The following is a 121,896-nucleotide window of genomic DNA, read 5'->3' on the forward strand; positions in this document are numbered from 1 at the left end:
TCACACCATGATGCATTTTGTTCTTTTTGCTTTTTTCTAAGCTGAAAAGTGTTAGTCATTCAGTCATGTCCGACTCTTTGTGACCCCATGGACTGTAACCCACTAGGCTTCACTGTCTATGGAATTCTCCAAGCAGGAATACTGGAGTGGGTTGCCATTTCCTTCTCCAGGGGATCTTCCTGATCCAGGGGTTGAACCTGAATCTCCCACATTGAAGGCAGACGCTTTACCGACTGAGCCACCAGGGAAGACCCATCTAAGCTGAAGAAGCTGACAAAGATTCTTTCCTTTGTGAAACTCTAGCCAGGCTCCTCAGAGCCCTTTTCTCAACTTTGGCCTCAACCTTGACCTGTAAAGACTTGAACAAGTACTAACATAGTTCTAACTGCTCAAAACTGCCTCCCTAAGATGACACCAACACTGCCCCAGACTGCTTGCCTGAGAAAACTCAAGGCTGCCAAAGATTTTTATTGTCTGTTCCAGCCAGCCCCTGAGGACAGGGCCTCTGTCTTCCGATCTCCATGGGACAATTGAATTCTAACTTCAGTAATATCAGCTAGCAGATGCTATTGGCCTAGTTGAATTTACACTTGACCTTTGGTAATTTTTCACTTCTCTGACTCTGCTGAGCACTACCCCCCCCCCCCCCCGCCTTGCCTCCCTCCCTTCTCCTTCATTTTCACTTTAAAATACCCAGCTATTTCTGTGCAGATTAAAGCAGAGTTCAGTTCATGCTGATCTCTTTTCCTTATTGCAATAGTTACTATTGATTAAAGTCTCTCTTTACCACTTCAGCTAGCATCCAGGTTTGTTTACCTTTGACCATGCCTTTGAAGTTCTAGGACATTTGTTTCCTTGAATTATGCATGGGAGGATTTGAGGCTGTGCATAGACATTTCTTACTCTATTGGTTCTGTTTGTTTTCAGGGTTCACTTTTTCTTCATTGCAACCTTTATTGAAAATGACATTGGTTTTTGAGTCACAGAAAGCAATGTGAAGTTTCCTTTTAATTTGTTTTTTTATTTAGGTTAAACATGTAGATAAATATGTAAGGTAAGTAATATTGATGGCATCACTGACTCGATGGACGTGAGTCTGGGTGAACTCCGGGAGTTGGTGATGGACAGGGGGGCCTGGCGTGCTGCGATTCATGGGGTCTCGAAGAGCCGGACACGACTAAGTGACTGAACTGAACTGAACTGAAGTATGTGATAGTGCAGGTGGCAGAAGAAGAAAGCAAGAATTGTGGTACTTGGAAACGAGGGAAATGCCGATCCAATTCCACCCCCGTCACTTTGCAGCTGAGGAGACTTCTAGATGAAGAGGCAAAACTAAAAGGCATAGATTGGGCATTTTCCCTGACTTCCAGTATCAGAGTCCCCTTGTGACCCAGGGTGGAAGGAGAGTCAAAGCAGGCAGAGAAGTAGCTCTCACCAAAGCTGCCTGGAACAGGTTCTCCATGGAGTCAGCTGAAGTGGGAAAGTCACCCATGAATGGGGAAGGGGTCTGGAAGGACTTCTGGGGGAGGGTCTGAGCCTTAGACCAGGGACTGAGAGCTGCCCGGCACAGAGGTGGGAGGGAGGGGTTCGTGCTGAAGGGACAGTAGAATAAAGGCAGAGGGCACAGTGCTGGCCCGGATGAAGGCTTCTGATTTGGGAGAGAAGTGGAGACAGGTGCCGTCGAGCCCTGAGTGCCTCGGGGAGCAGTTTGTGAGTTTGTTCCTCTTCTGATAGCTCCTTGGGAGCCACTGAAGGTTTCGGAGCAGGAGCAGCCTTCTGGGAGGAATAAGCAGTAGCCGTCACCAGGGGCTGGGAGAGGTCTGAGTTGGACATGCAGATTGAGAGTCCCCTTTACGGAGTTGACAAAGGCTGGCCTAGAGAGAGAATGTGTAGAGGGAGGAAGATAGTGTCAAGGGGAAGCCGTGAGGAATACCTGCCTTTAGGAAGTGGGAGGAGGAAGAACAGCCATCAGAGAGCAAAAGGAGCAACCTGAGTGTGGAACAGAGCTGAAGCCATGAGAGCAGGGTGATGAAAGGAGCAGAGGGCCACTGCCCAGGTGGCACCCAGGCCAGGAACCATGAAGCTGGTGCTTGGCGTGGGGAAAGGGGCAGGGGGTCACAGGGTTTCTCCAATGGGAGGATGTTAATTTGTTGGCCCCTAAACAGTGTCAGATTTTATTTTGGGGGGCTCCAAAATAACTGCAGATGGTGATTGCAGCCATGAAATTAAAAGACGCTTACTCCTTGGAAGGAAAGTTATGACCAACCTAGATAGTATATTGAAAAGCAGAGATATTACTTTGCCAACAAAGGTTCGTCTAGTCAAGGCTATGGTTTTTCCAGTGGTCATGTATGGATGGGAGAGTTGGACTGTGAAGAAAGCTGAGTGCTGAAGAATTGATGCTTTTGAACTGTGGTGTTGTAGAAGACTCTTGAGAGTCCCTTGGACTGCAAGGAGATCCAACCAGTCCGTCCTAAAGGAGATCAGTCCTGGGTGTTCATTGGAAGGACTGATGCTGAAGCTGAAACTCCAGTACTTTGGCCACCTCATGCGAAGAATTGACTCATTGGAAAATACCCTGATGCTGGGAGGGATTGGGGGCAGGAGGAGAAGGTGACAACAGAGGATGAGATGGCTGGATGGCCTCACCGACTCGATGGACACGAGTTTGAGTGAACTCCGGGAGTTGGTGATGGACAGGGAGGCCTGGTGTGCTGTGGTTCATGGGGTCGCAAAGAATCAGACCCGACTGAGCGACTGAACTGAACTGAAACTAGCAGTTGTCACTCCAGGCCATTGTTTGACTATCCCTAGGGACTTTGCTTGGAGAGGCTCGGCCTCTCACTGGGTGTGTGCCTTTGGGCAAATTACCTCTCTCTGAACTTCAGTTCCCTCCTCTGTAAAATGAGGGTAAGAACACCGACTTCATGGGTTTATTGTAAAGGGTCATAGGGACAAGTATATATGAAGTACTTAATGTGTTCCTGGCAGAGAGCCAGTGCTCTCAAGATGGAATTTTTTGGTTGCACCAAAACAGATGGTTGATGTGCACGCGCTGTGTGTCTAGCTCTGTGCTGGGCACCAGCAGTACAGCGCTGGACGCAGGCCGGGTCTGCCCTGGAGGAGCTCACAGACTGGCCAGGCCTGAGCACCTGAACCCAAGCACTCTGGGTGACCCTCAGCATGGGCCCGTTTTGCCAGCGCTCCTAGAGAGTTTTTCTAAGAACTCATATTGAGATAGGTATCTGCTACCATCGTGCTTTAACAAACAAAACCCAAGCTCCTGTGACATTTGTGTTTGAGGGCATGGTCTCCGAGAGCCCACTTCCTCTGGAACTCAGCCTGCACACAGAGCAACTGCGAGGTCAGGGCCGCCTCCCATCGTGGGGGAGAAAGAACTAAGAAAGTGAGGGAGTGGTCAGCCTGCCCTGTATTTATACTTTCCAGTGTTCCCACCAGGGCGCCCCATCTCGTGTGGTCGCAGAGCCCGGAGAGGAGATGTATCCATGCTTTCATGTTTCAGGACAGTACATTCTGCCTCCCAGCACTGGGGAGGAGTGCGAGAAAATCCAAGAAGAGACTCAGAGCCCACACGGGCCGGTGGGGAGGTAAACCTCCATGTCCGAGTTGTGATGAGAGCCATGAAGGAGGAGTATTCTCTTACTGAGTGATCATGGAGGTCGCGCACGCGCACGTGTGTGTGTGTGTGTGTGTGTGGTGTGATGTTCATGTTGAGACCTAGAGGTTGAGAAGGAGACTGCCCTGCAGTGCCAGTGGTAAAGAGTTCCAGGCATAGACAACGGCCCAGGTGAAGGCTTCAAAGTGTGTAAGAATTTGACCGTTTGAAATAATCAGTGTTTCTGGAACAGAGATGGAGTGGGGTGTGGACCAGTGGGCAGAGTTGGATTTTCAGAGTTAAAGCACCCACAGGGCTTTAAGTGGTGTACTTTAAGAAACTGCTGTATATTTATTCCATCATATTTATTGTTTTCCTTTACTTCAACAAAATTGCTATGTTGTTATAAACAGCCTCACTGCATACTTTGTGTTCTATTTTCAGGTATGCCAGATGACAAAACATCTCAAGTCATTGTGGCTCCAAGTTTTAATTTGGAGACACTTTGCTCTTCTGAGCAAAGCAGCGCTTAGATTCAGAAGTGAATCACAAATTTTATGCATCATACTCGAACATTGCAGTGGGGTCACAAGAGTTCCTGTAGAAATTACAAATATTTTAATTTCATCATACAGTTATCAGTTTTTTAAAGCAGCTTTATTGAGGTGTAATTGACATACAATGACTGGCGCGTAGTAAAGTGTACCATTTATAAGGTTTGATATATGTATATATCGATGAAACTATCAACCTTAAGGTCTTGAACATTCATCATGGTCCACCGTCATGAGGGCATACACTTAAAAGATGACGTGCCCCACCTTGCACTAGTCAGCTGCTGAGCTGGGCCCAGAAGCCTATTCTGCTGTGTCCTAATTTTGTTCTTTTCAGAAAATAAACCCATTAGCCCCGTTGGGTGTGATTCTCGCTCTGCCATTCTCTAGCTGTGTGACCTTGGGCAAGTTACTTAACTTGACTGCCTCAGTTTCTCATCTGTGAAAGATGGTCTGTGAGGCATATATAAAATTATATATATGATGATACATGCACATATATAAATTATCCAAATGAAAAGCCCTTAAGACAGTACTTGGCACAGAATGCAATAAATATTGGCCCTTGCTGTTTGATGCAGAGAGCTGTGTAAATGCATTTGCCTAGAAGTATCACATTGGGGAATACAGAAAGCCTAGTAGGATGGAAAGCTGAAATCTCTCTCCCTTCTCCATGGGAATTGAACTGAGACACTCACCAAATGATGATGCTATTGTCGGACACCCTGGGTGTCTAGTTAATGCCACTCTTAATAGTTTCTTCAGATCTGTGCATGTCCTGCACTGGTCTCATCTCATGTTAAGTATGGTTCCTAGCAAATTACAGACTCTCCCAGACCAGGAGGGAGGAGCTGGCGTCTCCCTTAGACACTCAGGCTGTCATCAATTCCTCTCTCTCTCTCTCCTTCCCCATTACCAGAGGCTGTGGCTACTGCTCAGAGAAGTCTCCCAGCTCTGTCCTCTGGCTTAAGGCAAGCCCTGTCCTCCTTGCCTTGCCCTCTCTAAGCATTCTCCTTCCTTGCCAGCTACTTAAAAATGATGAAATTCCAGAAGCCCCTTCTGTTCCAGTCACAGCCTAGCTCTAAAGCGTCTGATGGATCCCTGAACGGGATAATCAAATCCAAATCCTTTCCCTTGGCATTGAAGTTTCTCCATGGTCTTAACCCAGCTCACCCTTCTTGGCTCCACAACCCACTCAGAGCCCTTATTTGTACTGTCAGAACAGCGCAGTGCTGTTCCCCAGCTCAGGACTTGGGAGAACAAGCCTGGAATTTGTTCAGAAGCAGAGAGACGCTGCAGTTCTATTATGATGACGGGGACATAACATTTAAAGAAACATGAACATCTCAGTACCTGGCTTTGAGCTGTTCTCAGAATGGAAACCATATGAAAAAAATATGTTAGGAAACACATTAGAGAGGAGTTTGAGATTTTCTGGGCAGGGCCTTCAAAGACGATGGGAAATCACCTGGCGTGACACACAGGATGACTTTTTACATCCTGAGGAAGGAGTGTGGAGAAGAGAAGAGGGCAGAGAGCTGATAAGATCAAGAGTGGCTTGAATGATGGGGGCTGTCAGCACCTCTGTCTCCTCACCTCCTCCTCACTCACCCATCTTTAGTCTGCTAAACTCTCAAACTTTGGAGGGGGGGGGGTGGTTGTGAGTGAGTATACATGCATGCATGTGTGCAAGGGTGTGTGTGTGTGTGTGTGTGTGTGTAGGGTAGATCTGGAAGAAGGGGTTGAGCATATTATACAGGGACCCTTACTTAGCCTCTGGAAAGCATAAAAATTTTCGGGAGAGCTCTAGAATGCTACAGGCTGTCCAGTTTGGGGGATTTGAACCTATTTTACCTGCTTTAATGATCATTTAGTTTCATTTATAATTGTTATTTTTGTCATTACCAAAAAAATACCCTCTAAAAACGTCCTGGGAGAAACACAGAAGAAAAAACAGAATTTTGCTGCAAAAAAGAGATCCTTTAGAAATGCTTGCTTGTCAGAAATATATTTTTCTTTTCTGGTTAGCTGACAAGTGGTTTGTGGAAGAGGGCCCTAGAAAACATGAGGCTCTGAACAAAAAAACGAAAATGGCCAGTAACCATCCTTCAGAAGTTCAGCCTCACCGCTCATCAAAGAAATGGAAGTTTAACCAGCAGCAAGGCATATTGTTTGCCAGCAAGGGCCAGGAGAGGCTGAATCTCTGCAGAAACCTCTGTTGCTGTGCAGTGGAGAGAGAAAGTGCCATGAGGCCAGGTGACGGGTGTCCCAAACTTGGGTCCACGTCCCACTCGCAGCATTCACAAGAAGCACATCCCGCTGCACACCCAGAGCCAGGGGGCAGAGCTCAGAAAATCCCCCTGTTAACCTGAGAGGGACCACCGTAACCCCCCAAAAGGCCAAAATTTATCATATTAAGAGTTTTGTGTACTTCATTAAAATATACATTATACATAGTAAAATTCACAGTCGACTGATCAGTGACTTTACACGTGTATACCGTGTGACCACCACCCAGATGGAGAGAGAAAATTTTCATCGCCCTAGAAGGTTTCCTCATTACAGTAGTCACGCTTTACCCATGGTTTCACTTTCCACCATTTCAGTTAACCTATGGTCAATTATTTAATGTCCAAAAATTCCAAAAATAACTCAAAAATTTTAAAGTGCATGCCATTTTGAGTAGCATAATGAATTCTCACACCATCCTGTGTATCCCACCAGCTAGTCACTTAGTAACCATGTCTGTTATCAGATCAATTGCCATAGTGTCGCAATGCTTGTGTATAGGTAACCCCTATTTTACTTAATGGCCTCAAAGCCCAAGAGTTCAGTTCAGTCACTCAGTCATGTCTGACTCTGCGACCCCATGAACCGCAGCAAACCAGGCCTCCCTGTCCATCACCAACTCCCAGAGTTTACCCAAACTCATGTCCATCGAGTCGGTGATGCCACCCAACCATCTCATCCTCTGTCGTCCCCTTCTCCTGCCCTCAATCTTACCCAGCATCAGGGTCTTTTCCAATGAGTCAGCTCTTTGGAACAGGTGGCCAAAGTATAGTGATGCTGACAATTAAGATAACACCAAAGAGAAGCCATAAAGTGCCTCCTGAAAGGGAAAAGGTAAAGGTCTCAATCAGGAAAGAAAAAAAAATTGTATGCTGAGGTTGCTAAGATCTAAGGTAAGAATGAATCTTCTGTCAGTGAAATTGTGAAGAAGGAAAAAGAAATTTGAGCTAGATTTGCCATCACCCCTCACACTGCAAGAGTTATGGCTGAGATTTCCCTGGTGGTCCAGTGGTTAAGGCTCTGAGCTCCCACTGCAAGGGGCACAGCTTTGATCCCTCATCTGGGAACTAAGATCCCACATGCATTGCAGCATGGTCAATAAAATAAAATAATGTATTAATAATAATAATATCCTTTTAAAATAATTATAAAAAAAGAAAAAAAAAGACTTAATGGCCACAGTACATGACAAGTCTTGGTGCAGGTGGAAAAGGCATGAAATTTGTACAATAAGGAATTTTGAGAGAGAGAGGACGTTCACAAAAATTTTACTATAGTGTATTGTAGCCATTTCCTTCTCCAGGGGATCTTCCTGACCCAGGGATCAAACCCAGGTCTCGTGCACGGCAGGTGGATTCTTTACCGTCTGAACCACTGAGGAAGCCTTAAACATGTTTCCATCCAGTTTCAAACTGGGGACATTTTGCTTGTGAGACAAACGATAACTACTACACTATGGAAATGCTCACCTTAATTGTATTTTATTATTACTTTTATCAATCTCTTCATGTGCCTAGTTTATAAATTAAAGTATCACAGTTATATATGCATGGGAAAAAATAGTATATGTGTGGCTCAGTATTGTCTATGGTCTCAGGCATCCACTGGGGATCTTAGAACGAACATACCTGCAGGTAAGAGGCAACCACTGGATCCTGAGCTGTCACCGCAGATTGAGTCGGCTTACTGTTGAACTCCACATCCATGGGGCCATATAGTATGTATATTTTTTGGTCTGGTTACTTTTGCTCATTGTATATTTCTTTGAGATTTATCCATGGCTATATATGTATCAGTAGTTCATCTGCATTGATGAGAAGTATTCTGTTGTTCGGATAGAACACAGTTTGTTTATCCATTATTCTGATGATGGACTTTTGCACTGTTTCCTGTTGTAGTCTGTCATGAATACAGCTGCTGTACAAATCTTTGTTTAAACATATGTCTTCATTTCAGGACCTCGCAGGTGGCGCTAGTGTTAAAAGAAGCCAACTGCCACTGCAGGAGACACAGACTCAGGTTCAATCCCTGGGTCGCGAAGATTCCCTGGAGGAGGGAATGGCCACAAAACACTGTAGTAAAATTTATGTGAATGTCGTCTCTCTTAAAATCCCTTACTGTACAAATTGCATGCCTTTTTCACTTTCACTAAGCGCTCCAGTATTCTTGCCTGGAGAATCCTTGTGGACAGAGGAGCGTGGCAGGCTACCATCCATAGCGTCACCAAGAGTCAGACATGACTGAAGTGACTTAGCGCGCACACACGCATGCACATGACTTCATTTCTGATCAGCAAATACCCAGGAGTGGGCTTACTCGATCATAGCATAGGTGTATGTTTAATTGCTAAACAGTTTTTCCTAGTTACTCCTTTGTGGGGCTTCTCTGTTGTCTCAGCAGTAAAGAATTCTGCCAATGCAGGAGACAAGGGTTCAGTTCCTGGGTTGGGAAGATTCCCTTGGAGAAGAAAATGGCAATCCACTCCAATATTCTTGCCTGGGAAATCCTTTGGACAAAGGAGCCTGGTGGGCTATACAGTCCATGGGGTTGCAAAGAGTTGTACACGACTGAGTGAGTAAACAACAGCAACCCCCGTTATATATGCCCACCAGCAAAGTGTATGAGTTCCAGTTGCCTGTGTCTTTGGCAGCACTAAGTTTTGTCAATGTTTTTAACTTTAATCCTTTTTGGTGAATGTGTAGTCATACATCACGGTTTTAATCTTCATTTCCCTGAGAACCAAAAATGCTGAGCAACTTTTTACGTACTTATTGTTTCAAAATTTACTGGGGTGGATCAAGGACCCAGAAAATAATGGAGTGAGATCCCCTGAGGGCAAAACACCTCCAAATTGAGGAGTGGATTTTCTTTTCTATCCCTTTTGTTTCTATGCAGTGATCCCAGGAGCCAAGGGAGGACTGGAGGCAATTCTTGGCAGCCGTGGTAGGGGTGACAGTGGCCAGCCTGCCTGGCTGTGAAGTAGTCAGCAAATCTATTGCTCCCTGCTTCTTTGCTCCCTGGAGCATCTTGAAAAACCTCCTTCTCAAGGCTGGGGCCCTCCATCCTGTCAGTTCTGTAAGTCCGTCTATAGCCTTCCTGTTGAGTGGGGCAACATTACTGATTCCTGGCTAATGGAAAGTGAAGGGAAGGTACAGACACAACTTCAGGCCCACAAAATCCTCCTGTGTAATCCCCTACTCTCTTTCTCTGTCTGCAGGCTGCTTATTGACCGCTGACCTCCTCGGAAGCCACGTGTGGAATGGTGGAGCTACCTTAGGCCTGGACATCTATACTGCTGTATGAAGCAGAGTTCCCCTCCCCGCCGCCCCCCGCCCCTGCCCCCGACACACATACCCATACCTCTCAGGAACAGCCATTTGAGGCTTTATATGTACAATAAGTAAATCTATGCTATGTAAGACGACTGAAATTTGGGGATTTTCCTAATACAGCAGCTAACTATATCCTAACTGATAGAGACCACCAGAGCCAATTTCTGTTGCCTGCCATCAAAAACTCTGACTGATAAAACGTATCTGGCCAGGAACTTCAGAGAGCCCATTGGATTAGCAAAAGTCATGACCCTAGGCTCTAGAGTCTCCCCTGAGCTACGCTGCCCCCACCCCAGCAGTTCCTTTGGCTGTCCCTCATATGTCAAGATCCTTCCCTGCCCCGCAGGACCCTTCCTCAGAGTTCTGTTTGTCAACAGCCACTCAGAGCAGGGCCCAGAGCTGAACACATTGTGAAAGGCTGGACCTCCTGGCACCTGTGGTTAGCACATCTACGAGGCACTGGGAAGTCCACAAACGCAGGCCCCAGGACACTGGCCTGTGCCCCTCCCTCTGCTCTGATCCCTGTCCAAGCCCCAGCCTCCGAAGGCCTCATGGGCAGGTCCCTGGGTAGAAGGACCCCAGGACACAGTCTCTGCACCACCCATAAAGGAGGGCTCATGGCTCCCTGTCCATTTTACATATGCTTTGTTTAGTTTGGATCAGCAAAGTGTCTGAATGGTCAGATAGACATCTTCTTTGGCCTGGTCCCAGCAGGACACCTAGCTAACCCAGGGACTTCATGGGGTACAGGAAAAGCAGATACGCCTACTAAGGGCTGGGTACTTTTTTTTTTGGCTGTACTATAGGGCATATGGAATTTTAGTTCCCCAACCAGGGATTGAACTCGTGTCCCATGCAGTGGAAGCGTGGTCCTAACCACCGGACCACCAGGGAAGTCCCTGGGCACTTTTTACTTAACCTTTGTACCTGCCCAGAAGAGAGGGGACACTCACTTCATTTCACCAGTGAGGAAACTGAGACTCAGAGAGTTTCAGTAGCTTGTCCAAGCTCACACACAACTAAGACAGGAACACTGCCAGAACTCTAACCCAGACTAAATGATCCCAGAGCCCACCATGTTCTTTCCAGGCCACCTCACCCCTGCTTCTGTGGCCAAGGTCAGATAGCTGGGCCGTAAGTAACAGAGCCAAATCTTCACATGACGACTGTAACAAGGGAGCAGAAAAACAGCTCCAGCTCTGACCAAATCTTAGACTCTTTTCTTTCTTTTTTTTAATAAGGAGTCAGGTTAACCATAGTTCAAGCATTTTGCTGAGTTTCTGGAAAAATTATATAATTCACATACATTTCTAATTTTGAAATAAGGAGCTGAGACCTGAAAGGAGGCCATAGCCTGCAGGCTCACACACCATCTTCGTTCAGGAAGGCGAAGTCTAGAACCTGAGCCTTGTAATTCCCAGCCACCAAAATACCCTAATTACTATAGTATGCTCATGAATAATCTAAAAAACAAACTTCTCATTGCAATATAATACATCCCTGCTGCTGCTATTTATTGCTCAGTCGTGTCTGACTCTTTGCAAACCCATGGACTGTAGCCTACCAGGCTCCTCTGTCCATGGGATTTCCCAGGCAAGAATACTGGAGTGGGTTGCCATTTCCTTCTCCAGAAGATCTTCCCAACCCAGGGATTGAACTCCCATCTCCTGCTTGGCAAGCAGATTCTTTACCACTGTGAGCACCTGGGAAACCCCATAATATACCAATAGAAAATACAAAAGTCCCAGGTGTGCAGTCCAGTGAATTATCACAAAGTGAGCACTTGTTTTTTTACCCCTGTCTAGAATTGGAACATTGCCAGCTCTCCAGAAGCACCCTGTGGTGCCTCTCAATCACAATGCACTCCCACTCCCCCAACCCCCAGGGGAACGAACCACTATTTAGACTTCTGAAACAGATCCGTTTTGCCTCTTTGTAAGCCCTGTATCAACAGAGCCAGGTAATAGGTATTCTTCTGTGCCTTGCTTCTTTTGCTCAATTTTAAGTTGGTGAGAATTATCAGTGTTGCTGGTTTAACAGGAGTTTATTCATTCTCACTGCCATCCAGTGTGTGGTCCATTCTACCATAGTAGCCATCTGCTCTACTATTGATGGACATTTGGGGCACCAGAGGTCATTGCCGTACTGCCATGAGCATTCTGGTGTATAAGTTTTGGTGCATGTATGTTCATACTTGTGTTAGGTACACCCCTAGGAGTGAAATTGCTAGTGGGCTGGGGGTGGCTTGCTCCTCTTGCCTTCCCCCTGCACATCGCCCCCACCCCGCTGCCGCCCCCCCCCCCCGCCACACACACACAATAGAGACTCCTACTTGTTGCTTTGAGAAATCCCCTGTGGGCCTTGCCCACACACGTCCCCCGTTGCCCATGAGACCCTCAGGCTGCACTGTGGAGACTTGGGCACAAATCTGCTGCGATGCAGCCGTACCTTTTCTATCTCTCACACCTTTGTTCCTAGAATTCTCACACCCCCAACCCCCTGGCTGGGTATGGCACATCTGCTGAGAAGTGCTCTCCTCAGAGCTCTTCAGATAACTCCTTTTAAACAAAGGCCCTGCAATTGCCAGTCGGGAACCAGTTCAGCCTGCCAGTTAGTGATAACTGCAGCTCATCTTACACCAGCCTCTACCCTGATATGGAGCAACTGTAGCTCCTCCCAGGGCAGGGACTGCAGAGTTCCTCTTGCCATTATCTCCCTGCGGCTCATCATGGTATGTGGGAGGTGCTCATAAACTTTTGTGGAATTGGATCCAGCTTTCTAAAATGACAGTGGGGTGATGCTGCTGAAAGTCCTGTGACCTGTGCTGTGCTTGGCCTCACTCTGTGTCTGTCTGCTACAGCTGCTGTAACAAATTGCCACAGATTGAGTGGCTTCAAACAACAGGTATTTATTCTCTTCCAGTTATGGAGGTCAGAAACCTCCGGTTTTGCTGAACTAAATCGAGATATTGGCAGGACTGCATCCTCCTAGAGGCTCTAGGGGAAGGATCCATTTCTTCATCTTTTCCAGTTTCTAGAAACCGCCTGCATTGGCTCATGACCCACTCCTCCATCTTCAAAGGCAGCAGCACAGCGTCTTCAAATCTCTCTCCGTCTTCTTCCATCATCACATCCCCTCCTCTCATTCTGGCCTTCCTGTCTCCCTCTTATAAGGACCCTTGTGATTAGAGTGGGCTTTCCTGCATAATCCAGGATAAACTTCCTGTCACAAAACCCTTCACTTACTCACATCTGCAAAGTGCCTTTAACATGTAACATATTTTCAGATTTGGGGTATTAGGACATGGACATCTTCAACAGCCATGATACTGCCAGCCACAAGCCCCAAACCCTTAGCCTGCCAGTCAGGGCCGCAGACCTATGCACTTGCATTTCCTTCTGGTCAGGCCACACCCACACCCTCTTCTCCTGGCCCACACGCCCCTCCTTGGTCACTCTCCACACGTGACACTTTTCTACCCCCCACACTTGTGTTCCTAGAATTCTCACACCCCAAAGCCCAGTGCCTCTCATCCAGTCTCTCCTTCAAGCCCCCACTGAAAATTCAGCTTCCCAGTAAGCCATTCCTGATCCCCCAGATGAGAGTGGCCTCCTCTCCTGGGTCACACACGGGCGATGGCTCTGACAGGTGGCATTGCTCAGGTTCAAAGCCTGGCTCTCTCATTTGCTGCCTGTGTGACCTCAGGCAAGTTAACGTCTGTGTGTTTTAGTGTTTCTTCATCTATAACATCTATAATTTAGAAAAAAATTTAATGAATAATAGTGGTGCTTTTATTAGATTGTATAAGGGTTAAATGAGACAATGTACATAAGATGCTTCAGCACAGAGCCTGGTATGTAGTAAAAACTTGATTTAAAAAATAGTCCTGGGGACTTCCCTGGCTGTCCAGTGGTTAAGACTCTGCACTTGCACTGCAGGGGATGTGGGTTCATTCCCTGGTTGGGGAATGAAGATCCCGCATACTGCACAGTGCAGCCAAAATATAATAAAAATTAATTTTAAAAAAAACTTGCATTATTTAAAAGGAAAAAAGGAAGTCCTATTTCCATTGTTACTGGTGTGCAAGGCTGTAACTCATAAGTAGACCAGTGTTACTCATCCCTGTGACCCCAAGGGGCCCCCTGGCACAGTCACAAATGCTGGCTGATCTGCATGAGAGGGATGGAGGGATGGATGCGTGGCCGCATTTATTTGCCATTATCCAGCTGAGTGTGTGATCAGAGCCTTGGAGCCAGCAGGAGAAAGAAGTAGGCTTCTATGGCCCCAGGCTGAGCAGAAGTGGCAGTTTAGCTGTGAGTGGCAGACGGGTGTCTCTATGAAATGTATCAAAGAAAGCTGGAGAATGTAGGGGTATCTGGAAAGCTTCCCAGAGAAGGTGAGTGTGGGAAGCTTGGAGTGAAGCGAGGCAAGGGGCCAGCTGGCTTCTCTTCCTGGGCCCTCTCCGTCTGTCTGCCGTTTTATATCACCTTCTCTGGCCTCCCAGGCCCTGCAGTGCGAATGTTCTTTCAAACAGTGGCAAAGCCCAAGAGAAGTCGGTTTATAGGTGCTGAGAGGGTCCCTGGGGTTGAGATAGCTTTTTTGTGACTAGGGGTCCACAGAAGGCTGATCAAGGCTGTTTCCGCTCAGCCAGGGTTGGGGGCTGTTTGCTCCAGGCCTACTTGGTGGCAGGGGGGAGAGCCAAGGTTTGTCAGGGCTCTGACTCAGAAAGACCCCCATAAAGAAAAGAGCTCTGAAAATTCTACCAGGGCAAGAGTGGTCTATTGGGGTGACCAGATTCCTATTTGGGAAAAGAAAAAAAAAATCATTTTCTAGACACTTGGGCAACATTACAGAAAAGAGGCCCCATTCACTCACCTGAGACTGGGCCCTGCACTGTGAGTGCCTCTGGGCTTCCAGAGAACAAGCAGGGAAGACCCCGTTCCTGGGTCACCGCACCTGCTCACCATGCTGTGGCCGCAGAGGCCTCCTCTGGGATCCCACCACAGCCCGGCTGGCCCTCAGCACTGGAGACCAAGGCCTGGATTGAAGGCCACACTGCCTGGGTTCTGATCCCACGTCCGTGAGAGCTAGCTGTGGGGCCTCGACATGTTCCACCCCTCAGAGGTTACCCCTCCACCCCTGGAGGACGGGTAATAATGCCTCCGGGCAGGGCTGTCATGAGGCATGCGTAACCCTTGGATGAGGATGCTTGGCATGGCTCTGGGTACACACAGCACCTTGTTTCAGAAGGCTGGAGCTCCCAGCATCATTAGAGAGCCATCACTCACACCTGACTGTGAACTTCTCTGGGCACAGCTCGGGCCCTCTGGACATCAAGGAGCAGGTCCTGGGAGAGAAAAGGGTCACCCTAACCCTGACAGGAGAGGGGACTTCCCTGGCTCAGTCAAAGACTCTTCATCCTCCACAAAGGGCTCTTCACCCCCCACAGCCTGGCCTTGGAGGTTTGTCGTTAAGCAGGACACTGGGTCTGAGCCGGGAGCAGATTCTCCACGCTCGGGTGTTCAGCCCTCCTGGGGAGCAGCGCCGACTGTCCCAGCCTGCCTGGGCCTGACTCCTGGCTGCCCAGGCCGCTCGCCAGGATGCTGAGGCCTTGGCCGCTTGTCTGTTGTTCCCACTCCTGGCCATCCCCTGGGGAGGTCACAGACACAGCCAGCCCAGGCAGACGCTGGCGATGTCCCAAGCTCAGAGGAGACCCCACTGCCAGCTCCCTGATGTTGGGGTGTGTCCCAGAAGAGGGTCTTCCCAGGCCAGCATTCGGGCTCAGAGAGGAGGACCTGTGTGCCCCTCCCCCAAGGGCACCCCTCTGTCCCTGTCCAGCGCCACAGCCCCTCTCCCTTATGTCAGCCAGGTTATTTCTCCTCTCTGGACCTCAATTTCCTCATCTGCAAAATGGAGGCAGAAGGCTGGAAGACGTCGACCCCTGGCCTTTCAGGTCTGAAGTTACGGACCTCACCTGAGTGCTCACTGGGTTTCTGGGTTGAACTTTTGGAGCACCCTTGGCTCCTGCCCAGGGGAGGAGCCTCAGAAACAGCTGTGTATAAGTTATAGTCACTGTCAGGTGAGGAAACGGACGTTCTGAGACGCGACGGCCGTGTCCAGGGTCGCACAGGCTGAAATCAAGTCATGCTAGCTCTCAGCCCCTTGCCCATCGCGGCCCACTCTCCCACCCTCAGGGGCACCAGCCCAGGCAGCAACGAGCACCCTCAGCCCTGAGGTTGTAACTGATGAGAGACCCTGAAGAAAGCTGTCCAAACCTCTGTTTTTCTTATGATGGCCTGCCTCCATCCCAAGTTACAGAGTTTCCCCGGGCTTTAGGGTAACAAAAAAATAAACATTCGTTCTTACTGAAAGCTTCCACTCTGTTGTAGGTGCTTTCTGTGTACTAACTCAGTATGACCCTAAGAGTTAGGAATTATTGTGACTCCATTTTACAGATAAGAACACTGAACCATGGGCTTCCCAGGTGGCACTAGTGGTAAAGAATCTGCCTGCCAATGCTAGGAAACGTAAAATACCTGGATTTGATCCCTGGATAGGGAAGGTCCCCTGGAGGAGGGCGTGGCAACCCACTCCTGTATTCTTGCCTGAAGAATTCCATGGACAGAGAAGCCTGGAGGCTTATGCAGGCTTGGAGGGTCACAAAGAGTCGGACACAACTGAAGTTACTTGGTGTGCATTCACACTGAAGCACAGAGAGGTTAAGTAATGTGCCTGAGTCACACAGCTTGTAAGCATCCCCATGTTCCCTAGAGAACAGAGCCTAAGGCAAAGCTTATGCTCTACGGCTTTGCTGGGAGTGCATCGTAGGGCACAAAAGTAAGGAGAGGGGAAAGAAGGAAGGAAGAAAAGGGAGGAAAGCAAATACAAGATAGTAAGGGCATTTCTGAGCTGGACACCATCCCACAGGAGAACACAGCTCTTTGCTACATTGTGGAGGACATCTGGACAGGCCCTGTGCTCTGCTCCTGGGAACACTTCGTTGAGGGGAGGAAGGGAAGGGACTCACTGCAAACTTTCTCCTGTGTGTCCACAAGAAGGAGCCCATGCAGAGTGAGGAGTGTGGTGCCCAGGAAGGAGAAAGGACGGGAGAGGTGAGGGCCAGCCATCCACGTGACAGACCGGATCCGGGTCCCAGCCGGCACCTGCACCCTCCCGTGTTCAATTGTTAGCCTTGTCTTGGATTGTATGGGTCATTTTGCTGTCCTTTTTGCTTCAGCTGGTTTCATTTAGGGTTTCTGGCCCCTGGCAACCAAGAGTCCCCATTTTACAGATGAGCAGACTGAGACTCTGAGTGGTAAGGTGACTCGGCCTGGGTCACATAGCTAATCCAGAAGCCAGTGTGCTCAAACTCGGCCTGTCCCATCCAGACCCTGAGCGTGAGGGTCACGCGGCCCACCATCCAGGCCTCTCTAGGTGAGGGAAGATCAGGGTAAGGGGAGAAAGTGTGTCCTCTGCAGACGTGGGGCAGGCGTCTAGGTCTGCTCCCTTCCTTCCTTTCTGCCCTAACTTCTTCCAACAAAGGACTTGGTCCTAGGTGGCCCCGTCACCCTTTACAGTCTTCCCCCACTAGTTATCTGTAGAGTCGTCTGTGCTCCCATCTTCCTCTGCCCCTGCTCTCAGCAAACTTCTACCCTGGTGGCCTGAGTCTCTGAGAAGCTGAGTCCCTGGAGAGGAGACTGAACCTCAGAAATCCCTGTCTTCTATCTGCAGCTGGAGAAAACTCAGCTCTGATTCCAGGACCGAACTCTGCACCGCACCCACCACCGCCACCGCCCCCCCCCCACCCCTATTCATCACAGACAGGGACCCCCACAAGAGGACACGGCTGCAGCCCGGGGCCACAGCGCTCTTCGGTGTGCAGGGGTCTCACAGCTGAGGCCTTGGGGCCCGATGTCCAGGGCACACTGCGGCGGCTGACACAGGTATCCCGTGGGGGATGGAGGAAGACAGTTTCTGTGGGTGGGGGTGGGGGTGGGGGTGGGGGTGGCAAGATCCATGTATCTTGAGAAAAGAGGTGGGAGGCACTGTGGCCAGCAGGGGTCAGCAGAGGCCCAAAGTGCTCCTGCCCTTCCAAGCCCTGGGGCCAGGATGCAGCATTTCAAAAAAAAAAAAATTACATATGTAATACATATGCTGCTGCTGCTGCTGCTAAGTAGCTTCAGTCATTTCCGACTCTGTGCGACCCCATAGACGGCAGCCCACCAGGCTCCCCCGTCCCTGGGATTCTCCAGGCAAGAACACTGGAGTGGGTTGCCATTTCCTTCTCCAGTGCATGAAAATGAAAAGTGAAAGGGAAGTTGCTCAGTTGTGTCCGACTCTTAGCGACCCCATGTACTACAGCGTACCAGGCTCCTCCATCCATGGGATTTTCCAGGCAAGAGTACTGGAGTGGGGTGCCATTGCCTTCTCCGATGTGACACATATACATGGTAACAAAAAAGTAGCCCAGAGGAACTGATACAGAAAATATACACCATGCTCCCCCTGCCCAAGCCCAGAGGCACCTGGCAGGTTGGGTGTGGGAGGTGTCTTACCAGGCTCCTCCCGTGAGATTTCCCAGGCAAGAGTACTGGAGTGAGGTGCCATTTCCTTCTCCAGAGGATCATCCCCACCCGATCAAACCCGATTCTCCCACATTGTAGGCAGACACTTTACCATCTGAGCCACCAGGGAATTCATTCATTTATTTTTATTGAAGTATGTTGATTAAGGCAGTGGCACCCCACTCCAGTACTCCTGCCTGGAAAATCCTGTGGATGGAGGAGCCTGGTAGGCTGCAGTCCATGGGGTCGCTGAGGGTCGGGCAGGACTTGAGCGACTTCACTTTCACTTTTCACTTTCATGCACTGGAGAAGGAAATGGCAACCCACTCCAGTGTTCTTGCCTGGAGAATCCCAGGGACGGGGGAGCCTGGTGGGCTGCTGTCTAAGGGGTCGCACAGAGTCAGACACGACTGAAGCGACTTAGCAGCAGCAGCAGATACTGTATGATATCTCTCATATGTGGAATCTAAAAAATAATACAAATGAATGTATACACAAAATGGTAACAGACTCACAAACAAATTTATGTTTGCCAAAGGAGATTGGGAGTGAGGAGAAACAAGTTAGAGGCATGGGATTAGCAGAGACAAACCATTTGGGGTTTTTTAAAACTGTTTTTATTCTTTTTTTTTAGCTGTTTCTTTAAATTTTTTTTAAGCTTTTTAAAAAGTTGAATTGTAGTTGATTTACAATGTTGTGTTAGTTCTTTGAGGTATACAGCATAATGATTCAGTTATATATAATTCTTTTTCAGATTCTTTTCCATTATATGTTATTACAAGTTATTAAATATAGCTATAAATACAAAATAGAGACAGCAGCCCACCAGGCTCTGCCGTCCCTGGGATTCTCCAGGCAAGAACACTGGAGTGGGTTGCCATTTCCTTCTCCAATGCATGAAAGTGAAAAGTGAAAATGAAGTCGCTCAGTCGTGTCCGACTCTTCTCGACCTCATGGACCGCAGCCTACCAGGCTCCTCCGTCCATGGGATTTTCCGGGCAAGAGTACTGGAGTGGGGTGCCATCGCCTTCTCTGAAATAACCCTGTACTATACAGTAAATCCTTGTTGCTTACCTATAAAGATTTCTAGGTTTAGGGCTTCCTGGTGGTTCGGATGGTAAAGAATCAGCTTGCAATGCAGAAGACCTGAGTTTGATCCCTGGGTTGGAAAGATCCCCTGGAGAAGGGAATGGGAACTCACTTCAGTATTCTTGCCTGGAGAATTACATGGACAGAGGAGCCTGGCAGACTACAGTCCATGGTGTCGCAAAAAGTTGAACATGACAGTGACACTCACTCACTCATTTCTATGTTTATCTATAACCTATCTCTTGCGAGGGCTCTACTGGTTTCAAGCATGTGCTTATCTCTCTAGACTGTGATTTGTTACCGCAAAGGACACCTGTGAACAATGATTGCACTCATATACTTAGCTCCCCTCCGCACTTCCTTCCAGTGCTTGATCACTTCAATTTTTGGTTCTACTATTCATTTCTGTAGCTCTAAACAGCATCTTATCTATCTCTTGTTCCATCCACTTGGCACAGTATCTCAAAACCCTCAGTGTAAGATGAAAGTCTGAGAGAACCCTACTCCCATCTATCCTGTGACTTCTGTCAACTGGCCCTTAACTCTGACTTTGTTCAGATGAATAACATTTACATTCTTTAATGAAAACAAAATTCAAATTTCCAAGCTTTTCTATAGCAGTTTCCAAAAGTATCCTATGATCAAATATTATATATGTACATATAATATTATATATATCCTATATATCAAATAGTATAAATAATCGAAACTGTGCTCCCTGCATTGTGAGCACGGTGGTACATGGACAAATACTTTACAAAATGGTTTTGTATTTATTTTAATATGCATTATGTATGCATGTATATAATGAGTCCTTCAGTATGTGTTTTCACAAATCTAATTGCTTAGGATGAAGCTAGAGTCGATTCCTAAATGTTAAAACTGAGTTAAGGCGAAGAAAAATATTAAATGATGGTAAACACCCAAGGCATGCAGATGTAGGAAAAATCATGAAAGGGCTAAGAGATTGATTGGAAAACTGGTTTTGATTCTCAAATTCAAAAACTATTAATAGCAAGCACAGCAATTGCTTTGCTATGACAGTACTTCTCCTCCTCTGCTGAGCCCAGCAGCAAAGTGCAATGATGTTTCCATCTGTAACCAGGTGTTCCAGAGCCTAGGTTTCTCAAGAAGCAGCGTGCCAGCACTGAGAACACTGTATGCTCAGGCCATTCAAGATGGCTGTTCTCTTGCTTTCTGTACATCCCCTGCTAGACTCGTTCCTGCTTCATTCACGTGACTATCCAATCCTCTAATTATAGGCCTTACTTAGTCCCTGGTAACTAATGAGCCCAGCTGATGTCTGTTCCCCCTATAAATGGTAGCCTCTTCTCCCCAGTGTAACAAAGATGGCTGCCACTTCCTGCTTGCCAGGTGCTGCCCACAGAGTGAAGTTGTCCCAGGACTCTTTGAGACATATAGGATCCCTTGCCTAATAGACCATTGATGTCTCTGCCACAATCTTCAGGCTTTCTTCAGTCTCAAGGCTGGGCAACTACCCGTCTTGCAGACCTGCAGGACGCAGCCCAACCCACGTATCAACTCTGTCTTCTTCCACTTAATTGTTTCCAAGTGTTTCACGTTTGTTGTTGCACCACCATTCATTTCTGCAAGTTGTTTCTCTTGGTGTCCCTAATCACCCTTCTTTTTTTTTTTTGTCTCAATCAAACAGCACATCTTCAGGTTTAATCATTGTCTCAGTCATCCCACTGGTTACATGGAGGGGCCCTTTTACCTGGAGAAGAACTGTTAATCACCCAAGAACTGTTGATTATGTTGTAATGGTTAGAGTCCATATCTATACTCACAGGTCAGAAGTCATTCAGTTGATCTGCCACCCCCACACCCCCCGCCACAAGCCTCCTCCAGCTTGTGGAAGCCTGTGCCCCAGCTGGCCTGTGTGGGCATGTGTGCTTCAGGATGGAACACTTGCAGAGGTGGGGCAGACACAGTGGGTCCAGGCACCTACCTCAAGGTCTCGGAGGGCCTCCTAGGCAGGCAGGGGTTAGATGCAGCCCTCCATGGGGATAAGGACACCAATAGCGGAGGCATCAGGGAACTTTCAATTTTCTTATATATACAACATCTTATTTTTTATTTTCTTTTGTTTTCTTGTTTTTTTTTTTTTTGCTGTTGTGTTTTGCTTTGATGTTTCCTTTTTTTCTAATATATTTTTATTTTTCTACTTTTATTTTATCTTTTATTCTGTTATTCTGCTCTTTTCTGCATGTTGTCTGTTTTTGTTTTCTGTTGTTATCTGTCCATTTGATATTTTTGTGTTGTTTAATCTTGCTTTTATTTATTTTACTTTTTATTTTTGTTCTTGTCATTTTCATGTCTTTTTTTTTTTTTTTTGTCTTTTGTCCTCTTAGCTTTTCTTTCAGTTTTTTAACTTTTGTTTTCTGTTTAGGTTAGTTACTGGTTTTGATTTGGGAGCTCATGTTTCTTTGGGTTACTTGTTTTTGCTTTCCTTTTTTTTGCTTGTTGGTTTGTTTTTTGGTTGCTTGGATTTGCTTTTGCTATTTGTCTAGGATTGTATCTGTCTGTTTGCTTTCTTTTTTGTTTGTGTGTCTGTTTTTATTTTTTGTTCTGTTTTATTTTTATCATTTGTTTTGGGCTTTGTTTGTTTGGGGAGGTTTTGTTTTTGTTTGTTTTTTGCCACACTGCAAAAACCCATGACTTGGAGGGTCTTGGTTCCCAGGGCAGGGGTCAGGCCCGAGCCCCCATGATAGTGCCAAGTCCAAGCCACTGGACCACCAGAGAACTTCAGACCCCAAGGAATAGTAATCAGTGTGAGCTCTCCTGAAGGTCCTCATCTCAGCACCAAGACCAGGTTCCACCCAGCTGCCTCCAAGATCCAGTGCTGGACGCCTCAGACCTAGCAATCAGCAAGACAGGAAAACAGCCCCATCCATCGACAAAAAATGAAACAACAGAAAAATATGTCACAGATGAAGAAGTAAAGTAAAAACTTACTAGGCCAAGTAAACAAAGAGGAAATAAGCAACCTACCTGAAAAAGAATTCAGAGAAATAAAAGTAAAGATGATCCAAAATCTTAGAAATAGAATGAAGAGTATGGGCTGAGAAAATAGTGTTTCATAGGGACCTAGAAGAAGTAAAGAACAAACAAATAGTGATGAACAACACCATAACTAAAATAAAAAATATATACTAGAAGGAATTAACAGCAGAAAAACTGAGACAGAGTGGGTAAGTGCGCTGGAAGATCGAATGGTAGAAATAACTGCTGTGGAACAGCATAAAGGAAAAAAAATGAAAAAAAAAAAAAAATGAAGACAGTCTCAGAAACCTCTGAGACAACATTAAATGTACCAACATTCAAATGATAGGGGTCCTAGAAGAAGAAAGAGAAAGAATCTGAGAAAATATTTGAAGAGATTATAATTGAAAACTTCCCAAACATGGGAAAGGAAATAGCCACCCAAGTTGATGAAGTGCAGAGTCTCATATAAAATAAACCCAAGAAGAAACATACCAGGCACATATTAAGTAAATTAATAAAAATTAAATATAAAGAAAAAATATTAAAAGCAGCAAGGGAAAGCAACAAATAACATATAATGGAATCCCATAAGGTTATGAGCTGACTTTTCAGCAGAAACTCTGTAGTCCAGAAGGGAGTGGCAGGATATATTTAAAGTGATAAAAGGGAAAATCCTAAAACCAAAATTACTCTACCCAGCAAGGATCTCATTCCAATTCAGTGGAAAAATCAAAAGCTTTATAGACAAGCAAAATTGAACAGAATTCAGCACCACCAATCCAGCTTTACAATAAATAATAAAGGAATTTCTCTAGGCAGGAAACACAAGAGAAGAAAAAAGACCTACAAAAACAAACCCAAAACAATCAGGAAAATGGTAACAGGGACATCAGTTCAGTTCAGTCGTTCAGTCGTGTCTGACTCTTTGCAACCCATGGACTGCAGCACACCAGGCCTCCCTGTCCATCACCACATCCCAGAGTTTACCCAAACTCATATCCATTGAGCTGGTGATGACATCCAACCATCTCATCCTCTGTCATCCCCTTCTCCTCCTGCCTTCAATCTTTCCCAGCATCAGGGTCTTTTCAAATGAGTCAGTTCTTTGCATCAGGTGGCCAAAATATTGGAGTTTCAGCTTCAACATCAGTCCTTCCAATGAACACTCAGGACTGATCTCCCTTACGATGGACTGGTTGGATCTCCTTGAAGTCCAAGTGACTCTCGAGAGTCTTCTCCAACACCACAGTTCAAAAGCATCAATTCTTTGGCACTCAGCTGTCTTTATAGTTCAACTCTCACATCCATACATGACCACTGGAAAAATCATACCCCTGACCAGACGGACCTTTGTTGGCAAAGTAATGTCTCTGCTTTTTAATATACTGTCTAGGTTGGTCATAACTTTGCTTCCAAGGAGTAAGCGTCTTTTAATTTCATGGCTGCAATCACCATTTGCAGTGATTTTGGAGCCCCCCAAAATAAAGTCTGCCATTGTTTCCACTGTTTCCCCATCTGTTTACCATGAAGTGATGGGACTGGATGCCATGATCTTAGTTTTCTGAATGTTGAGGTTTAAGCCAACTTTTTCACTCTCCTCTTTCACTTTCATCAAGAGGCTCTTCAGTTCTTCACTTTCTGCCATAAGGGTGGTGTCGTCTGCATATCTGAGGTTATTGATATTTCTCCTGGCAGTCTTGATTCCAGCTTGTGCTTCATCCAGCCCAGGGTTTCTCATGATGTACTCTGCATATAAGTTAAATAAGCAGGGTGACAATATACAGCCCTGACGTACTCCTTTTCCTATTTGGAACCAGTCTGTTGTTCCATGTCCAGTTCTAACTGTTCCTTCCTGACCTACATACAAATTTCTCAAAAGGCAGATCAGGTGGTCTGGTATTCCCATCTCTTTCAGAATTTTCCACAGTTTATTGTGATCCACACAGTCAAAGGCTTTGGCATAGTCAATAAAGCAGAAATAGATGTTTTCTGGAACTCTCTTGCTTTTTCAATGATCCAGTGGATGTTGGTAATTTGATCTCTGGTTCCTCTGACTTTTCTAAAACCAGCTGGAGCATCTGGTAGTTCACGGTTCACGTAGAAGCCTGGCTTGGAGAATTTGGAGCATTTTGAGCATTACTTTACTAGCGTGTGAGATGAGTGCAATTGTGTGGTAGTTTGAGCATTCTTTGGCATTGTCTTTCTTAGGGATTGGAATGAAAACTGACCTTTTCCAGTCCTGTGGCCACTGCTGAGTTTTCCAAATTTGCTGGCATATTGAGTGAGGCACTTTCACAGCATCATCTTTTAGGATTTGAAATAGCTCAACTGGAAGTCCATCACCTCCACTAGCTTTGTTCATAGTGATGCTTCCTAAGGCCCGCTTGACTTCACATTCCAGGATTTTTCACATCCTGCGTGGCACTGGAGTGGAGAGCAGCAGCTGTGCAGTACTGGAGTGGCCGAGAGGAGATACTCCACATCCAAGGGCAAAGGAGAAGCCCCAGCAAGACAGTAGGAGGGGCGAATTTGTGTTTAGACACAAACCCCATTCCTGCCCGAGACACTAAGAGGGCTCAAACAAACCTTGTGCACACCAGGATCCAGGGACCCCACAGAGACTGAGACAGAACAGTGTCTGAGCATCTTCTATTGAGGTACGGCTCAGCAGTGGACTGCCACAGGGACAGGGGCTCTGGGTGCAGCAGACCTGGGTATGGCATACGTTCTCTTGGAGGAGGTCACCATTAACCCCACCGTAGAGCTGCCAGAACTTACACAGGACTGGGGAATAGACTCTGGGAGGGCACAAACAAACCTTGTGCGCACCAGGACCCAGGAAAAAGGAGCAGTGACCCCACAAGAGACTGACCCAGACTTGCCCATGAGTGTCCAGGAGTCTCTGGTGGAGGCGTGGATTGGTGGTGGCCTGCAGCAGGGTTGGGGGCACTGAGTGTAGCAGTACATGCATGGGATGTTTTGAAGGAGGTCACCATTATCTTCATTACCTCCACCATAGTTTCACCCCAGGTAAATAGCAGGAAGGGAACACAGCTCCACCCATCAACAGAAAATTGGATTAAAGATTTACTGAGCATGGCCCCACCCATCAGAACAAGACCCAGTTTCCCCCTTAGTCAGTCTCTCCCATCAGGAAGCTTCCATAAGCCTCTTATCACTCTCCATCAGAGGGCAGACAGACCGAAAACCACAATCACAGAAAACTAACCAATCTAATCACATAAAACTGTAAGCCATGCTGTGTCACCCAAGACGGGCGGGTCAAGGTGGAGAGGTCTGACAAAACATGGTCCCCTGGAGAAGGGAATGGCAAACCACTTCAGTATTCTTGCCTTGAGAACCCCATGAACAGTATGAAAAGGCAAAAAGTTAGGACACTGAAAGATGAACTCCCCAGGTCGGTAGGTGCCCAATATGCTACTGGAGATCAGTGGAGAAATAACTCCAGAAAGAGTGAAGAGGTGGAGCCGAAAAAACAACACCCAGTTGTGGATGTGACTGGTGATGGAAACAAGGTCCGATACTGTAAAGAGCAATATTGTAGAGGAACCTGGAATGTTAGGTCCATGAATCAGGGCAAATTGGAAGTGGTCAAACAGGAGATGACAAGAGTGAACATCAACATTTTAGGAAACAGCGAAGTAAAATGGACTGGGATGGGTAAATTTAACTCAGATAACCATTATATCTACTACAGTGGTCAAGAATCCCTTAGAAGAAATGGAGTAGCCATCATAGTCAACAAGAGTCCAAAATGCAGTACTTGGATGCAATCTCAAAAATGACAGAATGATCTCTGTTCATTTCCAAGGCAAACCATTCAATATCATGATAATCCAAGTCTATGCCCTGACCAGTAATGCTGAAGAAGCTGAAGTTGAATGGTTCTATGAAGACCTACAAGACCTTTTAGAACTAACACCCCAAAAAGATGACCTTTTCACTATAGGGGACTGGAATGCAAAAGTCAGAAGTCAAGAAACACCTGGGGTAACAGGCAAATTTGGCCTTGGAGTACAAAATGAAGCAGGGCAAAGGCTAATATAGTTTTGCCAAGAAAACGCACTGGTCATAGCAACACCCTCTTCCAACAACACAAGAGAAGACTCTACACATGGACATCACCAGATGGTCAACACTGAAATCAGACTGATTATATTCTTTGCAGCCAAAGATGGAGAAGCTCTATAGAGTCAGCAAAAACAAGACCAGGAGCTGACTGTGGCTCAAATCATGAACTCCTTATTGCCAAATTCAGACTAAAATTGAAGAAAGTGGGGAAAACCACTAGACCATTCAGGTATGGCCTAAATCAAATCCCTTATGATTATACAGTGGAAGTGAGAAATAGATTTAAGGGACTAGATCTGATAGACAGTGCCTGATGAACTATGGACAGAAGTTCATGACATTGTACAGGAGGCAGTGATCAAGACCATCCCCAAGAAAAAGAAATGCAAAAACGCTAAATGGCTGTCTGAGGAGGCCTTACAAATAGCTGTGAATAGAAGAGAAGCGAAAAGCAAAGGAGAAAAGGAAAGATATACCCATTTGAATGCAGAGTTCCAAAGAATAGTAAGGAGAGATAAGAAAGCCTTCCTCAGTGATCAGTGCAAAGAAATAGAGGAAAACAACAGAATGGGAAAGAGTAGAGATCTCTTCAAGAAAACTAGAGATACCAAGGGAATGTTTCATGCAAAGATGGGCTCAATAAAGGACAGAAATGGTATGGACCTAACAGAAGCAGAAGATATTAAGAAGAGGTGGCAAGAATACACAGAAGAACTGTACAAAAAAGATTTTCACGACCCAGATAATCACGATGCTGTGATTACTGACCTAGAGCCAACAGGGTCATACGTATCAATAACTACCTTGAATGTAAATGGATTAAATGCTCCAACCAAAGGACACAGATTGGCTGAATGGATACAAAATAAGACCATATATAAGTTGTCTATAAGAGATCCACTTCAGACCTAGGGACACATATAGACTGAAAGTGAGGAGATGGAAAAAGATATTCCATGCAAATGGAGATCAAAAGGAAGCTGGAGTAGCAATGCTCATATCAGACAGCATAGACTTTAAAATGAAGACTGTCAGAAGAGACAAGGAAGGATACTACATAATGATCAAGGAATCATTCCAAGAAGAAGATATAACAATTGTAAATATTTGTTCACCCAACATAGAAGCATCTCAACCCATAAGGAAAATGTTAATGACCATTAAAGGGGAAATTGACAGTAACACAATAATGGCGAGGAAGTTTAAAACCCCACTCATATCCATAGGCAGATCATCCAGTCAGAAAAGTAATAAGGAAACACGAGCTTTAAATGGCACATTAGACCAGGTATACTTAATGGATATGTATAGGAAATTCCATCTGAAAGCAGCAGAACACACTTTCTTCTCAAGTGCACATAGAATATTCTCCAGGATAGATCACATCTTGGGTCACAAATCAAGCCTCAGTAGATTTAAGAAAACTGAAATCATATCAAGCATCTTTTTTGACCACAATGCTATGGGGTTAGAAATCAATTATAGGAAGAAAACTGTAAAAAAAAAACAAAAAAACACACAAATGCCTAGAAACTAAACAATAAGGTAGTAAATAATCAAGAGATCACTAAAGAAATTGAAGAGGAAATAATACATCCAAACCAATGACAATGAAAGCACGGTGACCCCAGACTTATGGGGTGCAGCACAAGCAGTTCTAAGAAGTAATTTTACATCAATACAGTTCTACCTCAGGAAAAAAACAGGAAAAATCTCAAATAAACAACCTAACCTTACACCTAAATAAGAGCAAACAAAACTCAAAGTTAGTAGAAGGAAAGAAATCACAAAAAGCAGAGCAGAAGTAAATGAAAGAGGAACAAAGAAAACAACAGCAAAGATTAATAAAACTAGAAGCTGGTTCTTTGAGAAGATGAACAAAATTGATAAAATTTTAGCTAGACTAATCAAGAAAAAAAGGAGAGGATGCAATCAATAAAATTAGAAATAAAAAAGGAGAAATTACAACTGACACTGCAGAAATACAAAAGATCTTAAGAGATTACTACAGGCAACTATATGCCAAGAAAATAGGCAACCTGGAATAAATGGACAAATTCTTAGAGAAGTACAACCTTCCAAGACTGAACGAGGGATAAATAGATAATATGAACAGACCAAACACAAGTAATGTAGTTGAAACATTCTCCAGGATATGTGATTAAAAAGTCTTCCAACAAACAGAAGTCCAGGACCAGATGGCTTCACAGATGAATTCTATCAAACATTTAGAGAAGAACTAACATCCATCCTTCTCAAACTCTTGCAAAAATTATGAAGGAAGGAACATTTCCAAGCTCATTCTACAAGGCCACTATCACCCTAATACCAAAACCAGACAAAGATATCACAAAAAGAGAAAATTATAGACCAATATTACTGATGAACATAGACACAAAATACTAACAAACAGAATCCAACAACATATGAAAATGATCATATACCGTGATCAAGTGGGATTTATCCCAGAGATACAAGGATTCTTTAATATGTGCAAATCAATGTGGTACACCATATTAACAAATTGGAGAATAAAAACTATCTCAATAGATGCAGAAAAAGCTTTTGACAAAATTCTGCACTGATTTATGATTTAAAAAAAAAGACAAAACTCTAGAAAGTGGGCATAGAGAGAACCCACCTCAGGATAATAAAGTCATATATGACGAGCATCATTCTCAATGGTAAAAAATTGAAAGCATTTCTTCTAAGTAACAAAAGAAGAAAGTCCACTGTCACTACTATTATTCAACAGAGTTTCGGCATTCCTGGCCATGGCAATCAGAGAAGAAAGGGGAATAAAAGGAATCCAAATTGGAAAAGAAGTAGAACTGTCACTGTTTGCAGATGACATGATCCTGTATATAGAAAAATCCTAAAAATGCCACCAGAAAGCTACCGATAGTCACAGAATACAAAATTAATACAAATAAATCTCTTGCATTCTTATACACCAACAACAAAAGATCAGAAAGAGAAATTAAGAAGACAATCCCATTTATCATTTAACAAAAAGAATAAATACCCAGGAGTAAATTTACCTAAGAAGGCAAAAGACCTGTACTCAGAAAACCATAAGATGCAGATGAAAGAAATCAAAGACTACACAGATGGAGAGATATACCGTGTTCTTGGATTAGAAGCATCAATATTGTGAAAATAACTATACTTCCCAAAGCAATCTACAGATTTAATGCAATTGCTATCAAATCACCAACAGCACTCTTCATAGAATTAGGATAAAGGATTTTACGGTATGTGTGGAAACCCAAAAGACCCTGAACAGTCAAAGCAATTTTGAGAAAGAAAAACAGAACTGGAGGAATTCGGCTCCCAAACTTCAAACTATACTATAAAGCTTCAGTAATCAAGACAGTATGTTACTGGCACAAAAACAGACATATAGATCAATGGAACAGAGTAGAAAGCCCAAAGATAAACCCATGCATCTACTGTCACCTAATCTATGATAAAGAGGCAGGAATATACAATGGAGAAAAGACAGTCTTCAGTGAATGGTCCTGGGAAAACTGGAGAATTAAAGGTAAAAGAATAAAATTAGAGGGACTTCCTTGGTGGTCCAGTGGTTAAGACTCTGCCCAGAGCAGGGGGCCTGGGTTAGATTCCCTGGTCAGGAAACTAGACCCTGCGTGCTGCAACCAAGACCCAGATGAGCAAAAAAAAGAAGAAGAATGAAATTAGAACACTCCCTAACACCAACACCATACACAAAATAAGCTCAAAATGGATTAAAGAACTAAATAGGCTAAACACTATAAAACTCTCGAAAAGTGAAAGTGAAAGTCATTCAGTCGTGTCTGACTATTTGTGACCCCATGGACTACACATTCCATGGAATTCTCCAGGCCAGAATACTGGAGTGGGTAGCTGTTCCCTTCTGCAGGGGATCTTTCCAACCCAGGTATTGAACCCAGGTCTCCACCAGGGAAGCCCTTAAAGGAAAACATAGGTAGAAGGCTCTTTGACATAAATTGCAGCAAGATCTTTTTTGGCCCACTGATAGAATGGTGAAAATGAAAACAAAAATAAATAAATGGGGCCTAATTAAACTTACAACCTTTTGCATAGCAAAAGAAACCATAAGCAAGACAAAAAGACAACCTTCAGTATGGGAGAAAATATTTGCAAATAAGGCAATTGACTAGGGATTTGACAGAGGCAAATTGACAGAGGACCCTGGCAGGCTACAGTCCATGGGGTTGCAAAGAGTCAGACACGACTGAGCAACTAACACTTTTCACGTTCATATATACATATAGTTGATTCACTTTGCTGTACAGCAGAAACTCACACAACATTGCAAAGCAACTATATTCCAAACTTTTTTTGAAAAGTCATTCACTTGACCAACATTTATTTAGCACTTACCCTCTACCAGGCACTGTTTTGTTTTCTTTTTTTGAAGTGAAAAGGCTACATTTTATTTTCCAAAATGCCATCACAGGCCTTCTTTTTAGAAATGCAGTTTTAAGCAGTTGTATGATTATTTTTTTCAGTTAATTTTTATTGGAGAATAGCTAATTTACAATGCCCCGTTAGCTTCTGTGCATAGCAAAGTGGATCAGGGTACATTTATTCACTCGTTTTTAGATTCTATTCCCATATAGGTGATTAGAGAGTATTGAGTAGAGTTCCCCATGCTATGCAGGAGGTTCTTATTAGTTGTCCATTTTATAGATAGTAATACTAGGCATTGTTTTTAAGAAAGGAACTAAAGAGACGGAATTGCTACCTTGTAGGAGCCTGTGTCCTAGTGGACAGATAGATGTTGACGCACAGAGTATCCTGAAGTGAGGTGATGGTGAAGGCATGGAGAAAAAATAAACAGAAAGAGAGCAGGGTGCTGGGTGGGGGTATGGGTTTAGCTGCAGCGGTTGGGGAAGGCCTCACTGAGAAGGTGATTATCTGAGTGAATGCTGAAGGGATGAAGAGGGAGTTGGATGATACATGGGGACAGTGTGTCCCAGGCTGAGGGAACAACCTGTCCAAAATCTGTGGCAGGAGGTAGAACACGGGCAGCAGGGAAGGGAAGCGAGGCAGGCGGGAGGTGTTGTGGGAGGAGAGCTCAGAGAGGGGGTCAGGGCCAGATCAGAGAGCCCCGTGGCCCAGCGTGAGGACTTTGGCTTCTGTTCTGATAAAAGAAGCCTGAGACAGTTCTGGCAGAGTGCAGTGTGCTTGCAGACTTTGCTTGCAGTATGCTTCTCAGAACAAGGCCTTTGAGGCCTCAGCCCTGGCTGGGGCGGGGGAGGTGTGTGATCTGAGACCCACTGCTCAGGGAGGCTCACAGGGGCCCAGGACCCAAAGGCTGGTCATCCGCATCTGATGGGGTCGGGGCTCCCCCATCAGCACACCGTGTCCTGAATCCTTCTAGCTTCTCCCTTCCCGTGTACCCCCTCAACTCTCACTCCACCTCCTCTCTTTTCTTATCTAATTTCAGGAGGAGGAACAACTGGTTCTGTGCACTCCTTTGCATCAACATGTTCTAGATCAGATGTTTCTGGGAACCTCTGTTTCTGCCTTAGTGTGGACCAGCGGAGGGAATGTGGTGTTCACCGGGCCCCAGGGGAAGGAGGGAGGCAGAGAGGTAGGTACCAGATTATCATCAGAGATACAGCAGTGCCTCAAGAAAGCCCTGACTCACCCTGTCTCCCCAGTCTTCTAGTCCTCCTTACCCACAACTCCAAGAAGCATTGATTACTGACCCCCATCACTATGACAAAGCTCAGGCTCAGAGAGGTTTGATGCCTGGGTTGGGAAGATCCCTTGGAGAAAGGCGTGGCAACCCACTCCAGTATTCTTGCCTGGAGAATCCCTTGGTTAGAGGAGCCTGGCAGGTTGCAGTCCATAGGGTTGCACAGAGTTGGACATGACTGAAGTGACTTAGCACACACGCAGGCTCAGAGAGGTGGGGCCCTAGCCCAAGGTCACGCAGGTCATAAGCAGAAGATGAAGAATTTGAACCCAGATCTGTTTAAATGCAAAGTTTGGGGTTTCCCACGTCCTGTGGTTCCTCACTGTCAGATACAGATTCTGAGGGTCTACAAAGAGCTAGGAGCCTTTTCCCCCCCAAAAAAAGGCAAACACACACACACACACACACACACACACCCATTGCCTGTGACTTCAGGGGATTCCCAGAGTCTAGTTAAGAACACCCATACCATCCTTGGGCTGTCTCTCTGAAAGGCACTCAGTGGGCTGGGCCCTCCTTGCAATGCAATGCCCTTGGCCCCCAGAGCATCCTAGAGATCCCTAGAGCTCCTAGCCAACAACCACATCCCCCTGCCCCCCACGCAGCCAGAGCAAGAGGAGAGCCCTCCAACTGATGCAGAAAACATTTTAGCCTCTCTCTCTCTCTCTCTCTCACACACACACACGGAAGGAACAGATATTCCCAGTCAACAAACTCATGTAGGCAAAACTGAAACTTTATTTTTCTGTAACTCCATGAAATTTTAAAATCTCTTCCCCCTTCCTCCTATTACAGAATAATTAATGTATCCATTTCACACAAAAAAACTGTCATTTTCCAGTTTAAACTAAGTCGAGTCCCAATGGTTCCACTTCTAGGGATTTATCTTAGAGCTAGACCAACTCGAGTGCGTATGGTGCAGAAATAAGGTTGTTTGTTTCATCAAAAGACTGAAAACAACCTCGATGTTCATTGCACAGGACAGATTAGATGCATCCCGGCCAGACCATCCATGGAATGCTGTACATCCCAACAAAAGCACTAGGAAGCCCTCAATACAATAGGAAAGAGAACATTGTCAAGTGTGAAAAACAAGATACAAAACTGCATACTGTGTTACCATTTGTATATGTCTAGAAAGACCCTGATGCTGGGAGGGATTGGGGGCAGGAGGAGAAGGGGACGACAGAGGATGAGATGGCTGGATGGCATCACCGACTCGATGGACATGAGTTTGAGTGAACTCCAGGAGTTGGTGATGGACAGGGAGGCCTGGCGTTCTGCGATTCATGGAGTCACAAAGAGTCGGACACGACTGAGCGACTGAACTGAACTGAGAATACTTCTGCATGCGTGTGTGCTCAGTTGCTTCAGTCATGACTCTTTGTGACCCCATGGACTGCAGCCCGCCAGGCTCCTCTGTCTATAGGATTCTCCAGGCAAGGCTACTGGAGTGGGTTGCCATGCCCTTCTCCAAGGGATCTTCCCAACCCAGAGATTGAACCCATGTCTCCTGCATTTCAGACAGATTCTTTACCTCTGAGCCCCAGATGAAGCCCCTAGAATACTTCTAGAATGATGCAAAAGCAAGTTTTAACAGTGGTGGCTCTGGGAGAAGAAATGGGTGAGCAAAGGAGGGAGAAGGATGGAAGGAAACTTGACGCTTTTCACTGTGAAGTTCTCTGTGCCTCTTTTAAGAAAAAAATTTATTGAGAAAAAATTCACGTAATGTTACCATTTTAAAGTGCACAATTCTGTGTCATATTGTGCATTCACCATGGTGTGCATTCACCATTTTGTGGAGCCAACACCTCTATCTACTTCTAAAACATTCCATCACCTCAAAAAGGAAAGTTTGTGCCCGTTAAACAATCAACTCCCTTTGTACATTTTATGTTCCTGCTTTATCAGTGAGGGTCCCCATAAAAAAGAGATGGCCCACTCAGAGGGGAAGTTAGAGAGGGGAGGGCAGGGTAAAGGGGGCCACAAAGGATGGGAAAGCCACAGCAGGGAGTTGGACCACTCCTGAGGTCCCAAGCCGTCTGGGCAGGAGGTCAGACAGGACCTTCAGCTGCCAGGACCAGGAGGAAGCTGCTGCCAAAACTGTGGCCAGCAGGGAGAGAGCACGAGGAATCAAATTCCCAACCTCTTTCTATCGGCCCTCCGTTCCACTGCTGTCTGTATTGGCCTAACTTGACCAGAGGCCAGGGGCCTCGGAGATGCCCATACAGGTCAGCTCCCGGGGGACCGAGCCCATGGAGAGGGAATCCGGTCACAAAGGCCGACTAACCAGCACATGGTTATAGACACTTTTTCAAATGAAGTTAGGTAACTGTTGTTTTTTTTTTGGCATTTTTTTTTTTAATTTAATAATTTTAAAACATGTGTTCCCCATCCTGAACCCTCCTCCCTCCTCCCTCCCCATACCATCCCTCTGGGTCATCCCAGTGCACCAGCCCCAAGCATCCAGCATCGTGCATTGAACCTGGACTGGCATCTCGTTTCATACATGACATTTCACATGTTTCAATGCCATTCTCCCAAATCTTCCCACCCTCTCCCTCTCCCACAGAGTCCAAAGCCTGTTCTATACATCAGTGTCTCTTTTGCTGTCTCGTATACAGGGTTATCGTTACCATCTTTCTAAATTCCATATATATGCGTTAGTATACTGTATTGGTGTTTTTCCTTCCGGCTTACTTCACTCTGTATAATAGGCTCCAGTTTCATCCACCTCATTAGAACTGATTCAAATGTATTCTTTTTAATGGCTGAGTAATACTCCATTGTGTATATGTACCACAGCTTTCTTATCCATTCATCTGCTGATGGACATCTAGGTTGCTTCCATGTCCTGGCTATTATAAACAGTGCTGCGATGAACATTGGGGTACACATGTCTCTTTCAATTCTGGTTTCCTCAGTGTGTATGCCCAGCAGTGGGATTGCTGGATCATAAGGCAGTTCTATTTCCAGTTTTTTAAGGAATCTCCACACTGTTCTCCATAGTGGCTGTACTAGTTTGCATTCCCACCAACAGTGTAAGAGGGTTCCCTTTTCTCCACACCCTCTCCAGCATTTATTATTTGTAGACTTTTGGGTCGCAGCCATTCTGACTGGTGTGAAATGATATCTCATAATGGTTTTGATTTGCATTTCTCTGATAATGAGTGATGTTGAGCATCTTTTCATGTGTTTGTTAGCCATCTGTATGTCTTCTTTGGAGAAACGTCTATTTAGATCTTTGGCCCATTTTTTGATTGGGTCATTTATTTTTCTGGAGTTGAGCTGAAGGAGTTGCTTGTATATTTTTGAGATTAGTTGTTTGTCGGTTGCTTCATTTGCTATTATTTTCTCCCATTCTGAAGGCTGTCTTTTCACTTTGCTAATAGTTTCCTTTGATGTGCAGAAGCTTTTAAGTTTAATTAGGTCCCATTTGTTTATTTTTGCTTTTATTTCCAATATTCTGGGAGGTGGGTCATAGAGGATCCTGCTGTGATGTATGTCAGAGAGTGTTTTGCCTATGTTCTCCTCTAGGAGTTTTATAGTTTCTGGTCTTACGTTGAGATCTTTAATCCACTTTGAGTTGAATCCAAATTGGAAAAGAAGAAGTAAAACTCTCACTATTTGCAGATGACATGATCCTCTACATAGAAAACCCTAAAGACTCCACCAGAAAATTACTAGAACTAATCAATGATTATAGTAAAGTTGCAGGATATAAAATCAACACACAGAAATCCCTTGCATTCCTATACACTAATAATGAGAAAACAGAAAGAGAAATTAAGGAAACAATTCCATTCACCATTGCAACGGAAAGAATAAAATACTTAGGAATATATCTACCTAAAGAAACTAAAGACCTATATATAGAAAACTATAAAACACTGGTGAAAGAAATCAAAGAGGACACTAATAGATGGAGAAATATACCATGTTCATGGATTGGAAGAATCAATATAGTGAAAATGAGTATACTACCCAAAGCAATTTATAGATTCAATGCAATCCCTATCAAGCTACCAACAGTATTCTTCACAGAGCTAGAACAAATAATTTCACAATTTGTATGGAAATACAAAAAACCTCGAATAGCCAAAGCGATCTTGAGAAAGAAAAATGGAACTGGAGGAATCAACCTACCTGACTTCAGGCTCTACTACAAAGCCACAGTTATCAAGACAGTATGGTACTGGCACAAAGACAGAAATATAGATCAATGGAACAAAATAGAAAGCCCAGAGATAAATCCACGCACATATGGACACCTTATCTTTGACAAAGGAGGCAAGAATATACAATGGATTAAAGACAATCTCTTTAACAAGTGGTGCTGGGAAATCTGGTCAACCACTTGTAAAAGAATGAAACTAGAACACTTTCTAGGTAACTGTTTTTAAAGCTCAGCAAAATTAGACTTTGCTGCTCCCTGTCCCCCTCCTTCTGTATGAGATCTGTGGTCCTGGGCCTCAGGTGGGGTCAACTCTTCCTGCCGGGCCCACTGAATACCCATTCTCCCATCAGCCTCTGTGGCCAGCACGCTGACCCTGCCCTCTGCTCATGTGGACCCTTGCTCCACTGCTGCATTGAGGGGGGCTGCCCAGGCCCTCTTGGTTCTGGTGCCCTGGACCATCTCCTCCTCTGTGGCCTGTGCCGCATAATCTAGGACCTTGTCACTTTCTTGGGAAGCCTCAGGCCCTACTAACTTCTTCCCTTCTTACTGCTCAGGAAATGTACTCTAGGGAGCTCCTCTCTGAGCCCCACTCAGGGTCTGGCTTCCTTTTGGAAGTTTCTTCCCTTCTCAGCTCTCAAGATCCCTAAGAATCTGAGGGGTGGGGTTGGGGGAGGGAGAATTTGTTCTGCCACATTGCACATCTTTCCAAACCTTTTCAGGCTTTCATCTTAACCAAAGCTTTTGAGCTTAAGAATTAGATGTCTTTTTTCTCTGATTCAGTATCTCCTTGGTGGCAGGCTCACCACTTAGCACTCACAATGATGTCCCTCTCAGCGTACCCAGTCAGCCCGTGAGCATGACTCGGCCCATCACCTTCTCATGTCCAGTTGGAGCTGGCAGCCACCTTGGCCAGCCTCCAAGCCATCACCCTTGTGATCCAAACAGTCAATTTGAGGCCCAGAGAGGGACAGAGGCCTGCCCAAGGTCACAGGGAGAAGAGGTGAGTGGAAGATTCAGGCCTCAAAGCCAGACTTCAGGCCTCCTGTCTAATGTGCCTTCAATGTATTGGGAGACAGCACCCTGGGGTCCATGCCCTGAATTTCCATGAATGCTGACAAACTCTTTCTCAGCCACCTGCGTCCACCAGTTAAGACAGTATTACCTGTGACCCAGCTGAACCTACTAACCACTTTTGGGGACATCTTGCAGGAGTCTCCACCAATGCCTCCTGTAGACAGTTTCAGCAGACTCATGTTCCCCCAGAAGTCATGCCCACCCACAGTCTCGGAATGTGACCTTATTTGAAAATAAGGTCTTTAGAGATATAATTTTTTAAGATGATGTCATATTGGATGAAGATGGGTCCTAGTCTGATGACTATCGTCCTTAAGGGGATATAAGGGCAAAGACACAGAGGGGGAAGACAGTCATGTGAAGACTCAGGCAAAGATTGGACAGATGCTATGACCCAAGGAACTTCAAGGATTGCTGGGAGCCACCAGAAGCCGGAAGAGAAAAAGAAAGATTCTTTCCTGGAGCCTTTAGAGCAAGGCCTTGCCAAGACCTTGATTTCAGACTTCTGGCCTCCAGAACTGTAAGAGAATACATTTCTCTTTTAAGCCACCCAGTTCACGGTACTTTGTTCTGGCGAGAACTGCCCAAGGGAGGAGATTCCTGGTATTCCAAGAAAGCCCTCAGTTTGCCCTGCCTTACGTGAATTTCCCACATCTGTTTACAGATGCCTGCAAACCCACCATCAACACCCTGCTTTCCTTTAACTGAAGGAGCAGATCCATACTTCTACTAGGAGGCCCTGGTAGTCATGCTCCTGGGTCCCTTATGACATCTGCTTCAGTGCAAATGCTTCTGTCAACTATACCGTAGTCCTCAGTGTTGGCAAGGTCTCTCTCCTTCCTTCAGACTGGGATTCCTGGAGGGCAGGAACCACGGGTCCTGCTCAGAGCTCCAGCCTTCAGCGCAGAACCTGGGGGAGGTGGGTTGAGAGGATAAAACCCCTTCCTGGGTGCTGTGTCAACAGTGAGGCAGGTTTGCAGGGTGAGCTACTGCAAGATCTAAATCCAGACTGGTGCTGAGAACCCCTTGTGCTCTGACATGGCCTCTAAAGCCAGTGAGGTTTTCTGGGGACCCAGAAGCCCTGAGCCCATTGGCCAGACTTCCTGGGAGAACCAGAGCAGATTTGCATGAAAAAGAACACTGGCTTCATTGAAATTCTTCTCATCTTGAGTGAAAACAAAACCACAAAGAAAAGGAAAGTTTTAATCTTGAGCAATTTCACCGTTGAGGAGTGTTTTGAGTTTCTAAAAATGGAGAGGAAATAGGTCTCTTTGGGCCACTCCAGTCGCCACCTCCCCCGGCCCCAGGCCCGCCCCCCTGCCCCGTCAAGGCCAACCTCCCAGGCTGAGGGAGACCGCTCTCTCTGGCAGATGCCCGAGGCTGGTGCCACACAGTTCTGGAGCTGGACGCAGCTGTCCCCCCTAGAACCCCAGCATGCCGGACAGCAGAGCAGCCCCGCAGGAGAGCCTGCTGGATGCAAGCCTGGGGACCACCCAAGAAAACGTGGGAACCAGGTAAGTTGGAGGTTGGGTCTCTGTCCACTGAGCCCATGGCCAAGTTCTGGACTTGACTCTGCTGTGTGACCCTGAGTAGGCTGCTTCACTCTCTGAGCCTCAGTCTCTTCATCTAGGAAACGAAAGAAAGGGTCTGGATGATCGCTAAATGGGATAAGCCCTGGAGTGGGACATGCGTACTCCCCTGTGTGGCCCAGAGGGGCTCAGCCGAAGAATGAGGGCATGAGTAGGGGGCTGCAGTTGGTTGGAGGAAGAAGAAGACAATAAGAATGTATCCCTGTCTTCTCAAGGGGGAACTTTGGCATGTGGGGTCAATGTCAGACAAGGACAGGGGAAAGCCAAAGAGTCCGGCTCCAACTTGCTGTGTGACCTTGGTGGGTCCCTGCCCCTCTCTGGGCTGCAGCTTCCCTGTCTGGATATGAATGCAGGAGGTGAAGTTCCCCCAAAGCCCTTCTGCTGTATATGTTCTACTAATCTGGGTTTCCCTGGTGGCTCAGTCGGTAAAGAATCCACTTGCAACTCGGGAGACCTGGGTTCAATCCCTGGGTTGGGAAGATCCCCTGGAGGAGGGCATAGCAACCCGCTCCAGTATTCTTGCCTGGAGAATCCCCATGGAGAGAGAAGCCTGGGGGGCACACCCCAGTGGGGTCACAAAGAGTCGGAAAGGACTGAGCGACTGAGCGCAACTGTGATCCAGAGGAAGCAGATTCAATTTGTCAGTCATCACCAGTGCCCACTCTAGCCTAGGCCCTCCCCATTCAAGGATGGGGGATCCTGAGAAGTTGGAACCCAGTCCTGGCCCCAGGATTCCCCAACAAGAGGGCAGGGAGAAGGCAGACACACAGACCTCCAGATGCCTGTGATCTGTGCCAGGAGGGTACAGGCCCAGAGGAGGCGAGAGGGGCTTCTACCGCGGACTATTTTGTTTGTTTTTTGGGCGGGGTACTGCGCTGGGTCTTAGTTGCGGCCCACAGGATCTGTGGTTGCAGCCTGCGAACTCTTAGTTGCAGCATGTGGCATCTAGTCCCTGACCAGGGATTGAACTCAGGCCCCCTGCTTTGGGAACGTGCAGTCTTAGCCACTGGACCATCAGGAAAGTCCCGAACATCACACAGGCCTTGGATGGCCAGGAGGGCACTGACATTCAGAGAGGAAGTGCCGTGCGGCTAGAGGGAACAGCGTTGGGATGGTGAGAAGATGCGAAGAAAGATGGGGAACTCAGGGAGGGGCGAGGTCTCGCTGGCTGCAGTGCGCAGTGCAGAAGGGGAGAAGGACAAGGGAGAAATGCCAGGGGCTGAGCCCTCTGGGGAGAGTTGCCGGTGTTTGAGCTACAGAGTGAATGGCCATTGTTCTCATGGGAGTTATGAGGAAGGAAAGATGGAGCAAATGAAAGAAATGTCAATGTGACGGACAGGCAGAGGACCCCCCTGCCCCCCAAGGCTGAGGGTCTGGGCCCTGCCCTGGGTCTCCAGAAAGCCCAGAGTGGGCTCCTGTCCTCACAGAAGCAGAGGCACCTTACCTGCAAGGCCTCCAAGAGCTTGAGGTCCAGCCCCTTCCCTGGACGTGGGCCACACGCAGAGGGTCGATAGGATTCAAGGGGGCTGGCTGGAGCTCCCTCACCCTGGGGAATGGGCTCACAGAGGCGGGGGCCTCTTTTGCAGACTCTATGAAAGGGAGGCAGAGCCGGGAATGGTAGGTATATGAGGGGGCCTATGAGGGAAGAGAGGGCAGAAAACTCAGAAGGTCAGTCCCCCTCCGCTTTCTTGCTTAGCAACTTTGGGTAAGTTGTTTAGCTTCTCTAAGTCTCGTTATCACTCTCTGTTCAAAGGAAGACAAAAGCCTGTTCTCTGTTGACCTTGCAGAAAATCTGTGCAGAGTCTATCAGCTGGTGTGTATGAAATGCTTCCAAAGGCACAAGGGCCACCCCTCACAGGCACAGTGAACCTCCTAGGCCTTGCAGAATAGCTACGAGGAAAGAGCTTTGAACCCTTGTTTAACATGTTCTAAAGTCAGAAGCCATTACCATGGCCGTAATGCTCCTCGTCCCTCCAGACCGGCCCCAGGAGCACAGGGCTCCATCTCAGGCTTGCCCATCTCTCCTGGCCTTGCGGCCCCTGGCAGGCTGCTGCTCCTGGGGCAGGGTGGGTCTGCACTCCTCCAATAGTCTGGGAGAGGCCTTATCTTTCCCCCCCTCCCCTTCCCAGGGTTTCGGAAGGAAGGCCGGAGATCGGGGAGCTGGAGACTGAGAGCAGAGGAGGGTTTGCATGCCAGGCTCCCCCAGATGAGTTTCCTTTTGTATCACACCACTTGCAGGGCTGGAGGGAAGGAGCCTCTGCGGGGCTGGAGCTGGGGCGGGTCTGATGCTGACCTGGCAGCTTGTGCTCTGCGTCCTTCGAGGCCACAGTTGTAGACTGTGCCGTCCATCAGGGGTACCCATTGGATATGTCGAGTCCTGTTAAATTCTTGGTCCAGTAGAGGCACCAGCCTCCCTGAGCTGGAAGAAGCCCAAGTTGGAGGAAGGGCTTTAAAAGAACCAGAGGAGGGGACAGTTCATCCTGGGTTTGAAGGGCCGTGGATGCCCTGGTGGCAGGCAGGGTCATTCTGTGGACAGAAGGTGTGGTTGTGGAAGAGTTAAGGTAGCCATCGGACCAGTTAGATTGGGCCAGATTAACTGCTAGGTCTGGATAGGCCGGTGTGGCCAGACTAGGGGCCACCAGAGTCAGAAGAGGCAAAGAGGAGACTTGGGAGGCATGGATGCAGCAGAAGCAGAAGAGGAGCCTAGTTTGTGGAGGTGGCTCTGGCAGCGGTGAAGACAGGCTGGAGTTGGGTGGGCTGGAGGCAGACGCCAGAGGAAGGGAACCTGCAGAGTTGAGTGTGGCCCAGAGGAGGACAGTGAACTCTGAACTGACCGTACTCCTGGACTCCCAGCTGCCTTTCCCAGCTCTGCCTGCTCTGCACTGGGGGCAGAGAGGAGACCCCTTGGAGTCAGGGGCGTGGGGCAGGCACAGGAGGCTGCTGCAAGCCTGGTGAAGAAGGCTGCTCTCACTGCCAAAGCTTCCTGTGGATGATAGGGAGTGAGCTCCCCATCTCTGGGGTATGCAAGTCTGGGAGGAACAAACAATCACAATGCAAATACTATGGAAATTATACAGGCATCCTTAAGAATATGGAATATCCAGGGCCTTCCAGTTTTCCCAACTTCCTTCCCCTCACTTCCCCGTGATACAAAAAATGGTTATTGTAGTAGAATTACTTTCTTTCTCATATTTGGATTCTTTGCTATTTATCGGTTTCTGTAAGTATACATTTGTCTATTGAAGATTGTTTCCTGTTGGGACGTCCCTGGTGGTCCAGTGGTTAAGACTCTGTGCTTCCAATGCAGCGTGGGCAGGTTCAATCACTGACTGAGGAACTAAGATGCCACATGCTTCCTGGTACGGCTAAAACTTTTTTAAAAATAAATAAATAACAGCAGTGTAGTCTTCAAACTCAAAAATATATAATATTTATTGTTGAATAAATATTGTCCCAGAGGACATGGGAGTATATTATAAGTGTCACTGGAAGGCGAGGTCAAGAGTCCTAGGATAAAGGGCAGAGCACATCCCAGAAATCAGAGTCCCTAGGGCAAAATAACCCTGTCCCAGACATCTGAATACAGATCTGGATGCCTTCAGGATGCAGGTCAACCCAGGCCAGAGCTAAGTTTTTGCAGGGGCTACAGAGTCATTAACTGGGAACAGCAGAACCCAGGCTGGCCTGGAGTCAGAACACTGAACCAGAAGCTGACTCACTCTGTCCCCAGGCAAGTTCCCCATTGACAGCCTCTCAGGCCAGTGAAGTTTTTCTTTAGGTCATTGAGTCTAACCCAACATTCACATATTATTAACCTACCCTGACTTGAAGACCTCCAGGGACGAGGAACTTACTCACTTAACTCTTTGTCCCTGCAGAAGACAGGGGCAGTGGCGGGAGAAAGTCCTGTATCACATTGGGTTCCGTGTGTGCTCCCTGGGTCCTGGCTCTATAGCCCTCCTCCACAGGCAGCCCTGGTTCCTTGCAAAGGAGCCTGTGAGGAACAATGAAGTCAGGGCTAGGAAGGTACTTTGGAAACTGCAAAGGTTGTGACCATGTGAAGGACATCTAGGACCTAGCATGGACTCTAGCCCCAAGAAGCTGTAGCATAAGCATTTACATCTGCAAAATGTAATGCGTTGTGTTTTTTATTAATGGAAACAAATTTTTCACTAGATGGCTTTTGACAAAAAGCATATACCCATGTAATCAACAACTCAATAGAAAGATAGAATATTTTCATCACTCCAGAATGTTCTCTGTGCTTCCTTCTAGTCGACTTTCACCCCCACTCATCCTTAAATAACTAGATTTGAAAAGCCACTCTTCGGTCTGCTCTTGAACATCATACTAATGGAACCCCCTGTATGTGCTTTTCTATGCCTGGTTCCTTTCACTAATCACAGTATCTACAAGATTCCTCCACACTGTGAAGTGTTTCAGTAGTAGTGTTGTTTTCTGCTGTTGGCTAGAATGCCGTCATGTGGCTATACCACAATTTGTTTATCCTTTCTCTTGTTGAGAGGATTTGGGTTGTTTCTGGTTTGGAGATTTTATGAATAAAGCTACTGCAAACACTCTTGTATAAGGTTTTTTTTTGTGGACATATATACTGATTTCCTTGGAGAAGTCTCTAGGTTGTTGTATCAAAAGGTCAGTTCAGTTCTGTCGCTCAGTCATGTCCAACTCTTTGCAACCCCATGGACTGCAGCACGCCAGGTTTCCCTGTCCATCACCAACTCCCAAAGCTTGCTTAAACTCAAGTCCATTGCGTCGGTGATGCCATCCAACCATCTCATCCTCTGTCATCCCCTTCTCCTCCTGCCCTCAATCCCTCCCAGCATCAGAGTCTTTTCAAATGAGTCAGTTCTTCGCATCAGGTGGCCAAAGTACTGGAGTTTCGGCTTCAGCATCAGTCCTCCCAATGAATATTCAGGACTGATTTCCTTTAGGAATGACTAGTCAGATCTCCTTGCTGTCCAAGGGACTCTCAGGAGTCTTCTTCAACACCACAGTTCAAAGCATCAATTCTTTGGCGCTCAGCTGTCTTTATAGTCCAGCTTTCACATCCATACATGACTACTGGAAAAACCATAGCTTTGACTAGATGGACCTTTGTTGGCAAAGTAACATCTCTGCTTTTTAATATACTGTCTAGGTTGGTCATAGCTTTTCTTCCAAGGAGCAAGCATCTTTTAATTTCTTGGCTGCAGTCACCATCTGCAGTGATTCTGGAGCCCCCCAAAATAAAGTCTGCCACTGTTTCCATTGTTTCTCCATCTATTTGCCATGAAATGATGGGACCGGATGCCATGAACTTAGTTTTCTGAATGTTGGATTTTAAGCCAATTTTTTCACTCTCCTCTTTCACTTTCATCAAGAGGCTCTTTAGTTCTTCACTTTCTGCCATAAGGGTGGTGTCATCTGCGTATCTGAGGTTATTGGTATTTCTCCCAGCAATCTTGATTCCAGCTTGTGCTTCATCTAGCCCAGCATTTCGCATGATATACTCTGCATATAAGTTAAATAAGCAGGGTGACAATACACAATCTTGACGTACTTCTTTACCTATTTGGAACCAGGCTGTTGTTCCATGTCAGTCAAAAGATAGGTATACATATAAGGGGATTAAATGAGTCAATCCTAAAGGAAATCAATCCTGAATATTCATTATAAGAACTGATGCTGAAGCTGAAGCTCCACTACCTTGGTCATCTGATGTGAAAAGCCAAGTCATTGGAAAAGACCCTGATTCTGGGAAAAATTGAAGGCAAAAGGAGAAGGGGGCAGCAGAGGATGAGATGGTTAGATAGCATCACCGACTCAATGGACACGAATTTGAGCAAATTCCAGGAGATAGGGAAGGACAGGGAAGCCTGGCATGCTGCAGTCCTTGGGGTCGCAAAGAGCTGGACATGACTTAGCGACTGAACAACAAATTACATGTATAAGGAAGCCACCAGAGGTTTCCAAAGTGGTCCTAGCATTCCCACAAGAAGTTTCTGTTGCTCCACATCTTTGTCATCATTATCTATTGTTACTCTTTTTCAATGATAGCTTTTCTGGTGAGTGAATGGTGCTATTTCATTGTAATTTTAATTTCCCTGATAATGATGTTGAGCATATTTTCACGTGCCTGATGGCCATCTCTGCATCTTCTTTTGTGAAGTATCTATCCAAAACTTTAGCCCATTTTGTAATTGGGCTTTTATTATTAAACCTTTTATTATCGATTTGTAGAGATTTCTCCATAAATTCTTGATATCAGTCCCTGTATGAACACGTAGAACTCTTTCTCTATATGTTCTATGAGAAGCTTTATGGTTTTTGTTTTTATAGTTAGGCCCATGATCCATCTCAGATTAATATTTTCCTTTTTCTCACATATTTATCCAGTTCTTCAAATGCCCTTTGTTGAAAATGATTTTTTTTTCTGTATTAAATTGTTATGGCCCCTTTGTTTAAAAAAAAACACGTCAACTGGCTGCATGTCTGAGTCTACTTCTGGGTTTACTTCCACTGAACTATTTTTCTATCTTTATGTCAATACCACACTGTCAGCTTTGCTATAGCTTTATACTAGGTCTTCATCAGGTAGTGTTTGTCTTTCAACTTTGTTCCTTTGTTTTATAAACACGATTGTTTTGGCTGTCCTGGGCATGGCAGAAAGCCTCTAAGATGTGCCTCAGTGACTCTTGCCTTTTGCATTCTTGTGTCATTCCATATCCGTGAATGGGGACCAACCTACTAACTTATTTCTAAGAAGCAGAATATGGCAAAAGTGATGGGATTTCACTTCAGAGATATGGTTATAAAAAGACCATGATTTCATTTTTACTGCTCTCTCTCATTTTCTTACTTACTTTCTCTGAGGGAGAGGCCCACGTGGCAAAGACCTGAGGGAGACCTCTGGCCATCAGCCAGCGAGGGATTGAGATCCTTAGCCCAACAACCTGCAAGGAACTGAGTTCTGCCCACAACCCCATGAGTTAAACCTTCAGCTGAGACTGACGGTTTAATGACAACGTCATGAGAGATTTTGAGCCAGAGGCACTCAGCTAAACCTAGATTCTTAACCCATAGAAACTGCAAGATAATAAATGCCTATTTTTAAAAAGTCACTACACTTGGGGATGCTTGTTATAATATAATCGGTTAATAACACAATAGCTCCTTTGGGTTTTTTTGTTTGTTCATTTGCTTGTTTAATCTTTATCTTTATCTATTTATTTGGCTGAACTTAGTTGTGGCAGGCAGGATCTTTGGTTGTGTCATTTGAACTCTTAGTTTTGAAACAGAGCAGGACTGTATGGTCCTTGTCTCCCCCCCACCCCCCCAACCCCCCCATCATGTCCTCTGCCTTCCTTTTGTCTGTGGAAAACTTTAGTCAAAGAATAAGTTTAATCAGAGAAATGAGAAATACTGAAACAAAGGACAACAGTCTAAGGAGACCAAATAATAATAACGTAGTTATTAAACATAGTTAGGGACCTTCCGTTCTCAAGGGCTGTAGATAATATTCTTAGCCATATCGTGTGAGCTGTCTTAAAGATACCAAAACACCAGGTGGAAAAGTTAACTACATGATGACCAGACTGTACCCAGGACTTGAGCTTCCACAATTCTGAAAACTGACCACAAAAAAAAATGAGAACAAGTGCACCTGAATTGAAGACTAACTGTACCTAAAACAACCAAGATGATGCTAGTCAGACCGCTGATGACTGATTGAAGATGACTGTTAGAGATGACTATGTTGTTTCTGCAGGTAACAGCATCCCCTACTCTGTCTATAAATGCTCGCACCCCATGCTTGTCAGGGGAAGGAGTCAGCCTTTGGAAAGATATCCACCACCTTCCCCTCGCAGTTGCCAGCACCTGAAATAAAGCAAACTTTCCTTTCCACCTGATCTGCCCTGCTTATTGGCTTCCCTTCCCTGCCCCCACTCATTTCTATAATAGTTTCAGCATGTGGGGTCTAGTTCACTGATCAGGAATCAAATCTGGGACCCCTTCATTGGGAGTGCAGAGTCAGCCACTGGGGCACCAGGGAAGGCCACACAATAGCTCCTTTGTATTCTCATGCAGAATTTAGAATTATCTAGTCACGGGACTTCCCTGGTGGTTCAGAGGTGATGAATCTGCCTGCCAATGCAGGAGACTCAGGTTCAATCCTTTGTTCAAGAAGATCCCCTGGAGAAGCAAATGGCAACCTACTCCAGTATTCTTGCCTAGGAAATCCCATGTACAGAGGAGCCTAGCCAGTTATAGTCCATAGGGTCACAAAAAGTCAGACAAGAATTAGCAACTAAACAAGTCAGTCTCAACAAAAAAGACTGTTGGAATTTTGGCTAAGAACAAATTGAATCTATGTTTCAAACTGGGGAGAATTTCCTGATCAATGAACATGGTATGTATTTCCATTTATTTAGATCTTTGATTTCTCTCAGCTATGAACTGTAGTTTTCAGTGTAGATGCCTTACACACTTTTTTCCTAAACCTGTTCTTTAGAATTGCATGGGTTTTGATACTATGTAAATTGTATTTTATAATTAATTTTCTAATCATTTGTTGTTTGTATAGAAATACAATTGATTTAAAAAAAATATTGACCTTGAATCTTGTGATCTTACTTAATTACATTTGTTAGTTCTAGTGCTTTTTTTTTTGGTAGATTCCTTTGGATTTTTTAGGCATACAAATTTGTTATTTAACAGATAGCTTTATTTCTTCTACCTGCTTCCAATCATTTCACTTTTTAATTTGTCTTGCCTTGTTACACTGACTAGGACCTCCAATATAATGCTGAATAGAGACAGTAAGAGCGGGTATCCTTGCCTTGTTTCTAATATATTTAGTATTTCCAGTGATCTTTATTCCCTTTTGTAGATCTGTTGCAGGAAGGGGGACCCCTTCCAGGGCCTGAAACTGGGCTCTTGTCTAACACTAGGAAATGTGTCTGAGGAGACACATGTGCTGACAAAGCAAGAGATTTTATTGGGAAAGGGCACCGGGAGGAGAGTAGCAGGGTAAGGGAACCCAGGAGAGCAGCTCTGTCACATGGCTTGCGGTCTTGGGCTTTATGGTGATGGGATTAGTTTCTGGGTTGTCTTTAGCCAATTATTCTGACTCAAAGTCCTTCCTGGTGGTGCACACCTTGTTCAGCCAAGGTGGATGCCAGAAAAAAGGATTCTGGGAGGTGATCAGACATATGGTGTCTCCTCTTGACCTTTCCCGAACTCTTCTGGTTGGTGGAGGCTTATTAGTTCCGTGTTCCTTACCAGGACATCTTGTCCTAAAACAACTCATGCAAATAGTTGCTATGGTGCCTGGCCAGGGTGGGCGGTTTCAATCAGTGTGCTTCCCCTAGCAGATCCATATTTTCATCTGGGGTAATTCCTACTATAAACCTGAATAAACATTATTCCCTGAATACACTCTTGTAGCATTTCTTGTAGTGAAAATGTTGTGGTTATTTCTTGCTGCTTAACAAGTCACTCAAAACTGTGGTGCCTCAAGCCAACAACAATTCCTTATTATCTCTCATGGTTTCTATGGGTCAGTAATTCAGGTGCAACTTAGTTAAGTGATTCTAGCTCAGGGTCTCTCATGAGGTTACACTCAAGATGTTAGCCAGGGTAACACTCATCTGGATGGAAGATCCTCTTTCAAGCTTATCTATAAGGTTGTTGGCAGACCTCTGTTCTTCATTGGCTGTGTTAGCTTCCTGTTGGCACTGTAACAAATCACCATAAGCTTAGTGGTTTAAAACAGAATAAATTTATTCTTTCATAATTCTAGAGGGCAGAAGTCTGAAATCAGTTTCATGGGGCTAAAATCAAGGTGTCATCAGGGTTGTGCTCCCTTCAGAGGCTGCAGGGGAGAATCTCCTCTTCTTTGCCTCTTTCCTTTTTCCTCTTCTTTCCTCTACCAACATCTACCCTTGGCTTGTGGTTATACCTCTCCAGTCTCTGCTCTCTGCTCACATTGCCTTCTTCTCCTTTGTGTGTGTGTCAAATCTCCCCCTATCTCCCTCTTCCTCCCTCTTGTGATACATGGGATTGCAATCCAGTTCAGTTCAGTTCAGTTGCTCAGTCATGTCTGACTCGTTGAGACCCCATGGACTGCAGCACGCTAGGCCTCCCTGTCCATCACCAACTCCCGGAGACTACTCAAACCCATGTCCGTCGTGTCGGTGATGCTATCCAACCATCTCATCCTCTGTTGTCCCCTTCTCCTGCCCCCAATCCCTCCCAGCATCAGGGTCTTTTCCAATGAGTTGGTTCTTCACAGCAGGTGGCCAAAGTATTGGAGTTTCAGCTTCAGCATCAGTCCTTCCAATGAATATTCAGGACTGATTTCCTTTAGGATGGACTGGTTGGATCTCCTTGCTGTCCAAGGGGCTATCAAGAGTCTTCTCCAACACCACAGTTCAAAGCATCAATTCTTTGGCACTCAGCTTTCTTTATACTCCAACTCTCACATCCATACGTGACTACTAGAAAAACCATAGCTTTGACTAGATGGACCTTTGTTGGCAAAACAATGTCTCTGCTTTTTAATATGCTATCTAGGTTGGTTATAGCTTTTCTTCCAAGAGGCAAGCATCTTTTAATTTCATGGCTGCAGTCACCATCTGTAGTAATTTTGGAGCCTAGAAAAATAAAGGCTGTCACTGTTTCCATTGTTTCCCCATCTATTTGCCATGAAGTGATGGGACCAGATGCCATGAACTTAGTTTTCTGAATGTTGAGTTTTAAGCCAACTTTTTCACTCTCCTCTTTTACTTTCAACAAGAGGCTGTTTAGTTCCTCTTTGCTTTCTGTCAAAAGGGTGGTATCATCTGCATATCTGAGGTTATTGATATTTCTCCCAGCAATCTTGATTCTAGCTTGTGCTTCATCCAGCCTGGCATTTCACATAATGTACTCTGCATGGAAGTTAAATAAATGGGGTGGCAATATACAGCCTTGACATGCTCCTTTCCTGATTTGGAACCAGTATATTATTCCATGTCCAGTTCTAATTGTTGCTTCTTGATCTGCATACATTTCTCAGGAGGCAGGTCAAGTGGTCTGGTATTATCATTTCTTTCAGAATTTTCCACAGTTTATTGTGATCCATACAGTCAAAGGCTTTGGCATAGTCAATAAAGCACAAATAGATGCTTCTCTGGGACTCTGGCTTTCTTGATGATCCAACAGACGCTGTCAATTTGAACTCTGGTTCCTTTGACTTTTCTAAAACCAGCTCAAACACCTGGAAGTTCATGGTTCATGTACTGTTTAAGCCTGGCTTGGAGAATTTTGAGCATTACTTTACTAGCGTGTGAGATGAGCGCAATTGTGTGGTAGTTTGAGCATTCTTTGGCATTGCCTTTCTTTGGCATTGGAATGAAAACTGACCTTTTCCAGTTCTGTGGCCCCTGCTGAGTTTTCCAAATTTGCTGGCATATTGGGTACAGCACTTTCACAGCATCATCTTTTCGGATTTGAAATAGCTCAACTGGAATTCCATCACCTCCACTAGTTTTGTTCGTAGTGATGCTTCCTAAGGCCTGCTTGACTTCGCATTCCAGAATGTCTGGCTCTAGGTAAGTGATCACACCATCGTAATTATCTGGGTCATGAAGATCTTTTTTGTCTAATTCTTCCGTATATTCTTGCCACCTCTTCTTAATATCTTCGGCTTCTGTTAGGTCCATACTGTTTCTGTCCTTCATTGTGCCCATCTTTGCATGAAATGTTCCCTTGGTGTCTCTAATTTTCTTGAAGAGATATCTACTCTTTCCCATTCTGTTGTTTTTCTCTATTTCTTTGCACTGATCACTGAGGAAAACTTTGTTATCTCTCCTTGCTATTTTTTAGAACTCTGCATTCAGATGCATATGTCTTTTCTTTTCTCCTTTGACTTTAGCTTCTCTTTTCTCAGCTATTTGTAAGGCCTCCTCAGACAACCATTTTACCTTTTGGTATTTCTTTTTCTTGGGGATGGTCTTGATCACTGCCCCTTGTATAATGTCACGAACCTCCATTCATAGTTCTTCAGGCACTCTGTCTATCAGATCTAATCCCTTGAATCTACTTGTCACTTCTACTGTATAATTGTACGGGATATGATTTAGGTCATACCTGAATGGTCTAGTGGTTTTCCCTACTTTCTTCAGTTTAAGTCTGAATTTTGCAATAAGGAGTTCATGGGACTGAGTTCAGTGCCCGCCAAGATAATCCATGATCAACTCCTTGTCTCAAGATCCTCAATTTAATCACATCTGCAACACCCCCCTTTTATTGGATGGGGGAGCATACAAGGTAATATTCAGTTTTGAGAGATTAGGAGATGAATATTTAGGTAGGGGGCATTTTCAACTTACCACACTTGCTGTTCACCAAAGACCTTTAGTTTTGCCAGTGGACTTCTCTAGTATAGTCTGCTTGAGTGTTTTCTTGACATGACAACTGGTGGCTGGGTCTGGGGTTGTCTCCAGTGTTCTTTACTCATATGTCTGATGCCTGAGGTGGTGAGACGCAATAGGCTGGGGTTTGGATCAACCAGGAAGGCTCAGTATCTCCTCTATTTAATTTCACATGGTCTCCTTCATAGTGGCTTCAAGGTAGCCTGACTCCTGACATGGTAGGTCAGGGACACAAAAAGTGTGTATTGTGAGAGAATCAGGTGAAAACCGTATTACCTTTTATGAGCTAGCCTTGGAAATCACATAGTGTCACTTCTGCTACATGGTATTTGTTAGAAGCTGGTCATTAAGGCCATCTCATACTTAAGAAGAGGAGAATAAGACGATTGATGGGAAGAGTGTAAAGAATTTGCAGACATGATTTCAAGTCATCACATAAGCGTGGTGATGAAAAAACTCTCATATTTCATTTAGATATCATTTCACTTTAAAAAATATTGAAATATGGTTGATTGACAATGTTGTGTGAGTTTCAGGTGTACAGAAAAGTGAAAGTGATTCAGTTATACATAAATATGTGTGTATACATATGAAAATATATATATATACACACATTCTGTTTTTGACTATTTTCCATTATAGGTTATTAAAAGGTATTGAATATAGTCCTCTGTACCAACAATAGGTCCTTGTTTGTCTCATATTTACATTCATTTTTAAAGATATTTGATGTTTTACAGGTAGCTGAGGCTCCATTTATTTTTTTTACTATAACAGCTTTATTGAGATATAAATCACATACCATAAATTTTACCCATTTAAAGTATAAAATCCAATGATTTTTAGTATATTTCTAGATTTGTGCAAACATCACCACAGTCTATTTTAAAGTATTTTCATTACCCAAAATGAACCCCTAACCCATTAGCATTTCCATTTTCCCTCAAGCCCCCAGTCCTAGACAACCACTAATCTACTTTTTGTCTATATAGATTTGCTTAGTCTGGATGTTTCACTTAAATGATCTGATATGATATATCATCTATTGTGAATGGCTTCTTTTATTCAGCATGTTTTCATGATTCATATTCATGTTCTATCATGTATCAGTCCTTCATTCTTTTTATGGCCAAATAAATTCCAATGTATTGACATGCCACATTTAGTTTACCCATTTATTAGCTGATGAACATTTGAGTTTTTATTTTCCGGCTATTATGAATAATGCTCCAATAAATATTTACGTATAAGTTTTTGTATGGACATATGTTTTATTTCAGATATAAACCTAAAAGTGGAATTGTTCGATCATATAACTCCATGCATAGTCTTTTGAGGAACTAGCAGACTGGTTTTCAAAGCAGCTGCATTACCTACCATCAGAAGTGTACAAGAGTTCCAATTTCTGCACATCCTCACTTGTGGGATCTTAGTTCTCTGACCAGGGACTGAACCCATGCCCTGGGAAGTGATAGCACAGAGTTCTAATCATTGTGCCATGAGGGAATTCCCAGTATCCATCTTTTTTATAAGGCCATTCTAGTGGGTATGAAGTGTTACCTCATTCTGGTTTTGATTTGCATTTTCTGATAGCTGATAATGCTGGACATCACACATTTCTTCTCCATTTGTTTATCTTTGGAAAAATGTATATTCAAATCCTTTGCCCAGTTTCCATTGGGTTATTTTTCTATTTTGTTGAATTATTAGAGTTCTCATATCAGGATAAATGATTTGCTAATTCTCTTACCAGATGAATGATTTGCTAATATTTTCTTCCATTCTGTGGGTTATCTTTCCACTCTCTTGATGATGTCCTTTGAAGCCCAAAGAGATTTAATTTTGATGTAGTCCAATTTGTCTATTTTTCTTTTGTTTCTTGTGCTTTTGGTGTCATAGCTAAGAAGGCTTTACCTAATTCAAGTCTATATAGATTTATTCTTATATTTTCTTCTAGCATTTTTACAGTTTAAGCTCTTGCATTTGGGTCTTTGATACATTTCAAATTAATTTTTTGTGTATGGTGTGAGGAAAGTGTCCAACTTTATACTTTTGTACATGGATATTGAGTCACCCCAGTACCACTTGTTGAAAAGACTACTTCCCACACTGAATTGTCATGGCACCCTTGTTGAGAATCAGTTCAGTCGCTCAGTCGTGTCTGACTCTTTGCGACCCCATGGACTGCAGCACGCCAGGGCTCCCTGTCCATCACCAACTCCCGGAGTTTACTCAAACCCATGTCCATTGTGTTGGTGATGCCATCCAACCATCTCATCCTCTGTCGTCCCCTTCTCCTCCTGCCCTCAATCTTTCCCAGCATCAGGGTCTCTTCAAATGGGTCAGCTTTTCATATCGGGTGGCCAAGTATTTGACTTTCAGCTTCAACATCAGTCCTTCCAATGAATATTCTGGACTGATTTCCTTTATTTAAAAAAAAAATTTATTTTATTTTATTTTATTTTTAAACTTTACATAATTAGGAATGACTGGTTGGATCTCCTTGCTGCCCAAGGGACTCTCAAGAGTCTTCTCCAATGCCACAGTTCAAAAGCATCAATTCTTCGTCACTCAGCTTTCTTTATAGTCCAACTCTCACATCCATACATGAGTCCTGGAAAAACTATAGCCTTGACTAGACAGATCTTTGTTGGCAAAGTAATGTCTCTGCTTTTTAATATGCTTTCTAGGTTGGTCATAACTTTCCTTCCAAGGAGTAAGCGTCTTTTAATTTCATGGCTGCAATCACCATTTGCAGTGATTTTGGAGCCCCCCAAAATAAAGTCTGCCACTGTTTCCACTGTTTCCCCATCTATTTGCCATGAAGTAATGGGATCGGATGCCATGACCTTAGTTTTCTGAATGTTGAGTTTTAAGCCAACTATTTCACTCTCCTCTTTCACTTTCATCAAGAGGCTCTTTAGTTCTTCTTCATTTTCTGCCATAAGGGCGGTGTCATCTGCATACCTGAGGTTATTGATATTTCTCCCAGCAATCTTGATTCCAGCTTGTTGAGAATCAATTGACTATAAATACAAAGACTGATTTCTGGATTCTAGATTCTACTGCATTTATCTGTACGTCTGTTTTACGCCAGTACCACTTTATCCTGATTACTGAAGGACACACTGGGCGTGCGTGCTCAGTCGCTTCAGTCGCGTCTGACTCTTTGTGAACCTATGGACTGTAGCCTGCCAGTCTTCTCTGTCCATAGGGTTTTCCTGGCAAGAATCCTGGAGTGGGTTGCCATTCCCTCCCCCAGGGGATCTTCCCCACTCAGGGACTGAAACTGCATCTCCTGCATTGCAAGCAGATTCTTTACTGCTGAGCCACCATGGAAGCAGGACACTGTAGCATTATAGTATGTTTGGAAATCAAGAAGTGTGGATCCTCCAACTTGTTCTTTTTCAAGATTATTTTGTCTATCTGGGTCTTTTGAAATCTCATAGTAATTTTATACCAGTTTGTTAATTTCTGCAGAAAAACCAGCTAGGATTTTGATAGGGATTATGTTGACCTGAAGATCCATTTGGGATCTACAATATCAAGTCTCTTGATCTTGAGATGCCTTTGCATTTACTTAGCTTTTTGTCTTCTTCTTTCAGCAACGTTTTGTTCTGTTCAATTAAAAAACCTTTTTCTCTCTGCTCTTTGGATTGAATAATTTCTATTATCCTGTCTTAAGGGGAATGAACTTTCAGGTATACGAACTTTTCAATCTGCTGTCAAACTCATCTGGTAAATTTCTCATTTCAGAGATTGTATTTTTCTTATACTTTCTATTTTTATGTTGTGATTTTCCATCTGTTCATCAGTTCTATCATTTTTTCTTTAAATTACTGAACTATTAGTAACCATTTTAAAGTCTTTGTATGCTTATTCCAGGGCTTCCCAGGTGGCTCAGTAGTAAAGAATCTGCGTGCCAATGCAAGAGACACAGGAGACTTAGGTTCAATCCCTGGGTTGGGAAGATTCCCTCGGGTAAGAAATGGAAACCCACTCCAGTATTCTTGCCTGAGGAATTCCATGGACAGAGAAGCCTGGTGGGCTACAGTCCAAAGGGTCGCAAAGGGTCAGACAGGACTGAGCAATTGAGCAAGCACTCATGCTTATTTCAACATTTATGTCATGCCCGAGTATGTTTCTATTGGCTATTTTCTCCTCCTGATTTTGGCCCACATTTCCTGATTTTTCAGATGTCTGATCATTTTTTATTACATGTTGGATACTGTAATGACATGTCAGGAGTATATTGACTTGAAGAATTTAAAATTACCTGCGCATTAAACTTGTGTCTCAACCACAGTGCTCTGCCTTTCTGAGTCAGTTTCTCCTACCAAATCCCATGTTGCTGAAGCGTGTGGAGAGGAATAAGGAGCCTCAGAGAGCCTCACTCAATTTTAAGCAGTGCCCATTATGGTTCATAACATAAAATCTGGAGCCAGATTGCCTAGATTTGAATCCCAACCATTCTAGTTACAAGCTCTGTAGACTTTAGCAAGTTACTTCATTTCTCTGTGCTTCATTTGCCTCTTAAATGGGGATTATAATTTAGTACCTGCTTTATAAGATTGTTGAGATAAGTAAATGTGTTGACACGTATGACATTATTGGAACAGTGCCTGGCACCTACTAATTGTTCAGTAAGTATTAGTTCTCATTGTTAATAAAGTGAAATGATGTTCTCCTAGGAGATCAGTCTCCCGAGGCGCTGTGTCCACACTGCACAACACCCTTGCCTGCCAGGCTCACAGATGTCTCTCGTGTGTGTAGGCCATATATGTGCCTGTCTCCTTCATGCCTATCTTTAGACTATGGGCTCCTCCAGGACAGGGACCAAGTCTGGGAGCCAACATCCATATGCTGCAGGGGCATAACACCCCTGTTGGCAGAAGTCTAAACCCCAACCTTGCCCCCATCCTGACACCATGAAGTTTCTCTGGCTAAGAACTGGTCCAGAACCTGAAAAATGGCAGTGTTCTTCCTTCCTCTCATCTCCTTAGTAGAAACATGGAAAACCACCTATCATCAGAGCTGGAATTTAGAGACCATCCCTTCCACCCCTTCATTTTATAGACGGACTAACTGAAGCCATAACAGGAGAAAAAGTGTAACCCAAAGTCAGACTTGTGGGTCTTCAAATAAAAACGGCGAGTGACGGGAGATGGCAAGCTTCTTTGCTGTCTGCCAGAACTGCGTCAACTCCAAGTTTCATGCTGCCTCCCAATTACGATGCAAAACACCAGTTGACAGTTCTCTCTGTCAGTCATCAATACAATAGAAGAAAATGGTTTGAGGATTTAAACCTTGTTTCTACCCCAAATTTTTCAAAATTTTGGAGGAAGGGCGTAATAAACACATCTAATCATGAATGCTCGGGAGTGGGAGTTCCGAGGACCGTGGGACACCCACCTTCTGCACCTCACTCGCTTTGGCCCCTGCCCCACCCACTCAAATCACCCAGCAGGCCGGAGACTATCAGGTACAGCCTGCCCAAGGTACACACTGAACCTGCCCAAGTTTGCATCCTACTCTGCTAACCAAAAGACCTTTGGCAAATTACATAATCTCCTTGTACCTCAGTTTCCTCATCTGTAAAGTGAGGATAGTGATAGGCACTGTTGAGCTGTTGATAGTGATTGGGCTGTTGAGTGGACTGAATGTGTCAATATATGTATAAGGTGCACAGAACCCTGCCTGGCACACGTCACTAGTGCAAACGTGGTGATTGTTAGCCATTCAGTTCACTTCAGTTCAGTTCAGTTGCTCAGTCGTGTCCGACTCTTTGCAACCCCATGAATCGCAGCATGCCAGGCTTCCCTGTCCATCACCAACTCCTGGAGTTCACTCAAACTCATGACCATCAAGTCAGTGATGCCATCCAGCCATCTCATCCTCAGTCATCCCCTTCTCCTCCTGCCCCCAATCCCTCCCAGAATCAGGGTCTCTTCCAATGAGTCAACTCAGCCATTACTATCATTATTCTTGCCTTGCTCCGCCCAGCTTCTCAGGCCTTGGAGTCCAGAAACACCCAGTCCTGTAGCCTTGTCCTTGCCTGGCACAGCAGAATTCCAGCCCAGACATCCAAATCACCAGTCATAAACAGAAAACTGGAAAGCCCTCTGCCTGTGACTTGCCTGGGGAAATTGAGTCCCAGAGAGGACCAGGGACTTTCCCAAGGTTATCCAACTGAGGTGGAATTTGAACTAGAATCCACATGTCCCAGTGTCCAGGGACCTGTCTAGGGCATGACCAGACTCCTCCTAGGCCATGCAGAGGACCTTGGTGTGACCCTGTAGGCTGTGTGATGGCTTGAGAAGGTTAAGCATTTGGTGCTGCAGATAGGGTTAGAAGTCAGCTGGCTGGTGGGACACCCACATCCACCATGGCAGGAGCCAAGATGAAGCTGAGACAAGCCTTTGGCCTCTCAGCAAGCACTCCTGTTAGGCAAAGATGGAGGAGAAACACTGATCCTCCTTGCACTGGGGATCAGTCACAGTCAAGGGCCCCAGGTGCCTGCCCCGAATATGTTCCTTCTGATGAACCTGGCAAGATATGTCTTGGGCTACCCCTGCCCTGCCCTCACCCTTTCTGAGAGACCGTGTGTTCCCAGAAGATCTCTGCCTTGGACAAGCTCCATCTGTGGGCTGGGTCCCAGGCCTGGGGGCGGTCCGCAGCCTGAGTCTGTGGCACTTGGACACTCTCCTGTCCGCACCAGCTTCCTCTGCTCCACCACTGCCTGGGGCACTTGTCCTCTGCCTCATGTTAAGTAAACCTTCACCCCTATCCATCTTTCCTCCTTCAATTTCCTTGTACCCTTTCCCCAGCCTGGTCTGGTGACCCCACAGTGACCTTGAAAGCATCTTTACTTATTAACTGTCAATTCCATCATCTCTAAGACTTTGAGGCAGGGACCAGGCTCTGCCTTTGAGACAAGGGCTTGCCTCCACCCCAAAGGCCCCGAGCAATGTCTGCAGAGGAGGTACTCAGTAATCATAGTAGGAAGGAGGAGACTCCTGGAGCTGGCAGTCATGGGGCAGGCAGAGGTCATTTCCAACTCTGAGAATATGGGCTTAAGATTTCTATTTCATAGTAGACAGTTCGGTTTTAAAAAGTAACACCCAGCCTCTAAACGTTAAGCGCTCTGGGATGGACACAGCTAGCACGGCTCCAGCAAGAAGCATGAGAGCTGGGGGTCCTTCCCAAAGGGCTTCCTGGAGGAGGAGGGGTCTGAAGAACAGTGGGAAATGTGTGCCAGGGAAGGCAAGCTTGCAGTTTTTGAGAGGGGATAGAAAGGGAAGATGACACATCTCCCAAGTCCTCCTGCCTAGAATAAGCCCATTTGCCCAGCCTCCTATCAGTTTGGAAACTCTACATTTAGAGGAGTTGTCGAGCTGCCTGGGAGGAGCTGAGGGATCTGGGCATGCATTCCTGCTAGCCCCCCAAAGTGAGGACATTTCTCCCACCATCCCCACCAACTTCGACCCCCAGTGCCAACTCCAACATCAATGCTCTATCCTCGCCAGGAGAGTGGGAGGAAGAGGAAAAAAGTGGGGCAACCCACACTCTCTTTAGGACAGAGGAAGGATCTGCATTTCTATCTGGGGTTCACTGGGGTTGGGGTGTATGGATTTCCAAAGCACCCTGGGTGCCCTGAAACTGCAAGAGCATTTGGGCACATTGATAGGGGTGAGCGGAGGGCTTCCAGCAGGTTCTCAAAGGGGCTCCTGACCCATGAGAGGCTCAGGGGCAGCACCCCAGGCCTGAATTGTCAGGTGCCCCAAAGTGGTAGTGGGCGAGGATCACTGCTAAGAAAAAAGCTGTTAAGAAATTGGAATTGAAAGGGGAGAATTCTCTTGAAGTTGGTGTGCTGGTAGTGACACACCAGCTTAGTGTAGCAATCTGGGAGTCATATGCCATGAATGGGTGGAGAGCCTTGGAATAACCCTTGCCCCATCCTGCTGCTGTGCCCTGCATCTGAGCCTTCAGTTTAGGGCTTGCTTAAAATTTCCCCTAACACCCAGTGGCCTCTGTTTTTTCACCTCTTCCAACACCTGCTCACCCGAGAGGCAGTTGGCAGGTGACAACTCAGGTGGGAAGGGGTTTGGGGTTGGAAGGTGAAATAGCACAGTGATTGGCAGGGGTGTTTCCAGAGAGCAGGGCCCAGGTTTTAGAAGATGCAGATATAATGCCACAAACCCAAGAGTCTCTGGAATGAGGTGGAAGTGGTGAGGGCATTAGAGGACAAAGGGCAACGTGCAGAGATACTGTTTCCATGGAAGAGGGGCTCTCTAGAGGCAACGTGAGATGGAGCTGTCAGCCGAGTTTTATGATGCAAATAATGGTCAAATCCAGCTTACATGGTGTCCTGGTTTCAAAGTCAGTTATGGAAAGCTGGATTTCAAATGACATCTCTGCCTCTTGCTGGGCATGACATCGAACATGTCTAAAGCTCTCAAGTAGCACTGACATATACACCATCATTTGTGAAATATATGGTTGGTGGGAAGTTGCTGTATAACAAAGGAGCCCAGCCTGGTGCTCTGTGATGACTTAGAGGGGTAGGATGGGAGGTAGGAGGGAGGTTTAAGAGGAAGGGGATATATGTAACCCTTCCCTTCTCCAAGGGATCTTCCTAACCCAGGGATCGAACCCAGGTCTCCCACATTACAGGTGGATTCTTTACCAGCTGAGCCACAAGAGAAGCCCATGTATATATACAATTATGTGTGTGTATATATATATAATTATGACTGATTCATGTTGCTGTGCAGCAGAAACCAACACAACACTGGAAAGCAATTATCCTCCAATTTAAAAAAGGGGGGGATAAAAGAGGAAGGAGAAAAAAATAAAATAAAGTTCTCTGGGCCTCTGTCACCTCACCTGGGAAATGGCACCATTAATCCACCTTGGGCTGTTGGAAGACGTGAAGAGTCAACACACATAAAACACTAGGCACAATATGTGTATTTAGTAAAGCAAAGTTTGAAAAAGCAAAGGAAAAAATGTTCAGGTTGCCTGCCTAACCCCTGGGGACCAGCACCAGCTCCAGGCAGAAAGCCCTGCAGCAGGAACAGTGTCTTCCTGCGTCTCTGCCAAGGATGACAGACAACACACCCACTGGCATCGGCAGGCCCTCCCTTGCCTCCCACCCCTCTTTATGTAAGCCTCAGAGGTGGGCAGCAAGGACCTGTGCCAGGTAGGTCAGAGGTATCTGTGGCCACACCTCACCGACAGTGTCAGGGCAGACTGGGGCGGGTCCCCACTCCCGCCCAGCCCCACTGCCTCGTCACCTGGCACCAGGGACCCTGCAGCACTGGCTCCCACACCTACGATGCCTTAGCTGAAGGAGCACAGCGAATGCTGTGCCCTGTGCCTACCAGCCCCAAGGAGGAAGGTGAACACCCTGTGGCAGCCAGATCCTCCCTGGAGGTGCACAGTCCATCACTGTAAGTCCTCGGTGGGGGTCTTCCGGCTGGGAATCAGGGGTCGCAAGAGAGATGCCAGGGGAGCCTTATCTTTGAGATGAGACAGGCAGGTCAGGCCAACTAACGAGCGGTATGGAGTGTGGGGTCTGCTGTGCGGGGCAGCAGGGAAGCCAGTAGGAAGCCACTGCCGTCAAGAGCTCCAGCTGTGCGGCTGTGTCTGTGTGCCCAGGACCGTGGGATCAGAAGGAGGCACAGCTCCCCTCCCTACTCAGGAGGTTTTAGGATTTGGGGAAGTATTTGGACAATGCCCTCGATTGAAAATATCCTGCAGCACGTAGAAGACAGGTTCTCCCTTTGCCCCCAGGACAGAGAGAGGTGAGAACCAGAACAAGAAAGGGATGGGAAAGAGTGGTGGTGGTGTTGGTGGTGGTGGTGGTAGGGGTTTACTAATAGTGGACAGGAGTGAGGAGGCTGGGAATCTGATGTATTTGCTCATCCTGGTAATTGATTGGCCCTGGGGCCCAAGGCAGCCACCTGCTGTGAGGCTGTGTTGTTCCCAATGTGATCAGAGCATGTGGGCTTAAGTGATGGTGAATTACAGACAGGTACCGAGGCCGGGAACCAGTGAGGTATGCCCTGGAAGGAGGGCAGTCGCCCCAGACCTGGCCAGGCCACAGGGTGACTCACTCTGTATCTCTATTGCAGGGCGCTTTGGTGGTGCTGGGCCTCTCTGGGGCTGATGCGGCTCTCCCAGGGGACACCTGAACAGGCTCTCTGAGGTTCTCGTTCTCTCCGGGGTGAGCTTGCAGGGTGTGGCCACTTCTCGGGGACAATGCCAGAGGCACTCCTGCTCAGGTCTGCCAGCTCCATCCTGAGGACCGTGTAAGGAACAAGGATCCTACCCCCTCCCACCTCCTGGCTCCCACACTGCCTTCCAGGAAGGAGAGTTCTTGGGCTTGGCAGGGTACCTGGACACCCAGACTTGGATTGGGACTTTTCACCTCATTTAGTAACCCTCCTAATCTCACCAAAGAATTTCCTCCTACTTATTCACCAAAAGATTCGTGAGAGCCTAAGCACTACATGTATCCTGTTATCCTCACAATAGCCATGGGATTTAGGCAGAAAACTTGAGGCTCAGAGAGGTGCATGACTTTCCAAAGGTTGTACAGGAAGTAAAGTGACTTAAACACAGGCAGGCCAACTCTGGGTAAATCTGAGTACTCTATTGTTTCAAGAAAGCATTTATGGAGTACTTAATGCATACAGACCAGAGTGCTGAATGGGAAGAAAGGGCAACAGAAATAAATAGGAGCTAGATCTCCATCCATGAGGGGTTCACATGAAAAATGAAGGCTCCCCTTGACTTAAATGTCACACACATAGTGACGACTTGAGAAGGATTAGATCCAACCAACATTTACTGAGCTCCATCTGCCTGCCAGAGAGCACTTAGGGCCAGAGGACAGGGTTGAATCAGGCATGACCCCTACTCTCAAGAAGCTTCCCAAGCTACGGGTGGCCTTCAAAGCCCAAACCTGCGTGTTTGAGGGCTACAAGGGTGAGAGGGTGTTGGGAATCATCCAGAAGGGCTTCCTGAAGGAGGAGCTGAAGGAAGCTATTGGCAGGCTCTGTTTTTAAATGATTCCCATCAGATCTTCTGGAAAGTTAGGAGGAGAAAGGAGAGCCAGTTCAGGGAAAGGAGAGTGCAAGCCCTCCCAGGCGCCTCTGCTTACCCCCCACACCGCACAATATACCTGCTCGTACGTGCCCTCGAAGTGCTTCTTGCTCCCCATGCTACTACAGGGCAGATGCTGAAGGAGTTCTTGCTTCTGTGAAAGTAAGTAAGGCAGGATGCTCACAGTCCGTGTGTGTGAACTGGGGCTGAGAACAATTTGCATCCTTGTGCTAAGTTGCTTCAGTCACGTCCGACTTTGCAACCACATGGCCCATAGCCCACCAGGCTCCTCTGTCCATGGAATTCTCCAGGCAAGAATATTGGAGTGGGTTGCTGTGCCCCTCCTCCAGGGGATCTTTCCGAATCAGGGATTGAACCCACATCTCTTATGTTTCCTGCATTGGTAGGTGAGTTCTTTACTACCAACACCACCTTAGCGTCCTCATCAGGGATCTTTTTCGGATTTTCCTCTTTCTCCAAGGAATGGAAAAGCAGAGGCAAGTCAGTCCCCTTGGGCCGTTCTCTCGTCGTCACTGTCATTCTGCTACTTAGGAACTTTCTCCTGTGACACTGAGCTAAGTTCTGGAGTGCCATGTTCCAGGCGTAGTGGAGGGAATACTGTGTTCCTCACCTTCGACAGGCTGCATGGGTTGACTATATAATATTCACACTTCCCCTGTCACAATGATTTGCCAGCCACTTGTGATTTCTGGAACAGCAGCAAGAATCAGTAGGGGCCCAGATTGCTCTTGAGGAGTCAAAACAGAAGGGATTTCTCCCCATATCTCTTTTCTTTGAGGAAAACATAAATTCCACTTTGGAAGCCATCTCCTCTGACTTAACAATTCTAACAAGCTTGGCTATTTTATTTACTAGTCTGCTACCGGAAAAACCTCACAGAGTAGGAGGGAGGTGAGTCACTGGAGGCCAGCACAGTGACAGTGGCACGAAGTGGCCACTGGTGATGCAGGCAAGGATTAAAGACTAAAGACAAGCATGGCCAGCAGCGACACGTGAGGCAGCAGCCACCTCAGGAAAGGACAGGTGGCCCTCCATGCCCTGCAGTTTGACTCACTTCTGTGTCACGACCAAACCGGTAGATTTTGTTACTAGCATGACCCTGGGTGAGCAGGAAAAAGTCATAGGAAGGTTCAGCACATTCTGTTTCAGTCGATGGAAAAGGGTGCCCTCCCCTTAAGGGGACTAAATCTTGAAGGTTTGAGCCAAGGGGCAGAGTACTCTTTACTCATTTGGATAATTAGATCTTGGCCTTGTCTTGCTGCTGCTAAGTCGCTTTAGTCGTGTCCGACTCTGTGCGACCCCATAGATGGAAGCCCACCAGGCTCCCCCGTCCCTGGGATTCTCCAGGCAAGAACACTGGAGTGGGTTGCCATTGCCTTCTCCAGTGCAGGAAAGTGAAAAGTGAAAGTGAAGTTGCTCAGTCGTGTCTGACTCTTAGCGACCCCATGGACTGCAGCCCACCAGGCTCCTCCAGTCATGGGATTTTCCAGGCAAGAGGACTGGAGTGGGGTGCCATTGCCTTCTCCTGGCCTTGTCTTAAGCATGCAATATTCTTCAGGCCCATAGAGGGCTGAGTAAGACCCTCCATGGGCCATCCTCAAGGGGTTCTCGTCTCGCCAAGTACAGGCAGGGGGACAGGATCCACCCTCTTCTTGAGGGAGGGTCGGCTCAGGACACGGGAGAGGAGAGGACAGCAAAGGCGACTGAGTCACAAGAGGTTTGCTGCTGCAGTGGCGGGGGTGGGGGGCAGACGCTTCCCGAAAGGCCCCACAGGAAGTTGCTTCCTACCGTCTCTCCTCCCCATAGACTGAAGGAGGTTCTAATCTGATGGTTAGGCTGGGCCCTTGGCTTCCTGAGGTGTTCCTTCATTTACTGTTTGTTTAGCTATTTTAAAACCAGAACCGGTTTATGCAAATTTGATTAGGTGGCAGAAATGCCGCCTGTACCTTTTGATGGTGGGGATTTAAAAACAAGCTTGTTTGTGAGGCAGCAGTTAAGATGGTGGGAGATTATAGCCAACGATGGCCTTGGCCAGTGTGGGGGTGGCTACCCAGCGGGTGATTTCAAAAGTTGATCACTTTAAGCAGGCAGCCCTATCTTTTGAGGGCAGGGACCAAGATAGAGCATGGATGTTATACCGAGTTCACGGGATACCATCCTCCACCCCCAGACTCTCAGTGTGGGACCCTCAGCCTAGTTGGGTGTGTGTGCCCCAGCTTGCCCAGTAATTGCCTGAGCCCAGAGCTCAGGGGTCATTTGGTGACATCACAGTCTTCTTTGCCCCAAAGTGGAAGCAGCTTTTACTCAATGACCCAAGAGAGTAGTGGCAGTGACCAATGATCCAAAGTCACAGGACACGTCCTACGGTTTTCAGAAGCCTCTGTTTCCCTCTGCTGGCACAACAGGCCTCATCCCAGAAGCACGCTTTTCAGTCCTTCTGGCAGCCTCCTGGAGCAGGTTACCATAGCAACAGAAGGGCTGCTCCAGCCTTGTGGCCCAGCCTTGCTCACAAAGTTCCCAAGAAGGGGACCAGCCTGGCACCCCACTCCTTATCTCCCTCCTCCTCACCCTCCCCCTTTCAAAACCTCATGATGTCTTTTGCTTTCAAATCTATCTCAGGTTCTTAAACAGACTACCGCCAGGTGGGCCTGAGTGTGTTCGCAAACTCAGTTTGAACCTGCGGTACCAGCAAGAAGTAAAAGCGAATGTGAAAAGCAGGTAACTGAGCCAGGTGCCTGGGAACTGGGCAGGGATGGGACCAGCTCCACTCTGACAGACAGGTGGGACTCTGAAGCCAGGGTCCTGCCTCAGGGCTGCCAAGACCAGCTGCACAGGTTACACACTGCACAACTCCAGGCTCTGTTTATATAGCCTATCACTGTGACACGAGTCCCCAGAGTTGAGTAACACCATAGCCTTGTTTGACCCTGAGGTGAATACTGAACCCCATCTGCTCATCCACCCAGAAGGTTGAGGTCTGGCCAGATTCCTTCGAGGAGGAATCATGCGAAAGAGCATTGAGGCTGAGTATATAGCAGAGGCCCAATAACCCCGTGGGCTGTGTTGACCAGAAGATGATTCATTGTGCAGGGCCACCAAGCCTTGAAGGCAAGGGGATCTAGACCAGGAGTGAAGACAGATGGCAAGAGCCCCAGGTTTCCCTGGTCCCATGCCTCTCCTCTCCATCAGGGAATGGACACAGGGCACCTTCACAGACACCACTGGGAAGAGGGCCTCATTTGGGGGCCAGCTTAGGAGCCATGAGAGCTGTAGGAATGTCCTCAGCTCTGCATGAGCGTCTAAGAATGGCTGCTCTCAGTGCCTGAGGGCTGGTGGGTATGGGAGTGAGGGACTTGGAGGCACCTCCCAATCCTCAAACCTTGCAAGCTGGACTCCAAGCATGTCCTTGTCCAGATGGGGACACTGAGCCCAGAGAGAGTCATGTGCGTTCCCAGGGTCACACAGCAAATTAGAGTAGAGCAGGGCTTGATTTTGCTTTCTACTGAGCCCTTAGAAACTGAAGGGAGAGCGTGGCATGGGGGTGAGGTTGCTGCTGCTGCTAAGTCGCTTCAGTCGTGTCCGACTCTGTGCGACCCCATAGACGGCAGCCCACCAGGCTCCCCCGTCCCTGGGATTCTCCAGGCAAGAACACTGGAGTGGGTTGCCATTTCCTTCTCCAATGCATGAAAGTGAAAAGTGAAAGTGAAGTCGCTCAGTCGTGTCTGACTCTTAGCGACCCCATGGACTACAGCCTCCCAGGCTCCTCCATCCATGGGATTTTCCAGGCAAGAACACTGGAGTGGGGTGCCATTGCCTTCTCCGGGGGGTGAGGTTAACTCCTGCAAATAATAAGGTCTTGTCCCCTGAGCCCCCTAGGATACAGCGATGCCAGTGTCACCCCCGGGGGTGCTCGACGCATTCTGGGCTGGCATCGAGAGCCCAGGCCAGCCTGTTATTTTCTAACAATTGTTTCCCCCTTACCCCTCCAGCTCCCTGACTGATGGGCAGATGCTCTCCAAAGAGCCCCTAAGCCATGCTCTCAAACTCTCGACCCCAGAGAAGGTGAAAGATGCCCAATTGAATCCTCCAGGTGAGCTGGCTGGGAGGCTGCCGGGCAGGACTGGGTGGGCGGGACAGGGATGTAGCTGTACTGGGAGTGCTGGAGGGGGTTAACAGAACACTACGAAGCAACCCAGGTGACCCACAGGACAAAACTTGGGGGGACAGGCCAGGTAGATATACTGATCTCCACGTCCCCAGGGACCCCACTACATCCCTTCTCCTTTCACGGCCATCAGGGCCAAGCTTGATGGAAGTTGGTGGGAGGAAGGTTTTTCTCTTCAGGAAGCTTGGGAAGAAGAGAGGTCAGCGATGGAAAGACACCTGGGGCCTCACGTGTTGGGTACCTGGGATCTCGGCTTGGGGTTGGTAAAGGAGGAGAGGAGGCCCAGATAAACAAGGCCTTGGAGTTTCCAAGTGGGTTGAGGCAGTTTCTTGCTGGGCCAAGGGGCAGGCTAGCCGGCAGTCACTGGCAGAGTTGTTTTTGAAACCTTGGGAGGCCGCGTGCTCTTCTAATGACGTTTACTTCCAGATAATTGCACCTTGAGGGAGGCATTTACCCTGGCGAGTCATCAAAATGATAGTAACAACACGGCTTTTGTTCACTTTTATTGGCTGTACAACGATATTGTAGCAACCGTGGAAGTTTAAAAAAAGTGGAAGTGACCAGTGCCCAGGGGAGCGGGTCACTGCCTCCCCGGTTCCGAGATGTCCTTGGGACGGCCCATTGTTGCCATCATGTCTCTGGTCTGTGTCAGCTGCCCGGGGATGAGGTCCCTCAGAGGTGCTGGTTTTCTCAGAGCTTTCCCAGCTTCCCCCAGAGAAGCCAGGCTTAGGGGTAGGTCCCTGAGGGGGGTTTGGGTGGGAGCTGGTCAGGGAGATAGCAAGTTGACTTTTAGGTGGTAGAGTCTGGACTGGTTGAGTATTTTGTAGGATGATCTCCAACGTGGGTACGCCTGGTGTCTTCAGACAGGGATTGTGGGTTTAGGGGTAGCAGGTGGTAGCATTTGAAGTGTGACTGGCTGGGGAGGCCAGTTCTAAGGGTCCCCGAATGGGGCAGTAAAAGAGGCCAGAATTGGGGACAGGAGGAAGGAGAAGGACTGGGGCCTTTATTCCAAGGTCTCTTCCCTCAGCTTTTCTTCTGACCTGGGTTTCCTGGGGAGAGGACAGGCCTGGTGTGAGGGCAGGGAGAGAATCAGGACCTCTCTGCTCTGCCACAAACTCTGTCATGGACTCGAGGCAGAAACTGGGCCCGGATCACCATGCTCCTCATTGGTGAGGAAGCTGAGACTGAAGAGGTGGTAACGCCAGCCCAGGGCTCTGGATCCCCAACTCCCTTGCTGCCTGGTGTCCTGGAGACCAAATGCCACTCCCCTCACCCTGGTGGGGCTCGCAGCTGCCCCCCGCCCAGGCTGGGTGTCTCGGAATGGCTTTGGCAGGGATCTGGCCTGTAATGTGTACTTTCCTGGACTCTGCCTCTCTGCTCTTCCTCAGAGATGAAGAAAGACTAGGAACAAGGAAAGGATTGACTGATTTCTTCTTCTTTTTTTTTCTTTCTTTTATTTGACTGCTCTGGGTCTTAGTGGTGGCATGTGGGATCTAATTCCCCAACCAGGGATTGAACCCAGGCCCCCTGCAGTGGGAGTGCGGAGTCTTAGTCACTGGACCATCAGGAAGGCCCCAGGTTGACCGATTTTTGAGGGGAAGCATTCGAAAGGCACCAAGAGAGCCCAGGAGAGGGGCCAGCTGGGCCCAGGCAACTCCAGCATCTCGTCCTGGGATTCAGGGCAGCTAGCTGACTTGCTCTGTTGCTGTGTCTCACCTCTGGTAGGTCCCATTGCCTTGCTCAGGCTTACTTTCCTGACTAGAGAATTCTGTCTCTGCAGTGCTCACGCAGCAGCTGTCAGCACCTGCGGAATGTGCACAGCAAAGCCCTGGAGCTCAGAAGTCTTGGCTGTGGGTGATGGCTTTGGTGTTTTGCAACTTGAAGGGCAGGAAGGGAGCTAAAGTGGTGCAAGCTGGGTGTCCTCAGAGCATTCGGTGTCTGGAATGTTTCCAAGAAGAAAGGAGTAATCTCCAACCCCGTTGGGTGTAATTGCTTAACCTGAGTTAGTACCTGGCAGCCCTGCAGCAGTAGGGCAGAAACTAAGCAGATTTCAAACAGGTGGGTAGGGAATCCCAGAGAGGGTCCCGTCAGCGAGGGCTGGCAGCCAGGGGCCAGGCCAGAGTGAGGTGGGGGCAAGTTACCAGCTTGAATGGAGGGGTGGGGAAGGAGGAGGCAACTGTAGGGGAGGCAGCGAAGCCATTCAGATTTGCCAGGACTTCCAAAAACTGTGGGGACAGCCAGGCTGGGGGTGCATCTGGACTCCCCATCCTTCGTGCAGGGCTAGGCTGCTGGGGATACTGAGGTGGACAAGTTTCTTTCCTGCCCGCCAGGAACTCCTAGGCTGAGGGCAGACAGGCTCTGGGTGAAGGACACACTGAGGCTGAAGAAGGAAGGCGTGCTATCTAGGAATTGGGTGATCAGGGTGGACTTCCTGGATGAGGACAATTTCCAACTGGTCTCAGATTTTTAAACTCCCCTTAGGCCTAGGCCTGAACTGAGTGGTCTGCCCTTGGGAGTTTAGCATCTAGAGCTGGGGATTAGGAGACAGGGACAATCTGGGAGGGACTGAGGCGGTTTCTCAGCACAGTTGCCCAAGGGACCCCAGGCACAGGGTCCGAGGTCAGTGCCAAGCCGACCTCATTGACTCCCACAAGCCTGGCCCGTGGGTCATGCTCTGTCCATTTCCATCTTGTGCAGCCTCCAGGGTTTTGAAGTGTGGAGGGGGAGGCTCTGGAATGCAGCTGCACTAAGATCCAGATTCACCACGGCTTGAGTGCCCACTGGGTGCCAGTCTGGCCCTGGGTCTTAGTTTCACAATTCCCCAGAGGCTCCAAGAGCCCCCGCCTTGTGTGGAAGAGGATATTGGAGCAGCCACACATGGGGAGGGGCCTCAAAACTGCCATTTCCATAAAACTGAGAGAGAGCAACCATCTGCACCAAAGACTGTTAGGGAGAAGGTTTCAGGGGATTATGAGATGGGTTAAATCCCCACACATCTGCCCCCGTAATACGAGCAGCTTTTGCTAGGCTCGGTGCTGGGCTTCCTGGGCGGCGCTAATGGTAAAGAACTCACCTATCAATGCAGGAGACTAAGAGATGCAGGTTCAAGCCCTGGGTTGGGAAGCTCCCCTGGAGACCAGAATGGCAACTCACTCCAGTATTCTTGCCTGGAGAATCCCATGGACAGAGGAGCCTGACGGGCTACAGTGCACAGACTCACAGAGTCGGACACGACTGAAGCCACTTAGCACAGGCTCTGTGCTAAGGGACTGACTTGCATTCTTTTATCTTCTCTTCATGGCAGCAGTAGAGTAGGCACGTCTATCAATCTCATTTGGTAGAGGAAACTGAGCTCAGAGAGGTTCCGTGATTCTTCTCAGAGTCACACAGCTAGTAAGATGTGAAAATCGGAACTGGCACACTCCTCTTTGGAACTGTTTAGGTGGGGTCCCCTCCTCTCCTGCACACCCTGGCCAGCCCCTGTCTCCTAACTGCGGAGCTGCAGCCTCTCTGGGGAGCTCTTGGAACCTTGCCTGCAGGATTCAGTGTTCACCTGAGTCTCCTGAAGTTCCCAAGGAGCTGGCGGGTCCTTGAACTGTGCTCCCCAGGCTGGGCTCTGAGCAGCCCAGATGGCTGTTCTCCCGGGAACAGCCCCACTGTGTCAGGCTGCAGAGCTGCGGGGATCTGACCTCCATACAAAGGCAGCCTTGTGCCGAAGCTAGACATACGTTTTTTCCTAGCCCTTTCTAAATTGAGCAGGAACCCCAGCTGGAGCAATGCAATGTCAAGACCACAGGGAGGGGAGGGTGTTCAGGGGGAGCAGCTGCTGGGGATGGGGCTGGTAGAAGTGCTGGTCAGCCCTATTCCCCACACCCACTCTCCCTAGGCGATTCTCACATCCACAGGGGAGCTTTGAGCTGGAGGTCAGGAGGCTGGGAACTCAGCCCGGCTTGGTTTCCAGGCCTCTCTGTGTCCCACGCTCCTACCCTCCCACACGTTTCAAGGGCAGACATGGTGTTTCTGCTGGAAAGAGCTCAGGGAGCTCAGAGCCTGTGGTTGGGGCAGGGAGGGCTCCTGGAGACAGTGTGAGGTAGAAGATCTGCTATCATTTCAGCCTGAAGCGAGTGTAGGGAAAGGTAAGAAGGACTTCGCAGAGGTCAGAGGAAATGGGAACACGTGGTAATCTTAACCTTTACAGTCGAAAAAAGCAGAGCCTCTGGGGATACTTGCAGAAAACTTACCTTAATGAAAATGTCCAGTTCTGCCAATTATAGGTGAGCCTGGGGCTGGATACACTGCTGTGGCCTGGGCAGGCCTTGACTTTAATCTCTTGCCAGGTCCTGAAGCCACCATGGCCTCTTTGCCTTATATATCCCCAGAGTGTCTGGCAGGGGTAAATGGGTTCCAAAGACTCTTAGCAGAGGATCCCTGTGTGAAGGGGCATCCTCCTGGTGCTTGTCACCAGACGGGCCTTTGCAGCAGAGGCTGTGGGATCCGGTACCCTGAAGGGAGGTCTGTCCTGGCTGGGGAACAACATGGGTTGATCCAGGATCAGAGTCTCCCTCCTCCTGCTTAATCTGCTTCATTCTAAGGCCTTTCCCACAGGTTGCAGAAAACACTCCGGGTTTCTTCTCTTCACTCTTGCTCTCCTGTTTCGACCTTTCCCAGTGAGTTAGGAGTGGCTTCCTCTGCTGTTTAGAAGCCTTTGTTCCAGAGCCCCAGAGAACACAGCTCCCCGCCTGCTCAGTCACCCTCAGCATAAAGGGCGATTGATAAGATACAGGACTGGTCAGGCCAAGAGGAGTTGGAGAAACATGAGAGGGAGGGAGGGAGGGAGGGGGAGAGAGGGGGAGGGGGAAGGCAGTACAAAGTGCAATCTAGGCCTTGGGAAAGCCCACCCCAAGACTCAGCGGACACTCTCTGGATGTGTGCTTAAGGCTATTGGTCTAACTGTTGGTTGCCTTCTAGAATTAGGTCTGATTTGGCTCTTGGGTGCCTAACTGGGTGACAGGGACCTTGATTGGATCCTGGCCATGTTTTGGCTATGATGACAGCAGTGAGCTTGGCCGGGCACAGGGCAGACCTATGCCCCTGTTGAGTGTCAAGACAAGGAGATGGGGACAACTATAAGGGCCTGGCAGCCCATTCTGATTTCTTACATCTCTGCTATCCTCCAAGGACTCACTCCCGGGAGGCAGGCTGAGAGGTAATACAGCAGCCCTGAGCCCCTTCACGACCCCTCCCTCCTGCTCACTTCTGAGCAGGTCACTTTGTGGCAGAGGGTCAGGGACCCAGGCACCACTTTTCTCTTCCCCAAGGGAACAGACCATGGACCCACAGAGCCTAAACCTCATTCACTAACCAGCCCCCTGGCTCCTGAACTGGTGCCTTGTCCCAGTTCTGCCCCTAACCTGCTGTGACGTTGGCCATTCTTGCCCACTCTGAGACTCCGTTCCTTCTCCTTCTGTGTGCTGTGTGTAGGAATGCCCTGCCTCCACTTCTCAAGGATGCCCTCCCCTCCCCCCAACCCTGAGGTCTCAGTCGATATCCCTGCTGGGCAGTGTGTGTGTAGTTTTATTCATTCTTTTGGCAAACATTTATTGCAAGTCCAACACTTGCATCAGAAGTTCAGAGTCTAGTCAAGAAGGCCAGAGAGCTATTTCTTGAGCAGCCAAAATGTGCTAAGCTTTTTAACAACATTACTTTGATGCAAATCTTTTCAGTTTTACTTATGTATTTTTATATGCACTTTTATTTGCTCCTTTTTTTCACTTGAAATTATATTGTGAATATCTCCTTGCGTTATTAAATATGTTGTAAATACTTTGTTTTGATGACTGCCTATGAATCCATGATATGGCTATACTCTATCGAATTTAGCCAGTCCCCTATTATATCGATTGACACTTTTACATGACACAGTGCTCTTGCCACAGTACAAAGGCCAACTCTTGTCTGTTTATTTATTACAAATCTTTGCTACTTCATGTTCTTTGATTTCAGGAGAAACCCAGGTACATAGGAAGGTAGGTGAGTTCAGATGGTTTTAGTGGATGGAGGTGACCGTGAGGACAGGCAGGGAAGAGAGGAAGCTTAGAAAGTGGCTATGTGGGGGTGGGGTGGGGGTGGGAAGAAATGGACTCCATGGTTCCCTACTCCAGTGGCAACCACCACTGTTCAAACCCAGCCTCTCTGTGCCTGGCTGAAACCACCTGCTTCTCTCTGCTCCCTAGACCTGCTAGGACTCCCACCACCCCATGATCTCTGCAGGAGGGGCCACGAGGAGCATTCCTACGGGGCCCTGCACGGTGACCTCATGGTCCCTGTGCAGGTGTGGGCTTCTGGTCTCATCGCTGTGGCCAGGGGAGTGGGGCTTCATAGGCAAGGGACCCTTCTGACTGCTCTGCCCACCTCACTGATAGCTAAGACTGGATCTTCCAACATGCTGTCCAGAGACTTCTCCTCTGACAGAGATGAGATTGGGAGAGGAAATGGTGTGAGCAAAGGCCCAGAGATGGGGATGCATGAGAAGGGAGGACGGATGAGGCACCTCAGGCAGCGGCACTCATCTGCCTTCCTTCCCATCCATTCCTAAGCCCAAGGCCACAGAGCTATGGTGGACTCAGGAGGACACTGGGCAAGGCTGGGTCTTGCCAGCCCTACCTAGGGGCGCTTAGGACAGAGGTTCAGCCTGGCATGGGCTGCTGGAGCAGGCACCTGCTCTGGAGGCCCACCTCTCTCTATGCCTGGGCACCAATGTGTCCTGCACCACCCTCAGGCCACCTGGGGAGAAGGGAGGCAGGGAGCGAGGGGCAGGCCTGGGTGCCCTGGACACAGTCATTTGGTCCAGCCCTCTGATATCGGGATGGGACAGAGGCTGACTCTTGCTTCCCTGAAGGCCCCCTGACCTCTGCTCAGAGCCAGGCGTCTGTGATCAGGACCCAGGGAGGAGTCAGACCTGCCTTGGAGAGCCACTAGCCTGATGGGAGAGGCACATTCGACCAGGACTCCGCCTGCAGTGAGGCTTGGGCACTGAAGTCCTCAGTGAGGGGGTTGCACTTGGGGCCTGAAGGGCAGGAGAGGGCGATGTGATGGAAGAAAGGTGTTCAAGGCAGAGTCACAGCCTGGGCAAAGGCATAGGGTGGCCAGGAATGCAGGGCACTGGGAGCAGTTCAGGCTGGCCATGTCAAGGTGGCAAAGGCTGGCGAGCCCTTCTGGGGAGGGCCTTCCTTAGAAACCACTGTGAGGGCATCACCCTGTGGTCAAGGGGAGATGTGGGAGGCTTTGAACAGGTCAGATATGGGTTAAGAAGGGTGGTTCTGGGAAACTCTGGAACGTAGGAAGAGGAAGTGGCCAGAGATTATGACTGCCTAAGGTCACTGAGCCTGAGCTTGAGCACAGGACTTGGGTAGGAGACAGGACGGTCCTTTTGCAGGGGAGGTGTGGGTGCTGAGGTCAGCCTGGAACCCTACTGCAACCCCAGCGTGGGTTTGGGAGTCAGACCGTGGGTGGGGATCCCAGCTCTGCCAGCTGTGGCTTAGCCTTTCTGAGAGTCATAGAGTGAGCTACAGCACAATATGGAAGGTTGTTCAGTGTGAGGTCACACAACCAGATGGCACGCAGCCCACTTGGCACAGGAGGGTGCTCGGTAAACGGGAGCTGTGATCATTTTAACTCCTTCATGGGAAGGACAATGATGGGGCCTCTCTCTGGGAGGCCAGGGGCAGGGTAGACCCCTTCACACCAGAGTCTCCTCTTCTGGTGGTCTGGGGGTTCCGACAGCTGAGCCTGTGCAGTAAACGTGGAGAGAAAGGGCCAGGCCAGAGCCAAGCTGCCTGGTCACACTTCCTGAAGGGCGTGGTTCCACCAGAGGCCAGGGCTCTCATCCCTGTCACAAAGCAACCAGGCTAAGAGGAGACTGAACTCACAGACCAACTGCCTTTCCTTCCCTTGTCTGTTCCTTCTTTTCTTCTTCTAAGAAGGAGGTGAGACAACTTATCCCTGAATCATAGGCACCATGGATAAAAAGAAAGGTGTGTGTGTGTGTTAGTTGCTCAGTCGTGTCTGACTCTTTGTGACCCCATGGACTGCAGCTCGCCAAGCTCCTCTGTCCATGGGATTCTCTGGAGTGGGTTGCCATTTCCTCCTCCAGGGGATCTTTCCAACCCAGGGATCCAACCAAGGTCTCCTGCATTTCAGGCAGATTCTCTACCACCTGAGCTAAAAAAAAAAAAAAAAAAAAATACAAAAACCCAATGCAGCAAAAAGACAGAACCATGTATTCTGTGGGAGAAAAGGAACCAAATAAAGGAACTTTATCCAAAATAGCCATCAAAATTTAAGTGCTTTTTTCTTCAGATGCAGTAAACCCACTTCTAGAAATCCATCCTTAGGACAGCCTAGAACAGGGCTGAAAGCTGGAAATCACTTGAGTATCTTTCAGTGGGGAGGCTGTTATGATATGTACATTATGTTATGAAATTGATATGGCCAATGGAGTGTTATGTAGCCACACACAACGAGGGAGAGAAAGATTTTTTTTAAGTTAAAATCTTTTGTTTTACTAGATTTTTTTAATTTAATATTAATTTATTTGGCTGCACCGGGTCTTAGTTGCAGCCCTTGGGATATTTCACTGTGATAGGTGGACTCTCTTGCTGCAGCTCGCCAGATTAGTTGCTCTGCAGTACATGGGAATCTTCGTTCCCTGACCAAGGATTGACCCCATATCCCCTGCATTGCAAGGCAGATTCTTAACCACTGGACCACCAGGGAAGTCCAGAGAGATAGATACTAATGTCGCAAAAGCTAAAGATGGGTGATTTGGATAATGTTTGATTGGGTCCATACAACATTTTTTAAAATGTGAGCAACATTAAAAAATCAAGTGATTGTACTTTAACACCCAGATTTCAGGTAGCTCTTGGTTTCCATTCCTCCTGGGCACCAAATCCTAGAGCCAAGGAGCAGCTGCCCTCTTTAGAGGCTTGTATCCCCCTGCCAGTCTCCGCTACTCCCTGTTACCTCCCTGGCCCTGAGTCTGGGGTCGGGACAATGGTCACTGCCCTTGTATTACAGCTTCCCTTAGCGAAATATTGCACAATTCTCTGTTTTTGTCAAAAACAGAGAAACAAAAGGCAGACTACAGGAGCCATGTGTCTCAAAGAAAATGAGAGGGAGCCTATTTCTTTGTGAAAAGCAAGACTGTGCCTCTGAGTTTCACTTGCAAATCCTGGGGCAATTCATTTATTTATTGTTTAGTATTATACATTATTTATTATTGATGTTGATACATTACCCACCTGCCCCCTGTTGGCATTTTGGGTTTGCTACCCTTGATTACTTTACCCTGAGTAAAGTTGCTCAGTAATGTCCGACTCTTTGAGACCCCATGGACTGTAACCTACCAGGCTCCTCTGTCCATGGAATTTTCCAGACAAGAGTCCTGGAGTGGGTTGCCATTTCCTTCTCCATGGGATTTTCCTGACCTAGGGATGGAACCCGGATCTCCAGCATTGCAGACAGACGCTTTACCGTCTGAGCCACCAGGGAAGACCCTTTACCCTTGATTAATACAATAGTAACATGATTCTTTTTTTTTCCCCTTTGGTTAAAAAGATAACAGCCACAAAATTAAAATGAATTCCTTGTACATATATTTGTATACACAGTGCGTGTGTGTGTGCTCAGTCGCTTCAGTCGTGTCTGACTCTGTGCGATCCCATGGACTGCAGCTGCCAGGCTCCTCTATCCATGGGATTCTCCAGGCAAGAATACTGGAGTGGGTTGCCATTCTCTTCTCCAGGGGATCTTCCCAACCCTGGGATTGAACCCACGTCTCTTAGGTCTCCTGCATTGGGAGCCAGGTTCTTTACCACTAGCGTCACCTAGGAAGCCCCTGTATACGCAGGACACACACCAAATGACAACAGTGATTACCTAGACTTAAGGAAGACCTATCCATTTTTATATTATGTACTTCTAAGGTTTCCTGTTTCTTAGAACAAACATATAGTTTTGTAATTTTTTAAAAAAAAGGTTCACTTAAAAATTGATAAGTGAAAACTCTTGGCTGAGGGAAACTTTCACAAGAGGTTGTAAGACTTATCTCTCATTATCTTGGCAAGCCTGGGGGAACAGGTAAATGTAGTGGAACCTGAGCAACTAGAACGCGCACAGGAAAATATACCTTTTCTGTCCTAAGCACCAAGAAGAACCTGTACTAGGGAAGGGAAGACAGCTACCAGCTACTGGAAAGTGATTGCCAGACTCTGGGCACTCTGGTTGGGCTACCTTACAGAATTCTCGTGCCAATTTGGGGGGTGGTGTTAGCATTCTTCCTCCTTTTTTTTTTTTCTGGCTGTATCTCATGTCTTGTGGGATTCCCAACCAGGGATCGAACCAGGGCCCTTGGCAATGAAAGTGCAGAGTCCTAACCAGTAGACCACCAGGGAATTTCATTTCCTCCCATCCTTCCATTTTTAAAAGCAGTTTTGTTCAGGTGTACATTTGCCCTTTGTAAATGCAATGATTTTTCACTTTTTCATTGAAAAAAGTCACCTTTTCAATGATTTTTTAGCAAATTTGCAAATGTACCAGCCTCATTGCAATTCAGTTTTAGAACATTTCCATCACCCCAAAAAGACCCTTGATGCAAATTTGTGGTCACTCCCCATTCCCAAGTCCCAGGCTACCACTCATCTGCTTTCTATCATTTCCACCTTTTCTGGACGTATCATAGAAATGAAATCAGACAATATGTGGTCCTTTTGGCTTCTTTCACCAGATATGTTTTGAGTTTCATTCATGGTGTTGCCTGTATCAGCACTTTGTTCCTTTGTAGAGCCAAATAGTGTCCAGTTGATGGACATTTGTTGTTTCCACCTCTTGACTGCTGTAACTCACGCTGCTATGAATGTTCCTGTACAAGTCTTTGTGGGGTACGTACTTTCATTTCTTGCTGGGTTGTATAGTAGATTTACGTTTAACTTTTTAAGAAACTGCCTAACTGTCTACCATCATGGCTGCACCATTTTATATTCCTCCCACCTGTATGAGGCTCTGGTCTCTCTTGCCAGCCCTTTGCGCTTGAAGACTATTCGAATGGAGCTGGGAGGAGAAAGACTTGCCAAAGTCACGCAACAGGGAATGGCAGAACAGAATTTGAACCCAGGTTGACCTGATTCTACAGGCTGTGTCTTTACCCTGGTCTGCTCATGTGAGCAGACTTGCACAAAGTGCAGGGGTTGGAGACTGTAAAGAGGTTGATCTCTGGGGTCTGCCAGGCTGGGGTTCCAGGAAGAAGAACCTGGAAGAAGGGGCTTGGAGAAGTCTAAGGAGCAATTGGAGAGGGCTCCTCAGCAGGCGCTGACTCAAACCTCCACTAGGGGGCGTGGGGGTCCAGCAGCGGCTGCTGATGGGCCTCTGCAGAGAAGGCAGCCATGGATGCCAGCCAGCCTGGTCTTGGCCTTCAACAGTACACACTGCCTGGCACTGGGTGACCTTCTCTCTGCCCTAGCCTGCATTTCCAAGCAGCCATGCCCCTGCCCCAGACATTCTGTTTTCCTATTTGGGCCTGGATATGTCCCCTTTTTGGAGAAGGCAATGGAACCCCACTCCAGTACTCTTGCCTGGAAAATTCCATGGATGGAGGAGCCTGGTAGGCTGCAGTCCATGGGGTCGCTAAAAGTCGGACACGACTGAGGGACTTCACTTTCACTTTTCACTTCGCTGCATTGGAGAAGGAAATGGCAACCCACTCCAGTGTTCTTGCCTGGAGAATCCCAGGGACGGGGGAGCCTGGTGGGCTGCAGTCCATGGGGTCGCACAGAGTCGGACACGATTGATGTGACTTAGCAGCATGTCCCCTTTTAATGGCTTCTCTGATGGCTCAGTGGGTAAAGAATCCATCTGCAATGCAGGAGACACAGGAGACGTGGGTTCAATCCCTGGGTCGGGAAGGTTGCCTGGAGGAGGAAATGGCAACCCACTCCAGTATTCTTTCCTGGAGAATTCCATGGACAAAGGAGCCTGGCGGGCTACAGCCCAAAGGGTCCCCAAGATTCAGACGCGATGGAGCAACTAAGCACGCATGTATGTCCCCTGTTCCCCGTCCCTGGCCTCCATGGGAGGAAGGGTGGGCTCTTCTGTCCCAGCCCCAGGGCCTCCACCTCTTTCTGCCAACTCCAGGGTTCACATGAAACCCTAGAGTATTGAAGGAAGAGACAAGGTCCATCTGCTGGCTGCCTCAGAACCGTCTGTCATACAGCTCACTGTTGGTCTTGGCTCCAGATGGATGTCCAAGGAAGTGGGACCTCTCCGTCTCAGAGCGGGTTGGCCAGCAGGTGGCGCAGTAGCCCCTGTGGTCCCCACTCCCTCACCCGTGACTCACCGTAGAATGACTGCTCTGGCCCCAGAAGGCAGCCCCATGGACAAGTGTCTAGACCACCCAACCCCTTTGCAAATGATCCGGAAAAAGGGAGGAAGAACAAGGTGTGCATTTATTGGGCACCAACTACATGCTGAAGCTCTTTCATTCTTTTGACCCTCATAACATCCCTGAGAACTAAACCCTCAGCTTTCCCCTGAGAAAACAGACTCAGAGGTCAAATAGCTCACCCCACATCTCACGGACGAGATGGTAAAGCTCTGTTTCATCTATCACACTCAGTAAACTTAATGGGTAGGTGGTGCCCGGGACAGTGTCAGGCATGCCTTTCCCACTGTGTGACATGGGGGAAATGACTGAGCCTCGCTGAGCTGCAGCTGCCCCATCTGTAAAAGGGGGCTACCAGACCCATGCTGTGCAGATGAGATGAGATCCCCACGTGAGGGTTTCACATGGGGCCTGGCCCTGGCAGGGATGAGCAAAGAGATGGTTAGATTATCTCGTGGGACTGGGAAATTTTGCAGGCTAGTGATCAGAGCCGGCTAGTTTCCAGTCTCCTCTAGGCCCCTGGAAGTGTTGCTATTTTTGATGTTTTGATCTTCTGCCATTTGGGTCTGTCCCCAACCACTTCTCAGGAGACAGAGGAAGGGTAGAAACCCCAGAGGATCCGAGAGTCCTGCTCTTCTGGGCAACCCCCACATCCACTGCTGACTACCCAGCCTCCAGGGGCAAATTCCAGCTGGCATGATGGACCCTAGCAGAAAAATGTCTAGGGTCCCCAAGGCCTCCTTCTGCCCTCCCTCTTCATTGCTGCCTCCCTAGAGCCTTGCCCATCCTTCAGGGCCGTCAGGCATCCCCCTCCAGGCAGCCTCCTCACGAGTCTGCCAGCCCTTGTGGCTCAGTGCTCAAGGCATTGTGGGAACCAGAGGCCTGGGAGCTCTGCCCAGGGAAGGAGCAAGAGTCCCCTGGGGACAAGCCCTGGCTGGCACAATGCAAGCTGTGGTCTCCCTGACCCTGCAGAGGAGGCGCTATGGACGACTCGGGCCGACGGGCGCGTCCGCCTACGCATAGACCCCATCTGCTCGCAGACTCCCCGCACTGTTCATCAGATGTTCTCCACGACTCTGGACAAGTATGGGGACCTCAGTGCTATGGGCTTCAAGAGGCAGGGCTCGTGGGAACACATCTCCTACACCCAGTACTACCTGCTGGCCCGCAAAGCTGCCAAGGGCTTCCTGAAGGTGAGGAAGCCGCCCAAGGCCTGACCTCAGTTCTGGCCTTCACAGACCTCCTTCCGATACCCCACTGGACAAGCCCTTAGACAAGATCACTGTAAAACCGTCCTGTTCATTGAGCTAATGGTCCATTCTGGCCTGGGGCTGAGGGTTTACGTTCATTGGACCCTTACTACGTGCCAGGATGTGTCACAAGCTTCTCATTTGTTGGCCCGCTCGAGGGGGCTGGGAAGCCTGGTGCACTGGGCTGAGGGGTGGGCTCCCCGGGAAGGCCTGGGAGGGGCAGCAAGGGCTTTTGAGTGGCTGGTCCCCCAGGGCACACTCTGACCCTGGGAGGTGGTCCCTGAGGTGGGCCGGCAGAGTCCCCTGCTGTCTGGAAGGGGGGTTTGGTGAGAATGAGAGGCCCCTTTCCTGCTGGTTGACCCGGACTGTCTACCTTTGATCTGGAGCTCGGCCTGGAGCGGGCCCACAGCGTGGCCATCCTCGCCTTCAACTCCCCGGAGTGGTTCTTCTCAGCAGTGGGCGCAGTCTTCGGAGGGTGAGTGGCTGAGGGAGGGGCAGAGTTCCCAGTGGGTTGGAGGGGGGCAAAGAGTGAAGAGAGGGTCATTACTCTTTTTAGGGGCCCCCCACCCCCTCCCCAACATCTCATCTCTTCCCTGGGGCCCTCTCCAGACCCGCTTTTGTCCCCTTCTGCCCAGGGCAGCTGTGCTGAGCTGCCTGGCCGGCCATGGGAGCTCTCTGGGGCCAGGGGCTGTGGGTGTGTTGGGCAGGGGTCAGGGCTGAGGGGGTGGGCTGCTCTACCCGCCCAGACACACATCTTCCCGGGTCTCTGACAGTGGCATCATCACCGGCATCTACACGACCAGCTCCCCTGAGGCCTGTCAGTATATCGCCTATGACTGCCGCGCCAACATCATCGTGGTCGACACACAGAAACAGCTGGAAAAGATCCTGAAGGTTTGGGGGAAAGGGGGCAGCAGCCACGGGGGTCAGGCTAGGCACCCTCACAGACCTCCACCTTCCCTGCCAAAGTCACCCATCATCCTCAGCAGCAACCCTCCTCAGGACAAGCACACATCAGCACAGCAGGGCGATGGCCGCTGACCCATTTGTCAGGTCTGAAAACTGAGACCCAGGAAGCTCAAGGAACATACCCTTCATCCCCCACAGCCAGCCCATGGCCTTCCATGGTTTTCCCTTCAGGGAAGTGTTGAGTGCCCTTGGGTGGTTCAGGGCACTGACACATGAGCACCCAAGTCTGAGTCTTGGTGGGGAACGGGCGTACGGGCTGCCACAGGATGGGGCTTGGGCCAAGCCAGAGCAAGTGCTGCAGTGTCTTCTAGAGACTGTAGGGCACAGTAGGAGCCCAAAAGTGCCTCTTGGGGCAGCTGGCACCTTTCTGGCACACTGATGCCTCCTGATCCATTTAAGGCCCCTTCTTGATTGACCCTGTTATGTACACCACACTGGCATTCAGTGGCCTGAGGACACCTCTGTGCCCCAGCTGTACCCAACAGCCTGCAAGGCCCTCCGTGGCTCCTGGCATCTCAGAGAGGCTTCCTCCGGGTTGTCTTGGCTCTGGTTCTGGAGCTGTTACCTGGACCTCGGTGCCCCCCTGCTCCTGAGGGCAGGAGAAGTGGTCTCCAGCCTCCTGGGATGGTGGGACCTGGAGCCCTGGACTGGCCAGACTAAAATCTGTGTTCTGAAACTCTCCAGACAAACATAAATAGAGAGAAAAGTATAGTGGACCCTCATAGAGTGATCATCCAGATTTAATAATCATCAATGTTTTTTCATCACACCCATCAGTATGAAGTATTTGAAGGCAAATGTCTGACATCACAGCATTTCACCCCCTAAATAGCTCAATATTTATAAAATATAAGACAGTTTCTTCATCACAGCAACTTTATCGCCTTTATTTACACTAGTCAAAGAATTCTTTCCTATCATCTAATACTGACAATGTGTTTTTCCAGGCAATTCGTTTGAATTGAGATCTAAACCAGGCCCATGTGTTGCATTTGGTGGTGTCTCTTAGGAGTCTTTTAATTCAAAACAGAGCCCCCACCTTTTGTCCGGTACCATAGACCAGTGTGGTCCAGGACCAGTCACATCACCTGGGAACTTAGTTTCAGAACCCACCCAGACCTACGGATTCTAAAAAACAGGGTGTGGGGCCCACACCTCCCGGTGATTCTGACACAGGCTCAAGTGTGAGAGCCTCTGTCATAGACATGCTGCAGAAACCAGGTCAGGGGTCCTGAGCTGTTGTGTAGCTTATCCCTGTAACCTCCACGCTTCCTTTAGACCGCAAGCCTCGATGCCCTTCAGATTAGATGCTAATTGGCAAAAACACTCCGTGGGTGGTGCTGTGTGCTTCCCATCGCACAGCTTCAGGAGGCATGTGATGTCAGGTGGTACCGCTTAGACTGGCGCTGAGCTTCATTCCCTGGATTCGGGTGGCCACCTGCTCATCCACTGCAGCATTCCCCATCACTCTCCACTGATGAACTTTGCCTGAATTAATTATTATTGAATACATGAGCCATGGGAAAACACTGGTTTTCTAATTGATCAGCTAGGATTCTTTTCCAAAGAAAGAACTTTCTCTCATCACCTGGGGCTCTTTGCTACTTGAAACATCCTGTTTGTACAAAGTAGATGTGGTAGATAAAAAACTGGCCTATGTCGGTGACTGTTCCATGCATATTTGAATGAATGTGCATTCTTCAGTTTGTTGGGTAGAATGTCCTATAAATATTAATAATGTCAATTGATTGATATGTTAACTCATCTATATCCCTGTTAATTTTCTATCTGTTTGTTCTACTGGTAACAAATACTGAGGGTTGAAATCTCAATTATTGTGGATTATTTATTTATCCTTTTAAATCTGGTTTTGCTTTGTGTACTTTGAAACTCTGTCATGTATGCACATAGTTATGTTGTTATGTCATCTGGATGACTTAACCCCTTTATCATTAAGAAATGTCCCTCTGAGAACCATTCTTCCAAAGCTACTTTGTCTTATATTAATATAGCCACTGCAGATCTCTTCTGATCAATGTTTGCATGGTATATATTTTTGCATTGTTTCTCTTTTAACCCACGTATGTCCTTATATTTAAAGCAAGTCTCTTTAGACAGCGTATAGTTGAGTCATACTTTTTATCTAGTCTGACAAAATTGTCTATAAAACTACCACTTGGTTCTTTCCTATTTGTTCTTTGATCCCATCCATCCCTTGATCCTTTTCTCCTCTCTCGTGATTTCTTTTGAATGCAATTTTTTGTTTTGTTTTATTTTTGAGTATTCCATTCTATGGGTTTCCCTGGTGGCTCAAAATTCTCCAAGCCAGGCTTCAACAGTACGTGAACCATGAACTTCCAGATGTTTAAGTTGGATTTAGAAAAGGCAGAGGAACCAGAGATCAAGTTGCTAACATCCACTGGATCATCAAAAAAGCAAGAGAGTTCCAGAAAAACATCTACTTCTGCTTTATTGACTATGCCAAAGCCTTTGACTGTGTGGATCACAACAAAATGTGGAAAATTCTGAAAGAGATGGGAATACCAGACCACTGACCTGCCTCCTGAGAAATCTGTATGCAGGTCAAGAAACAACAGTTAGAACTGGACATGGAACAACAGACTGGTTCCAGATTGGGAAAGGAGTACATCAAGGCTGTATATTGTCACCCTGCTTATTTAACTTACATGCAGAGTACATCATGAGAAATGCTGGGCTGGATGAAGCACAAGCTGGAATCAAGACTGCCAGGAGAAATACCAATAACCTCAGATATGCAGATGACACCACTTTATGGCAGAAAGTGAAGAACTGAAGAGCCTCTTGATGAAAGTGAAAGAGGAGAGTGAAAAAGTTGGCTTAAAATTCAGCATTCAGAAAACTAACATCATGGCATCTGGTCACATCACTTCATGGCAAAAAATGGGGAAACAGTGGACACAGTGAGAGACTTTATTTTGGGGGGCTCCAAAATCACTGCAGATGGTGACTGCAGCCATGAAGTCAAAAGACACTTGCTCCTTGAAAGAAAAGTTATGACCAACCTAGACAGCATACTAAAAAGCAGAGACATTACTTTGCCAGCAAAGGTCCATCTAGTCACGTATGGATGTGAGAGCTGGACTATGAAGAAAACTGAGCACCGAAGAACTGATGCTTTTGAACTGTGGTGTTGGAGAAGACTCTTGAGAGCTCCTTGGACAGCAAGGAGAGCCAACCAGTCCATCCTAAAGGAAATCAATCCTGAATATTTGCTGGAAGGACTGATGTTGAAGCTGAAACTCAAATACTTTGGCCACCTGATGCGAAGAGCTGACTCATTTGAAGAGACCCTGATGCTGGGAAAAATTGAGGGCAGGAGGAGAAGGGGATGACAGAGGATGAGATGGTTAGATGGCATCACCAACTCAATGGACATGAGTTTGAGTAAACTCTGGGAGTTGGTGATGGACAGGGAGGCCTGGCATGCTGCAGTCCATGGGGTCACAAAGAGTCTGACACGACTGAATGGTGGCTCAGATGAATTTGCCTGCAATGCAACAGATGTGGGTTCCATCCCTGGGTCGGGAAGATCCCCTGGAGAAGGGAATGGCAACCCACTCCAGCATTCTTTTCAGAAAAATTCCATGGACAGAGGAATTCCATGGACTGGTGGGCTACAGTCTATGGGGTCATAAAAAGTGGGACATGACTGAGCGACTGACACTTTCACTTTCATTCCATTCTATCTACTGGCTTCTTAGCTCTCCCTCTAGTGTTTGCTCTAGGGCTGACAATATGCATCTTTAACTCATCACAGTCTACTTTCAAATACGATCAGCATGTAATATTGTACTACTTTGCATGTAACATATGAATCTTACAACTGTGTACTTGCATCCCCTTTCCATACTTTGTGCGATTGTCATTCCTGCTTAAGTTCTACGTAAGTTATAAGCCCTGCAATGTAGTATTTTATTTACTTGCTTAGTTATTTATTTGGCTGTGTCAGATCTTGTCAGATCACACGGACCACAGCCTTGTCTAACTCAATGAAACTAAGCCATGCCGTGTGGGGCCACCCAAGACGGGCGGGTCATGGTGGAGAGGTCTGAAAGAATGTGGTCCACTGGAGAAGGGAATGGCAAACCACTTCAGTATTCTTGCCTTGAGAACCCCATGGACAGTATGAAAAGGCAAAATGATAGGATACTGAAAGGGAACTCCCTGGATCGGTAGGGGCCCAATATGCTACTGGAGATCAGTGGAGAAATAACTCCAGAAAGAATGCAGGGATGGAGCCAAAGCAAAAAGAATGCCCAGTTGTGGATGTGACTGGTGATAGACACAAGGTCTGATGATGTAAAGAGCAATATTGCATAGGAACCTAGAATGTCAGGTCCATGAATCAAGGCAAATTGGAAGTGGTCAAACAAGAGATGGCAAGAGTGAATGTCGACATTCTAGGAATCAGCGAACTGAAAGGGACTGGAATGGGTGAATTTAACTCAGATGACCATTATATCTACTACTGTGGGCAGGAATCCCTTAGAAGAAATGGAGTAGCCATCATGGTCAATAAAAAAGTCTGAAATGCAGTACTTGGATGCAATCTCAAAAATGACAGAATGATCTCTGTTCATTTCCAAGGCAAACCATTCAATATCACAGTGATCCAAGGCTATGCCCCAACCAGTAACACTGAAAAAGCTGAAGTTGAACTGTTCTATGAAGACCTACAAGACCTTTTAGAACTAACACCCAAAAAAGATGTCCTTTTCATTATAGGGGACTGGAACGCAAAAGTAGGAAGTCAAGAAACACCTGGAGTAACAGGCAAATTTGGCCTTGGAATATGGAATGAAGCAGGGAAAAGGCTAATAGAGTTTTGCCAAGAGAACGCACTGGTCATAGCAACACCCTCTTCCAACAACACAAGAGAAGACTCTACACATGGACATCACCAGATGGTCAACACTGAAATCAGATTGATTATATTCTTTGCAGCCAAAGATGGAGAAGCTCTATACAGTCAGCAAAAACAAGACCAGGAGCTGACTGTGCCTCAGCTCATGAACTCCTTATTGCCAAATTCAGACTTAAATTGAAGAAAGTAGGGAAAACCACTATGTCATTCATGTATGACCTAAATCAAATCCCTTATGATTATACAGTGGAAGTGAGAAATACATTTAAGGGACTAGATCTGATAGACAGAGTGCCTGATGAACTATGGACAGAGGTTCGTGACATTGTACAGGAGACAGGGATCAAGACCATCCTCAAGAAAAAGAAATGTAAAAAGGCAAAATAGTTGTCTGAGGAGGCCTTACAAATAGCTGTGAAAGGAAGAGAAGTGAAAAGCAAAGGAGAAAAGGAGCGATATAAGCATCTGAATGCAGAGTTCCAAAGAATAGCAAGGAGAGATAAGAAAGCCTTCCTCAGTGATCAATGCAAAGAAATAGAGGAAAACAACAGAATGGGAAAGACTAGAGATCTCTTCAAGAAAATTAGAGATACCAAGGGAATATTTCATGCAAAGATGGGCTCGATAAAGGACCTTCTGTTAGGTATGGACCTAACAGAAGCCAAAGATACTAAGAAGAGATGGCAAGAATACACAGAAGAACTGTACAAAAAAGATCTTCACAACCCAGATAATCACGATGCTGTGATCACTCACCTAGAGCCAGACATCCTGGAATGTGAAGTCAAGTGGGCCTTAGAAAGCATCACTATGAACTAAGCTAGTGGAGGTGATGGCATTCCAGTTGAGCTATTTCAAATCCTGAAAGATGATGCTGTGAAAGTGCTGCACCTCAATATGTCAGCAAATTTGGAAAACTCACCAGTGGCCACAGGACTGGAAAAGGTCAGTTTTCATTCCAATGCCAAAGAAAGGCAATGCCAAAGAATGCTCAAACTACCGCACAATTGCACTCATCTCACATGCTAGTAAAGTAATGCTCAAAATTCTCCAAGCCAGGCTTCCGCGATACATGAACCATGAACTTCCAGATGTTCAAACTGGTTTTAGAAAAGGCAGAGGAACCAGAGATCAAATTGCCAACATCCACTGGATCATGGAAAAAGCAAGAGAGTTCCAGAAAAATATCTATTTCTGCTTTATTGACTATGCCAAAGCCTTTGACTGTGTGGATCACAATAAACTGTGGGAAATCCTGAAAGAGATGGGAATACCAGACCACCTGACCTGCCTCTTGAGAAACCTATATGCAGGTCAGGAAGCAACAGTTAGAACTGGACATGGAACAACAGACTGGTTCCAAATAGGAAAAGGAGTATGTCAAGGGTGTATATTGTCACCCTGCTTATTGAACTTGTATGCAGAGTACATCATGAGAAACGCTGGGCTGGAAGAAACACAAGCTGGAATCAAGATTGCCGGGAGAAATATCAATAACCTCAAATATGCAGATGACACCACCCTTATGGCAGAAAGTGAAGAGGAACTAAAAAGCCCCTTGATGAAAGTGAAAGTGAAGAGTGAAAAAGTTGGCTTAAAGCTCAACATTCAGAAAACGAAGATCATGGCATCTGGTCCCATCATTTCATGGGAAATAGATGGGGAAACAGTGGAAACAGTGTCAGACTTTATTTTTCTGGGCTCCAAAATCACTGCAGATGGTGATTGCAGCCATGAAATTAAAAGATGCTTGCTCCTTAGAAGGAAAGTTATGACCAACCTAGATAGCATATTCAAAAGCAGAGATATTACTTGCCAACAAAGGTCCGTCTAGTCAAGGCTATGGTTTTTCCAGTGGTCACGTATGGATGTGAGAGTTGGACTGTGAAGAAAGCTGAGCGCTGAAGAATTGATGCTTTTGAACTGTGGTGTTGGAGAAGACTCTTGAGAGTTCCTTGGACTGCAAGGAGATCCAACCAGTCCATTCTAAAGCAGATCAGTCCTGGGTGTTCATTGGAAGGACTGATGCTAAAGCCGAAACTCCAATACTTTGGCCACCTCATGAGAAGATTTGACTCATTGGAATAGACCCTGATGCTGGAAGGGATTGGGGGCAGGAGAAGAAGGGGACGACAGAGGATGAGATGGCTGGATGGCATCACCGACTCAATGGACATGAGTTTGAGTGAACTCCGGGAGTTGGTGATGGACAGGGAGGCCTGGCGTGCTGCAATTCATGGGGTCGCAAAAAGTTGGACACGACTGAGCGACTGAACTGAACTGATGTCAGATCTTAGTTGCCTCACTTGGGATCTTCACTCTCCAATGTGGCATGGGAGCTCAACTCTTAGTTTTAGCATGTAGGATCTAGTTCCCTGACCAGGGATTAAACCTGGGCCCCTGCACTGGGAGAGCAGAGTCTTAGCCACTGGACCCACCAGAGAAGTCACTACAATGTAGTATTTAAATAGTCATGTATCATTCAAAATTTTTTTAAAGAAAGGGAAGATGTTCTTTTTGGTTTGCCCACATATATGCTGTTTCTGGCTCTCTTCATCCCTTCATGTCCTCCCCTTCATCTGGTTCGTCTTCCTTCCTCCTAAAGAGTTTTCTTCAACATTTCTTGGAATACAAGTCCAAGGGCAATTGCCTTCTGTCAGCTTCTCATTTTTGCCTTCATTTTTCAAAAGATATTTTCATTTGGTTTAGAATTCAGGGTTAATGGGGTTTCTTTTTTTTTTTTTTCCTTTTAGCTCTTTAAAGACTCCATCCCAATGTTTTCTACTTTGCATAACTTCTGATAAATAGTCTGTACTTTCTTATCTTTGTTCCTTTCCACATGGTATATCTTATTTCTCTGACCTCTTTTAAGATTTTTTCTTTTATCACTGGTTTTCAGCAATGGGATCATGCTGTGTCTTGGAATGGTTTTCCTTTGTGATTACCCTGCTTGGAATTCACTGGGAGTCTTGAGTTGATGGATTTACAGTTTTAATCAAATTTAGATATTTCTCAGGCTTTTTTCAATTAAAAAATGTTTCCTGGGACTCCAATTACATGTATGTTAGGTTTCTTAGTTTTCTCACCCATGTTAATTTATTCAAGTTTTTTTCTCTTTCTCAACTTCGTTTTGAAACTTGTGTTTAATGAAGCCTTTCAGGGCAGGTTTACATAGCCTTTCCTCTAAGGCTGATTTAGCCCCATAGCTAACACTTGTCGCTTCTGAAGTCTGTATTTCATACCTCCTAAGTGCCCTTCAGTCTGGCTGATGGAAACACAAATATCTCTGGCCCCATACAAGCTCTTGTTTGTCTTCTAGCCCCAGCCATTGATCTTCCTCCAGCTTCTATTCTTCCAGTTTCTTGAAGTTTCACCTATGCCTGTGCGGATTGGTATTCCGCCAAAGACTCAAGAAGACACCTAAAGAGATTCATCGAACTCTTTCTCTGCCAGTTCTCTCTTGTCTGGTATTCTATCTCACAAATTCTAGGCACCCCAGCTTTCCTGAACTCTGACCTCTGACACCTCAACTCAGTGAGATAACTGAGTTCTGATTTCCCTACCCCTTCCTCTCTGCTTCTCTCTTCCATAGTTACACAGTCTTCTGTTCCATTCAGCCAGGCCCCAGCTTGTCTGGCTTTCCTTTAAGAGAAGTCATTCCCTGCTGCCTGTTTATTCCACCTCTGATGCTCCAAAGTTCTCATGATGGGAAATCAGGCATTAAGGGTGGCACGTGTCCTGCTGAGTCAAAGGTCAGAGCTGGGGACCAACAACCTTTGCCACAAGACGCCTGCCAGGCTGGCTAACACCTGGGGATGGGGCTCTTCTTAAGAAGTGACTTTTATTTTTAATGAAACCCCACTTATTTTCTCTGTCCACACAGATCAGGAAACACCTACCACATCTGAAGGCAGTAGTGATATATAGAGAAGCGCCTCCCATGCGGATGCCCAGCGTGTACACGGTACGGGTAGGGGGCCTGGGGGGCAGCGGGGGCCTGTGCGAGCCCACCCAGCTCACTGGGACTGCCCCCACTCTCCCACCTGGTACAGATGGAGGAGCTCATGGAGCTGGGGAATGAGGTGCCTGAGGAGGCCCTGGACGTCATCATCAAGGCCCAGAAGCCTAACCAGTGCTGTGCATTGGTCTACACGTCGGGCACCACCGGGAACCCCAAGGGTGTGATGCTGAGTCAGGACAATGTAGGACGGATGCCCAGATGTGTGGGGGTGGGCTGAGGGTGGATTTGGGCAATGGCCTTGCCCCAGCAGCCCTCGAGGGGGCTCCTTCAGCCCCTCCGTTCCGAGATCTGAGATAAGTACGACAGCGCTTAAGTCTGTGGTCCAGACTGAGCCCAGCAAAGTGGAGCGGGATGGAAGGGCAAGGCCTGGCCCAGAGGGGTGCCTGCAGAGATGCCCAGGAAGGTGTTCAAAGAACACTCCAAAGAAGTACCCCAAGCCCCTAGGGTGGCTCCAGGTGTGGGCACTTCCAGAGCTGACTTGAAGATACTGCCCGGCGCCCATCTGCCCATCCTCCAGATCACGTGGACAGCACGGTACGGCAGTCAGGCCGGTGACATCCAACCTGCGGAAATCCAACAGGAGGTGGTGGTCAGCTACCTGCCTCTCAGCCACATTGCCGCCCAGATCTATGACCTGTGGACAGGCATCCAGTGGGGGGCCCAGGTCTGCTTTGCCGAGCCTGATGCTCTGAAGGTCAGTCTGCCTCTCTGCCTGTACGTGTGGCCATGTGTATGCTTGCGTCTGTGGGCCCTGTGCGAGCATTTGTGAGCCTGCCGGTCCCCTGTGTGTTCACAGCCTAACTCAGATGACCAAACAAGAAGGGAACTCAATGATATTACGTAAAGCGAAGTTGAGTCAGAGTGGTTCTGTGGGTCCACAACACCAGCAAGGTCAGGCCACCCTCAGTGTAAGATCACAGGATGGTCCCAGATGGCCACAGCCCTGCCCTGCATCACGGTCTCATACACTACACCTGTGCTTGGGCTCCTTCTTTTTACCTTGAGGAGAACATCCCCAGATGCCCTCTAACAGGCTTCTTCCTCCCCCTACATGGGTCCAAATCATGTCCCATGTCCATTCCTCGGCTAGTCACTGCTTGTGTGTGTGTGTGCTAAGTTGCTTTAGTCATGTCTGACTCTTTGCGACCCTATGGACTGTAGCCCACCAAGCTCCTCTGTCCATGGAATTCTCCAGGCAAGAACACTGGAGTGGGTTGCCATGCCCTCCTCCAGGGGATCTTCCCAACTCAGGGATTGAACAGATTTAGCAGATGGTTTCTTTACCACTAGCGCCACCTGGGAAGCCCAGTCACTGCTTAGAGGAATGGGGTGACCATGTCTGAGTTAGACTGATAGAAAAGTGGCTGCTACCAGGACTGGCCACCCTGGCACCTGAGCAACATCGGGGTTCTGTTAACAAAGGGGAGTGGGGAAGGGATGGCTGTTGCGTCCTAGCCAATGGTATGGGACGTGAGTTGCATGGTGTGCACCTGTGCGAGTGCCTGTGTGCAGGGGGCCTGCACGGGTGCACACTGACTCTGGGGACAGGCCTCCTGGCTCCCAGCTGGCTCTCCACCACAAGCCTGTCTCTCGCTGGTGGCAAACAGGGGAGTCTGGTGAACACGCTGCGGGAGGTGGAGCCCACGTCCCACATGGGGGTGCCTCGGGTGTGGGAGAAGATCATGGAGCGGATCCAGGAGGTGGCGGCTCAGTCTGGCTTCATCCGGCGCAAGATGCTGCTCTGGGCCATGTCGGTGACCTTGGAGCAGAACCTCACCTGCCCGAGCAGGTACAGGGGACCAGGGAAGAAGAGGCCTGGGGAGGCAGCAGGGCTGGCTCGTAACCCCGGGACACAACGTAGGATCTGAGAGGCCAGGCTTATCCCGACCCCTTCTCAGAGGCCCCATCAGTGGCTGGGCTTGAACCCCTGTTCTCCTCCCAGATCCCACAGGAGACAGTAACCCCATCTTTGGGTTCTGACTGCAAGAACTGACTTGCTCCCTCTGGAGTAGCATTCACCTCCCTGGGAGCAGCTTCTGGCAGTCTCCTGAGGGGACTCCTGACTTCAGAAGGTGGCTCAAGTAGAGGCCACAGTGATGGGGGTTTTTCCAGCCTTCCCAACATCCCAATCTTCCACCCACAGCCTTTTGATTGCTTTTAAATTCTCACCCAGTGCTGTAGGAGGGTCGACAGCATAAATCTGGCCTGTTCCAGTTTGGAAATGCTTTCCACCACTAGTGTGTCTGTGAAACTGTATCGTGTCACACGCAATGTGTACACGTGTCTGTGCCGTTTCATTTGCAAGGATGTGAAAAGTAAATATGTATAAACGACTCTATTCCGGGGTTTCAAATGGGATCAGACATGTGTGTTCACGTGTCTGTGCATACATACTTCAAGTGTCTACATGTGCATGTTATTGTATGTTCGCTTTTGTGCATCTGTGTTGTCATACACAGCTGAATCTGTTTTTCTGACTTCCTGCTCAAGATGTATTTGCCCAAAACTACATGTATACACCCATGTGTGCATGCATGTTCATAGGAAGGGCCAATATTGAAAATATTTAGTGATGGATTCAGCATCACCACATCATCAATCAGAGTAGATAACTGAAATTGCCATTCAGGGTACCCACTGACCACCCCCTCCCTTTTAATGCATGTGTGTGGATGTGTTGTCTTCTGCAAGCCATTCTCTCTCTCCTACCAGCGATCTGAAGCCCTTCACAACCCGACTGGCAGATTACCTGGTGCTAGCCAAGGTCCGCCAGGCGCTAGGCTTTGCCAAGTGTCAGAAGAACTTCTACGGGGCAGCCCCCATGACTGCGGAGACACAGCACTTCTTCCTGGGCCTCAACATCCGCTTGTATGCAGGCTACGGCCTCAGCGAGACCTCAGGCCCCCACTTCATGTCCAGCCCCTACAACTACCGACTCTATAGGTATGTCCCAGGTTTTGGCACATACGCTGGCCTGAACATCTTTGCTGATACCTGTCGGTGCCTATCTGCTGATTAGGACCTTGGGCCCAGACCACTGGACCATGGATCCCTAAGTGCCAACAGCTCTATCTTGGGCCAAGTCCCTTTGCCAGGCCTGAGTCTTGTGGGGGTGTTCCCTGTGACAGTGTCACATGGGTCTGTGGATATAAACAGCCTTGCAGCTCAGGGGCTCCCTAAGCAGGGTTCTGAGGGAGGAACATCCCTTTGTTCCCTCCCTCCAGTAGCATGGGGTGTGTTAGAGGGTATCCCAGCATTGTTGATGGCCCAGGCTCCAACTGTGATGGGAGCTGGTGGGGACTGGGCCAGTCCTCTGGTGCACTGGGAAGGCAGTCAGCTCTGGGGAGTGAGTTGAAGGATTCTCTGTTGTACTTAAATATCTCCCCTCCCTGCCTGCCCATCACAGCACGTGAAGTTATCCCATTAAGATTTTGCCCATTCATTCATTCATTCATTCACCTGTAAACATTTAACTGGCCCTACCTCTTAGCTATGAGGACCCTATTAAAATATAAAAATCTCAGGAGGGGACTTTCTAGCTGTTGATGAACACTGAGAGGTTGGGGGCCCCAGGGCTCCCTGTAGGGGCTGATCTAGGGCTTGGAGGAAACTGCTCCCTCTGACCATCCCTCCTGGCCTCTCTACACCCAGTTCCGGCAAGGTGGTGCCAGGCTGCCAGGTGAAGCTGGTGAATGAGGACGCAGAGGGCATCGGGGAGATCTGCCTGTGGGGCCGCACCATCTTCATGGGCTACCTGAACATGGAGGACAAGACGTGTGAGGCTATCGATGCTGAGGGCTGGCTGCACACCGGAGACACGGGCCGCCTGGATGCCGACGGCTTCCTCTATATCACGGGGCGTCTCAAAGGTGAGTGCCGCCAGCTGGGTTCGAGGCTGTGGCAGGACGTGGGAGCAATTATACTGCAACCACTATTTGTACCCACTGTAAGTATTGAGGTCTTAGTTAGTGCCCCATGCCTTGCCATCGATGAACACTTGAGAAGTTGGGGACCTCAGGACTCCCTGTGGGGTTGATCCAGGGCTTGGAGGAACCTGCTCCCTCTGACCACGCCTCCGGGCCCCTCCACCCCCAGCTGCAGCAAGGTAGTGGGTGCCAGGCTGCTGCAGAGCTGAGAGGTAGGGCCAGTTAAAGGTTTTTAGGTGAATGAATGAATGGCCAATGAAAAACAATGAATGAATGACATTGTTTTACTTATTATTGTCTCCCGTGGGAAAGATACTGCTATTACTCCAACCTAACTAATGAGGACAACCAGAGAGGTTAAGTAATTTGCCCAAGGTCACACAGCTAATAAATGACAAAGCTGGAATTCAAACTCCCTCTGTAAACAAGGCAAGCCTTTCCAGAAAATTGGAGGATGTAATTTTTGGAGGGAAGGGTGGGGTATGCTGCTCGACTTGCAGGATCTTAGTTCCCCTACCAGGGATTGAACCTGGGCCCCAACAGTGAAAGCACTGAGTCCTAACTACTGAGACCTGAGGGGTAATATTTTGTATTTCTATATGCAAACATGGACCCAAACATGGATATGATGCCAAGTAGAAAACAAATTGGACATAAAATTTAAAATAAAGCATGAAACTTCAAATTTCCCATGAGCAACTTGGCTCCCCCAGGGAAGAAAGCTGGGGACACCTGCAAGGAAGAGGTGCTTTATTTATGTTGCCCAATGCCCTCAGCATCCCTGTGGGAACCCCACACCTCAATTTCCCAGGGGAAACTGAAGCTCAGTGAGTGGTGAATACCTTTCTGGAAATCATGCAGGCAGGTGTGTGATTGAACCTGTGTCCTTCTGGCCATAGAGGGTCAGCTCTCCAGGCAGAATCTGGGTGTACTTGTCCTGAGCCCCTGGACTAAAGCCTATGCTGGGGGCCTGGCCTTGCCTCCTCAGAGTTAATCATCACGGCTGGTGGGGAGAACGTGCCCCCTGTGCCCATTGAGGAGGCCGTGAAGACGGAGCTGCCAATCATCAGCAATGCCATGCTGATTGGAGACCAGAGGAAGTTCCTGTCCATGCTGCTAACCTTGAAGGTGTGTCTGGGGGGTGGGGGAAGGAGCAGCTGGTGGGTGGTCTGTGGGTCTTGCCCCAGGCAGAAGCAACGTTTGGCCAAGACAGTGTGGATGGCACAACCGTATTCTGGAATAAGTTGTCAGTTCTTCCTGTACTACGGGGCAGCCGTGGCATACAGGAATCCCTCTGCCCCGTTTTAGAGTTAGTAATGTGCTGTCTTGGTGATCCTGTGTTTTCTAGTACAGTCCAGTGTACAAAGTGCTGTCTGGTATCTGATTCTGGGGTAGTAGACAGGCCCAGAGTTGTGGCCCCTGTTTTAAAAGATGATCTCATTGGCCGAGGTCATCTAAATCTCAGTCCTCTCTTCCTTCTACCTGCCCTAAGGGGCTCAAGCAGTCTGAGTAGCATATCCTATTCGTTCTAGAACCATCTCTCTGAAACAGCTCACAGTGATCCACATCCATGATGATCAGCAGTGAGACCTCCTCCAAGGCCCGGGCATGCGACCTGTGGAGCGAGGCTTGGTTCTGATCTGTCTCTGGCTTTTCAGTGCACTCTGGACCCTGACACCTTTGAGCCCACGGATAATCTGATGGAACAAGCTGTAGAGTTCTGCCAGAGGGTTGGCAGCAAAGCCACCACGGTATCTGAGGTTGTGGGGAAGAAGGATGAGGCCGTGTATCAGGCCATCGAAGAAGGGATCCAGAGAGTCAACATGAATGCAGCTGCACGACCCTACCACATCCAGAAGTGGGCCATTCTTGAGAAGGACTTCTCCATTTCAGGTGGAGAGTTGGGTAGGTGTTTTCTTTACACAATTTCAGGGGCTGTGCAGGTGGGCAGAGGCCATGGCAGAGCCTGGGAGGTGCCCACTAGGAAGCAGCCTTGGCAAACCGAAGGTCCCTGATGGCACTTCAGGTGACACCTACCTCCTTCCTGTGGGAGGACCTTGACTGCTCAGTGCCTGGGCTTGTGTTTGGGTAGAGCCTGTTCAATGTACATGTGCTGGAACTCATTCATTTGAACATACGACATTTAACTTTGCTTTGACTGAGAAATCGTTTTCCTCTGAAAGCACAATGGGACCACCAAGCAGACACCAAGGCCCTGTTAGAGTTTGGGCTAGAGTTTCACTTGGCTCCAGGGAGTGAGAACACCATAATCTTTTGTAAAGGCAGCTCATGCAACAGGTAAAGGGATGAAACCCTTCTGGACCAATGGTCCACAGAATCAGAAAAGACCTCTGGGGTGGCCTCAGCCAGATGGATGAAGTCGCTCTTGGCTGTAGCATCTTGGGGTGTTCATGACAGAGGGCAAGGTGGAAATGGCTTTTTCAGTGAGACTCCCTCCAACCCGTCAGGCTGAACCCAGAGGCAAATATCTACAGTAATGCTGAGCTGCTATCAGAGACCCTGAGTTTATCTGGCTGTCTGGTGCTAACAAATTGAATGTAAGGTCAACCAGACAGATGTCCTCTCTAAGCAGTTTCTATAAATGGCTTTGATCTTGAAGTCTCCAGTTACACAGCCAAGTATGAGTTGGCACAAAATGAAATCTAAGCTACCCAAAGCAGAGCCCTTTCAGCCTTGCCTGAAAGGAGAGAACCAAGGCCAAGAAAAGTGAAATGAGGAAGACCTCTCATAAAGACCATGGCAGAGGCCCTCCCTGGCCAGGGCTTTCCCCTGCCCTCATCACAAGCAATCAAAGCATAATGTCCAACATTGTATTAGTGATCACTGAAATGCAGGGATGATCTGCCTATTAGTTACATCATGTAAACTACCCAACTTCCTCTGTATTCTACTGGCCACTTAGACCAACCCTGGCACAGTGTGGGAAGGAGCCACACAAGGGGTATGACTGCCAGGTGCAGGGATCACCATGGGCCGTTTTGGAGGCTGGCTACTCGTTGGTCTGGCTTAGTTCCAGGGTTACGGAACTTAGTGAGTCTAGAGCTTTACCACATAACCTTCACAAACATCTCAGAGCCCAGGCCTCACTCATCTCTTCCAATTTCTCTTAGGTCCCACAATGAAACTGAAACGGCTCGCAGTCCTGGAGAAGTACAAAGATGTCATCGATTCTTTTTACCAAGAGCAAAAAAAGTAAGCAGGGGTCATCCCTCCCTGGTTTTTTCTTAAGATGGCAGACTGGAGCGTCTTCCTGACCCTCAGGTCCTCTTTGGTCTGGGCACGCGGACTTCTGGCAAGTCTCTTAGGTTCTCCAGGTTAGGCACAGTCCTGGTATCTGCCAGGCCTTACATCAATAATAGCCGACAATCCAGAGAAGCTTCATGCGTGCTTTTTGTTCAGGTGACAACGGATTAGCTCTCCTTCCCAGAACTAAAGGGCTGACAGTTTGGGACCTTAGTTTTCAGGTAGATTTAACACTCTGCTAGCTCACTTCACCGGCCAGCTGGAGGCAGACTGGGTGCTGAGGGGAGGGAGGAGAGGGATGACAGCTTGGATGAAGTGTGCAACTGGGAAAGCCCTCAGCTGTGACTCCCCTCTCTGGCTGGCCTACTGTGGACTCTCATTGGCTGCTGCCGCTCCCATCATCCCGTTACCAGGCGTTCCATCAATGCACACGCCCACTGACTCTGATGCTTAATAAAACTGCTGCTGCCTATTTGATTGTATTTAATGTGTAACTTGAAATTAAACTTCTTAACAGAACTGTCAACAAGCACCTGATTTTGTCAACTGAGCAACAGATGAGTCCAGAGTGGTGGGTATTCAGCCCACAGGACAGTGTGCGATAGGTATACGAGTGACCTTTAGTGCCCTGGAATAAGCAAAGGTGAGGGAGGGGGTCAAGGGAAATGTTCTCATGAAAGCATGCCAGTCTGTGACCACCATGCCCCTCTGCCCACTCTGAATACTTGGAGCAGCCATCCTTGGTAGCAAGCTGAGCCAAGATGAAACAAGGCATCTAAATGGGTAGAGGAAAGCATACAGCTCAATTCGTTTGGGAATTCTTTATTTGTGTAAACCGAAGGGTCACCGATGATTAGCACAATTCAATAAAACAGAAGCAGCAGCAGTTTAAACAGAATAAAATACATATAAGATATTTGTCTGGTTTCGAGCTTCAAAAAAGGACCCAGACAGGAGTATTGGTTGTGGTTAAAACCCCCCCCGTGACAAGGTAAAGCCACAGGTTGGAGATGTTACACGAGGGCCAAGGAGGACATGAGCTGCCTTTGGTTTGGACCAAAGAGTTCATGAAAACAGTGACTCAGTTTCTGAAGATTAAAGACAAATCATGCTAAAGGTGAGGACTGGAGGAAGGATGGGGAGGTGCCTGAAGGTCAAAAGCTGAGCCAAGCCCCAGGGTGGCACGATTTTGTGAATCAATTCAGGCTGAGTTTGCAGCTCCTCTTTCCCTGGTGGTGCTGAGGCAGAGGGTGGTGATTTGGTGCTTTGGGGAAGGAGAAGCCAGTGAAATGTAAAATTAATAGCCAGTACTCCAGGTTCCTCAATTGCAGTCAAAATTTATATGGTGAGGCCTGTTAGCCCTATCAGCGGGAGCATGGTCCACTTCTGGACAGCGCCATACAGGCTGCGGAAGAGGGACTGCTCCCAGGTCCGAGTCAGGGTCCCCCAAGGGACCAAGGGACAGGAGATCGAGGGCTGTGTTAGGCACCATGCTTGATATATGTCCAGTGAAAAGGAAGGACCACCCCTTCACTTCATTAAAAGCTCTTACCAAGAACAGTAAATCTCAAGATAACAAAAATAACTGAACACACAATCCACTTGTGTCTTTATACCCAATATATTACCCGTATCCTCTGAACAAAAATTACATCTCTCATTATATATTCTCCGATCCAAAGTCTTTATTTATACTCAGTAATTCATGTAAAGTACAAATTAGTCTTTACTTTCCATATCACTAAGAAATATACCATATTCACTGTTTTTGATGTAAACTTTCCCAGGAAATTTCTCTTGTGCCCATTTAGTTTTATAAGAATATCCTCTCATGCTATTATGCCAACATTCTACTTTATCTCCATTATATTTTTCGTAAACCAAGAATATCAGTGTTTTTCTTTAAAAAGTTAGATGTTTTCTCTTAGTATTTCTGTATCATGATATTTACAGTGAAAGAAAAACTATTTTAACTGAAGCATAAAATGGTTAACAACAGCAAATGATAACGGTTCACTTGAGAGTTTACAAAAAAATGTATACCAGATAGACGTTTAATAAATAAAACAAGCACTTGGAAGAAGTCCTTTGAAAGCAGGCCTGGGGACATTACCTGCATCCTCTGCACAGATTTTTAAGAAAAAAGGCCAGGTCTAAAAATGTACTCTGTCAAGAAACAAGCAAGAAATGCATAAATGCATACACAATGGGAAGTATTCTAACACAGGCTGACGTGGCGTCCACTAGGAGTGACTGATGCAGATACCATCCGTAGAAGCCTTAATCTAAATCTTTTACTCGGCGACAGATTTCTTCTGTGAAGTCCGAGCACTTTGAATTGCCTCCCAAATCTTTGGTTAAGCTCTGAGAAAAGGAAAAAGCAAAGACAGAAAATGTACCCACATGTTAAACTGAAGTAAAAAACGTTTTTATTTAAAGTCCTCAGTGAGACACCAGCTGAGTGAGTTACCTGGCTACTCTCTCATTTAGTTCCTCATTTCAAAGTGAGACAGGTTCTACCACCATCCACCTACCCTAGGCGGACTTGGAAAAGCTAACTGGATAGTGTATGCAGAAACACGGCGAGAACAAGATCAAGTCTCTTGGGACTTCCCTGGTGGCCCAGTGGTGAAGAATCTGCCTTCCAGTGCAGGGGACATGGGCTCAATCTCTGGTCAGGGAACTAAGATTCCAGGAGCTGCAGAGCAACTAAGCCTGCGCACCACAAGAACCCCACTAGCATGCCTCAACAAAGACCCAGCACAGCCAAAATTGAAAAACAAAAGAAGATGCTCTCACCCCAAAGGGAAGGAGGGATGCTTTCCAAAAATTTTCCCTTGATCTGTACAATAGATTCTAAGGAAGCATTTGATCATGGACATTTCATTGACAGCAAATCTAAACAAGAGGTTGCAAAAATCTCTGGGGGAATTTAAGTTTGTTTTTTAAAAAACACATTTTGACCTATTTGGGGAGGCCGAGAAACCAATACTAGGGAAGTATTTAAATTACTAACTCAACTCCCCTCTTCAGGATTGAAATCCTCCCATTTCCCCTGTTTTCTACCAGCTTATGCTCTTTACTCCCAAACAGAACTCAATATATTTAATTCTCTCATCTCATCACATCCTATGCAATTTAAAGAGCCTACTGTGTAATTTAGGCATCTCTCTGCTGGGTTCTGTGAGTAGCTTCTCTAATACAGCGTCAGAACAAAAAATATATATAAGCACATGCCCTTCAATATGACTATATCAGGCTGTTAAAAACAAGCTTGGGTTTCTTATATTTTGGCCACAGAAATTTCAAAGTACAGAATTTTTTTAAAAGTAAGCAGCAAACCTTGTGCTAAGTGAAGTAAGGCAGTCTGAACAGTACAAGTGTGTGACTCAGCTGACGTGAGGTACCTAGAGCAATCAGATTTCTAGAGACAGAAAGTAGAATGGTGCTCGCCAGAGGCTGAGGCAACAGCAGAAAATAGGGAAATCATTGTTTAATGGGGACAGTTTCAGTTCAGGAAAATGAAAAAGTCTGGAGATGGATGGTGGTGAAGGTCACACAACAATGTGAAAATACTGGGTATTTAATACCCAATAGACTGTGCACCTCAGAAATTATTAAAGTGGTCAATGTTGTATTATGTGTACTTTATCCTTTTTTAAAATGATAACTTGAAAAAAATGAAGAGATCTCAGGCTAAGGATCAGCCTTTCGGGCCCAGCCTTGTAAAGCCATGATCTCCTCCATTCTCCCACTTTCAGAATAATCGATCACAACCCTCCCACGGGCCACAACCGCTTATGGAAACAGTGAAACTTGTTGGGTAAGAGCCAGACTAGGTGTGAACCCCAACTCTGCCAGTTAGGAGCTGTGAGACCTTGGACAAACTTCCTCATCTATGTGCTCAGTCACTTTAGTCATGTCTGACTCTCTGAGACCCCATGGACTGCAGCCCGCCAGGCTTCTCTGTCCATCGGATTTTCCAGGCAAGAATACTGGAGTGGGTTGCCATGCCCTCCTCCAGGGGTTCTTCCCAACCCAGGGATTGAACCTGTGTCTCCTGCATTGGCAGGTGGGTTCTTTACCACTAGCGCCACATAGGAAGCCCTCATCTCTCAAATGGGCTTAACTACAGTATCTATGCCACAGAGTAGTAGAAATTTGCTCAGATTTTATATATATATTTATATACACACACACACATATATATAGAGTATAAGATCATGTAAGTATTCAAGTATTAGCCATTAATACATCTATTAAACTTCTATATTACTTTTATATCACAGATGCATTTAAAGTAACACAGAGCACCACTGTATTACAGACACGTCTATATCTGTATCTACTGCTAGATTTCCAGCTCCTTGAGGTCTGAGACCTTATCTTATTCCTTATTTTATTATATCCTCCATACCTCATAATGTATGCAACAGATGTTTGCTGGAAAGAGGAAAAAGCTACTGAGAAAAATTACTGGACTTAGCCAAGACCCCATGGGTAGCAACAGGATAAGCAGGTCTGCCCTGCTCTGACCCCCACATCACTGTCCTTCCCACTGCACACTGGTGCCCTTGCCTCGGTGCTTCTCAGCCCTCCCCTGATGAAACGCATGGGTCCTCCCTTCAGAAGAGGCAACATGTGCACCCATCCTGAGTTCACCCAGGGAGCCTGCGTTAGGAATGCCTGCTTGATGTCCAATCCTTTGGCCTTCTTGAGAAGAACCATCATCTGTCCTTCACATACAAAACCCAAGGAGGAAATGAATTTCACCCAGCCCAAGTACGGCAAGATCACCAATACCTTTCCATCCTTAATTGTAGCAAAACACGCCGTCTCAATCTTCGCAGCGTGGTCAAAAAGCCCCATGTGGCGCAGCATCATCACGGCGCTGAGCAGGAGGGCTGTGGGATTGGCCATGTCCTTGCCCGCAATGTCCGGGGCGGTCCCGTGAACCTGCAGGGGTCGGGGTGGGGCAGTCAGAAGGGGGACAAAAGCAAACGGCTCTCCTCCGGGGAAGCTGGGCTCTTAATCAGCTTTCCTCTCTGATGGAAAATAGCTACGGAACAGCTATCCAGACACAGGTTTTAGAAATAAAGCCTCAGAAAAATGAAGAGCTAAAGTAATTTTTTTTAAGTGTAAAAAGATGAACAAACAATCTTATCCAGTGAACTTCTGGTAAAATATTTTAACTGAGGAAGGAAACACAATAAATAATAAGGATTACAAAAGAAATCAGTGGGAAATGAATGAATCAACTGAGCTTATACAAAAAGCTAAACAAAGCTTCACTTTCTTTTGACAACTGGAAAAACTCAAGAGTTAACAGATATTTATGCAGATAATCCCTCTTGGATTCTCACGTCACTCTGACTTGAATTCAGCTTCAGGTGTCACCAGGGTCCTTACCGACTCGAAGATTGCAACTCCATTGGCTCCAATGTTGCCGCTTGGTGTCACACCAAGACCTCCAATCAATCCCGCACACAGGTCACTGTGGGCAGAAAAGCATTTCAAAGGACATTTTGAAAAACAAAACAGCTCACCTAGTGGTCAGACTTCTATCTTTACATACCATTCTCCACTAGGAGAACCTTGGGCTCCTTGAAGAAACAGCTGATTTCAGGACTAGTCAGGAACATATAGTATGAGCCTGAAGCACCTTACTGTGCCAGAGAGCAAATAAGGGGCTTTGTCAAGAGGGCACAGACACGGCTCTGAGGGACTGACACTGGCCAAGTCTGTGCAATCTAAGCACCAATATCAGTGACGATAGTGAGGGACAGAACCCCTGAGTAAAACAGAAGCCGAGAGTCCAAACTGACATAGGTAAGTCAGTAAACAAATCAGACAGAAGGAAAAGCTTATCCTTACAATAGAATGCCAACTAATAGATGTAAAAGGAATGATGGGTTTACAAAAGCACCATTTGGCCACCAGCATGTATGTGTGTGGAGACAGAGAAATGAGGAGGAGGAAGGAGGGAGTAATAAAGTCAGTCTGATAAAAATGTTAACATTTGGTGAATGTGGTGCTGAGTACACAGGATTTCTTTGTGCTGTTCTTGCAACTTTCCTGTAAGTCTGAAATTATGCCAAAAGTTACCCCCAAAAAAACCTTGTAAAAATGAACACCCACCTTCCTAGCTATACATGATAAAACACTGAAATCAACCAACCAACCAATAAAATATCTGTAAAGTGGGAAGAGGGAACTAATGGTCAGGGAACTACAGTCCAGAGCTAATTTGGCAAATGAACAAAGGAATAACCTACCCAACATGTAACCATTATCACCACCTGCACTATCAGAATTCAACTCATATCTTCTAACAAACGCTATTTTTTATAACCCTTGATTAAAATTCTTAAGCCACAATTTATTTTAGAACATTTATAAATAAACTGTAGGCTAAAAGGGTGCAGCCAGACTTACCTAAGGATGTCTCCATACAAATTTGGCATAACAAGAACATCAAACTGGGACGGGTCTTGGACCATCTACAAAAAATGCATTTGTGCATTCAGTAATCAAAAACTGCACCACATGTACACACTATACACCACAAAACATAGCAGGTAAGTGTGAATATATACTTACATTCAAACATACTGTATCAAGGTACATCTCATTAAATTTAATATCTTTACAGTTTTCTGCAACTTCCCTGCATTTTTGCAGAAAAAGCCCATCTGACATTCGCCTGTATTTAATCAAATAAAAATTGTTGAAAGCAAAGACTTGCAGAGAGAGAAAGATCAAATCAGAGAAGTAAAGTTCAAGAAACTCAAGTTCCAGAAGCCAAGATGTCTGATTTCAATTAGAGTAAAAAAATTTTGGGGGGCAATCAGTAAAATGCAAATTTAAATGTTGGGATACTTCTGGAAGCACAGAAGGGTATAAAATGTAAAGTAGTTTGATCATAATGAAGAAGACTATATTTTTGTAGTGTTACCTAGCAAGAATTAAGAAATATCTATTAATAAGGAAATGCTAAAATTGCCTTAACAAGGTTAACTTACTCAATTATTTAAATAGTTTTACTATTTTACATGCTCAACACTTTTCTTAGGTTAGGAAACCTGCTTCATAACACACCAAGTTAACCTTTACTGCACTAGAGATGAGGAGAATTCAAATTGCTAGAATGATACATTGGATCAGATTAGCACTATGAGCACTATTTTAAGCTCCTGAACAGGTGGCCATTTCAGAAACATTCCTGCTAGTCCCCTCCTAACACAGGAACAACTGCCCTTTTATTCACGTGACTAGCTAACTGGCCACCTCATCTGGGGATCTGGTCTCTCTGGCTTCCTTCTCTTCCCCTCCCTTAAACTGCCGAGACCGGAATTCCTGCTCCTTCCAAACTTGTTCATCACCCACCCGAGGAAACACATTAAATAGGAGACTCTGACACAAGAGCAATGCCCGACCCTCTGACTGGCTGCAAGGCCATCTTCCAGAACTATCAGGAAGCAGTGAGCAAGCTGCAGAGAGGAAAAGCAAGCCCTGCCACTGCTTGGCACCCACACAGCTGGAGGGAGCACCGCCCACTGGGACTCACATGATGTTGGCTTTGTGCACGGCTGTGACGTTGCTCCGGTGGTTGTTCCGTGCGTATTCAAATGCAAACTCCGCGATGCGCTTGCTCGCTGCCTCAGTGATGAGCTTGATACTCTGCACAACTCCATCCACGATCTGAAAGAGAGGAAGCCCTGTCTTGTTGAAAGGGTGTGGCTCTAGACTGCCGGTGTGTGCAGACAACACCATCTGTGCCAAGCCTGCACGGCGCCAGCTGCCAAGGCGAGCATCATGCATATGGCATGTCGGCAGGGTTAGTCATGTTCACCCCAGCCCAGTGAGCCACGTATTATAAGCTCCACTGCACAGATGAGGAAAACCGAGGTACAGAGATGGTCACCCATGAAGCTGAGGATTCAAACTTCAAACAGAGGACAAGTTCCCAAGCCTGTGCCCTGAAGCACCACGCTCCCTCCCCCAGGCATCCTTTTGAGGCCACAAGACAAATACCCACAACTCCTCAATGAGTGAAAGGGAACTGTCTTTGGGAAATATTTTCACCTGGGAATTTGAACAACAGTCCCAAGTACACAGAAAGCAACCTAACTAAAAATGAAAAAGTATCCAAATGAACATACCACATGCTCGATTCCACTGTATTCTCCTTCCGTGTTCTCTCGAATGGTGACAATATTTACATCATGGTAAGGGGTTTTATAGCCTTCGATTGAGACACATGGTCGGACATTTGCATAAAGGTCAAATGTTTTACGCAGCAATAAATTCATAGATGGGTGACCAGCAGCTATTGGTGTTTTTAAAGGGCCTATAATAAAGAAGAATATGCAGATGACAACAAAATACATTCTGGTCTTTTCTTTTTCTTTATAAACCCAAGCTCATAATGTTGACACTTGTCCCTCAGCATCAAGTAGGGGAAGGGACCTAGCAGATACCAAAATCCATGGATGCTCAAGTCCCTTATAAAATAACACAGTATTTGCATATAACCTACACACATCCTCCTTTAACAACCCACTCCAGTGTTCTTGCCTGGAGAATCCCAGGGACGGCGGAGCCTAGTGGGCTGCCGTCTATGGGGTCGCACAGAGTCAGACACGACTGAAACGACTTAGCAGCAGCAGCAGCAGCAGACTACTTATAGTACCTAACACGATGTAAACGACTATGTTAATAGTTGCCAGTGGAAATATTCAAGTTTTGCTTTTTGGAACTTTCTGGAATTCTTAATATTTTCAATACGTGGTTGGTTCATGTTATTCATGAATGCACAATGCATGGATATGGAGGGCCAACTGTATTTGAAATTCTGATTTTCATTTTTTCCACTATTCCATCAGAGCTGTATTTAGGATCCTTTCTTTGGACATGAAGTAGCTGTGTGACACGTCTAACATGCATGCTTCATGAAACGAGGGACACTTTTACCAGCATCATTTGAAAGGACAGACAGGGGCTCTGTTTCTAAGTCTGATGCCCTCTTCATCATAAATGAGCCCACGCATAGCTGGTCACTCTCAGGCAGCAGTGAGCACACGCTACACACCCTGTAAAAATGTCTTCTGCCTCTAACTTGACCCTCTGCTTCAGATTCAGATATGGAAGAAATTTCCTCAGTGAAGCTTTCTGGAATATCAACTGCACTGAACACCGACTGCCTGAGGACCAGGCACTGTATCATGTCCCTGACATTAGCTAATCCTATGACACCACCTCCCCAGTGCTTGATTCCAATCTGTCACATGCCAGTGTTTTGAATCATGGCCTGGAGCATGTATAAGCCAAAATTAAAAATCATGCAAAAGATAAACCCAGGTAGAGATAAATACAACGCCTGTCACAGAAATCAATAATAACGATCATATCACATCAGCACTACCTTTCAAGCCCATCTTGTTCTTATCCATGGACTCTTTGGCTTCTGGAGGGATCATCCACTTGCCTCCCGGACCTTGAATGGCGGTGACGCTTCGCTCCTCCCACTGAATAGGTGCCTAGATGCCACACCACAGAGCACAGTGAACTGGAAAGAACTATATGTGACTCACATTCACACTGCAGCTATAAACAGACTTCTTCAACTTTGGATGCAACTGGTGAAAACACATACAGTAAAGGTCCAGAAGGTTCCTGGCATGCAAGAAGAGATGTCATTCTCCAGCATGCCCAGAGAGATTCTCCACATTACCCTTGTCCAGTCATCACTCCTAGCTGCCACCTGCCCATCTTTTTTTCACAATGACTCTTAGCGTGGCTATAATTAGAATATCGTAACGAGCAGAGAAATAGGATTCATGGAAGTATCACATAGTACTGATACGTGGATGAACTTTGAAAACATTATGCTAAGTGCAAAGAGCCAATCATAAAAACCATGTAATTTTAACATTCTATTTATATGAAGAGTCCAGAATAGGCAAATCTACAGAGAGAGAAAGTAGATTAGTGGTTGCCTAGGGCTGGTGATGGGAGTGGGTAGGGTGGGAGAGATAAGGGTCATGGGGAATGACTGCTGATGAGTATGGGGTTTCTTTTTGAGTGATGAAAATGTTCTAACATTAGATTGTGGTAATAATTACACAAATCCATGAATGAAATGAACTGCATACTTTACATGATGAACTGAACAGTATATGAATTAAATCTCAATAAAGCTGTTAAGAAAAAAAAAAGAAATATTATATAACCTATAAAGGCAGGAATTTTAAGGTATAAACCAGTGCTATCCTTTCTTTTCACCCACACTTTTCATTGTGTACACACACATCTGACAGCCAACAGGCAATGCACTAGTAAGAGGAACCATAGGAAGAGGAACCAGAGCAAGACGGTCCTGGCTCACTGGGAGCTCACAGCAGACAGTGAGCAGAGTTCAGCTCCCTCAGAGAACGCTTTTGCATAAGCATCATTTCCTCTGTAGGAGTTTTAATTAGAAATGCATATAGAAAAACAATGTATATTCAGCATAAATAAATCAAATTCCTTGACTTTTATCTGTTGGTATCAAAATTAACCACTTATTTAATTTTATATATTATTTCACCTAGCAGCTATAAATAGCAATAATAAAGCATCAGGTCAAACAAAATCCAACTTTCCTAAATTCCCACTTTTAAATATCTACCTGCATTGAAGGATAGACTATTTGATAATAATATCTCATATTTGGTATTACCACACCAGAAAAAAAACTTTCAGAATCGCCTACATATCAATAGTTTTTTGAAATATCTATTCTGTTTTCTAAGAAGGTAGAATGAGGGAGACAGGTGCCTTGGCAGGACTTAAAGACCTTAAACCAAGGCAGAGTTCAAAAATCTATAAAAATTACAGTACTACTTGGATTCCTTTACACATAACTGATGCCAATGCAGTAGCTTAAACCGTTCACAATGATGGCAGCAACAACACTCTTCAAGTCAGAATCTGTGAAGTTTTAATGAGAGACCTCGCCAACTTCACACAAATGTGAACAATTCATCCTAAGAGTTCATAGACTCCAAATGGCTAAGAAAACTTTTGTACAATTTATTATCAAAAGTATGTAAGCCCACTTACTTTGGCAGCATCAAAAATCTTCATAACTGCAGCAGAAATTTCTGGGCCAATTCCATCTCCTGGAATTAAAGTTACTGTCTTAACCTGAATATAAGAAATCATCAGAGGAGACAGTCAGAACTGATTTTTGAAGGTTTAAAAAAAGAACATCGTTCAAAAAGAAATCCAGTTTAGGGGTTCTTAACTCATAAGAAATGCCTTTAAGAAAACAGACCTACCTCCCAATAGCTCATCAAAGTGGAGGCAAGAATCAAGAGATGGCCACAACTCTACTTCCTAGCTGAGTCCAGAGGTTTCAAAAAGAACTTAAGCAATGCTCTCCAGAGAAAACAAAAATAAACTACCAAGTAAACTTCCCAAGTGAAATTTCTTTTCAGACAAACTACGAAGAGACCACTTTGTTCAAGTCTGTAAAACCAAGGAGAGCAAAACATTTCAACAGTGTTCTCTCACTAAAATTTAGAGGGTTTCCTATGAAGGCAGGCATATTCCTCTCCAACAGGAGGCTAGAAATTTCCATTTCTCATGCAACTCATTCAGTCTTATAAAACACTCTCAGACACCTCCAGAGTAGCACTGTGGTCTATTTTGACACGCAGAAAATCAGACTTCACATCAAGAGAGGGTCTGTTTTCCTGAGTTCCTTTATAAAACTGGCCCCTAATGACAGCAGTAATCCAAATAAGCCCAGTGAAGTTAATTTGGAACCATTAAGAATATGGTATGTGATCATGCCTGCAATGTCTGAATCACACATTGAATGACAAAGTGATCTATAATGTAACATCAATGATTTAGTGCAAAGGCTTCAAATAGAATAAAGCCAGCATTTCAAACACAGGAAAAAAAAAATATGTAAAGGGAAATGATGAGAGGATTTAAGTGAGGGCTTCCATGTGGAAACTAAATATGTCATTATTTGTGGACTTTCCCCTACCTAGAAGTTTGGCCCAGACAATGGTCCCTGGCATTTCTCAGTTCTGGCATTTCTCAGTTCTAGTTGCCTATGCTGGTTTGGCTAAGCTAGACAAAATAATCTAGGATGGAAACAATTTTCTCTAAGAATTAAAAAAATAAAAGCTTAGATTAAAAAAAAAAAATCACCGATTCATTTCCCTGGTCTTTTAGCTTCCAGTGATCCTGCCCAAGGGGCTTCCCAGGTGATTCAGTGGTAAACAATCTGCCTGCCAGTGCAGGAGACTGGGGTTTGATCCCTGGCTTGGGACTATCCCTGGAGAAGGAAATGGCAACCCACTCCAGTATTCTTGCCTGGAAAAATCCCATGGACAGAGCAGCCTGGTGGGCCACAGCCCATGGGGTCACAAAGAGTTGGACAGGACTCAGCAAGCACACATGATGTTCCCTAAGCAGGTGGACTAATTATTTCTGAATTTAGCTATACAATGGAAGGATGCTTTTTTAAAAATTAGTTTCTCTTATTTCTCTCAAATATAACCGCCTTCCCACCAGGATAACATAAATTTTAATGGAAAACCTGAAAATTAAGTAATAGCAGAGAGCAATGATCATCTCATTAGCTTTCAGAATGCATCTGAAATGCTAACAAGCCTCTTTCTGCATCTTTTGTAGCAAAAGCAGAGCCAAAAGAACCCCTTTGGCTTCTTCTTCCTGTTCTCCCAACATGTAATACAAAATGTCATCAGGCCACCAGAAAAATCTACTTTACTTCCAGAGTTCAGAAAGTAAATGGAAAAAAAAAAAAAAATGTACTATGCTCTTATAAATACCTCATGGGGTAAGATGTTATATGGGAGTATAGGAATTATGAATCCAAATCAGATTCTGTAAAAAGGAGGTAAAATAAAAACATACGGGAAGTCACTGACCCACAGTCTTAGAATGCTCTAAAAATGTGGTATCAGTTTTTAAAGCACACAACTCTAATGCAGGGAATTCTAAAAGCAGCAGATTTAATGAGAAACAGATGATCCGTTAACAGGAAAGTCTATGAAGACTATGTAAGGAACATATCAATACATATAAGCCTATAGGGCTTACAGATATTTGAGGCATTCTTAATTGGTGATCAATCTACTGTTTTCAGGGAAGCTTACAAAATAAAAATGCGAAGCAGGTTTTGAAGCTTCTCAACAATTTTCTTTCAACTTGTGCTAGTTTGGAAAAAAACTGTCTTATCCAAATGAGATTGTGAAATAAAGTAACAGGCTCAAGGGTAATTTCTATCTATTTTTAAACAAGCCTCCTTCAAGATATTAATGTGACAGGCTTATATAGCCAGCTATAATACAATCTTTTTTAAAATGTACAAGTGACCTAATAGATTTACACATGTTCATCAGTAACTTAAATGTGTAAGTATGGCCACTTTTCCCCAATTTTAAATAAATGGAGATTAAATGCCATATAATAAATGCATTAGAGCACTTTTCTTGAGAAACTTCTAAAAGGGAAAAAATAAAAGACATAATTATACTCACACCACCAGCAAAACCTCTGGTCACCTGTTTTTGGTTGTGGAATGCCCCCAGCAGCCGAGAGACCTACATTTAATATCAACAAAGAAATGTCATGCACAGAATTAACCACATAGTGTTAAAAGGCAGACATGGCACCGTCTCTGACAGCTGACAATGCTGCAGCTCACATAGATAAATTCAGGAACTTCCGAGGAATATTTTTCTCATGTATTAGCTCAACGTAGCAAGCTCTCTTGGATTTGAAAACCAAAATTTTCAGTTTACCTTTGCTCTGAGAATTTAAGTACTATATATGTACTTTTAAAGTCGATTTTATCAATATAAGTCGTCAAAAGATGTTGAAAATAGAATGAAACTCTACTTTTTTTAAACTCAAACACTGAATTTTCCTCAGATGGTCTGGACAGTTTTATGTCCACATTCTTAACCACTGGATCAATTTGGGGGTCACACACACCGTAGGAAAACTATCACTAATTTTAAGAGCCAGCAGGGTCCTTATGAATCCCAGAGCCCAACTCACTCATTATACAGTAGAAACAGTGGGTCCAAAGAGTAGGGATTTGTCTAAAGCCACAGAGAGACCACAAACAGACCAGAATCTGGGTCTCCTAACTCCTATTCCAGGGCTCCTCCAGTTACACACTCTGCCTATTCTTCTCCCATGAAGATTAAGAAATTATACTTTGTAATAAAAATCTAACGAAGTTTATTCAATACCATCTTGACATGCATCATACAGAATGAAGATTTTACATAAATTATCTACTTTGGACAATATAGGTAATGCCATCATTATTGTTAATTGCTGGGATGGGGAAAGATATAAAAAAATAAATAAATGTGACCTACTAACCCCATTTGGAGAAGGAAATGGCAACCCACTTCAGTACTCTTGCCTGGAGAATCCCATGGACAGAGAAGCCTGGCAGGCTACAGTCCATGGGATCACAAGAGTCGAACACGACTTAGTGACTAAACCACCACCGACTCCACTACCCAAAGATGTTGCCATTGGTACATCTTTTTCCACTTAACACTATGACATACCAGAAATATAAATTCTAAAAGGTTATTTTGAACTTCAATAATTCAGTTCTTGAAAATTGGTACAAAGTCACATTACATTATAATACACAGAATATAATAAAAGAAATTGGCTACATAGACCAAAGGTATTAAAACTAAAATTCATTAAAAGTTTTAAAGGTTAACTTTTTTTCATGCTAGATACATGAGCAAAGATACATTTGTTATATCCTTAGTCTTCCTTTTGGGGGACAGTTCTTATAAGTCCTGAACCTTTGGCTGTAATATCAGCATGTAGTAAAGCGACACTAACGGCCAAGGAGCTGAGAACAGGTTGTATCCTCTAACCCAGCAACTAGTTATCTCTCTGGACTGAAAATAAAATAAAAGATAGGGCATGACCCCAAAGAATACGCTATGCCAAAACTACTGGCCAAAAACTCAGCCCTAGAGCGTGGTTCATCCACCAGCAAATGGGCTATTGGAAGGAAGGGAGACCACTTTAAGGCTATGTTATAAAATCTGCGTGGGTCCTTCTCCCCACCCTTCAAAAAGAGACAAAAAACATTCACTCAAAACAGGCCCATGTCTTTGTGGCAAAAGACCCAACCAAACTAACTGATTTAAAATGTAAATCCACAAGGCAAAGATTTTCATGTTTTGTTCACTGCTTTTCCATCTCCAGTACCTAGAAAGTGCCTGGTTCATAGTAGGTGCTCAGAATACTTTTGGAAAAACTGAATCCAGTCTCAAGTATCGCCCTATCTGATGAGTTCCCAGCCACTCCAGCAAACAGCTTCAATACTTGCAATAGCTTTCTCTTAACAATCTGTCTTTTCCATTTTTGTCATCTCTCCTTTGTGACCTTAAAAGTAAGGCAGTACTGCATCTAAATCACCCAGAACTTAAAGTAAAACAAGATTTTTTAAAGCACAGACTGTCTTCTACTTTATATTGTACTTGTATAATATACATACATAGTTGTATGTATTATATACATATATTACATCATTTTATTTTTTATAAAACCTGGGGAGATTGTATTAGTAGCCCTTTTCAGGTAAGGAGACCAAGACCAGGCTCACAGAATATGGACTGAACCTGTGACTTCACACACAGCACCTCATTTCCTTTTTTACCTTCATCCTCCAACTTAAAAACATATAAATACACTCTTGAAAGTATGACAGGTACTCAATAAAAGCCTGCTAATGGGAAACTGCCTCATTATAATTATAGAATTTTAGAGCCAGAAAGGTCTTTAGAAACCCTTTAATTTTCTCTAAATAAACCTTCTTTAGAAAAAAAAAAAAAAAATATATATATATATATATGTATAAGCTTATACAGATCTTTTTCAAATAGAACCTGAAATGGAACTCTTAATAGAGGACTTATTTTGACTGAAACTCACAACCCAGCTCAGCATCCTGGGACGTCAACTTCAGAGGCACTGCCTACTCCAGTCCCTAAAGGGAGCATCCAAGGCACCACCTACTCCAGTCCCTAAAGGGAGAAACTGGACCACAAAGGTCAAATGACTGCCAGAGGTCAAATGACTGCCAAAGGTCACACTGGGAGTCCATGTCAGAGAACCTCATCATCTGATTCCACAACCCAACACTTTCTGAATACCTACTGCATAGTTTTTTCCTTAGAGACCACACTAAGGGAAAAACAAATTTACTAGCACTTTACTAGCTGTTTTAGTCTCTCATTCTGAACTCTTATGTATCGATCAAAGATAATTAGGTGTTAGGTGTAAGGTCAGTGATTGAAGGATTGACTTCTTTTTAGACAATGACACAGAAGTTGCTTTACCTTCAGGAGTGAATGTGAAATAAGTTACCATTACACACAAGCCCAGGTCTGAAGAGGGTAACAAAGCAGAACCCAGTTAGTAAATAAAATGCGGCTACTGATGCCCAACTGTCTGCTTGAAGGCTGTAAGTATGTTGACAGGTAGGAGAGCTTCAGACTTTTGTGTTGCTTCTATATGTATTAGGTGCTCTCACATTATTTTATTCAATCCTCAACAACTCTGTGAAGCAAGTATAGATATTTTACAGATAGCTTATTAAGACTCACAAATGTTAAGTAATTTGCTCAGGGTCACATAGCCAGTCGGTGGCATTGCCAAGATTTAAACCTAAGTCTCCTAAATTTCGGTGTAGAGCACTTTTCACTAAATTAAATGTATGCAAACCTCACTTTAAACTCAAAGCAAGGGAGAAATACAGTATCAACTTTTCTAAAGAAAAAATTAAACTGCTTATGGTAGGTTTTTAGGGGATCATTCTCTAAAAGCAACAGGAGACCTGAGGGCCCATTTTTCCCTCTGCCTATAATTTGTTGTCTGACCTTGACCACAGACAGAGCAGGCAAAATGGGACTTGGAACTGGTAATCCTGAGACACCTGAGTTCCTCTTCCAGTTCTGGCAGGGATTTCCTGTGTGACCTTGAGCAATTACGTTTTCAGGCAAAGTTAGTTCCACTGAGGAACCAAGGAACTGCAGACGGTCTGCAACCCTTTCCAGCTCTGGCAGGCATCCCAGCTGTCAAGGTGAGATCACAGGACTCTCACCAACATAAGGTAAAGGAAAGGCGTTGCTGGTCTCCCTCTCCCAGTCTCTGGGTGCTCAGGTTCCAAGGTGCAACGTGTCCCGTGTCCTTTGAAGGGGAAATAGCTACAACAGCAGACTGGGAAGCGCTCCAAGGGAGAAAAAAATCTGGCAGGAAAATGACCCCGGGATTCCCTCACCTGAGAAAACCTCTCAAGCCCAACGCACGTGCCGGTGGCTAGGGAGGTTACCCGGCCGGGGCCGGAGTAGAGACCGGGGGAAGGCCCGGGTCGTGCTGAGGCGGACTCTGCGCGATCAGCAGGCTGCAGGGCCGCAGCTTCGGAAATAGCCGGGATGGTGGAGCCTGGTCGGCGACTCCGGTGACCTTCCCCGGCTCCGCGCGAGGCCTGGGCTCCGGCCGGGACAGATGCCGGCGGTAGCACTGGGGTCTCATCGGGAACAGGACCGGCGCTCCCCGCCTTGACCTTGATGCTGTCCCCGCTCCAGGCGCGACCTTCCGGGAGCGGGGCTGCCTACACACCGCCTGCGGGCCACCGAGCCAGGCGCACGGGCGGCCGGGACCGGCTCCTTGTCTGTTCCCAGCCAGTCGCGCGCCGCCGTCTTCCCATCGGGGCCCGCGCGCCAGCCCCCGCCCAGCACCCAGCACGCCAGCCAGCCACATGCGGGCCTGCCCGGAGCTCACCTTGGAGATCCACGCGGGCCCTGCCATCGCGTCCACTCCTCTCACCCCGGCGACAGCGGCGGCAGTAGTGCGCAGCCGCCCAGCCAGCGTCTGGAGCCCGCCCCCTCTTGGCCCCGCCCCCTGGAAGCCCCACCCCGCGAGTTCGCGTAGGGGATTTTCCGAGCACGCTCCTGGTCCGGGCCCTGGACAACCGGCTCCGCTGGCCAATCGCCGTGCTCGTCTCGCGGCGGCGGGCAGAGCAGCGACCCGGAAGCTGCTGGCGGGGATCTCTGGCCAGAGTCCTTCCTCTGCCGCTTCATTCATAGATTTCAGTGTTTAGGTGGGCTGTTTGTTCCGCGTCTACTGGATGCCAGTCACTCTTATGGATTTAGAGGATAGAGCTTCTCTTACGGAGTTTACAACCTCAGGGAGGGAGATAGATCATTTACTCGTTTCACAAATGTTTTATTATTTTAACAGCTTTATTGAGGTATAACGTATACGTATAACATATACAATAAAATTCACTCGCTGTAATTTCGCAGTAATTTTCAATAAATGTAAGCACTTGCACAAGCATCACCACAATCCAGTTTTCCAACCTGTGAAAATGCTCCTTGTGCCTATTAGCTGTCAGCCCAGCTTCCCATCCCACGTCCCAGCAACTACCGATCTACTTTCTGTCTTCAAAGCTCTAAACATATTTCTGAGTGCCGCCTAGTTACCAGGCACTGTTCTCAATGGTAATTTTACAGTCCAGTAGAAAAGACAGACGCCAATCAAGTATGACAGAAATATGTAAATGAAAACTGTGATAAGTATCAGAAAGGGAAGGCGCAAGGAGCAATGAGAAGGTAAAATCAGGGGACTTGATTCAAATCTAAGAAAGAGGGAAGAGGAAATAACGTCATATTCCCCGCCCTCCTCATCTTCTCAGCAACCAGAGTCCTGAAGCTCTGCTGATCACAGGTCCCATAGTTGGGTGTCAGGGTGATTTAGACCAAGTCTTCCCACACCACACCCTGAAAAAGGTTCTTTCCAGAGAAGAGCTACTCATCTACCTAGGGAAGTGGTGAATTAGATGCACAAGTGATGCCAGCGGCTTTGATGAGGTAACAAAGTACTGCTAAGTCTGTGGCTTCATCAGGATACAGGGACCTCATCACTCTCTTCTTGGCCTTTGCTCTCATCAGGCCCTGGCAGTTCCCCCCTAAGGTGTTCTCCACAGTGCCCCTCCACTCCACCCCCACTGCCATCATTGCCCTCCTTCAGGACTGACCATCTCATGTCCGGACAACCGAAGCAGCCTCCTCCCCCGACAACCTGCCCCTTCCAATCTTTTCTCCACACAGTCCTCTCCTTCTCTCACAGCTCTGACCACAGCCCATGCCGCCCTAACACCTCTTGGCTCTCCCATTCATCTCTCACCACCGTCTTTTATTCAGCTGTATTTCCTGTCACTCCGTCCAGCCCCAAAGTCCTGGACTGCCCGCCAAGTAGGGCTCCTGGCCAGCCCACAAATGCTTCCCATATTTTACCCGCACTATGCTCATGCCGTTCCCTCTGCTTGAATGCTCTTTTGTGCCATTTCCACCTGTTGACATTCCAGTCACTCGTCAAGACTCAGTTCGGATGTTGATTCCTTTGGGAAGCCCCTCAGACTCACGCATGTGTTCCTTCTCCGTACCTAGAGCCAGTAGAACTTGGTTCCCACCTCTTCCAGGAACTTTATCGCTTTCTCCCCTGCTGTGTACCACTGAAGAGCCTCCTCAAGCTCAGAGACAGTCTGTTATGTCTTTGTTTCTGGAATATAGACTGAAACTACTTGCTGCTCATTGATGGAAAAACAAAATGTGAAATGATTTTCTCCAAGGTCTATTTAATCCTCACAACAGTCCCGTAGGAAAACTGAGGTATAGCTAGTAAGTGATGATGCTGACATTGTACTAGGATGCTTCCTAATTACCAAGGCAGTTCTCCTTACGGTTAAACTACCCCTGGGAAGGAGGTCATTCACCTCACCAGATCCTTCCTAAGTGGAGTCCCTCTCAGGTGCACTGTGAAGACAAGGGAATGAATCAGCCCCAGCCGTGCCCTTGGAGTCTAGTGAGGGAGAAACACAGAAGAGATTCAGCCAGGTGCTCTAACAGTTTGGGGAGGGGGTGCAGTGGAGGGCAAGAGGGGGTGTTGATTAGGGAAGATTCCACTGCAGAGATGGCATTTGAATCGTCCTTGAAGAGACTGACGGCTTCCCTGGTAGCTCAGATGGGATCTCAAAGAGCCGGACAGGACTGAGCAACTAACACTTTCACTTTCACTTTGAAGAGATTGAAAAGGTCAGCAGCCTGAGATGGGGCCCTGAGGAAAGACCAGGGCCAGCCAAGACTTTGAGGCAGAAAAGTGACAAATCCTTGGAAGCTCAGGCTCTGGGGATTGACAAGACCTCAGAGGTTTCCTAGTCTAACTCGCGTATCAAGGTGCTTCCTGACTCTGGAGCAGCTGGAAGGACAGCAGGGAGAGAGAAAGCTACCTCCCCCGCAGCCAGGACCTGTTCCCTGAGTCCAGAACTGCCAGGCACTATTCTTCATACGCGTTCCAGAGTTTCTCCAACATGCAGGTCACTCTCCTCTGGAAAAGCCGCCTTGTCCTGTCTCTTGTGCTCTGTAGTGTCCAGAGATCCCATCAGCGAGCCGTGTTTGGACCAGACAGTGGGAAAACTGCCTCTCAGGAGAAGGATCTGGGAAGTGAAAGTCAAGTCGCTCAGTCATGTCCAACTCTTTGCAATCCCATGGACTGTAGCCTACCAGGTTCCTCTGTCCGTGGGATTTTCCAGGAAGATTACTGGAGTGGGTTGCCATTTCCTTCTCCAGGAGGATCTGGAAGGTGTGCCCTTATTTGTGACAACAACACTACCCGATCCAGGTGTGCTTTACTTTAAGTAAAATTTTTGTAGCCAAAATGGCAATTTTTAAATTAGTCGGTAAAACTGGAATATGATTATTCACATACCAAAAGCTTTTCAAAAAATTTTTACCAAAGGGACACAAATCTATTTCAACAGAATATCCCTAGTTTATTTTCCTATTAGGGCTTTAGTAAATAAATGGAAAAAGGTTCTGAATAACCAGTTCACAGTCAAAGAAATGCAAACATTTTATTTTTAAAATATTTACTTACTTAATATATTTATCTTTGACTGCATCGAGTCTTGGAGAAGGCAATGGCAACCCACTCCAGTATTCTTGCCTGGAAAATCCCATGAACAGAGGAGCCTGGTAGGCTCCAGTCCATGGGGTCGCTAAGAGTCAGACACGACGGAGTGACTTCACTTTCACTTTTCACTTTCATGCATTGGAGAAGGAAATGGCAACCCACCCCAGTGTTCTTGCCTGGAGAATCCCAGGGATGGGGGAGCCTGGTGGGCTGCCGTCTATGGGGTCGCACAGAGTCGGACATGACTAAAGCGACTTAGCAGCAGCAGCAGCAGCCGCAGGATCGGGTCTTACTTGTAGCACACAGGATCTTCATCGCGGTGCTCAGGCTTCTCTCTAGTTGTGGCAAGGGCTTCAGAGCACACCGGCTCAGTATTTGCAGCACAGGAGTTCTCTAGTTGTGGTGCATGGGTTCTCTAGTTGAGGTTCATGGGTTGAGTAACTGGCAGGGCCTTACCTCCCCCACTGCATGTGGAATCTTAGTTCCCCAATCAGCGACTGAACCCGAATTTCCTGCATTGGAGGGTGGATTCTTAACCACTGGACACTGGGAAATCTCACAAATAAACTTTAAAAAAATTTTTCTTTTCTTCTTTAAAAAAATTTTTTTTTTTATTGAAGGATAATTGCTTTACAGAGTTTTGTTGTTTTCTGTCAAACCTCAACATGAATCAGCCATGGGTATACATATATCCCATCCCTTTTGAACCTCCCTGCCATCTCCCACCCCATTCCATCTCTCTAGATTGATACAGAGCTTCTGTTTGAGTTTCCTGAGCCATACAGCAAATTCCCACTGGCTATCTGTTTTACATATGGTAATGTAAGTTTCCATGTTACTCTTTCCATATATCTCACCCTCTCCTCCCCTCTCCCCATGTCCATAAGTGTATTCTCTATGTCTGTTTCTCCACTGCTGCCCTGAAAATAAATTCTTCAGTACCATTTTTCTAGATTCCGTATATTTGCTTTAGAATATGATATTTATCTTTCTCTTTCTGACTCACTTCACTCTGTATAATAGGTTCTAGGTTCATCCACTTCATCATAACTGACTTAAATGTGTTCCTTTTTATGGCTGAGTAATATTCCATTGTATATATGTACCACAACTTCTTTATCCATTCATCTGTCTATGGACATCTAGATTGCTTCCATGTTCTAGCTGTTGTAAATAGTGCTTCAACGAACAACGGGATACATGTCTTTTTCAATTTTGGTTTCCTCAGGGTGTATGCCTAGGAGTCGGATTGCTGGGTCATATGGTGGTTTTATTCCTAGTTTTTTAAGGAATTTCCATACCATCTTCCATAGTGGCTGTATCAATTTACATTCCCACCAACAGTGCAAGAATGTTCCCTTTTCTCCACACCCTCTCCAGCATTTATTGTTTGTAGACTTTTTGGTGATGGCAATTCTCACTGGTGTGAGGTGATAGCTCATTGTAGTTTTGATTTGCATTTCTCTAATAATGAGCAAAGTTGAGCATCTTTTCATGTGTTTGTTAGCCACCTGTATGTCTTCTTTGGAGAAATGTCTGTTTAAGTCTTTTTCCCACTTTTTGATTGGGTCGTTTGTTTCTCTGGCATTGAGTTGTATGAGTGGCTTGTATATTTTGAAAATTAATCCTTTGTCAGTTTTCATTTGCTATTATTTTCTCCCATTCTGAGGGTTGTCTTTTCACCTTGCTTATAGTTTTCTTTGCTGTGCAAAAGCTTTTAAGTTTAATCAGGTCCCACTTGTTTACTTTCGTTTTTATTTCCATTACCTTAGGAGGTGGATCATAGAGGATCTTGCTTTGATTTATGTCATCGAGTGTTCTGCCTATGTTTTCCTCTAAGAGTTTTATAGTTTCTGGTCTTACATTTAGGTCTTTAATCCATTTTGAGTTTATCTTTGTGTATGGTTTAGGAAGTGTTCTAATTTCATTCTTTTACATGTAGCTGTCCAGTTTTCCCAGCACCATTTATTGAAGAGACTGACTTTTCCCCATTGTATATTCTTGCCTCCTTTGTCAAAAATAATGTACCCATAGGTGCATGGGTTTATTTCTGGGCTTTCTATCTTGTTCCATTGGGATATATTTCTGCTTTTGTGCCAGTACCATACTGTCTTGATGACTATAGCTTTGTAATATAATCTGAAGTCAGGAAGGCTAATTCCTCCAGCTCCGTTCTTCTTCTCAAGACTGCCTTGGCTATTCGGGGTCTTTTGTGTTTCCATATGAATTGTGAAATTTTTTGTTCTAATTCTTTGAAAAATGCCATTGGTAATTTGATAGAGGTCACATTGAATCTGTAGATTGTATTTGGTAATATAGTCATTTTCACAATATTGATTCTTCCTACCCAGGAACATGGAATATCTCTCCATCTGTTTATGTCATCTTTGATTTCTTTCATTAATGTCTTATAATTTTCTGTATACCATTCTTTTGTCTCCTTAGGTAAGTTTATTCCTAGATATTTAATTCTTTTTGTTGCAGTGGTGAATGGGATTGATTCCTTAATTTCTCTTTCTGATTTTTATTTGTTAGTATACAGAAATGAAAGTGATTTCTGTGTATTGATTTTGTATCCTGCAACTTCGCTAAATTCACTGTTCTAGTAATTTTCTGATACTATCTTTAGGGCTTTCTATGTATAGTATCATGTCATCTGCAAACGGTGAGAGCTTTACTTCTTTTCTGATCTGGATTCCTTTTATTTCTTTTTCTTCTCTGATTGCTGTAGCTAGGACTTCCAGAACTATGTTGAATAACAGTGGCAAAAGCAGACACTCTTGTCTTGTTCCTGATCTTAGGGGGAATTCTTTCAGTTTTTCATGATTGAGAATAATGTTTGCTGTAGGCTTATCATATATGGCCTTTACTATGTTGAGGTAGGTTCCTTCTATGCCCATTTTCTGAAGAGTTTTAATCATAAATGGGAGCTGAATTTTGTCAAAGGCTTTTTCTGCATCTATTGAGATGATCATATGGTTTTTATCTTTCAGTTTGTTAATATATTGACAATTATATATGATAATGTGACAATTAAGTCACATTGATTGATTTGCATATATTCAAGAATCCTTGCATTCCTAGAATAAACCCAACTTGATCATGGTGTATGAGCTTTTTGATGTGTTGCTGAATTCTGTTTGCTAAAATTTTGTTGAGGATTTTTGTATCTATGTACATCAGTGATATTGGCCTATAGTTTTCTTTTTTTTGTGTTGTCTTTGGAGAATTCCATGGACTGTATAGTCCATGGGGTTGCAAACAGTCGGA

The 121,896-nt window shown here is 46.3% G+C and overlaps 2 protein-coding genes and 1 long non-coding RNA gene across 6 annotated transcripts; 2 read left to right on the forward strand and 1 right to left on the reverse strand.

Annotated features, from left to right (window-relative positions):
• The first annotated feature begins 6,510 nt into the window (after positions 1-6,510).
• On the forward strand, positions 6,511-9,889 carry LOC147349461 (uncharacterized). The gene is made up of 2 exons (XR_015149837.1): positions 6,511-9,534; positions 9,677-9,889. It is a non-coding gene; the product is annotated as an uncharacterized LOC147349461 (long non-coding RNA).
• A 28,973-nt stretch (positions 9,890-38,862) lies between these two features.
• On the forward strand, positions 38,863-98,104 carry ACSBG1 (acyl-CoA synthetase bubblegum family member 1). 2 transcript variants are annotated; one of them, XM_086364032.1, is made up of 16 exons: positions 60,721-60,963; positions 61,648-61,824; positions 65,261-65,359; positions 66,631-66,731; positions 80,215-80,435; positions 80,879-80,967; positions 81,266-81,386; positions 90,251-90,331; positions 90,420-90,569; positions 90,906-91,082; positions 91,996-92,177; positions 93,101-93,331; positions 94,040-94,257; positions 95,303-95,442; positions 95,973-96,219; positions 97,446-98,104. In XM_086364032.1, the coding sequence occupies exons 2-16, from the start codon at positions 61,775-61,777 to the stop codon at positions 97,529-97,531; spliced, it is 2,193 nt and encodes a 730-aa protein (XP_086220158.1). In that variant the 5' UTR covers positions 60,721-60,963; positions 61,648-61,774; the 3' UTR covers positions 97,532-98,104. The 2 variants fall into 2 exon arrangements, with proteins under 2 accessions (XP_086220157.1, XP_086220158.1); XM_086364031.1 differs by lacking the exons at positions 60,721-60,963; positions 61,648-61,824 and adding an exon at positions 38,863-39,020.
• Positions 98,105-99,243: 1,139 nt separating this feature from the next.
• IDH3A (isocitrate dehydrogenase (NAD(+)) 3 catalytic subunit alpha) lies at positions 99,244-115,491 on the reverse strand. 3 transcript variants are annotated; one of them, XM_086364033.1, is made up of 11 exons: positions 115,435-115,491; positions 111,141-111,203; positions 108,682-108,765; positions 107,003-107,117; positions 105,741-105,928; positions 105,146-105,279; positions 104,179-104,281; positions 104,014-104,078; positions 102,988-103,072; positions 102,382-102,534; positions 99,244-99,942 (listed from the first exon to the last, which is right to left on the reverse strand). In XM_086364033.1, exons 1-11 carry the CDS (start codon positions 115,459-115,461, stop codon positions 99,859-99,861), a joined length of 1,101 nt encoding a protein of 366 aa, XP_086220159.1. In that variant the 5' UTR covers positions 115,462-115,491; the 3' UTR covers positions 99,244-99,858. The 3 variants fall into 3 exon arrangements, 2 of the variants coding, with proteins under 2 accessions (XP_086220159.1, XP_086220160.1); XM_086364034.1 differs by having other exon boundaries at positions 114,932-115,491; XR_015149838.1 differs by lacking the exon at positions 104,179-104,281.
• Positions 115,492-121,896: the final 6,405 nt, after the last annotated feature.

This window comes from Bos grunniens, chromosome 21 (assembly GCF_055505025.1).
Source record: "Bos grunniens cultivar Pamir isolate PY7600 chromosome 21, Bosgru_T2T1.0, whole genome shotgun sequence".
NCBI lineage: Eukaryota > Metazoa > Chordata > Mammalia > Artiodactyla > Bovidae > Bos > Bos grunniens.

Excerpts from the sequence above, each read along its gene's own strand:
- ACSBG1 (XM_086364031.1), top strand. The coding sequence starts at position 38,941 with ATGCCGGACAGCAGAGCAGCCCCGCAGGAGAGCCTGCTGGATGCAAGC. Across the intron at positions 94,258-95,302 it reads TATCACGGGGCGTCTCAAAG|AGTTAATCATCACGGCTGGT; the intron begins GTGAGTGCCGCC and ends TTGCCTCCTCAG. Across the intron at positions 96,220-97,445 it reads CATTTCAGGTGGAGAGTTGG|GTCCCACAATGAAACTGAAA; the intron begins GTAGGTGTTTTC and ends AATTTCTCTTAG.
- IDH3A (XM_086364033.1), bottom strand. The coding sequence starts at position 115,461 with ATGGCAGGGCCCGCGTGGATCTCCAAG. Across the intron at positions 111,204-115,434 it reads GGCCCGCGTGGATCTCCAAG|GTCTCTCGGCTGCTGGGGGC; the intron begins GTGAGCTCCGGG and ends TATTAAATGTAG. Across the intron at positions 108,766-111,140 it reads CCAGAGGTTTTGCTGGTGGT|GTTAAGACAGTAACTTTAAT; the intron begins GTGAGTATAATT and ends TCTTATATTCAG.